This window comes from Castor canadensis, chromosome 2 (assembly GCF_047511655.1).
Source record: "Castor canadensis chromosome 2, mCasCan1.hap1v2, whole genome shotgun sequence".
In the NCBI taxonomy this organism is placed as follows: Eukaryota; Metazoa; Chordata; class Mammalia; order Rodentia; family Castoridae; genus Castor; species Castor canadensis.
Window position 1 is genome coordinate 166,736,604 of NC_133387.1, and position 127,474 is coordinate 166,864,077.

General features: G+C 44.7%; 2 protein-coding genes across 3 annotated transcripts; one reads left to right on the forward strand and one right to left on the reverse strand.

Annotated features, from left to right (window-relative positions):
- Positions 1-46,010: 46,010 nt before the first annotated feature.
- On the reverse strand, positions 46,011-69,401 carry Adamts15 (ADAM metallopeptidase with thrombospondin type 1 motif 15). 2 transcript variants are annotated; one of them, XM_020182465.2, is made up of 8 exons: positions 68,023-69,401; positions 57,975-58,107; positions 57,324-57,491; positions 56,834-57,117; positions 50,915-51,092; positions 49,653-49,834; positions 49,371-49,546; positions 46,011-47,605 (listed from the first exon to the last, which is right to left on the reverse strand). In XM_020182465.2, the coding sequence occupies exons 1-8, from the start codon at positions 68,977-68,979 to the stop codon at positions 46,831-46,833; spliced, it is 2,853 nt and encodes a 950-aa protein (XP_020038054.2). In that variant the 5' UTR covers positions 68,980-69,401; the 3' UTR covers positions 46,011-46,830. The 2 variants fall into 2 exon arrangements, with proteins under 2 accessions (XP_020038054.2, XP_073922429.1); XM_074066328.1 differs by lacking the exon at positions 68,023-69,401 and adding an exon at positions 67,567-68,012.
- Positions 69,402-87,848: 18,447 nt separating this feature from the next.
- Adamts8 (ADAM metallopeptidase with thrombospondin type 1 motif 8) lies at positions 87,849-108,199 on the forward strand. Its single transcript, XM_020152542.2, has 9 exons — positions 87,849-89,005; positions 96,593-96,832; positions 97,922-98,057; positions 98,633-98,800; positions 99,761-100,062; positions 101,914-102,097; positions 104,479-104,651; positions 104,761-104,936; positions 106,998-108,199. Exons 1-9 carry the CDS (start codon positions 88,226-88,228, stop codon positions 107,566-107,568), a joined length of 2,730 nt encoding a protein of 909 aa, XP_020008131.2. The 5' UTR covers positions 87,849-88,225; the 3' UTR covers positions 107,569-108,199.
- The last annotated feature ends 19,275 nt before the right edge of the window (positions 108,200-127,474 follow it).

A 127,474-nucleotide genomic window follows, 5' to 3' on the forward strand; every position in this document is an offset into this window, starting at 1 on the left:
CCAACCCACCATGGCCCACACCCAACAACCTCCACTTACCCTGACCAGCTTCTACTCCATTAGAAAAATCCCAGCACCACCAACTTCACAGACCATTCAAGGGTCATTCTCCAACTGCCCCTTTTATACTGCTATTATTTTATCTGCTCCAATATCCAGCACCCTATCTGTGTGACTGTGTCCCCAAGTACATCATAAGCTTCTTTATGGCCAGCACTGTGCCTTACTCATCTTCATATGCCAACACTCGGTGCGGTACTTGGCATATCTTAAGGGCTCATAATAAATGTGCATGAAATAAATGGTCCCTGAATCTACTCCCAGAGATGAACATCCTCTGCTTCTGAAGCCTTAGCTGCCAAAAGAGAAAAGAAATAATTATCCCAAAGTTCCCTCCCAAACCCAAGATTTTGTGAATCAGTTAAGTTTTCGTTCATGAATCCCACTGAACAACAACAGTCATGGCTACCATTCAGTGAATGGGTTGGCGAGTCAGCCACTCTGCAAAGCTCAGCACAGGGGTCACCTCAGTCAATTCTCTCAAGCCCTTATCTGCAGGTTTGGATGTGGGCTGAACAGTCTCCAAGTGTTCAGGCTAGCAGGTGACTCTGGGGGGCTGGGTGAGAGTAAAGAGTGACTGAAAAAGGAGACAGTCACCTAGAGTAAAAAGAGAGGGGCCAGGCCACTGGAAGTGGCTTTCCTGCCAAAAGAGACTTGGGGTAAAGCCAGGGAAGAAATGAGAAGCAAGGTTAGTGTGATTGGGTTGTCCTGTGGATACTCTCAAAACTCTAAGAGCTGTTAAGTCTGTTTTCCCCACTTTACCAAGATGGAAACTAAGGTTCAGAGACATGAAAGAACTCATGCAAAGACTGCCAGGTGGAGGCAGTGTTCTGTTTGATTTCTGAGCCTTAATTGCCCCCATCCCAGGATGACAAATGTCTTATTACAACGAACAGTCCCCAGGCCCTCCCCACCCCGTAGAGCAAAACCCTTGGCAGTATGCCCAAAAGCTTCCCTCAAGTTTATTCTTCAAAGAGAAGCAAGGGATCAGTAATCAATAAAAACACAGCTTGCAGTTTCTGAATGAGCCTCTAGTGTTATCTAGATTAACCTGCCACAGAGGTGAATCCACAGAGGTTTGAAAGAGGGCTCCCATTCAGAGCCCAAAAACCTGAAGACAAGACCCCAGTTAATTGTGTTGGCTGGCAATGTTGGATTCTAAAACCAGGACAGGATTGAATAAACAGTAGATACTGTCACTGTGAATCAGTTGAAAATCCAGCCATAATTTACAATCAGATGTGATCTGACCCCACATGTTGATCCCTTTTAAGTACATCAACAGCTTTCAAAATGGACAGCATGTCTCAACTAAGCCTGACACAATCTCCCCAAGACTTGCTGGCCTGTTTATTTGTTCTGAGCATCTGTTTGATCAAACCGGACCTGGGAGAGCAGCATCCCTTGCCTGCAAACCTCTCCATCAGCTGGACAGATGGGCCAGAGAGCAGGGCTCTCAGGAGGAGGGTTGTTAAACAAGACCCAGATAGCAGCTGACCCAAGCCAGGGGACTCCACGTGCCGGAGGTTGAGCAACCTCTCAGACAACCCTTCCTCCTCCCCTTCACCATCGCTGTGCTGACCCTGCTGGCAAAACACTGATGGCTGGGATGGTATCACTGCTGGGAAATAGACTGGCTCCAACCCCCACCTTCTCTCCCTCCCTCCTCACACTGGCTGCCACAGCACTGTGGTCATCACGTGGAGGGACTGCATTACAGGCACTGATAGGCACCTCGCACGTGTTTGGGGCTTTGGCCCTGCCTTCTGTGATGTGGGATGAGAGGACTCAGCCTGGACTGAGCTATTCTGAGATGACCTGAAATGAGGTGTCTTGTTCTCTTCGTGCTCTTGTGCTAGGCAGTTCTGAGTCCTCCCTTGGAACAGCTGCCTCAAGAACCCACCCCACACAGATGCAGCACAGTCTGGGCCTCTGGCCCTCCAAGGAGGCTCTTCCTCTGTGAAGCCTTCCTGGATCCCTGGAGCAGAGTTAAATGTTATCTCTAATTTCCTCTTGCATCCTATATTTATCTCTTTCAAGAATCTGTGGTAGAGACAGACCTTGGAGGAAGACTGCCTGGATTCTAGCCATCGATGCACTTGCTAGCAGAGGTCATTGGTAGAAATATCTGAATTCCGAGAGGTAAAGGACAATGGCAAAGCATTCAAGTACATCAGTAGCTTAAAGCACTTGCAGATAGAGTCATGCACCACATAACAACACTTAAGTCAGTGCCAAACTGCAGAAGACAGCGGTCACACAAGACTATACTGGAGCAAAGAAATTCTCGTTGCGTAGTGATACCACAGCTATCATATTGTCATAGGGTAACACATCACTCACATTTGTAATGTCAATCTGGATAAACTGATTGCACTATTAATTGTATAAAAGTACAGCACATACAATTATGTACGTTCATATATATGGTAATGGTAAAAAACTATGCTATTGGTTTATGAACTTACTATATTGTGCTTTGTGGGGTTTTCTTGTACAAAATAATGGGCTTCATTATGCTATTTTCATACATATATATAATGTATTTTGATCGTATTCATCCCCGTTACCCTCTCTTATTTCCTCTCCCCCACAGCTCCTCCTGGTTCCCTTTCTCTTCCCAAATAGTCCTCCTACTTTCATCTTTTTTTTTTAAATCTAGATGCTGTATATGAGAGAAAACATGTATTTGTCTTTCTGATTCTGGCTTATTTTCTTAACATGATGATCTCAGTTCCCACCCATTTTCCTGCAAATGACATAATGCCATTCTTTTTATGGCTGAATAAAACTCCAGTGTGTATGTATGCCACATTTTCTTCATCCATTCATGTATTAACGGGCACCTGGGCTGATTCCATTACTTGAGTATTGTGAATAGTGCTGCAATTAGTATGGGAGTGCAAGTGTCTCTGTTGTGAGCTGACTTACATTTTTTTCAAGTATTTATTGTTAGTTTAGGGTATACTCCTTGTAGAAGGAATTAAGTTTACTGTAGAACATTGTGTGTTGTGATGCCAGCAGCAGCCTCACACATTCTTGTTTCCTGTGTCTCTTGATCACATCAAGAGGCTATGTCTAGTGATTGACCTATTCATTTATGTTTGTGAATGTACGCTCTGTGATGCTTAAGGATACTTAAGGATGCACTTCTCAGAAAGGATCCCTGTCATTAAGCACTGCAGGACTCTGTGTGTGTATTTGTGTTATGGTACTTAGACTACTGCTCAATAGATAGATATACTATTTTGGTGGAAATTCCATAATAGCATGCACACACACACACATCCAAGTATACTATATCAATAGATCAATAGTGTGTGTGTATATGTACAACTGATGTCCTCTGGCATGAATTATCTGAAGATGCTATCACATCATATCATCTGTTTATTTGTTTGCATTCTCCATTAGACTGTGAGTTCTTTAAGAGTAGGGACCATGACATCTATTTTATATATCTTAAGCCAGGGCCTGGGACACAGTAAATACTCAATAATTAATCGATGAATGAATAAATACCAAAATTCTATATTGCCCAACCCAGTATGTACACTATCAACTGAGGCAGGAAAGCCCAACTCACCACCCACTCCTCCCCAATCTTTCAAATTTCCCAGCAGAATCCCAAATGGAACGTTCCAGGAGAGGCCTGGCTTTAATTTTAAGAGATAAAGAGAGCCAAGTGTTGGAGAAATGCTTTATCCCAGTTTTGAAATCCTTTTCTCCTTGTTTCCCCAAGACTCCCACGACTGCCTCCCTCCCTGACCCCTCCCAAGCTACACCGTGCTGTCCTGGTCCCCACCCGGGGCGGCACTCATTTCCCACACAGCTTGTAACACCACAGCCCACTCCCAGGGACACAGAGGAAACCGGCTACCTCAGAGACCAGGCAGACTGGTGCCATTCCCACAGTCATCAACTATGGCCCTTCAACACCGCCCTGCTCAGCTGGAAACAACCCAAAGAGTCTCTAACATCGAGGGACTCCAAACCAGAGCCTCCTGTGGACTGCAAGACCAGAAAGACCACACAGAGAGCATGCACACCCCCACTCTCAGGCCTCCTCCCCACCCAGGCCCCACACTGACACCCACATGGCCACACCCCACACGTCAGCTATGCACAACAGCCCCTCTCCCACGTATTGCACTGCCTCTACCCCTAGGCAAAAACTACTGCTGAGTCCACAGCACACTTAACACTATAACCCCAAATCCTCAGGTCCTCCTGATTGTCCCACATCATGTTCAAATGTGCAGAGCTACAACAGAAAAGAGAAGCGGGAGCCTAAAGCAAGAATGTCACCTTTAGGTTGCATAACCTCACAGAAGGATGGGAGATTCAGATGTGTGCTAAAAGTCAGTCCCATTCTCACAAGGCACTTTCTGATAGTGAAAGTGACACTAGCATTCCTCCTTTGGGCAAGAAAAATGAGGTCTGAGATACCAGGAAGTCCAATGTGGGCTTGATAGAGATACCACGGGCCTCTCCATCATCCAGAGCAGCAATGCCTGGCTTTCTCTCGTGTAGTGTGCAAACTTGCAAGTGAACTTTAGTTGGATGGAAGAATTCCTAGCTCAACACCAGTGTTGATGCAGTTCCCGTATGTCCACTTTCATCACATATCCAAACCTATGTGCTCAACCTGGATGATGTTTTGGTCCCACCTTCTGTCCCTCCCCTTCACACGTGCACTCACAAGTGCTATCCTTCCCAAGACACAGCTTGTTGTTCTCGGCCAGGACAGGGCCACTTGTAGATACCAAGCAAAGATAAATGGCAAAGAAGACTAGGATAGATACTTGCTCTGGGGCCAACATTTAGTCCAGCAATTATGCCTACACCTCCAACATCAGACTCCCGAGGTCTCCCCAGACCCTGGGGTTGCATCATCTTTGGGTTTCTGCAACCCTTGGACTCCACATTGGGAAATGTGAGAGGGGCAGGACAGCTGCAACCTTGAAAATGTTGTTGGGGAATAGAGGAATCTATGGAATAAGCACTCAGATCTTCTCAAGTGTGTCTTCCACAAAACTTCAGTATTAGGGAAGATTCTGCTTCTGATATTCTGTGGGTACCACTGCATGCATGATCCTGCACTGGGTACCAGGAGGGGATTGAAAAGAAAGATTTCCTGTCTACAAGGATCCAACCCTCTCTTGCAGAAAGAAGACCATATCTGCCCTCAGGAAGACACCATAAACTGTGAGCACGTATCATCAACACCAAGTGAAGGAAGGAACTCAGAGGAACACTCAGGAAGTCTTCATGGCTTGGAGATGAAACTCCAGTAGAATTTTTCAGCCCATGCAGAAAAAACCATTGGCAGAAAGCATGCCAGAAGACCAAAAGTACCCTAGAGAGACTAGCAGAGTGGAAATGAGCAGGAAGTGCTTACAGGATACTGAGTAGAACAGCAGAACTACACCTGGGGCGTGGCCAGGAACACTCACCTGTGAACCAAGAGTTGCCACTGAGAGGTGATTAGAGTCAGGTGCCTTGTTACTGAGTTATATTGACGATATCTTAATATAGGGAATCCTAGAAACACCAGTTCCTCTGCTCTCAGCATCCCTACCTTCCTCGTCTACCCCCTAGTACAAGTTCAATGTGAGCTGAAGAAAAGTGACTGGGTGAAATTTGACATCCAAACCAGCAGACTCTTGGAGACTGTAAGACATTGTTAGTAATTATGCTAAGGCAAGAGATGAAAATTGTAACCAGGGTGAACCTACAACCTCCTGGTTGTAGGATTAGCTGTGAGGACTTTGCCTCTTAAGGAAAAATCAGTTCATTTCCATTATAGGTAGAGAAGTCCTTCCAGAGAACTTTTTGGAGCCTCTAGGATTTTCTTTCTCCTCTCTGATTAAAGTGTTTGTAGCTAATGAAAGCAGGTAGGAAAGAATAAAAAATACTGAGTCCTGAATATTTTGGTTGTTCAAATAACACTTGGCTTTGCAGGGGCTGTTTCCCAGAATGCCCTTCCCTGCATAGTTCCAGGTTAGAGTTAGCCAACAGTGGGAGCTCTGTGGCTTTGCAGGCAGAAGTGGCATAGAGGTCACGGTTCTGTCATAGGGTGACAGACAGATAGGTCCCAGCTTGTCCTTGTTCTCTCCTCCTCATCTAGCTCTTCTCCCAAATACTGGCCCTGCCCTTGGACACGGACTCCAGGCCATCACCACGTACTTGGCTTCTTGTCTACTTCCCCTCCAGCTTCTGCTTCCTGGAGATGCTTCAGGGACTCAGCTTCTCAAATTGATTACTCCCCACTCTGCCCAGATCCTGCCACATTGTACCAGGGTTCATTCATATAGGAAATCTCTTATTCCATAACTCACAGTGGATCTGCACATGGGGAGAGCTTCTGTTTAAACATCAGCATAGGCAAATTGTATGCAAAGGCCTCACAGCTTCCTGTTAGCCCTGCAGGTTCAGGGAACTCTAAGGAAGCCTCTGAGGACAACTCAGATGAGGAGAGTCTATGAGTAGAACAAGTGCAGCCCCAGCTTTGGAGTCAAGAGTTCCTGGAATCAAATCCCAGTTCTGCCAACTCATAGCTACCTTGGGCAAGCCGGTAGCTTTTTCCTGTCCCACTTTTTTGCCTCATTCTTTCTCTCATTCTGTAGTTCCCACATATAGCAAAAGCAAAAGCACTGACTGTGACCGGTTCCCTCCTCCCATTGCCCCCACACATGCCCATTCCAGTCACAAACTGCACAATCATGGGGACAGCTGGAGAATCACCCAAGCCTAAAATGCAGGCCTGCATGGGGACATGTGGCATCAGTGGAGCAAAGAAAGGAAGAGGACAGAGTCAGGTGCTGCAAGAAGAGGGAGTTCTCACACGGCCTCCAAAGCTGCCTGGCCAGGAGGCTCCCAATGATGCATTTAGGAAGCAGTGAGTCACTTTTAAGATGGCCTTCTCTCTCCGAGCCAACCTTCATGCTGTCACAGTGTTAGCAAGCTGACTCACTGTCCCTGAACAAGCCCAAGCCTGCCATGCTCCTTCACTCAGCTAAAAGATTTCCTTTCCTCCCCTTGGCACAAGCACAGATGCTTCACATCACTGCATGGTTCTCTCATCCTCAGCCTGGACTGCACCCTGCACTTTACTCAGTAGGTTCAAAGATCACGTTGGCCCCCAAGAGCTTACAATTCGAGGGAGACACTGAACAATGACTCAGGCACCTTGGCAAGTCCCGAGCTCGGCTCAGGATCTTGGGAGAGTGGCTTCTGGAATGGGTGCTTTGAACCTGGCTCTTCATCACAGGTAGAAATGGAGAAGTAGAGCCTCCATTCATTGGGGATGGGGAAGAAGACATCCAAATGTAAGGAGTTCCCCAGAAAAAGTTTAGGTGCCAAACCTGGGGGGCCCTCAAACTACACACAAGGCAATCCTTCTATCAGCTGCTTCATCATCTAAAATGTGGGCTCTTAACCATAAGTCTCAGTGAGCAGGTCACATTCATCCAGAGAATTCCAGACAGCACAGCAGGCAGGGCTACCTACCACAAGTCAAGCTCAGCAGACTGTGTGCCCAGATTCTGCTGTAAGGGTCCTGGACTGATCTGGGACTGGTTCTCACATCACTACGGACAATTTACCCTAGACCATTTTGCATCTTGAAAGATCCACACTCCAGAACAATGTGGAATTTGCAACTGAAGAGCCTGTGATCTCTGCCTAGAAAACCTCTCAAGCCTTCTCACCCAAATCTAGCTTTCCTCTGCTAAGCCTAAAGCCAACAGGTCCTCCACCTAGGCCCTGAGACTTCTCTAACTTTCCCAGAGAGGTGCCAGTTCCAGGACTGGTCAACACCAGGGCTTCTCATGGTGCGGTGCCCAGGCCAGCGGCATCAGCACCACCCAAGGGAAAGTTGTGACAGATGCAAATTAGTGCCTCTGAATCAGACATTCTGGGAATAGGGCCCAACGACCGAGACTTGGAATCTCCCCTCCCTCTGTCAGAACCAGAAGAGGAGGGCAGGTGCTGGCGGCGAAAGAGCCAGGAAGATCCCCGAGAGACCTGCCACACCATAAAGCAATGGTTGTTTGCACCTGGATGAGGCTGAAGAAAGCCTGGCCTTCCTCAGGCAGCCAAAGTCCAGGGATCTGTGCCCCTTGAGTCTGAGCTGTCCTTGGAAAACGCTGACCACATGCCCCTGCAAACATCACAGCCTGCCCTACTGCAGAGCAGATGTTCCTGAGAGCTAGGCCTATTCAACAGAGTTAACGGGCAGTCATAAATTGTCAGCGGGAGCCCTACAGAGGCTGCAGGGGAGACAAGGCCACGTGGCCCGGACCCCAGCATGAGAACTAGGGAGTGTGCTCCTTCTGAGCCAGCATGCAAGGTCCAACCCAGGTGGGAAGCCAGGGCAAACAGTTCAGGGTGCCTCTGACTTGCACCACCAGAGACCTCCTGAGCTAGGAGCCAAGGGGCTGGCCAGGCCCCCACCCAAATGCTTCAGCAGACAGTGTGGAAAAGGGACCATGCCCACTTTCTCCGACCTGCTGCCCTCCTCCATCTCACTGTCCCAATCAAGGTTCTTCCCCAGTCAGGCTCCAATTAGCAAGAAAGGTGAGCAAGGGGGAAAACAGCCAGAAAATTAGGCTAAAACTCCAGGACCCGGAGGGAGCCAGCAGCCTGAGAAGAGCCTTCTCCAGCATAAGTCCTCCACGTCTGACCTGGCCCAGGCGCCATACACCTTGCCATCTTGTGTTGAGGCTCTGTCCTGGCCACTGGCCACCAAGTCAGGCTGCAGGATACAAAGTGATTCACCTAAACCATTCAGCAGTACCCTGCTTCATGCTCTCATGCCTCCCCTGCCCACCCTTGCCCATAGCCAGTTTTCATTTGAATCTGAGTCTCTGAAAATCCCCTATTGCATCCAGATCTCAGCACTGAAGATGGCTGCCATTCACCTGGGACCCCTTCTCCAAAGCTTTTAAGAACAAGCATTAGATAGGGGGACATGGGGAAACCATGTTCAGCCAATTATCAACAGGGCAAAGAGGGAAGAAATCAGTCAGGATTTGGCAGTAGAGGGGGTGGTGTAACTAAAATGTAAAAGGATTAAAATTCTGGGCCTTTAAATATATAAGAGGACATTAAAATTCAGAAGACCTATGTAATAAAAATTGGTACCATAGTGAATAAGGGACATATCCCTATGAGTAGACTTCACACAGTGTATGTTCCAGAACCAATTAACCTACTCTGGGTCCCTCAGGAAGATGAGTGGTATAGCAGGAGACAGAATAATAAGAAAACATTCAGGAATTGATTTCTGTGGCAGGAGCCATGACTGAAATGTGAGTCCTAGCCACCACTACCTGGTGGTGAGTGAAAAGGGGCTTCTAGAGGATTCCTAGGAAATCCTGAACTGGGGTTCTGGTTCCTGGGAGACAAAGACAGGGTATGTGAGTTACTCCTGAGAAAGCAAAGATCCACATGCCTCTCAGGAAGTAGCTGCATGGAAATCAGGAAAGGATGCACAGAGTCCTCCAGACATTGAGATGTTAGCCCAGAAGAGAGGAACAGAGTAGGCTTTCATATAAACTGTCAATGGGGTTCACTTGCAGCCCCTCAGGTCCATAGGAGGCTGCGGTAGGGGCTATAAGTAGCCACACACTTGGGGTCATAAGCCCATGAATGTAGGCAAAGAGACATGGCAAGTATTACCTTACAGTACACAGCATGTTCAGTGACATTTCACCATACCTGTCATGGACTTCCCTTCATTTGTAATGCCCGGGCCAAAGTGCTTTGCCAAATTTAAATAAGTGTGGTTTATGAGCACAGCAAACACACACACACACACACACACACACACACACACACACACGTATTCCCATTTTCATCCATCACCCCAGGTGACTTGTGGTTTTGATTTTCACTGAACAAAGCCGTACTTTGAAAGAAATAATCAGAAGGACCCAATGTTTTACAACAAATGAACAGAAGGAAGAAGTAATATTGTCTGGGTTTCCTGTCAATTAAAAATGCAGCTGGACTGGAGGCATGGATCGAGTGGTAGAGCACCTGCCTAGCAAGAGCAAAGCCCCCGGTCCAAACTCCAGTACCACAAAAAAAAAAAAAAAGCCAGCCACAAGATCAAGGAGTATGCACATAGAGAGTGGCAGGAATCTCTGAAGAATTCACCAGAGTGTCTTCAAAAGAGAATGCTCTACACACACCATAAAGCCACTTGGGACCTTTCCCACCTCCTTTCCACTGTGAGCTTCAGTGGCTTCCTGCCTAAGACTCACCTGCCAAGAAAGGGGAGGAGATTTAGCATTAAATCTAATCCACAATTTTGATTATTATCTCTCCCTGGACATTACAGTTTCTGAACTGAAGCCATTAGGGACTTGAAGTGTTAATATGTGCCTGAGAGAGTCTCCTACAAAGGCAGGCAATATTGTACCTATGGTACAATTTTAAAGTGACAACAAGACACACAAACATATTGTCTATTTTGATCGTGTAATGCACTCACAAGTATCTAGTATAGAGACTGTGATGGCTAATTTTCTGTGTCAACTTGACTAGACTAAGGGATGCCCAGTCAGCTGGTAAAACATTATTCCTGGGTGTGTCTGTGAAGGTGTTTCTTGAAGAGATTAGCAATTGAGTCAGTAGACAGAATAAAGAAGATACACCCTCGTCAGCATGGGTGGCCATCAGCCAATCCATCAAAGAAAAAGGAAGAAAAAATAGACTCTCTCTTTTCTTGAGCTGGAACATCCATCTTCCCTGCCCTTGAACGACAGCTCCCCTGGTTCTCAGGCCTTCAGACTTGGGCTGAGTTGTATTAGTGACTTTCCTGGTTCTCCACCTTGCAGATGGCATATTATGGGAATTCTTGGCGTCCATAATGGTGCCAGCCAATTCCCATAATAAGCCTAATATATATTTATGTAGTTAGAGATGTGGATATATCCTATTAGTCGTGATGTCCTGGCAAAACCCTAAGACAAAGGCTGTTTAGTGAGTGCTTACATTATCGAATATAATCCTCAGGACGGCAACCCTGAGAGCCAAGTATTATTATCTTCATCTCACAGCTGAGGAAACTGAGACTTACAGAGACTAAAGACCCTTCCACATGGCACATCACTACAAGTAGACAAACTGAGACCAAACCAGAACGTATCTGATTCTAAAGCCCTTATTTTCATCACCTCAAATCCCGTGTGATCTGTTCATCACAAATTCTAAAAAGAGGAACCAGGGAGCACTCCCATGTTAGTCTGCATATGGCTAAATTTCCTAGGCACTTAACAATTCTCAACCTCAAGTGTGGTGCAGGGAGAAGAATTAGCCTCTCAGTATCCTCACCTGACCCCCAGCCAAAGACTCCTACCCAAAAGGAGCACCAGCACCAAGAGGCTCCTTAGCTTCAGCCAGGGACAGAGATGTGAAGTAGGAGGGGGTGATCCTTTTTTTCTTTACCACATACTTTGGAGTCACAATTGTGCCTTAAAGAGACTGTCAGGTTAGTGCAATTGGTCAAGGTCCAAGACAAATGTTTGATGTTTGTTTTTAAACTAGACCGCCTAAGCTGAAAACTCAGCAGGGGGACCTCCTTTTACAGGCATTCCCCAGCACAGCCAGAGAGACCTTTGGATGGAGGAAGATTTTTTTCTCCTGTTTAGAGACTCAAGGGTACAAACTAAGTCAATTTCAAATAAGCTGGTCCAAATTTTGAACCAAGTCCAAGTTCCTGTGATATGGGTAGACCCCTTCTAAAGGAAATGACTCAATTTGGTTCGGAGACTGAAGAAGAGGGAGAGATGGCCCTGAGATCCTGGTCTCAACTCTGACTCTCTCTGAAGTGTTCCCAAAAACCTTCCTGGGCCAGTGGAATCCTGACAAGTACCTGTGACCACAAGTAAGATTCTGGCCAAACCACATAAGTCCTTCATTCAACATCAAAATAATGTTCCAGCAGCTTTCCAGGCCTCCCAGACAGAAGAATACAGTGCTTACACTCACAGGCTTTGAATCAGGTACAGGCTCGCAGCCTGGCTCTATCCTTGCCATCTGTGAGACTCTTGGTAAACTGCTTTCTGAGCCCCAGATTCTTGATTCACAAACTTGGGGTAATAGCCATGCCCACACAAAGGGTGCTTTTGAGGATTAAATAAGCTACCTATTATACCTTAATAGTAAATTTTAAACATGTGTATACTTAATAAAACATAAGAAATTAAATTTGAAAATTATAAAAAGCTGCCCATCCCCAGGTTCTCAGGCATAAATTTAGATCATTGTGGTTGATAACTTGAGGGGAGGAGATTAATAACTGTGTCTACTTCACATACCCCTCTCTTCCCCACTCCTCTTTTTTTCTTTCTTCTTTGGTATTAGAGATTGAACATAGTAGACATAGTAGACAGTCTCTCTATTCCTCCCACTAAGTACTATTAAAAGTCCTGAACATTCTATATAAAACAAACTTAAAATTCTGAAAGTTAGAGAGAAGAAAGCAGATCAGCTATTGGTACCAAAGATATTTTGTTATCTCTATTATTTTGATACCCAAAGATAATACAGTGGTGAGTTTCCAAGGCTTTCACTTTGCCTTAAAAACATTGCACCATAACCTCAAGAAGAGAGCCAACAGACAAGACAGACCAGCCCCCAACAAAGGCCTGCTCTCTCTAGCCAAGTAATGGAGCAGCCTAGCAAGACAGAATACTTTTAGATAACAGCTGCTCTACCTCCAGCCAAACATTACAGAAGAGTTGTGACCTGTACCCACATTCACACCAGCAAAGGCCAATGAGAGTACATCCATATTGCAGTCTCCAAGCTGAAACAAGGCAAGTCCCTCAAACTCCACATGTTGCCTTAACAGAAAGCCACACTAGAGGCTGGGACTTTCATCCTCAAAAGGCAGCACAGCAAAGGACCCAATGAAGCCCACAAGAATAATTTAAAAGAAGACATACTACAAGTACTCAATGAGAATTTTATAGAGATGATACTGGATAGGGTCAACCAAAATGTACAGGAGACACTCAAGAAATTCCAAGACAATAAAAATAGAGAATTTGAAAAAGCAAAAGAAGAAATAAAGGAAACCATAGAAGCACTGTATAAACACCAAAGTGAAACAGAGAACACAATGAATAAATGGATAAATGAACTCAGGACAAAAATAGACAACAATAAAGAAGAAAACTGCCAGGATGTGGAAAACCTCAGAAAAAAGAACGAAACAGAACTGCAAAATAAAATGGAAGGCCAATCCAGCAGAATAGAACAAACAGAAGACAGAATCTCAGAACTTGAAGATGAAATGTTAATTAAAGGAAAAACCAAAGAACTATTAATTAAACAACTCAAGACCTGTGAAAAGAAAATGCAAGAACTCACTGACTCCATCAAAAGACCAAACTTGAGAATCATGGGCATCGAAGAAGGAGAAGAGGTGCAAGCGAAGGGAATGCGTAATATATTCAACAAAATAATAACGTAAAATTTCCCAAATCTAGAGAAAGATATTCCCATACAGATGCAAGAGGCCTCCAGGACACCAAACAGACCAGATCAAAATAGAACTACTCCACGACATATCGTCATTAAAACAACAAGTTCAGAAACTAAGGAAAGAATAGTGAAGGCTGTAAGAGAGAAAAAACAAGTAACATACAAAGGTAAACCCATCAAAATCACAGCAGACTTCTCAACAGAAACATTAAAAGCAAGAAGAGCGTGGGGTGAGATCTTCCGGGCACTGAATGAAAATAACTTCAACCCCAGGAGACTCTACCCAGCAAAGCTATCATTCAAAATAGATGGAGCAATAAAAGTCTTCCATGATAAGCAGAAACTAAAACAATATGTGACCACAAAGCCACCATTACAAAAGATTCTGCAAGGGATCCTGCACACAGAAAGTGACACCCAACTTAACCATGAAAAGGCAGGCAGCACCAAACCACAGGATAAGAAAAAGCAAGACAGTAGAGAGTAACATCAGGTTAGGTACACACAATCAAGCCTTCAAACAACTAAGATAACTAAATGGCAGGAATCACCACATACCTATCAGTACTAATGCTTAATGTTAATGGACTTAATTCACCCTTCAAAAGACACCGTTTGACAAAATGGATTAAAAAAGAAGATCCAACAATTTGTTGCTTACAAGAGACTCATCTCACCAACAGAAATAAGCATATGCTTAGGATGAAAGGCTGGAAGAAGATTTACCAAGCCAATGGCCCCCGAAAACAAGCAGGAGTAGCAATACTTATCTCTGACAAAGTAGACTTCAAACCTACATTGATCAAACGAGATAAAGAAGGACATTCCATACTAATAAAAGGGGAAATAGACCAAAAGGAAATAATAATCATCAATCTGTACGCACCCAATGTCAACGCACCCAATTTCATCAAACATACCCTGAAAGACCTAAAAGCATATATAAACGCCAACACAGTGGTTGTGGGAGACTTTAACACCCCATTATCATCAATAGATAGGTCATCCAAACAAAAAATCAATAAAGAAATCCAAGATCTAAAATATGCAATAGATCAAGTGGACCTAGTAGATGTCTACAGAACATTTCATCCAATCTTTACACAATATACATTCTTCTCAGCAGCCCATGGAACCTTCTCCAAAATAGATCATATCCTAGGGCACAAAGCAAGCCTCAGCAAATATAAGAAAATAGAAATAATACCGTGCATACTATCTGACCACAATGCAGTAAAAGTAGAACTCAACAACAAAAGTAAAGACAAAAAACATGCAAACAGCTGGAAACTAAATAACTCATTACTTAATGAAGAATGGATCATCGATGCAATAAAAGAGGAAATTAAAAAGTTCCTGGAAGTCAATGAAAATGAAAACACAACCTACCGGAACCTATGGGACACAGCTAAGGCAGTCTTGAGAGGAAAGTTTATAGCCATGAGTGCATATATTAAAAAGAGTGAAAGATCCCAAATCAATGACCTAATGATACATCTCAAACTCCTAGAAAAACAAGAACAAGCAAATCCCAAAACAAATAGAAGGAGAGAAATAATAAAAAAAGAGCTGAAATCAATGAACTAGAAACCAAAAAAACCATACAAAGAATTAATGAAACAAAAAGTTGGTTCTTTGAAAAAATAAACAAGATTGATAGACCCCTGGCAAACCTGACTAAAATGAGGAGAGAAAAAACCCAAATTAGTAGAATTAGGAATGCAAAAGGGGAGATAACAACAAACACCATGGAAGTCCAGGAAATCATCAGAGACTACTTTGAGAACCTATATTCAAATAAATTTGAAAATCTAAAAGAAATGGACAGATTTCTAGATACATATGATCATCCAAAACTGAACCAAGAGGAAATCAATCACCTGAATAGACCTATAACACAAAATGAAATTGAAGCAGCAATCAAGAGTCTCCCCAAAAAGAAAAGTCCAGGACATGATGGATTCTCTGCTGAATTCTATCAGACCTTTAAAGAAGAACTGATACCAACCCTCCTTAAACTGTTCCATGAAATAGAAAGGGAAGGAAAACTGCCAAACACATTTTATGAAGCCAGTATTACACTTATCCCAAAACCAGGCAAAGACACCTCCAAAAAAGAGAACTATAGGCCAATCTCCTTAATGAACATTGATGCAAAAATCCTCAACAAAATAATGGCAAACCGAATTCAGCAACACATCAAAAAGATTATTCACCACGACCAGGTAGACTTCATCCCAGGGATGCAGGGGTGGTTCAACATACGAAAATCAATAAACGTAATAAACCACATTAACAGAAGCAAAGACAAAAACCACTTGATCATCTCAATAGATGCAGAAAAAGCCTTTGATAAGATCCAACATCATTTCATGATAAAAGCTCTAAGAAAACTAGGAATAGAAGGAAAGTTCCTCAACATTATAAAAGCAATATATGACAAACCTACAGCCAGCATTATACTTAACGGAGAAAAATTAAAACCATTCCCTCTAAAATCAGGAACCAGACAAGGATGCCCACTATCTCCACTCTTATTCAACATAGTACTGGAATTCCTAGCCAGAGCAATTAGGCAAGAAGAAGGAATAAAAGGAATACAAATAGGTAAAGAAACTGTCAAAATATCCCTATTTGCAGACGACATGATCCTATACCTTAAAGACCCAAAAAACTCTACTCAGAAGCTTCTAGACATCATCAATAGCTATAGCAAGGTAGCAGGATATAAAATCAACATAGAAAAATCATTAGCATTTCTATACACTAACAATGAGCAAACGGAAAAAGAATGTATGAAAACAATTCCATTTACAATAGCGTCAAACAAAATCAAATACCTAGGTGTAAACCTAACAAAAGATGTGAAAGACCTCTAAAGGAAAACTATACACTTCTGAAGAAAGAGATTAAGGAAGACTATAGAAAGTGGAGAGATCTCCCATGCTCATGGATTGGTAGAATCAACATAGTTAAAAATGTCGATACTCCCCAAACTAATCTACATGTTTAATGCAATTCCCATCAAAATTCCAATGACATTCATTAAAGAGATTGAAAAATCTACTGTGAAATTTATATGGAAACACAAGAGGCCACGAATAGCCAAGGCAATACTCAGTCAAAAGAACAATGCAGGAGGTATCACAATACCTGACTTTAAACTATATTACAAAGCAATAACAATAAAAACAGCATGGAACTGGCACAAAAACAGACATGAAGACCAGTGGAACAGAATAGAGGATCCAGATATGAAGCCACACAACTATGAGCAACTTATATTTGACAAAGGAGCTAAAAATATACAATGGAGAAATAGCAGCCTCTTCAACAAAAACTGCTGGGAAAACTGGTTAGCAGTCTGCAAAAAACTGAAACTAGATCCATGTATATCACCCTATACCAAGATTAACTCAAAATGGATCAAGGATCTTAATATCAGACCCCAAACTCTTAAGTCGATACAAGAAAGAGTAGGAAATACTCTGGAGTTAGTAGGTATAGGTAAGAACTTTCTCAATGAAACCCCAGCAGCACAGCAACTAAGAGATAGCATAGATAAATGGGACCTCATAAAACTAAAAAGCTTCTGTTCATCAAAAGAAATGGTCTCTAAACTGAAGAGAACACCCACAGAGTGGGAGAAAATATTTGCCAATTATACATCAGACAAAGGACTGATAACCAGAATATACAGGGAACTTAAAAAACTAAATTCTCCCAAAACTAATGAACCAATAAAGAAATGGGCAGGTGAACTAAACAGAACTTTCTCAAAAGAAGAAATTCAAATGGCCAGAAAACACATGAAAAAATGCTCACCATCTCTAGCAATAAAGGAAATGCAAATTAAAACCACACTAAGATTCCACCTCACCCCTGTTAGAATAGCCATCATCAGCAACACCACCAACAACAGGTGTTGGCGAGGATGCGGGGAAAAAGGAACCCTCTTACACTGTTGGTGGGAATGTAGACTAGTACAACCACTCTGGAAAAAAATTTGGAGGCTACTTAAAAAGCTGGACATCGATCTACCATTTGATCCAGCAATACCACTCTTGGGGATATACCCAAAAGACTGTTACTCCAGAGGCACCTGCACATCCATGTTTATTGCGGCACTATTCACAATAGCCAAGTTATGGAAACAGCCAAGATGCCCCAGCACTGACGAATGGATTAAGAAAATGTGGTATCTATACACAATGGAATTTTATGCAGCCATGAAGAAGAACGAAATGTTATCATTCGCTGGTAAATGGATGGAATTGGAGAACATCATTCTGAGTGAGGTTAGCCTGGCCCAAAAGACCAAAAATCGTATGTTCTCCCTCATATGTGGACATTAGATCAAGGGCAAACACAACAAGGGGATTGGACTATGAGCACATGATAAAAGCGAGAGCACACAAGGGAGGGGTGAGGATAGGTAAGACACCTAAAAAACTAGCTAGCATTTGTTGCCCTTAATGCAGAGAAACTAAAGCAGATACCTTAAAGCAACTGAGGCCAATAGGAAAAGGGGAACAGGTACTAGAGAAAAGGTTAGATCAAAAAGAATTAACCTAGAAGGTAACACCCACGCACAGGAAATCAATGTGAGTCAATGCCCTGTATAGCTATCCTTATCTCAACCAGCAAAAACCCTTGTTCCTTCTTATTATTGCTTATACTCTCTCTACAACAAAATTAGAGATAAGGGCAAAATAGTTTCTGCTGGGTATTGGGGGGGGAGCGGGAGGGGGTGGAGTGGGTGGTAAGGGAGGGGGGTGGGGGCAGGGGGGAGAAATGAACCAAGCCTTGTATGCACATATGAATAATAAAAGAAAAATGAAAAAAAAAAAAAAAGGCAGCACAGACACCCTCCCCAGGGATATAGGTGGAGACAAAAGCAGGGACCTGGAATCCATGTCCATGTAGCAATAATAAGCTCTTTCTCCCTCACTCTGCAGAATCTGTGTCACAAAAAGCCATGTGGAAAACGGTAATGAGGAATTTCTACATCTCTCTGACAAGAGGTATCAGAGCATGCCTACTGAGCAATTGGAAATGCCACCCCTTCTCAGAGTAATAACAGTTTCCCTCTCTTTGCCACTGAATGTTAAGTAGGGAGTCTGGACTTCTGTTTCCATCTGGCCAGGTGCCCTTCCCTAGCTGAAATGGTGTTTAACGAGGGAAAGGCTAAAACATAAGGTGTAAATAAGTTTCAGAGTCTCATACCACAATACTCAAAGTGTGCACATGCAACTAAAAATCATTCATCTTGCCTTGAACCAGAAAAACAATTTGAATGAAAAAAGAAAATCTATAGATACAAACACAAATATCATGGAGAGTTTAGAATCACCTGACAAGGGTTTTTAAGTAGCCATCATGAAAATACTTTCATGAGCAATTTCTAAGCACTCTTGAGACAAATAAAAAAAATAGAAAGTCTAAGTAAAGAAATAGAAAGCTTCAGCAAATAAGTAGAAGGTATAATTGATCAAATGGAAATTTCAGAACTGAAAAAAATGTAGTCACTCAATTGATAGGCTCAGCAAAACAGAGAGAATAAAGAAAAGAACCAGTGAACGTGAAGACAAAACTATTTTTTTAGCTGGACTCCACTGGCTCATGCCAATAATCCTCATTGCTCAGGAGGCAGAAATTAGGAGGATCGCAGTTTGAAGTAAGCCCAGGAAAATAGTTCTGTGAGACCCTATCTCAAAAAAACCCATCACAAAAAAAAGGGCTGGTGGAGTGACTCAAGGTGTAGGCCCTGAGTTCAAACACCAGTACCAAAAATAAATAAACAAATAAATAAAATAAATGTTTTTAAATATCCAATATTAACAATAAAGAGAAATCTCTGGAAAAACATGGATGAAGGTGCAGGGACATGAGAAACGGTAACAAAAAAGTAAAGTCCAACATTCATGTTACTATGAGTCCTGAAAGAAGAGGAGAAGGAGGGCAAGACTGGGAAAGACTTGAAGAAATAATGGCTATAATGTATGCAAATAAAAATGAAAAAAATCTATGATAAGAAAAAAAAGAATGACTTAAAATTTCCCAAATTTAGCAAAAGACATTAAAACACAGACTTGAAAACCTGAGTAAATCTAAAAGGATAAAACAAAACAGTCTTCCCAAGACATAGCATAGAAAAACTGAAAACTAAAAACAAAGGAAAGGTCACAGAAGTGGGAAATGATAATTTTGTGCAGAGAAGAAGGAATTTGAATGGCAATGGCTTTCTCACCAGATATCATAAAGGCCATAGTAAATAGAATAATATTTTTCAAGTGTTGGGGGAAAAAAAAAAACTGTCAACCCAAAATTCTATATCCAGCAAAAGTATCCTTCTGAAATAAGAAGGCATTCTCCAATGAGAGCTAAGAAAATTTGTTACTAACCACCATACAAGAATATCTAAAGGAAGTTCTGTAAGCAGAAAGGAAATGATTCCTTCTGTTGAAGGAAACTTGGACCATCAGGAAGGAAAAACAATAGAAAAATCAAAAATATGTGTAAATGCAATATATTTCCTTTTCCTGTTGAATTTTATGTACATTATATGCATGTATGAAAATAGAATTATAAATAAATAAGTAAATAAAAGTTATCATCTTATCAAAATAAAACCACTATAGAATTCCAGATGTACTCATGAGGATGAGACAGGAAGATCATGAACTCGATGCCAGGTTGCAGTATGTAGTAAGATTATGTCTCAAAAAAAAAAATCACTATACATAAATCAAAATGGAATTCTAAACCTACAGAACATACAGCAAGCTAGACCATATTCTGGGCCATAAAGCAAACCTCAATAAATTTTTAAAAATTGAAATCATACAGAGTATACTCTCTAACCATAATGGAATCAAACTAGAATTCAATAACAGAAAGACAATGGGAAAAATCAACAACACATGCATAAATAATCCATAACTCGGGAGGTTTCAAGGAAAAAAATTTTAAAGATATTGAACTAAGTGGAAATGCAAATTTGTGAGACACAGTTAAAGTAGTGTTTCAAAGGGAATTTATAAATATAAACAATACATTACAAAAAAAAATGTCTTGGGCTGGAGACTTGGCTCAAGTAGTACAGCATCTGCCTAGCCAGGGCAAATCCCTGAGTTCAAACCCCAGTGTCACAAAAGTATGTCTTTCTAGGCATAATGGTACATACCTATAATCTCAGCAGTCACGAGGTTGAAGTAGGAAGAGCACATGCTTAAGGCCAGTGTGAACTACACTGTAAGATCCTGTCTCATAACAAAAACATGTCTTGAATTGATAATCTAAGATCTCACCTCGATAACCTAGAAAAAGAATCACAAAATAATCCCAAAAGAAGAAGGAATACATGTTCCTTCAGCTTTTCATTACTGTAACAAAATACCTGAGAGAATCAGGTCATAAGGAGAAAAGATTTATTCTAGTTCACAGTTTCAGAGGTTTCAGTCCAGCAGACCAATTGTTTTGGGGCCTGTGGTGAGGCAACACATCATGGTGCGAAGCACACAGTACAAAAGCTGCTCACCTGATGGCAGTAGGGAAACAAAGAGAGAGCAAGAGACTGGCATCCCACACTCCCCCAGCAAGGGCCCACCCCCAATGACCTAACTCCTCCCTTTAGGCCACCCAATAGCACCAAGTTTCCACCCAATAGTACCAAGCTGAGGACCAAACCTTTAACATAGGGACTACTGAGGAGCATTCCAGATCCAAACTATTGCAAGGAAGAAAAAAATAAAGACAAGAGCAGAAATTAGTGGAATTGAAAATTTTAAAACAGTAGATAAGATTGATGAAACAAAAGCTAGTTCTTTTTAAAACAATCAACAAAGTGGACAAACTTTAAGAAGATTGACAAAAAAAGATACAAATTAATAATATTAGAAATGAAACAGAGGATGTCATTACAGACCTCACAGATACCAAGAGAATAAAAGAGGATTATTACAAACAACTTTACCTATATACATTTAACAATTTAGATCAAGTATTTATATTTAGATCAACAAGTATTTATACTTAGATCAACAATTCAGATAAGTATTCCTTAAAAATGAGAACTATTGCAATTCACCTAGTATAAATTAAATAATGTGAATAATTCTGTAACTATTAAAGAAATTTAAGTTGCAATTTAAAAATTCCAGAAAAAGATTCTTTCACTAGAAAATTTTACAAAAATTTAAAGAAAAATTAATTCCAGTTCCATACAAAATCTCCCAGAAAATAGACAAGTAGAAAATATTTCTCAATTCATGTAATGGAGATAGCATTACCTTGATACCAAAACCAGAGAAACAAAGTACAGAAAAAAAATAAAGGATACACAAATATCCCTTATGAATATAAATACCAAAATCCTTTAAAAAAAAAAAGAAGCTATTGTGAAGTAGAATTCAGCAATACATAAAAAAATTACACACATAACTAAGTATGGTTTGTTCAAAATATGCAAGGCTTATTCAATTTGCAGTCAATGTTATCTACCATATTATCAATCAAAAGAACAAAATTTCATGATTATGTCAGTCAAAACAGAAAAATAATGACAAGATTCATGATATTTAAAAAAGAATTCCCAGAAAATAAGGAATAGAAGTAATTTTCCTCAACCTAACATGAGACTCTCTGGCTGATGTTATACTTAATGGTGAAGAATTAGTGCTATTTATCCTCCTCCCAGCCAAGTTCAGGAGTAAGGCAAGGATGCTTTTGTTGCTGTCATTCAACAAAGTACAAAAGTCTAGCAGTGTGATAAGACAAGAAAAGTAAATAATGCGTTCCTGAGAACATGAGACACAGTTGAAGAAAGAATCCCTGAACTTGAAGACATTTCAGTAAAAAATTCTAAAATGAAAAAAAATAAAGACAGAATATCCAAGAATGGTAAAACTAGAAAATGGGTAATATTAATGCAATGGAATACCAGAAGGTATTAGTTAAAAATTACTATTTCTTAATATTGGAAATGACAATGACTGAGGGTTTCCCTAAATAAAGGACACCAAACCATGGACCCAGAATGCTCAGAGAGAGACAGAGAGATAACACAATTTAATGGCATAAAAAATGAAAAAAGGGACACACTACAGATCCCATGAGCATTAAAAATAATAAAAGACAACTATGAAAAACTCCCCACATATTTTCTAGTTGAAATGGACCAATTCCTTAAAAGACGCAATGTACCAAAACTCACACAGGAACAAATAAACAATTTTAATATACCTATATCTATTTTAAAAATCAAATTAATAATGAATAACCTTACAAAACAGAGAGCACTAGATACACCTGGGTTCAGGTTCACTGTTAAATTCTTACCAAATGTTTGGGGTTTTTTGTTTTGGTTTGGTTTTTGGTGGCACTGGGGTTTAAACTCAGGGACCTTACCAAATGCTTAGGAAGAAATTATGCCAATTGTCTACAAACTCTTTCAGAAGACAGAAGCAGAGGAAATAGTTCCTAACTCATTCTATGAGACCATTATTACTCTACTGCCAAACCAGGCAAACACTGAAAGAAAATTATAGACCAAGGTCTCTTATAAATATGCATGCAAAAATCATTAACAAAATATTAGCAAATCCAATCCAACATTATATTTAAAAATTATACACCATGACTAAGTAGTATTTATCCAAGTTGTCTAAGGGTGGCTCAAATATTTTCAGTCTGCAATTGGTTGAATCCCCGCATGCAGAACTTACAGATATAGAAGGCCAACTGTAATGTCACTTAAGAATAAACACAGCTGGCAGAGTGGCTCAAGTGTTAGAGTGCCTGTCTAGCAAGCATGAGGCCCTGAGTTCAAAGCCCCATACCACCAAAAACAAAAAAGAATGAATATAACCCAGTCTTCAATTGCTGTGAGGCTGTAGAACCAAACTTCACATGAGCAGGCAGACTGGATGATTACAATAGTTATAACTCCTAGCCGGGAGAGTTTTCTCCCTCTGTCTGTGTTGATTTCATCCTCTGTAAAAGGAAGATGCTAGCAGGAATAAAAGGTCTATATCTTCCCTCTCCAAGAGTCAGTTTAAATGCCAACCATCTACACAATAGCCATCCCCATTTCTCATTTCCAAATACTGTAACTTCTTCCTCCTCTCAGCTCCAATAAACTTTATCTGAAACACTCCCACATCGTTATCTTGTGTCATAATCAGATGAACATGTCTGGTATTCCCTCGTAAACTGTCACTCCGCAAAAGAAAAGCATTTGTTTTATATTCATTTCCAATCCTAGTGCCTATCATGATACAAATAAAGTGGGAAGTGAGGATATGTTGAAAGAATAAAGCAAGAATAACTTGAGACAAGTTTCCGAGAGGCTCTTTTAAAGGAATAAATCATAAATCATAAAGCCAAATGCTCTGCATGTATGTAAGGTCTGACTGTCACTACCATCTACTGATCACATGATCTTGGACGAGAACTTTAGCCTCTTTGGTTTCTTACAAACAAGTCTCTATGGACAGGGATCACGGGGAAAGTGCAGTTGTATTCTGTTTGCTTTTGTTTTTTTATTTCTACCACTCCTGATTTGAAAAAAATGAAAATGAAGCTTGGGGACAATAAAATCTTTGTGACCTAGGCATATAAAGATAAGAGGAGAAATCGGAAATCATATAGAGGAAGTGTGGGAGATAACCTAACTGAAATCACAAGAAAATAGTCACTCAGATTGAGCTCTAAATTTAGTAATAAGCTTCCTTGTAGCCAAGGCAAAAAGTGAAACACAACAGAATTATTTTTTTAAAAATCATACCAGTTATCAAAAAAGACAATCCTTTTCCCAGTGCTGCCTTCTAAAAGAAATCATAATGCCACTCCTTTTAAAAACTGGTGAATAACACTGGGCAACATCCTGTACTTCCCTGTTACAAAATCAGCAAGGCTGCTGAAGGATTTCCAAATGACAGGCCCTTGCTTTTGGTGGAAGACTGGAAGGCTGGTAGCAAAGGGCTGATCCCCAGCCAGCAGTTAACACCAAGCAGCTGCATGGATTGGCCAGCTACAACATTATTTGATGTTGCCTGAATGCTTGAGGAAACAATTTTCAATCTGCCATTAGGTGGGACTGTTCTTCTGATGACAGTTTTCCACTGGATTAAACTCTCCAGGAAAACATCTCCTGACTTCAGTGTGTAAAATTATGTCATCACGATTAGTTTTACTGTTTACTGGGGCAGAGGGGCATCGAAAAAGACACATCAAAGCGAGTAGGGTTGGGGGAGGGGGTGGAGGGAGGGAGGAGAAATGGTCCAAACAATGTGTACACATATGAATAACTGAATAAACAATAAAAAATTTAAAGAGAACAAATGAAAAAGAAAAAGACATCTAATGTTTGCAACTTAGAAAAGAATATTGGCTGAGCATGGTGTTGCATGCCTGTAATCAATCCCACTATTCCTGCTGAGGCAGGATTACAAACTGGAGGCCAGGCTGGTTAACCTGTGAATTTGAGGCCAGCCTGTGCTAAACAGCAGGATCCCGTCTTTTAAAAAAAGAAAGAAGAGTATTACCCAGAACTGTACTGAGTTGAGAGGAGGGTAGGGAGCACTGAGGAGCCACAGCTACAGAAAGTTGAGGCTCTTTGATTCTGGGTAACAGTCCCTGGGCTTTTGTTGTTCTGTCCTCTCTGTTTTTATATTCTGAAATACCCATAATAAAAAATACTTTATGCAAATCAAAATTACAATGAGACACCATCTCACCCCAGTTAGAATGGCTATTATCAAATATGTGAATAACAAATGCTGGCAGGATGTGGAGAAAAAGGAACTCTTATTCACTGTGGGCGGCAATGTAAATTGTACAGCCACTATGGAGAACAGTATGGAAGTTTATCAAAAATCTAAAATTTGAGGCTGGGGGCATGGCCGAAGAAGTAGAATACCTGCCTACCAAGCACGAGGCCCTGAGTTCACATCCAGTACGAGGGGAAAAAAAAAACCTGAAAGTGGAACTGCAATATGATCCCGCAACAGCACTTGCTGCTGGTACGCATCCAAAGGAAATCGGCATACAAGAGTTACCTGCATGCCTGCATTTATTGTGACACTATTCACAATAGTTAAGACATGGAGTCAGGCTCCAGTGGCTTGCCTTGTAATGTTATCTACTCAGGAGGTGGAAATTGAGAGGATTATGGTTCGAAGCCAGCCTAGACAAAAAGTTCATGGGACCCCCCCTTCATCTCAACCATTAGCTGGGTGAGGTGGCAAGCACCTGTCATTCCAGCTACTTCAGGAAGCATGACTAGGAGAATCACAATCCAGGCCAGCCTGGGAAAAAACAAGACCCTATCTCGAAAATATCCAGAGCCAAAAAGGGCTGGCTCAAGCAGTAGAGCACCCGCCTAGCAAGCAGGAGGCCCTGAGTTCAAATTTCAGTACAGAAAAAATAAATAAGTGTATACATATATATATATATATAGAGAGAGAGAGAGAGAGAGAGAGAGTCATCCTAGGTGCCCATCAACAGACAAATGGGCAAAGAAAATATGGTATAATAAGAAAGAGTAAGTAGAGGGGGTGAATTCAATCAAAGTACATTATATGCATGTATGGGAATATACTGTTTTGTACAATTAATATACATCAAGACAAAAGAGAAAAAACTTTAAGTTTAAAAAAAGAAAAAGTGGTATATGTACACAGTAGAATATGATTCACCCACAAAGAAGAATAAAATCCCGTCGTTTGCAGGAAAATGGGTGGAACTGGAAGACTGAATTTTGCTTTATCGAAATAGGCCAGACTCTGAAAGACAAGTATCCCATGCTCTTTTCCCTAAGTAGAAGCTTGAAAATGGCAACCTGAAAGTAGGATAGCAAAATTGGAAAGGGTGGGGGAGGGGTGAAAGGGTTGTTGGATTTGATCAGTGCATGTATGAAAATATCACATTGAACCCCATTAATATGTACAAGTAGTACATGCTAATAAAAGTTAATAAAACATGCTTTAGATATGAATGTTTAAACATGAATACACACTGCTGCTGTGACTCAGCAGCTCATGAGACCCTGACTGGCTTTCCAGAGTTCACACATAGGCTTTGTCCTGCTAGGGTCCTGGCTGAAGGCCACGGAGGACCCTGTAGACTGCAGCATCTCAAACAATGAGTCAATTGTTCCCATCTCAGTGACTGGGCTCAGCTCCCTCAATGCCTGCATTAAGAAACTCTGACCCTCAGTGGAGGTGGGGGAAGACAGGCACTCTGGACCCTCCCTGGATTGGGGGAGGGAGAATGTGGAACTGGCCCTAATGAATAGGGCTCTGGGATGGGATGAGGCAAAGAGAAGGAGCAGGAATGGGTGGAGAGGAGGGACAGCGTTCCAGGGGGATAAGGCCTCTCCCTTTGGACAGCCCATTAGCTCTGCAGAAGGGAGGAGGTGGCGCAACCAGGAGGGATGTGAGGGGCTTCCGCAGAGCAAGAGGTGAAAGGGTATGACCTGGGAGTGAACAGACCCATGGGGGGGAATGGATCCAAGGTAGGCTGCTCTCCCAAAGCCAAGTTCAGTGGGACTGTGCCATGCAGAACTGAGGGTGTGGGCTGATAGAATCTAATTCCTTGAAGATAGGCCCAGGAAAAGGAACAGGCCAGACTAGAGGCAAAGAGGCTAAGAAGGAAACATTGACATTACCCTGGGGAACTTGGCAGCCCCTTCTCCCCAAGCAGCAGCCAGCATTACTCTGGCCCTCCCTTTGAAGAAAGCAGAAAAAGAACATGCTTTGATTTTCCTAAAACAAACACTGCTGAGTAAGAAGATAAGGCCAGTCGTGGGTTGGCTCAGGCTTCTCTGAGCAGGGGAAGTCACACTTCATATTTCCAACATGAAAGTCCAAGAAGGGCCGGGTTTGTCCATCCGTAGCAAAAAGCTAGGGGGCTGCTGGCCCTGATTTTCCTGTTCAAGAAGAGGCATGCCCAGCAAGGGAGGGTCTGCTGCCATCCAGGGTGAGCTACCAGCCAGGTCTGCATGTCCAGAGTCAAGCAGATCAACATAGAAAGAGTAGGTGGCTCTTGGTGGCTGATGGTCAAAGAGGTGCCACCTCCCCATGCTGAAGCCTTAGAAAAGTGACCTTGTTTGAAAAGAGACATTTTGCACTGAGAATCTGCCTGCAGAACTGAAGACATGCAGGCAGGAAGGGAGAGGCTTGGGAGAAGCAGGGGGACTCCTCCCTGGTGCCTCCCGGTCTCTTGCCCTTGAGTTCCTGCCTACTAGCTACCTCCACCTCTTCTGTGCATACCTGTGGTGATAATAAGAAAGCCAGGCACCCAGTGTTCTGAGCCTTCCTAGGTTATCTCACTTAATCCCCTCAGCAAATCTATCAAGCAGGTACGACCATTAACTGTTCACAGATAAGGAAGTCAAACAGTAGGAGGCTGTTTGGGATCACCCAAGGTCACAGAAAGTTCATGAGGAGCCAACCTGGGCTAAGTCCTGGGACTGGGCCTCTCACCACGGCTGCAAGGCTTCCCACAGGCTAACCCCTTGCTCTTCCAGGTGTGATCCCCACCCTCCAGACTCTCCCCTGAGCTTCCAAGTTACTTATTTCCACTGATGGCTGGTGTTACAGGCCACATTCATGAGCCCCTCCTCCCTTTCACCTCACTCCCTGGGCCTCTTCTTGTAACCCTATCACCACACTTTCCCCACCTCCAATTGAGGCAGGCTTGAAGTAGGGAGAGTTCGGAACTCATATGTAGGTTGCCCACAGACAGCCCAGACACCCTCACCTGGCCAGGAATGCCCCTCCCCACTCATTGATTTTTAGAAGGTAATCACTTGGTTTTCCCCTTCCCATCGGTTATGGTAGGTTTTAAAAGCACCTGAAGAGCAAAAGCACGTTCTTGCCACCTCCAGATTTCACCTGAGCCCCACCATGTTCTCCTTTGTATTTCTCTTCCCTAATTTTTAAAAAACTCCCTTTGCACCCTCATGTCCTGCCATGGATTCTTTCCGGTGGGACACAAAGAATCTGGAGGTCTTCTGATCACAGACTGCACCACGCTGTTAACACAATGTCTCTAAGTACACATGAGGACAAATTCGTCAGTGACTGACAGTATACAACAGTGGTCCCATCAATTATAACGGAACTGGCCAGGCACCGGTGACTCACGCCTGTAATCCTAGTTACTCAGGAGGCAGATCAGGAGGATCACAGTTCAAAGCCAGCAAAGGCAAATAGTTCTTGAGACTCCGTCTCAAAAAAAACAAAAAACCATCACAAAAATGGCTGGTGGAGTGGCTCAAGGTGTAGACCCTGAGTTCAAACCCCAGCACCACAAAAAAAAAAAAAAAAAAAAAGTTATAATGGAACTGAAAAATTCCTGTCATCTAGTCATGTCAGGCCATCCTAATGTCACAGCAACATGCATTAATCACATTTTTATGATGTGTATATTTAGTACAGTATATAAGAATTGATAGTGATAATAAAGGAATGTGTTTAATATTCTATACATTTTATCATTATTTTAGAGCACACTCCTTCTGCTCATTAAAAAACAGTTTCCTGTGAAACATGCAGTGTGGTGCAGCAGCACCTTGTGTCATGGCCTCCCTTGACTGCATCTTCTCTGTGCTCAATCAAAGCTCGTGTCATTTGCCTATCATGGCCCTAGGAACATTTATATGGCTACACCATATAAAAACACCATATAGCTAGGTGTGTAGTAGGCTGTACTGTCTAGGTTTGGGTAAGTACACTGTAATTTTGCATAATGACGAAATTGCTTGACACTTTTCTCAAAATATATGCCCATAATTAAGTGACACACAACTGTATGTATTACACTTGCTTCATGTTTGTCACTAAACAAGCAGTTCCACATGACTTCCCCCAAAGGAAAGGATGAGGAAGAAAGGAAGAAGTTTTTTTTAAAAAGGAAGGAAGGAGAAGGGGAGAGAGAGAGGGCAATAGAAGGGGGGGAAGAAGGAAGGAAGGCAGAGAGGGAGGGAGGGAGAGAAGAAGAAAAGAAGGAAGGAAGGAAGGAAGGAAGGAATTCCCCTATGTCTGGCCCAAGTGCTCTTTAGTTTTTGTCAGGTTGGGCTTACTAAACCAGTCTCTTGATTAAGCAGAGGAGTCAGATGCCAGTGGCGGCTCTCTGGCTGTGATGTACACTCAGTGAGGAGATGTGGTCAGGATGGACATATAACCTGGATAAGAAGATGAAGAACATGGTTGGTTCATGAGACCAAGAGGCAAAGCCTCAGAGGCAGAACATGACTTAAATACTGACAGAAAATGGCCATGGTAGAGGTGACCAAGAGCAGCTAACTAGGACCCACAATGAATCTACATTTCAAGACAGGGACAAGGACAAGAATCTGCAAAAGCTTTCAGAAATAATCCACTGGACAGAGAAGCAAGTGCCAAAACGAAGACAACCTCTTACGTGAGAAGCTACGACTTGTCTCTGTATTTTAAGAAGCTCTTGGTCATGAAAAAGGAATATTGAAGAAGAAATTGGTCAAATTTGACCATGGTGTTGGCAGGCAACACCCATCGCCTCACAGTTACAGCCATCCCTCCACATTTGCAGGCTGCATTAGCCATGGATTCAAAAAACTTAGGGGAAAAAACTGCATCTGTACTGAACATGCACAAACGTTTTTCTTTATTCCCTAAACCACACAGTATAGCAGCTATTTACATATTATGTATGTAATATTAGGTATTATAAATTATCTAGAGATGTTTTCATGTATACAGGAGGACGTGCATACATTAAATGCAAAGACTATGCCATTTTATGTAAAAGACTTAAGCATCTGTGGATTTTGATATTCATAGAGAGTCCTGGAATTGACTCCAAGGGGTGACTGCATTCCTTTCTGCTTCTAGAGATGTCTGGAATGAGCTGGCTCTGCATGGCATGGTGACACTTTCCTGAAGTAATTTTTTCTGAATCTATACTTCCTAAACGACCTTCTAAACTTACTTTTTCAAGATAGGTTTTGCTACAAAAGAGAGGCAAATAACAACAATCACTGCCCTATGTGAATTATTTCTCAGTGCTTTACAGCTATTTCCTCATTAAATGGTCACAATACCCCTGTGAGCTAAGTTATTTTATAGAAGAGGCTGTAAGCTCATGTCATTATTTATAGGCAGACTGTTCTAACTACCTTCTTTACAGATTTTAGCTCAGTATTTTGCATATATAGTAGACTGCCCATTATTCATTCAATTAAATTGAACAGGATCTGGTTGACAACTCTCTGGGATTAAGAACACCACACCCCCTGACCCAACATTGGAAATGAGAGCTGCTTTTCTTTGTTACCATAGAAAGAAATACAGCTAGGGCTGGAGGAGTGGCTCAAGTGGTAGAGCGCCTGCCTAGCAAGCATGAGGCCCTGAGTTTAAACCCTAATACTGCCAATAAATAAATAAATACAGCGAATACTCTTAATCAGGTTCCAAGCACTGTGCCTAATGCATACCACTCACAATTTATTTTCCCAATTCTAAATGGGACTCAGAGTTTAAAGAAGCCATTACCAAGAGGAGCACACAAGTGTTTGTCTCTAGCCTCTGTCTCTCTTCTTCTAAAGCCAACAGGATTCAATCATAATGACCTTATCCTAATCACCTCTCAAAGGCCCTGCCTCTAAACACCATTGTCAGATTAAGTTCAACATGAGTTTCACAAGGGACAAACCACAGTCAAATTATAGCAGCATATGATCCAAATTTTTTTATATGTCATGTATTTACTATTTTTTTACATTGGTCTGCAATTTATTGATGTTAGCACTTCTAAACACCTTTTCGATGTGGGTATATATAGCTTAACATGAGTTGAATGTGTCCTCCAAAACTCATATCTTGAAGTCCTATATCCAAAAGCTTCAGACTGTGACTTTATTTGGATATTAGGTCCAAAAAAACATAAGGTCATTAAGGTGGGTCCTAATCCAGTATCATTTGTGTGCTTATAAGAAAATGAGAATATACCAGGTTGGTCACATGTGCCTGTAATCCAAGTATTAAGGAAGCTAAAGCAGGTAGATTTCAAGTTTGAGACCAGGCTGAGCTTTGTAGTGAGAGAGGAAAGGCACAGTGCACAGAGGGAAAACTGTGAAGTAGACAGAGAAAAAATGGCCATCAGCCAGGCATAGTGGCTCACGCCTGTAATCCTAAACTACTTGGGGGGAAGGAGGCAGAGAGCAGGATGATAATGATTTTGTGGACAGTCTAAGCAAAAAGTCCTTGAAACCCCATCTCGACCAGTATCTGCGCACAGTCATACACCTGTCATTCCAGTTACATGAAGAAGCACAAATGGAAGGATCGCAGTCCAGGCTGGTCCTAGCATAAAACGAGACACTGTCTCAAAAACAGCCAATGCAAAATGGGCTGAAGGAGTGGCTTAGAGCCACTGGAGTGGTACAGCACCTAGCTAGCAAGCAAGGTCCTGAGTTCAACTCTCAGTGCCACAAAAAAAAAAAGAGCTATCTGCAAACCAAAGAGAGACTTCAGAAGAAACCAGCCCTCTGCCACCTTGGTCTTGGGTTGCATATCATAAGAAAGTTAATTTCTGTTGTTTAAGCCACTCAGTCTGTGATAGTTGCAGTTCTAACAAACTAACATATAGCTCTTCCACCTACCTTCTTAATTTCCACATAGCAGTCCATTACTAAGTAGAGCATTATTAATTAAATAATTTATTTATTTAAATGATTCCCTCTTGGGTAGATAACCAAATTTCTCTTCTCTTCTCTTCTCTTCTCTCCTCTCCTCTTCTCTTCTCTCTCTCTCCTCTCTCTCTGTCTCCTTTCTTATTTACAATTACAAATCTTGGTAAAGTGAACACTCTTGTAGGTACCCTCTTGTGTACTTGGGAGTGGGTGTTTCTATAGTTTTGATTCATCAGAGGGGAGCTCTCATGTCAAATTATAAGAATATTTCATTTTATAAGTCAGTACAGTATTACCTGGGAGCTGGGTTTGCATTCATACATTTTGTTAAAGTAATTCATCACAGTTCTTTCCCAGAACTAAAACATCTTCCTATTTTTCCTTCAATGTTGTCCACTTCATTTTTCTGGATTGCACTTGACCTTTTTTTATGACAAGGTAGCTGAAAAGAAGAGAAAGATATAATCCCCATATTCAGGAGGCTGAAGCAGGAGATCATGAGTTTAAGACCAGCCTGGACTACATAACAAGACCCTGTGACAAAAGCAGAAAACAAATAGAACAGGAGGGGAAAAAGTTATTCCCACTTAACTCCAGAAAATGACAGCACCTTCAGCTTCATGGAAGTCAAGGAGCCTGTTCTGTCTCAACTTTCGGTTTAGGGCTCATCATCTCTTGAGGTCCCTAAGCAATTCCTTAACCTTTGTAGAGGCCTCACTAAATATCCTAGAGGGCAGTGCAACTGTAGCAGTTAATGTTGTTGTCATTGCTAAATTCCTCCAGTCATTAGCATGATAGCATTGGGGAATTCTCCATAGTCAGCTTCAGAGTTCAAGACATTAACGCCGAGATTCATTTCTGGCACAAAGCATATTCCTCCCTCCTTTCCTTATTTCTCTTACCTAAAAGTCAATGCCACATGGTTTCAAGCTACTCTCTTGTTTCTGGACAGAAGTCAAGTCCCACCCAATCTGGTTCTTCTCCAAACCATGCCCCCCACACCTGTCAGGCTCAAGGCCTCTGCTCCCAGACTCCTTCTACATCACCCACAAAGAGGTCTCAGGTGCTTGGGTCAATTATAAGGTCTTGCCACTAGACTATGAGCTCTTAGAGCCAAGAACCTATGTCTCAATTCCATATTCCTGAAATATAGAGGGGAAATAATAAATACTGAAAAGCGGAAGGAGGAGAAAAGAACAGTGATGGCCATAGCCTGTCTCGAAGAGGTCACCTCTCCACGTCCCTCCATCCACTGCCATCTCCCCTCCACGTTGTTCCATCCAGCCTCCAAATTCAACTTGTGGCTCCCCTCATCTGTCTCAACTCCTCTTCCTCCTCTATGAAACTTTTTGAACTACTCTGTACTATTTATTTTCTTAGAATATGTGCGGTCTCCTGATCTGCACTATACACCCCTTAAGGATGAGGGCAGTGCTCTGGGCTTCTTTCTCACAGCCCACAGCTTCAAGTACACACTGCCATAGACAGTTACTGACTGGAAAATCCTGCCCATCAGAAGTGCATTTGTCTCTGATGCCTGAAAAATTGAAACAGAAACTTGCTTTTGAGAATCTATGAGACTGGAAGCCCAGGAGAAATCATTCTCACTGTTTCTAGCCCAAGCCTATTGTCACTTACCAACTTTTATAAAAGTCAGTTTTCTCATCTGCAAAATGGGGATATACTAATATAATGCACTTTATTGAGTTATTATGAGGACAAAGTACAGGTAACCTATAAAATCATACAATCTCTAAACATATATAACACATACAGCATATGGATATAGAAAACGCTCTGTAGTAGCCCCAACCTTATCATTATCCTATCTACTTAAAGGAGTCCAGTTTTCTTTCCCCAAGGGCCAGTACAAAGAGAATGCAGTGGTAACAGGTACCCACTGGGGGGCAGCACAGAGTTCAAAATGGGATTTGTTTGCTAGGTGGAGGCATGATAAGTAAACACAAGAAAGAAATAGAAGTATTTAGGGTCATTTTCCTGATCCCTGACATCTAAAGCTACTTCTAAAGTTAAAAGGAACTAAGGAAACCCCAGAGGCAATAGCAAACCTGCCTACAGAGACTTTCCAACTATTTTTTTGTCCTTGGGAGGACTGCCTACAGATGGAAAAGCAGCTAGGCATGCCTTGGATTTCCAAGGAGGAGTGGAGAAGCACAGAAATTTCTAAAGTATAAAACCAAAACAACACATCTTATGTTTCAGAAATGGCAGACACAAGCTTTTGGAAATCCCCTTGGAGTTCAGATTTTCAAAATATGGATTCAGTGAATCTTTACACTTGAAAGAGAGGGACCCTGTCATTAATGATAAAGTTCAATGCCTCATCTAACAAGTGAGGAAATACACCCCAGGAAAGACAAGTTATTTGCACAAGGTCCCTGGGCTCAGTGATAGCAACACCTGGACAGAGTCTGTCTCCTGACTTCCAGGGTTGTTGATTGAGTTAGTCGGGCTTTTCACTACTGTGACAAGTACCCAAGAGAAACAATTTAAAAGAAGGAAAGATTTATTTTGGCTCAGTTTCAGTCCATGGGCGGCTGGCTCCATTGTTTCTGGACTGCGGTGAGGCATCACAATCGTGGTGGCAGGAGTATGTGACAAAGGAGACTGTTCACCTCTTGGCAACCAGGAAGCAGAGAAAGAGAGAGAGTGTGTGTGTGTGCAAGCCTATGCTAGCGGGCTTCCACCTCCTTCCCCCTTTATTGCATTCAGATTCCAGCCTATTGCAAGGTGCTGCCTACATTCAGGACAAATCTTCCCCATTAGTTAAACCTCTCTAAGAACATCCTCTCTAATCCAATCAATCTGACAATCCAGAGTAACTATCAAGTGGTTGTCCAGCCACTGGAGCCATGTCTATGTAAGTGGCTTTTGAAGAAATAAAAATAAAGTAGCTTATCAAGATTCATTGTCCTCAACTCATGGGAACCAGGAGAAACTTCCATTCAGCAGCTAGGTACTTATCTAATGATCTCAAAGGCAATTTATATGTGTCAAACTTTCTCAGGGTGGTAAGGATGAAAGAGCAGTGACCTAAAGTGTCAGAAATCTCCATTTCAGACAGAGACTGGGCAGCAAGGAGATTTAGCCAGGTTGTTTTGGGGAAGATTTCTGCCCCAGATATACTTCATAATGCTACTCATTTAGATGCTCATTTTTCGAAGCCTGACTCCAATCCACTTGCCAATCTAATCCAGACGGTACTGCACATTAGAGCCCCAAGATTCCTTATGGGAAACATATGTTGCTGAGACATGTAGGGCCATAAAATCTTGTAACCCAGTTCTATTGTCCCTGGAGTTAATAGAACTCAGCTAACATATCCCCATCCTGTGATATGACTATTGAAACCTATTATGCACAATGTATAGTTAATTGAAAGATACAGGGGGTATATTAAAAAATAAATCTGTTTATATGACCTATGCTGAAATACATTTGAAATACCATCTAGTTGCCTTCATGTTAATATATGTAGACTATCTCCGTCATTTCCTCTGATCTCTCTATTCTCTTCCTTTCAATCTCCTGTGGCTTCTTGCATGATTTCTTGGTGCCATCTAAGTACAGAATACTAAGACTAGAGAGGAGAGGTGCAACACCAGGAACTAAGGCAGTGAGGAAGAAGGTGTAGTGAGAGTGAGGAACAACCAGAGAAGAGTCAGTCATCCCCTCCCTCTGAATCCTGACAGTGCGATATTTTAGAAACTTAATTCCAAGAGAAATCCTCCCCTTGTTGCAAGATCATGTCCATGTGAGATGAAATGGCCTGTGTACTTTGTTTGTAAAGAAAGTTGTTGAGATTACAAACATTAATCCATAGATTCCTCTGACACTTCTTTCATTATCAGACTCTGAGCCCGGTAAGCTATCAAGACCTGTTCACATAACTTCTGTGTTTTTCTAGGATTGGTATCATCTTCTCCAACACATTTTCATTGCCCTAGTCCAGGTTTTCCTGGCCTTAAATCAGGATTATTGTAGGAGCCTCTTACTTGGCCTTTCAGCCTAACGGTCTTTTCCTATCCTAATCCACTTGGTCAGCAGAGTTGTGAGCTGCTTAAAATCTGATCTGATTAAAAATCTGATTTTAAATCTTTCCATGGCTGTCTGTTGCCTACCAAATGAAACACAAACTCCATAACATGGCACAGAAGGCCTTCATGATCAAACTCCAGCCCCACCCAGCCTTAAACCCACCACTGTCCCTCCCTTCCCGGCCTCAGCCCCGGCATTGCATAGTCTTTAAATGCCTGACCTTCCATGCCATGGTAAATGCTGGTTACACTTTAAGGAATCCCCTTATTTACTCAACAAATTCTATTCATTCCTCAAGACCCAGTGTAACCATCATGTCCTCTGTGAGGCCCTCCTAGATCCACTCAAAGTGAGTCCTATGTGCATGCCTCTTTCATACCCCTTCACAGGCTGCATCACAACCCTTTGTTTTTCCTTCTTCCCATCTAAATGTGAAGCTCTTGGGGAACAGAACATTTCATTCAGCTCAGAGTCCTAACTCCCATTTACAAGTTAGGTTAACATACATGATGTTGCTAACGTCTTTGAATATCAGCTTCCTTGTTGAAAAAAAAAGGCAATGATAAATATAATTTATATCATTGTTATGAACAATAAATACAGTAAGAAGGTAAATCCTTTAACATAATGCTAGGTTGTGGCTATTGTCATTATTATGCTATTACTGTGCACCATGCACTTATTAAGTGCAAGGACAATTGAGACCCACTCTTGAGGTCCTTGGAGTATAACTGAAGAGACAGACAAACAATCAGTGCAAAGTCAGAGGACACAGAGGGTGCCAAGAGAGCCCAAGATGAGGCACCTACTGCTGAGGCTGAAAGTCATTCCAGGGAGAAGGACTGAAAGGGACTGAATCTGGAACCAGAGAGGACAGCTATGAGCTATGATGTACTCCAGGAGATGTGATGCTGGCCTGTACTACAGCAGGACTGGAAGGGAAGGGATGGGCAGAGGGAGGGGAGGGGAGAACAGGACAGTACTGAGTTTAAATGCACTCTGGAGGTATAATCATGATGTGAGGGCAGAAGAATAAGGAGATATTGGGGAGTCTGGGGGGGTTCTGGGTGAGCAAAGGTGGTACGAGGGCTGTGTGTGCAAATTCAGGAACCACTTGTATTTTGGGCTTAATTGAAACAATTAGTGAGCCTAGGATCCTCAAGAAATGAGGGAGTCTTTGAAGTGAGCTGAGCAGCTCTCCCAGATGATATTTGTAGGATAAATGGAAGATTGATGACACTATTTTTGGCGCTACAACTGGAACCCAGGGCATCATGCCTCCTAAGTATGTGCTCTACCACTGAGTTACACCCCAACCCTAAAAAAACTAAATTTAAATGGGCCACTTAAAACTGAAGGCATGTGTCCTATTTCATAAGAATAGAAATTAATCTGTCATTTACCCTGGGGATCTTTAGGCTGTTTAACCTCAAGGAGAGACCTTGGGGCTCCAGATCTCAAATCCCTAATCCTCAAGAAATGCATGCTAAAGTATTTGGAGGTGAAGTGTCAAGACACAACTTCCAGTTTAACAAAAAAATTTTTTAAAGGTTCTCTGTGAAAGAGATGAAGCAAATATGATAAAATGATAATTATGAACTCTTAAGAAGAAGATATGTGATTCCCCATTATTCTTTCAAAATTATTCTTTCGAGTTTTGATGTTTGATTTTTTTATAATAAACATTTGGGAAAAGAATGAGAAATTTAGTTCCCAGAACCTTGGAGATTCATCTCCCAAAAGCAGTTCACATCATCCAAACAGCAAGGACACATTAACTGCTAAGAAGCCAGAAAAAGGAAGGGGAAGAGTCCCAGAAAAGCAAAAAAAAAAAAAAATGAGGATACCCTATTTCCTATTTTTAAAAATGTCAGGGAAACAACTATGAGAACAATAATCTTAGCCCATGTATATTTCAACACAGATTGGAAAATGATAACTGAAGTTTATCCAGCCGGTTTTACTTACCCACGGTTGGCAAGTTTGGCGCACTTCCTGCGCATTGGGCACAGTGTTGAGCTCAGGGACACATTGACTCCACGTGATAGCTGTCTGAGGCACAAACGTCCCTCTTTTATCAATAAAACAACTGAAGTTATCTATGTCCTCCAACCAAAAGTCTCAGCTCCTGCTATGGTTTAAGTGTGTCCCCCAAAGGTTCATGTTTTGGAAGCTTGGTTCCCAGTGTGGTGATATGAGAGGTGGTGAGACCTTTAAGAGATCCTCAAAGGTGTTATCCTCCAAAGGAACTAACATAGTTCGCAAAGGACCCTGGTTAGTTTTCAAGAGTGGGACAGTTACAAAAGGGAAAGACTGGCCCCTTCCCATTTTCTTATCCTGCCTTTAATTTTTATTTTATTTTTAAGTTATCATACATTAATAATACAAGAGGATTTGATTGTGATAATTCCATACATGCATACACTGTACCTTGAACAAGTTCACCCCTCCATTATTTCCGTTCCCCCTCTCCCTCCTCCCCTGTCTTTTGAAGAGTGTTTGGGGGGTTTCATTATGCTGTCTTCATAAGTATTTGTGTAGCATACGATATCCTTTCCTTTCTCCTTCCCCCTCTTGTTGATCCCCCAGGCAGTCCTCCATATGCATTCATGTCCCATTATCATCATCATCATTTTAGGTCTAGGTTCCACAAATGAGCGAGAACATGTATTTGGCTTTTTGAGTTTGGCTTATCTCACTCAGCATTATGATCTCCATTTCTACCCATTTTCCTGCAAATGACATAATTTCATTTTCCTTTATTGCTGAGTAATATTTCATGGTGTGTGTGTGTGTGTGTGTTTATGTAATATGAATAATATTTTCTTTATCCATTTATCAGTTGTTGGGCACTTCAGCTGTTTCCATAGTTTGGAAACATGTTGATTTATGCTCCTTTAGATATATGCCCAAGAGTAGCTTGGCAGAGTCATAAGGTAGATCTATTTTTAGTATTTTGAAAAACCCTCCATACCAATTTTCATAGTGGTTGCACTGGTTTACATTCCCACCAACATTGTATCAGGGTTCCTTTTTCCCTGTATCCCTGCCAGCATTTGTTGTTTTATTTTCTTGACTGCCAATCTGACTGGGGTAAGATGCAATCTCAGTGTAGCTTTGATTTGTATTTCCTCTATGGATAAGGATGTTGAATATTGCTTCATGTATTCATTTATTTATTTTTATGTATTGTGAGTAAAGTGAGAGAGTTTACTGAGATGGAAATCAAAGAACAAAAGTCACAGACAATGAGCTGAGCAAAAGAACAGAGGTTGATTAAGTAGAGGAAAACAAAAGAAGAAAATCCCCCATATTGGGGGGGGGTCTCAGAAAGGCTGAGTCCTGATTCATGTATTTATTAGCCATTTGTACCTCTTCTGAGAACTTTTTATTCAATTCATTTGCCCATTTATTATTTGGACTATTCTTTTGCTATTTAGTTTTTTGAGCTCTTTGCATACTCTTTTTTTTTTTTTTTTGTGGTACTGGGGATTAAACTCAGGGCTTCATGCATGCGAGGCAAACACTAAACCACTGAACTATATTCCCAGACCACTCTTTGCATATTCTCAATATTAATCCCTTATCTGCTGAGTAGCTAGCAAAGATTTTTCTTCCATTATATGAGTTGTCTCTTGATACTGGTAATTATTTCTTTTGATGTGCAGAAACTTTTAATTTGATGCAATCCCATTTGTCCATTTTTGCTCTTGTAATTACCTCTGCCTATATCTTCCAGAATTTTCCCTACCTGTAGTAGTTTCAATGCTTTTGGTCTGACATTAAGATCCTTGGTCCATTTAGAGTTAATTTTTGTACAGGGCGAGAGATAGAGATCTACTTTGTCTTGCCATGTGGTCCCTCCTACATGTTCCCCATGACGCCACCTACCATGATGTCATGTAGCCAGGGAGGCCCTCACCAGAGTAAGTGCATGCTGTTTGAACTTTCAGCCCCCAAAAATGTTAGCTAAATGAACCTCTTTTCTTTAGAAGTTACCTAGCCTCCAGTATTTTATAATAGCAATGGAAAACAGGCTGATATATCTCATCTAATAAAAATAATAATCATTTATCCCCTCACCCGCCAAGCCCCTCCAGTTACCAGTCTGTGGTGTTGCTTTAGTTCATGGAATGTTCCTACCCACTTTATTCAACTCTTTCCTCAAATTATCCTAAACTAAGTGTGTCATCTGTTTTCTACTGGAATTCTGGCTGATATTAGGAGAGAAAGAGATAAAGACAGAGACTGAATAAATTGAATCCTACCCAACACAAAGTTGTATCACAAGGTGGAGAAGACAGCCCCTGAAAAAAAGAAAAGTAATTGGCCAAGACCTGCATATGTTTAAAGCCACTTTGGAGAACAATTTGGGAATAACTATTAATAAAAGTACACAAACCTCATGACCCAGAAATACCACTGCTACCAACTCATATAATCTATGCACTGGAAAACATGTACAAGAACTTTCACAGCAGAATTGTATATCAAAATGCAGGAAACAACATAAATGTCCATCATTCATATCCACATAGAGGAATATCATACCAGCCCACAAAACCAATGAGCTAAAGCTACCTGCATCAGACAATGACTTCCACAGACATGATTTCAGGTAAGAAAGTCATTTGCAGAAGGCATGTGAAGTGCTACCCTGTATAAACACTGTATAAAGCATACGAATCAATTATGCATTACTTAGGAATATGTGTATGCAGCAGAACACCCAAGGACCGGCTGGAGAAGATAGACACTGAACTGAAGATGATTACCTCTACAGAAAAGGAGCAGACAAAACAGAGGAGAAAGGCATCCCTGGGGGTCCATGGTGTGTTTTATTTCCTGCACTGAGTGATTAGTGTATAGGTTTTATTTTATTTTTCTCTGTACCTTCTGTATGTCATAAATATTTCAAAAATTTTTTAAGGAAAAAAAAAAAAAAACTTCTGTAAGTTTCCAGGCAAAACAGAGTTTGATTCCCTTCTCATTCTTTTCTTCTCCCTTTGACACTCAAAGTAGTTCAAATCATTCCTAGTTTCTGGATTTCTCTGAACTCAGGTTCATTTGATGGCAGAGGGGGTCCATGTGCCAACTTCCAACCCTGAAAATGTCAGGAGTTGCACTTGAAACTTGCCAAGAAACCAATGAAGAGAATAGGTTTCCTATTAGGAGACAATCCAAGAACGTGGGACAGGTTCAAGTTGTGTTAATGGGTCCCTTAAGAGTCACAGAACAATGTCTCAAGAACCTGTTCCAAGTCCTTACAAGCAAAAAGAAAGGGACAGGCAATGTCTCCCTGCCTTTCTGACAGACCAACAAGGACCCCTAAAGGACAGTTGGAAGGAGGCACCACAGACCCAGCCCAAAGAGGGAGCTCAAAAAGGTCATCATCCTGAACACATTTCCCAGGAATTCCCAAAGACTCAGCTCCCAAAACCCTCAACAGGACCATCAGCTCGCACACTCATGGTGGAGGTGAGGGGTCCCCAAGGCTCCCCAGTGCCATGGGGTCATCTAAACAGTTGGTGGGAAGTCCAGAACAGCAGCAGCCAAGCCCCTGTACACTGTCTGGGACTATGGCTGGGTGGGGGAGAGAGAAGGGGAAAACAGGGAGAAAAGATTGCTTATCACAACTTAGTGCAGCTGAAATCTCCAACCATTAACCATGACAATATTTTCAAAACTCCAATATGTCATGAGGAGATTCCCTTATCTCTCCATCTCCCTCTATCTTGCCTTCTCTGTGCCAAAATCGCTCTCCTGAAACAAACAGTTCTCTTTCTTCTTTGGAATGGTTCCTATCTCCTCCTTGAGAATATTCTGGTCAGTTCTTGGAATGTGATTTACATTACTGACCAGGGCACAGAGAACAGAACAATGGACGGGTTCCCAGCTGTGCACCAAGGGCAGGGTGGAGCAGATCCTCTGAGTGCCTGGAGTGGGAGGGAAAGGGTGAGAGCAGGGTTTCAAGGGTGCTTAGCAATCTCCTGCTTGGGAGGAGTGGATATTTCATTGCAATATTCTCGCAGCTGCTATGGACTGGCAGGTGACATGGTGGGATCTGAAGAGCCTAATGGGAGCCCTTTCACTCTTCTGGGATTTGTTGCTGGAACTACAGGCTTCAGGCCTGACTCATGCAATGAGGGCTGGGCACAAGCCAAGCAGCAATGGAAAGACTCTAGTGTCACACACACTGCCCTTGGCCCTGCCAGCTCAGCCTACTAGGGGCCAGCCAGGGCTTGCTAGGCAGGCAGAGCCCAACCCAGGGAGTCAAGACTTTTTTGCAATTATGGAGACTTTTCTCCAGTGGGGCAAGAATGCATTCCCTCCCATAGATGCACAGATTATTGAGAAAATTGTTCCTGCCTGTCTTCAAAGGCCAGAGAGGTTAGGAACCTGCTCTTTCCTTTTTCAGAAAGCTTAAAAACATGTGCAGGTGGTTGGTCTGCTCCTAATGGCAGCCTCAGTTTGGATGGGAGGTACCACCCCCATGACCTTAGCTGGAGTTCGCTTGAGCCTTCAGGCAGGGCAGCCAGATGGAACCTGGCCTTCTCTGCTGCCTCCTTTATTCACCAACCCCAAAACCAGCCCATGGGGCTTTTAAGTTAGGAAAGTTTTTCTGGCAAGTGCTACAATGGAAACCAGAGGAAGAACAAAAAATAACAACTCCAAAAACGTGACCACTTTATGGGCAACTTTACAAAGTTCTTACAGTTGTTGACTAAGCTCAGACATCAATCCAAACCCCTCTAGGTCCCTATCAGACCTCCAGCCTGGATCATGTAGGTTCTTCTGGCTGGTTCCTTCTTGTTCCAGAACTTCTATCAAGTGCTGAAGCTCTGTCCAGGCCCTCCTCCCTGGCCTCTGCCTCAAAGAGACTTTCCCAGCTTGTGAGGAAGCCAGCCCCCTATGGCCTTGCTCTGTCAAAAAGTCAAAAAGAGAAACCTATCTACCTCCGAACCCCAAAATGAAAACCAGAGTCAGCCACCAAATTCTAAACCATAGCTGTGCCTAGAAACCAGACGGCTAAAACTGGAGACACCCTACGGGAATAGTAAATCCACCATTCTCACTGTGCAGACAGTAAATGAGATTCCAATAGAGGTGCTCAGATTTGGGACCTACACAAATTTCGGGATGTTCTTTAAATGTGTCACACCCCTTCCATGCCCACATATTTGCTGAAATTTATCAGACCAACTAGAAAGAGGTAAATATTCTCCAAACAGAATCAAACTTTCCCTTAGGAAAGTTGGAGGTTCTCCTAAGACAGGTGACCCTGCATGATGGGCCCTCTGCCTGTCCTTGTTTCTCATCCCCCTCACCAAACACAGCCTTAGAGATCCTCTCTAAGCCTCCCTCCACCCATAAGCACACACCTGGGTCTACTGCTCCTTTGCTGAAAGGTTCCTGCCCCCCTATTTGCAGGGCTGCTGTCTCATCCTTAGGTTTCAGGTTAGTTGCCCCACCCTCTGAGGGACTTTTCCTGGTCACTCTACACATTGCCCACAAACACCCAAACCCACGTTCTCTTTCTTTGCATTGGTCAGTTTCTTCTTTGCATGTACCACAGCCTCTCTTCCTCTGTCTCTTTGCTTTTGACTGAAGCTCTGCCTCCTGCTCATCTGGGAGCTGCATAGGATGAGGCTGTGCAGCCATGGTCACATTCTCTCCATGGCTCCTAGCACTGTGGCTGGCACAACATGGGTGTTCCATAACTGTAGGGAATTCATGCATGGATGCCATACAGTGACAGAGGCAGGACACAAGTCTTAAATACTTCCAAATTTATTAGGAGTAGCTGTTGTCACCTCAGCAGCCAGCTCCCATGTATACACGGTATACACACCCAGCCAGTACCCAGGGCTTCCCATCCTTCTGCAGTACATGGAATGCAAAAGAACTAACCACAGGTTGGGGGGGGAGCTCTATCAATGACAGTGTCTAGTGTCTCTGGCAGCTGATTCCCAGGCTGGGAGCACTCAGATATCTCAAACTGTCTTCAGCTCCTTCCAGCCCCCTCTCCAAAATGATGAGATCCATAAGAGGGTGTTAGGGTCAAACTCCTCCAATCAGTGCACATGATGGGCAAAGGAGGTTGGAAAATCCTGAGCCAACACCCCACCAAAGAAGTCCCTGGAGCCCCAGAATGGTCCTCTTCTTCCATAAGCATGAGATATCACCCTGACTGTTTGATTCCATCACCAGAAACCTCTCATCCCTGCTCAGTCCCGGAGAGCTCAGGTGGATTGAGGAAATGTTCAATAACTTCCCAAGTTGTCTTGGTTATACTTCTTTGTAAAAAGAAAAGAAGAAATTAAAAAAAAAAAAAAAAACACTGTGACAGAAGAGTATGGAGACCTGCCTGGCCTGTGTCAGGAGCAAAGGTGGTTATTCCTCCTTGAAATGCCTGTAAAAACAACTCACAGCAAACACTGCTCTGCTGAGGATTGGTCACCCCAGTGACCCCACCTAGTCACCTTCCTTCCCACCCACTCCTTCCCCTGCCCATTTCACACAATCCCCCCACCCCACCCCACCCTTCCATAGCCTAGGAGAGAAGGCACCAAGCATAGGGCGCAGTGCTGTCGTTGGCTGACAAGGCTCTCCATTTTTGCCTGGGCCCTTTTGACTCTGCAGCCTCACCATTCTCACTGGTACAAGGTGTTCCTCCTCTTTCTGTCCTGAGATGACTGCAGCCCTGCCTCGGAAAGCCACATGCCCTTCATCCCCTGCAGGAGTCTGTCTAATGTCTGCAGTGTGGGATTACAGCAGGGTTAGAACACTGTCCCAGAGGCTTGGCTGGCCAGCTGGTCAGTTTATGGATTTTGACTGTTAGGGAAAACCACATAGAAAAACTGAACCCCCCTTCTCAGAGATGACATGTGCTTTGATCTTATCTCAGTGATAAGGTCCTAGACTCATCACCTAGACTTTGCCCCTGTACACCCTGGGCCTCAGCACCTTCAAGACATACCCAGCCTTGCCAAAGGATCTCTGACCCCCAAATGACTCCCCAACTTGTAGCTGTAGAAAACACGTGGGTTTTTACTCCCCTAACATATCTACAAGACAGCTGGGTCTCCAGCAGTTCCCACTGGTGGTTTCCAAGGGCCCCTGGATGAGATAGTTGATTCTTGGTGCTTCCTGAAACCCACACCCAAGGAAACTGAAGAGAGAGACCCTGGTCTTCATATTTAGAGCCTCAGCAAGTGGCCAAGCTGTGGGGAACAGGAAGCCATGCACCACACCCTCATCTCTATGGCTGGGCACATCAGTCTAAGGAGATGACAGCTGAGTGTGATGGGAGCACCAGGTCATATCTGTCCCTAAAGAGGGACAGGGTGGGTTCCCAGAGAGCATAATCTGAGGTAGCAAACAGTGAGCCCCATTTACCAACCAGAGAGGCAAAGGCATGGAGACAGATTGTGATGTGCCCCCAACAGACAACAGGAGCTGTCAGGCAAAGACTCACTTGCGGGCATGCGGATGTTTGGCACCTGGTCCTCCCAGGCATGCACACTCCCCTGGGTGGATGCAGAACAGTGGCCACTTTGGAAGTTCTCTGAGGCAATGCAGTGTCAATCTTACATCCTTCTCAGGAGCAAAAACCCATCAGAACTGGAGCCTCTGTTGTCCCATTCCAGGATGACATTCCCCAAAGCCAGCTCAAGAGTGCAGCTTTCACCCACCCACCCCAACCCTAGCCCCAGTGAACTTTCCAGAGTTCTCCTCCCAGTCTCTGCTTCAACCACAGAATCGTCAACCCTTTTTAAGTGGCAGCATCTGTTTGCAAAGGACAGCTTCCTCCTAATGAACATGGGTTCCCTGTGAACTTTCCCCTTTGAGGACAACTTGGTGGCAGCCCCCTGTCAGTCTAATGCCCTGGTATCAGTGGGGAAGAGGCTGCTCTTTCAGAGAGGACTGAGATAGAGGATGAAGAACCTCATGACTCCCTTGCACTCCCATCTCTTTCCAAATGCAGAATCCCAGTTCCACTTGTACCCAATCTCATTCTCCCCTTGGCTGCCACCTACCCCTGGGACAGTGGTCCACATCTGTCAGAAAAGGAAAGAGGGCTGAGAGCACCGTGAAAACCCTGCCTTGTTCAGAGGTGGCTCAGAGCCCCTGGGGCCACCTGAGGATGCCAAGCTGCTGGGCCATGGCTCTTCCAGCAGCCTGTGACCTCCCTTTTGGGGGCCGAGGTCCCTGAAGTTCTGTCTGGGCAGCACCCGACCTTCAGGCCCCTCAGAAACTGGGCCTCAGCACCTTCTGCCCAGCACCCACACTTCACTGCCTCTCCCTGCAACTGGACCCCCGAGGAGCGGGACGTGAGGTAGATTGTGCATTAGTTAACTTTCCCCTGCCCAGTCCAGGGAGGAGGGAACCTCTCGCCCCAACCCATGGCCCTTGTCCTGGACATGAGTGACATTATGGTGTGGGCCCCTGGCCACTGTCCTCTGCTCTAGCTGGCCAGAACACCAGCACAACAGGAGGGCAGAGAATGAGGGGGAGAAAAAGGATAGGGCCACTCAGCAAGGCCTCAAGATGCAAAAGTCCAGTTCCTGGGGCTTGCGGCGTAGGTTGCACTGGTCTCTGGCCAGCAGCCGGCCTCTATGGCCCACACACTTGAGTGGACGCCTCTTAAATCCCCGGCCACAGCTCTTGGAGCAGGGAGACCAGGGCCCCAGCTCCCAGGTCGGGCAGGGCTCCCCACAGGCTCGTGTCTCCACTGGTCGATGGGCTACATCACAGGCAGAGGCCCCACGCTGTCCCAGCGAGCCCCGGCAATCCACTGCTCGCTTCTGCAAGCCACTGCCACAGCTCGCCGAGCAAGGCCCCCAGCTGCCTGCCACCCAGCGTGCAAGGGGCCTGTCATCTGGCTGTTCCACTTGATTGGAGAGGCTGAGGACGCTATTGTGCAGCACAGAGGGGCTCTGGGGCTCTTTGGGGTGGGAGGACTTGTCCTCTCGAGGCTCTTTGGGCAGATAGAAGGAATAGCGGACCCTTGGTGGTGTCATCTTCCCCACAGAAAGAACCTCCACAGTCAGTGGCTCCAGGATGGGTCGGAAAGCCTGCAGACTCTCCACTGCTGTACCCGTGCCGCTATACCGAAGAAGGCTGCCCTTCACCACCAGGTCCCGTTCCACAGCCGACACCACGAAGTGCCCATTAAGCAGGTACTTGCCTTGGCTGTTCTTCAGGGCCAGATAGTTGTCATCCCCAATCAACCCCTTGTAGCCACGCTGGCGGATATCAATGCTCGAGGCGCCTGCAGGGATGGCCACCACGAAATTGTAGCCATGCCTGGGGTAGGAAAGGAGAACAGTGCATTAGACAGATGCCTGGATTAAGGGCCTCTCACCCCTTCAAAGCCATAATGGAGTCCCTGTTTGCAAATCCTGAGGTGTGTCATCAAGATGGCAGCAGAATGCAAAGACTCAGGCTGTTCAACCACCATCCAGGACATGATGGAGGCGCAAAACTAAAAGCTGGCACATGTGCTTATTGTTACATGACCTAAAACTGAATCCCTGGGCTGTAGACTCTCATGAGTAAGATGAACTGCCTTAAACATGAATTTTACTCCCATAGTGTGGGAGTAAAAGCACAAGCTTTGGAGTTAGGGAGATCCATGCCTCTTTGCTTTGCTGTTGGTCTTGGATAAGTCTCAGCTTCTCTGAGCTTCTGTTTCCTCGCCCATAAAACAGAGCTCATCATCACACATACCTCATTTAACTGTAAGGATTAAAGAAGCCACAGCACATAAATCAGGGAGCATAGTGCCCAGCAAAGAGAGGACTCCATGGGTAGCAACCATGATGAGGAGGAGGGGGAGAGAGGAAGTAAGTCTACAGTGCCCAAGTCCAAGGCTGGATGCTCAATGCAGTGAGAGTACCAGCCCTGGAGTTCTCTTTAAGCAAGTCAGTTTCTCTGGATTCTAGTGTCCTTATTTGCACAATGACTGGGTTAAGCAAGATTTCTAAGACTCCTTCCAGTTCCCAGTCTGTAAAAAAAACACTTGCTGTTTCATCTAGGGTAGGTCTAGGTATCGCTAGACCTCTGACTCCCCATGTGGCCACCCTGCTGCAGGTCCCTGTGAAGGACAGCCTTCAAAACATCCACCTGCAGTGCCCAAATTTCCAGAAAAGGGGTTTGGTTTCCTCCCTATGCATCACCTATCTAGGAGCTGAGAGGAGATTGTCATGTCCAGAGGGGACAGTCAGACTTCAGGACAGCTATCTTGTCTTTCCATTATGGGCACCTGGACTCTGGAGTTTTCACACCTACTGCTATTAACTGAGACCTCCAGGGCTCTGCCTGCCCCTGCACCTTCCAGAGAATGGGTCAGGACTTTTGAAGGAGTATGAGCTCAACCTCAGAAATCTCTAGCTAGGGAGCACAGACACTGGAGTAGGGACTAGAAGAGGTGCAGAGATGGTTCCCCAGCTGATACAGGGGCCCATTTTCCAGGAAGTAGAGGCCACTTGCTCAGCCTTTACCCCAGTTTACTGCCCTTCTTGCCTCAATCCAATCCCCAACGCCAGGGCCTCAGGTCCAGGGAAAGGATAGCAGCTGTCTCATGCTGCCTCCTTCTCATCATGGTCATGCACTGAGCATGCACCAGCTACTACATTGACCATTTTTTTTTATTAATTGCCTTCTCCTTATAAGAGCACACATGAAGGTTATTAGTATGCCCACTTTACTCTCTAGAAGTGTGGAGAGTAAATCACTTGCCCAAGGTCATGCAGAAAATGGGAAACTGAGATTTGAAAGTAGGTCAGTCCTACTGTAGAAAGCTAGATAGAACCTAAAAACTCTGCCTTCTCCCTGAGTATCATCTCCTCCTGAAGTATGTGTGTCCTCCTGTAGCATTCATCTTTGCTGGATGGCTGGCTGGATGGATGGATATCAGCCTAGCAGAGTATGGTGGCCTCCACAGTAAGAATATGACTCAGACCTGACATTCTCCCCAATTCTAATCCAAAATTCCAATACTTCAGGAGAATTCCACTCATCCCACTCTCCCCTTATCCCCAGACTGCACCCTCCAGGGCCCAGAACTCACATGGGCTTGGTGAAGAGACCTGTCACTCTCTTGCAGCTCTTATTATCTCCCCCACAGACGCCACATTTGTCAAACTTCTTCTTGGAGCCCAGGTTCCCATCGCAGCCAGCCTTAATGCACTTGCCTTGGACACAGACCGAGGTGGAGTCAGGAGTACACAGCGTACCATCTACCACCTGCAGCACCCCCAGGAAGAAAAGAAGAGGAAGAGGGAGCAGCTCAGCTGCATGCTCCCCTGAAGACCTGGTCCTTGCTATGGTCTCCTGCCCCCAGCCTACTCACCTTGGGTGCCAGCACGTAGAAGTAGCCAGTGCCATTGGCTCGGCAGATGAGCTTGCACTTGTCCCGGGGAGACACACCTGAGTACTTGGGTACCCATGCCACAGCCAGGGTAAGGCGGTTGGTACTATGGTTGTAGCCATTGAAAGCCTCACACTGCTCTTCCCGGAAGCTCTTGCCAGAGGCTAGGGAGGGAGGAAGCACAGATAGGACGCTAGAGAGAGGAGCCACAAGAGATGTTGCAAAAGGCAGCATCCCTCCCAGGGGTGTCCAGCCCCCAAGACTCTAAACAGCCCTCTTACACTTTCAGCAGCATGATGTTTACCCTGTCTCAGAGGACTAAAGTAGGCTAGGAGCAAAAGGTACAGGGCACAGATATAAGGCATCCTCCAGCAATGCGCTGTCTCCTCCAGTAATCTACCCTTAACTCCAATAACAGGCATATCCTAAACGTTTGTTCAGTCATGTAACTCTTCAGCAGTCTATTGAAATTATTTTCACAATAGCATTATTAAAAGCCTACAGCATTACATCATTTACAAGGAAAACCAATTATATTGATATATAACTATTAATATATATTTGAAACATTGTGGTATATGTGCTCCTTTCTTAATACATAAAATAAAGATTCAATAGTGAATCTAATAACTCCTGTAATGTTGAGGCAAGAATGAGCATAAATGGCATTTTTAAGAGTTCTTTCAGCAACTGAAATGCCATATGAAAATATCCATTATTTCCATTGGTGACAAAGTCACAAGTATTCCTACTACTATTGTAGTTTGTTGCCTACATGAAAGAAATACTAAGTCCTTTCCATCTGCTACATATTAGATAGAAAGGTTAAAAAAAAGAAAACATGCTAAATTTCTAACTGGAGGAAATACGAAATTATAGATAGAAACTTTAGTAAAAATAAAGATGCAAAATTTTTCCCCACCACGTTCAGGGGCCCTGGATTCCTGCTTAGAAGATGGATTGGTCAGTAGTGAACTACTATGACTTCTAGTGCCTCATGCACTTGAGTCTTTAGCTTCCCAGTCTAAGTACCCAGAAGAAAACAGCCTTGATAAAGATGAGTGGCCAAAGGAATAGTTCCAAGAAGGCTCTGTGCCTCTCCACTTCCAGGCTCTGTGTTGGAGGTTAGAATCTAGATTTCAATCTCTCTGTAGCCACAACTGACCTGAAGGGTGCATGGGAGGCAGTGACCTTCAGGCTCTCCTTTCCAGGGCCTAAGACACTCACTGTACTCCCCGCCTCACCTGAGCTGGGGCAGGGCTCCAGGTTGCAAGATCGGTATTTCACTCTCACACCCTCGCAGTACTTGCCCCCATTGGCAGGGGTGGGGTTGCTGCACTGTCTCCGAGCCAGCTGCACACCCCCACCACAGGTACGTGAGCAGGGACTGTAGGGCTCCCACTTGGCCCAGGAGCCATCCACCTGTGAAGAAAACCAGTTATGTTCTTTCTTGCAGCTCCAGAAGCCAAACCCAGCCCCTTAGCCTACAGAAGATCCTGGTACTGCCTCCAAAGTCTCATCCCACCCCACTGGCATAAAAACCCACTTTGTATCAGGAGAAAAACATAAGTAAATGATTTGTGTGCACAGGGCCCACACAGCACTTCAACCAAGGGCTCCTTGTTAAAAATGGAACTGCTCAGAAGAGAGAGGCCCCTTTAGCCTTCACTACAAAGGAGGGCTTGAGCTGATGGTCAAACCTCCTTAGGTTTCACCTGCAAAAAAATGGGGCCTGTAATGCTCAGGTCTGAGGTCAGATGGAAGATTTAAATGGAGTGACATGTACGCAGATCTCTCACCCCAGGCCTGACTGTATGCAGGAGCTGGAAGTTTCCCCTTATTGTTAGTCTATGCACAGAGCCTCTAAACCTTTGAGAGTCCCAGCCTAAAGCCTTTCCTGTAAACAGTGTTGCCACAGATATTTAAATATTTATATTTGTAAATGTTCTGTAATTCAGACTTTTGTCCAAACCAAACTGATTTCAATCAAGGGCTGTATTTGAGAGTTTCACTGACTGTACTGCTAGGGTTTGTGTCAAGAGAGCATTAAGACGAGAGATTATTAAGCAAACCTAAAACTCTGGAGTAAGTTATGTAGTGGGTGTTTGTTTGTTTAAAAGAGTAGAGAAGGAATACAAAATTTATAATCTTCATTATGATATTTTAGGATGATGGTAAAATGGGTTTTCACCTCCTACACACATATCAGTTGGGCAACGAAGAAGCAGCCCAGTTGTACAAATGTGGGATTAAAACTGTCATAGATCACCCATAAAGTGAAGAGCGCCACATACATCTAATCAAAAACTGCCTGTATGAAATATAATGACTTATGTATATATTCAGCAGATTATTCAATCTGTCCTCTGGTCAGATAGTTCTCCTTTCATTGTGTCAAACAGGTCTGTTTGATTCTATTTTTTTTAAGCCATTGTCCCTTATTCCTGAAAGAACCGAACTAGTACCTCACTTCACCCCTCCTTTCTCATTCTGAGACAGTCATCTACATCTGCTCTCTCCCCCTTCTTTCTCCTCTGAGCCCTGCATTACGGTTTTGTCTCTATCACACCACAGAGGCTTGCTCTCTCAAAAATCAGTAATGACCACCTAAGAATGAATGAATTGAGGCTCAGGCCTTATAATCCACAACTTTTCTTTGGTATTTAACGTTGTTTCTGCAGCTTTGGAGATAAAGCTATTTGATTTTCACCTGGCATCATTTCTTCCCTCCACTTGTACAAAATTATTCAGTGGGTTCCTGCCTGTGCCATTCACTCATTAATGCACCGGACATTCACTAAGCTCCTACAACATCCCTAACGCCATGTGAAGTCCCTGCCCTTAAAGCCACAACATCCTAGTGGAGGAAGACAAGCAATAACAAGCCAGTGCATGTAGAGGTTGGATGAGTTGAAAGCAAGTGAAGGTGAGGGCAATGGGAGGACCTTAGTAAGATGGGCTGCTCTGAACAGGAGGGGTCAGGGAGACCACACTCTTGTAGAGCCTGACGGAAGGATGGGCGTGAGCCATGCAGATATTAGGGAAAGAGCATTCAAGGCAGAGGGAGCAAGTGATGTGTCTGAGGAGGGATGCATGGAGAGGACGCCAGCATCATTGGAGCAGAGGGAGCAAGAGGCCAGAGCAGGCAAGAAGGCACAGAGATTGGGCTGACTCACTCTGAGCCAGGCATAAAGCCCCTGGAGGCTTCCAAGCAGAGAAGTGGCATAACCTAACCTTCAAGTTTATTTTTATAAACTTGGCACTGGGATTTAAACTCAAGGCCTCATGCCTGATAGGAGCTCTTACCACTTGAGTCATTCTACCAGCCCTTTTTTGTGTGTGATTTTTTTCAAGATAGGGTCTCGAAAACTATTTGCCCAGAGCTGGCTTCAAACCACGATCCTCCTGATCTCTGCCTCCTAAATAGCTAGGATTAAAGGTATGAGCCACCAGCACCTGACATAACTTTCATTTTTAAATAATACCGCTGGCTGCTCTGTTGAGCATAGTCTATAAGAAGTAAGATCAGAAGCAGGGAAACCAGAGGCGGAGGGATTGCCATGAATCCAGGGGAGAAGGGATGGTGGCTTGGACAACGATGACAGCAAGGAAGTAGTGAGAAGTGGGGCTAGAACACAGGGTCAATAGGAATTGCTGAGCTATCAGATGTGATGTGTGTGAGAAAAGGAGCTTTGGCATGAGCAAGTAGAAGATGGAGTTGCCAATACAGGTTTGGGGATGGATCAGGAGCTTGGTTTTGCAGTGCCATGTTTAAGATGCTTATCAGGTGTCCAAATGGAATCTCCAAGATCCACTTATAGATATATAAGATCCAGAGAGAGGCATAGACTAGAGATACATACTTAAGCGTCCTCAGCCTCTAAGTGGTGCTTAGAGCGAAGGTCTAGATGAACCAACTAGAGATTGAGTGTGGATAGGACTGAGCCGTGAGGCATTGAAAATGAGAGGATAAGAAAATGCCAGTGAAGAGTCTAAGAGGAGCAGCCAGTGAGAGAGGAGAAGAAGCCACAAGTCAGTGGAGGCTCTCGGGCCAGGTGGAGACAGGGTTCTCAGGAGAGAGAGTAATGGCTTGTGTTAAACGCTGCATCTGGTCAGCCCACGGGCAGACTGGCAATCAACCTTGGACTTAAGCAATATGAGGCCATTTGACGGCCATAATAAGAATTACTTGGTAGGGATATTGGGAGCGAAAATCTATTAGAATGAGCTCTGGAGGGAAACAAGAAGCAGGAATTAGAGAGAGCAATGTTTTACAATGTTTTCAAGGAACTTTGCTGTAAAGGGAAGTAGGAGAAACAGACTGCGCTGTGTGCGGAGGACAAACATCATGAAAAGTCTTGTTTAAGATGGAAGAAATTATAACAAGTTTGTATCCTGATGTGAATGACTCCACTCAAGAGGGGGAACTGATAGTGCAGGGGAGAGAGAGGATAATTGGTAAGTGATGTTCTTGACTGGACAAGAAGGATGGTGCAAGCATAAAGCGTGGCCTCAGGTCAGAGCACGGACAGGCCATTCACCTACTGTGAAGGGTGAAGGTGTTCTACCTGGCTGCACAGAAGCAATCAGGTGGGGTGAGGGCGCAGTGGTAGGAGCTGATGGAAGTTCTCTTCTGGTTTCCTGATTGCTTCTTTTATCTTGGTGAATTGGGTAGAAGATTACTGGTTGCTGTGGTTCACATATGGTTTGTCTCCCAAGAGTTCATGTGTTAGAAACTCAGTCCCCAATATGGTGGTATTAAGTGGTGGGACCTCCTTTAAGAGGTGAGGCATTGGGCTGGCAGAGTGGCTCAAGTCGTATTGTTCCTACCTACCAAGCATGAGGCTCTGAGTTCAAACCCCAGTATCACCCAAAATCAAATCCCTTCAGAAGGGATTAGATAGTTCTAGGGGGGTGCTGACTAGTTCCATGAGTGTGAGACGTTATAAAAGATGGATCCTGGGCCTCTCCACTCTGGCTTCCTGTCTCACTGTGTGAGCTCTCCATCTTGCATGCACTCCCATCAGGATGCTATCTGCCATGAGGCAACACAGCCAAGGGAGACCTCACTAGAACCTGCATCATGCTTTTTGGGCTTTCAGCCTCCATAACTGAGCTAGGAGTGGGGCTGAGGTTCAAGTAGTAAAATGCTCACCTAGCAAGTAACCTCGCAAGTACAAAGCCCTGAGTTCAAGCCCCAGTACCACTAAAAACTGTGAGCTAGATAAACCTCTCTTCTTCATAAGTTTCCTGCCTCCAATATTTCATTATAGAAATGGAAAAATGCACTAATACCAGTGAAAGTGAAAATGAGGAAGGAGTTGGTAATGGAAGAAGAGAGAAATTATGAACTGATACATATAGGAGGCTGGGAGAATGCATGAACTATGACTCCTCGTTCCAACTGAGTTTCCAGGTTGATAATTTTAACAATGGATCACAGACTCTCAACTCAATAGAGTGGAGGTGAGGGCATGAGAAGGAAAAATGGGAAGACAGTTATACTGATGGACTATAGGCTCAGATATGACTGAAGAATTATTGGAATCCAAAAACTAAAAAGGAGTGGGCAAGGAAGATGGGACATGGAGGTCAGAGTGGAATTCTGAACTGGGACCACTGAGGGCTTTGGTGATCTGTAAGATAAGCCTTGTGCTTTGACCTTGACGGTGTTCCCATTGAAGACACAGATTTCAGTTCAAAGGGTAGTGAAGAGACTATTCAGAAGAGTTATAGTAGATTTTGCCAATGATAAAGAATTACAAAAACTGTGTGGGAAGAGTGTACATCCCAGGCCACATCTTATGCAACATTCTCCTGAATAGTCTCTGTGTCTTCTGGACTCACTTTCCCAAAAGAAAGAGCTGGCCATGACTTGCCTTTCCTTAGAACCTTCTAGTCTGAACCCATCAAGCAGGTTGTGCCCCAAACTACATTCCCAAAGACATTTCCAATGGAGCCCTTGACCACCAACCCCAGGCTCACACAGATTCACATCTGGACCTATTGAGATCTTACTCACCCTCAAAGCTCTCTTCAAATCCCACCTTCTCCTCAATGGTTTTTCACTTCCTTGTGATCATCATTAATCTCTCACCCCTGCTATTCCATGATGCTCTTTTACACTTTTGTGCTACCACAGAAAACATCTCTCTGTGTCTTGCATTGGAATGACATTTTTAGCCTCCTCACTGAACTTGAGCTCTCTAAGGCATGGCTAATGTTTTATTTCTTTTTCTGACCATCACTGTATCTTAAACAGTTCCCTGAATACAATAAGCTGTTGCCTAATAAATGGTTGAAGGTTTAGTTAAATATATTTCCAAGTCACAGAAAAAGATTCTAAGTAATTCTGTACCACACCTATCTCAAGGAAATGCTTTTTTGTAACATTGCTTCTGTGCACATAAAACCCTGTACCAACTCCTCCCCCAGCTGGGGGCAGGGATGGGGAACAGACAATCACCAAGGATGGGCTTCTTATTCCTGCTTTGGAAAATACAGATCCATTTACTACCCTAGGCCTAAAGAATACAAAGTTTGTATTACATTCAGAGCCTACTTGGGGCTCTAATGTTCTGGTTTCATTGTTAGTCCTATTTTATTTGGGGGAATAAATACACTTGCTTGATTGCTTTTCAGTTCTAAAAACAAAACAACAACGACAACAGAAACTGAAGCTGAGTTCAGGACATGTCAAATTACAGAAGCTTGTCCAGGACTATACTTTGCTTCATTTCTAAGCTTTGTTCGTCTGTGTGGCCCCCAGCTCCATGAATATGGAGTTGATGAGGGAAGAAGAAAGGATGAAGTCAGACTATAAGCCACTCTCAACGTCAAGGGCTCAGCTCTGGGCCCAGAGCATCTCTCCACCTAGAATGGGGCACAGGACTCAGAGCTGAGACCCCAATCCTGTTCAAGGCTTTTTGCCACACGTTTCAGACTTAACCAAGTTCTTTGACCCACCATAGCTTTTTTTCTCCACTCTTGAGAGTCAAAACCAAGATAGGACCATAGACCAGCAAAGAGGCACATCACAGCAATGTGATTCAGGTCTGGTCACACAGCTACTCTATGAGCAGTTTCCCAGTAGAGACCAAGCCAGTGGAGGCCTGGCCCAACCTTCCTCCTAGTAATCCTGATGCACATTCTCCAGCACTCACCCGGTACTTGTTGAGGTTGTGTCTTTCCACACAGGCCCCCTTGAGGCAGAACTTGCCCTCGCCACAGCTGGTGCCATCTGCCCAGGGGAAATGGCGGGTCTGGCATACCATCTGTCCCTTGGCCTTGCCAGTGCACCATAGCTTTGTGCAGTACTGCATATATGGGCAGGGCTTAGAACCCACACCAAAGGCCAGTTCGCACTGCTGGCTCAGGGTATAGCTGGTGCCTGGCAGGTCCTCAGGCAGAGAGATGGGCTTGCTGGGTTGGTCCAGGAGACAGTCACCTGCAGAAAGCCAAGGACATTTGTTAGAACAAGCTGAGGAAAGTAGGCATGGCTGGCCTAAAATCTAAATGGTAAGGACAGAATGAAGCAAGGGACAACTAGAATGGACCCATGTCAGAGCCTAACTTCTTGAGGCTGTTACCCCTCACATGGGTGGTGAGTGTCCCTCTGGGCCAGTCCTGCTCCTCTCTGCTACCCTGACTTACCATGCCCACTGTCCAGGAAGTCAGTGATGATGGCAGCACTGCAGGCTGACCAGGGGTTGGCACGGTCAATCTGGATGAGAGTTGGAGACATCATGTGATTGGCACGGAGCTTTCCAAACACCTCCTCGCACACCTTCACATTGTCATGGGGCATATTGAACACGTGGCCTGTGGAGTAAAACAAGAGAACTCAGGGGCCGGAGAAAAGGGCTGCACAGAACAGGCATAAGGGATTCAGGGAGGAATGGGAGAGGCTAGAAAACCTTATGACAGTTACTGGTCATTTGTATCTACAGATGGATTGCTTTGTAAATGTCCCCAAGACCTGTGCTTGCATCTTCCATCCTCTCCATCAGGCTGTGAGCTCCATGGGGACAAAAGTGTGTCTCATTGTCGGAACGTATTCTCCCCATAGTTCCCAAGTGACAGACACTCTGCAAAGGTACTCAGACCACATCACTGGGAAACTAGGCTGGGGTAATTGAAGAACACAAAACAAAGCCACTGCCCAGGTGGACTCTGCTCCCAAGAAAGGATCCCTAAAGGTTTCAGAACATGAGAGAACAAAGGCAAATGTCTCTCCACCCCCAAAGCACCTAGCACAAACCCAGAACAACTCCAAAGGACATCTCCCCTCCCCTCCAGCCTTACCCAGCTCATGGGCAGTGGTGAAGGCTGATGGAAGCCCATCATCCTCAATGACAGAACAACTTCTCTTGGGATCGCACATGGTGCCCACGTCAGCCATGCCCAGGGTGTCACAGGTAGTAGCCCCACATAGATCCTGCCAGATGGGAGAGAAGCAGAGTCAGCATAAAGTTAGAGAAAGTGACTGAAGGGATCTGAAGGGAAGAAAGGACACCCTATGAAACATTCCAGTTCATCCCCACTCCAAGTCCAACACCTTCCAGGAACGCCCTCCTTGCTAAGCTATTATGGAGCTGTTCACAGATTCAACCCAGACTGAGGGAGAAATCCAACTCCGGGAGAAAGCTCTGTGGCTCACCAAAAAGACTGGCCCAACCCTACCCTTGGAAGTCCTGTGGGAAGTAATTAAGAGGTTCAAAATTAAACTATAAGGACATTGCTCTATATAGAGACAGCCTTCCAGACCAGGAAAATGGTGACTCCCACAGTGGGGTGAGGTTCTGGTCATGGTTCCCTAAGACAGGTGGGGTGGAAGGCAACCACGCTCCTCATCCAGAGTCAGCTTTGAGCAGTCTCCATTTTTGTTGAGTGACAAATTAATTAATGAATTAAGTTCAGATTCTCAACCACAGGATCAGTGACAAAGGACCACCCATGCCAGAGATTTGGATTCCTTGGGCTAGAAGGAGGCAGAATGAAGTGGATAGAAGCCACCATCTACAAATAGTTTAATTAGCTACAGATGCTCAAGGGGACCCCAGGCTCAAAGGATAGAAGGAAGAAAAGGAAAAGAGATAATCAACTATGCAGGAAGCTTAAATCGCTGAGATTTAGGGCTTCCAAAAGCACACCTTGATAGGAAGCACTTCCAGGGGATACTGAAGGGCAAAACAGGGCTCCAGGGGTGAGTATCACAAAGAACTTACTGAACACTATAGGCCACTGATGCATAGAGACCTTAAGAACCCAGGAGTTGGGGCTGGAGGCACAGCTCAAGTGGTAGAATGCCTGCCTAGCAAGTATGAAGTCCTGAGTTCAAACCCCAATACCGCCAAAAACAAACAAAACAAGAACCCAGGAGTTGAAAGTAGGATGAGACACTCATGCACATTCTGTTCCACTTGAGAAGACATGCGTTGAATCAGTGACTCTGGCATTCTCTTCATTATGTCACTGTCTTTCATGCTTATGACATTCTATAGTGTAAAAGAAGCAGGTACATCTATCGCCTCATTCAACCCTGACATATTTTTCCTTAGGAGGAAAAATAACATATGTACTTATCAAGGTAGAAACTGAAGCTCATAATCATAGCTAACCATGGCCATGATTTACTAAATGGTGACGCCATGTATGTACTGTACATGATAACCCTAATCTGACCCTCACAACAGCCCACTGAAATCTTGACTAATTATCACCTTTCACAGAGGCTGAGGCTCAGAGGTTCAAGTCACAGAGCAGACACATGTACTCAGGGTCTGCATCGCTGTTGGCTCAGTGCTCTTTTCACTATGTCATAGCCAACTATCCAACAACTCCATAGCCAAGGCTCAGGAGAAAGAGCTGTGTTGTTCTCCTGTGGAAGCCAAGGGGTGCGTACGAACACACAAACAGCTGTTCTCAATATTGTCTCCCTTTCCAGCTCTGTGTCTATGCGTGTGCACACACATGCATGCATGTCTTAACCTGAGTGGGGGAGGGTAGGCAGAAGCAGAATTAGTGGGGTCAGAGGGCATAAGAGAAAAAGTGGTCATAGTACAGAAAAACAGCAAAATTTAATCCAAAGCACTCAGAAGTTTACCACCTGAGCAATCAGGTGATAGTCACACCTCTTAATGAGTTAACAGTTCTTCTGGCCAGAGACCATGAGGGTGACCAACCTGAACCCAGAGTACTAGAGTCAGGGGCTCTGTGCTCAGTCGCCTGTGTTTGCCCTGTGCACTTCTTCCACTTTCAGGATCCCCAGGAGGACCTCAAATCCCAATCTCTTCACAGTATCCCTTCTTCTTCAAAAACTCACTGTCTCAGAAAGTTCTTCTCCAGAGCCCTGAACCCTAGAGAAACAACCACTGTCAATGTCTGTTCACCTGAACAGCAGTTTAGAGAATGTGGCTGCTGAGACCACAGAACAGCTTGTGAATGGGGAGGAAATGGTAAGATGAGGAAGGAAGGCATAGTATAGTGAAAGAGGGAGGGAGAGAAATGGGGCCATGTGTCCTGGATACTACAGAATAGAATCTCGACCATCAAAGAGGGTCATCTCTGGAAATTCTAGTCCAGTGGTTACAACCTATAGCAGAGCCTCGCAGGCAGACATATTCCATGGCTTCCAGGTCACTCTGCACACTCACTGCTGCCCTCAAGTAAGAGAGAGGGAGCACAGGAGTAAGAACCAAGAAGCCTAGATTCTAGTCCTGACCCCGTTACTAAGTGGATGCGTGACTTTGGCAAAGCCCCTTCTCCCTCAGGGTCTCAGTTTCCTACTCTGTGGAAGAGTTTTCAACTAGAACTTGGACTACCCAGTGCCTTAAACCTATCCTCCTTCCCCAGTCCTGGGGTGCTCAGCTCCTTCTGGCTCCACAGGTTACAAAGAGAACACACAGAAAGATGTGATTTTTAGAATGAAAGGAATGCTAGGAAGCTTCTTGTCTACTAACCTATGTCAGGTAGTGTACAGAACAAACTCACAGCAAAAACAGCAGTCACTCTGCCTTCTACTAGCACTCAGAGTGTGATTCCCCATCCTGCTCCTCAGAAGTAGCCAGATCAGGAGAGAGCTTACTTGGAATCCTGGGGGCCCTGCAGCTGTCTCTGTGTTTGGGAGATCCTTAGAGTTAAGGCGTCCTTCCTCAGAGAGGACAGATTTTCTCTGAAGGCCCCTCCTGGCCAGGAGTAACTTGTTCTTGCCATCGAGAGATCTTGGCTTTGCTGGATCAAATAAGAACAAGGGAAGCCAACAAACTTCCTGCAAATAGGGAGTAGCAGAAAAGAGCCACCCTGCATTAACCAGTGTCCTCAGTGTGGAAAGGTGCTGATGGTGAGGGTAGAAGCTCTGCCTGACCTTCTTCCCTTAATCAGGGACGCAAATGAAGACTGGCTGGGCTTTGGTGCTTTGAATGCCTATGGATGCTTGAACAAGGGCCCGGTCATACCTCCTGAATGTCTCTACCCTTCTGGAATGAACTCAGAGGCACTCAAGTTGCCTTATCCCCTTCAGCTAATAGAAAACTCTTCTGCCTGGTTGATGTAGGCATTTCTGAGCCCAGTCCCTACCTGTTTCACTATTCCTAGCAACTTGCTATTTCTCTTATAGTCTTTTCCAAAAGACCCAAAAGTCATCTTGACCAAGAATCTAATCCTCCTGGACTATTCCTTTCTAACCATCCCTTCTTATAAAATAATTTAAGATTGGAGCTGCAAGGTAAATAAATAAATGAGGATAACACTTTTCAGCGGCCCAATCCCTGCTCTGTACACAACCCCCACCACTCCCACAGGTACCTTCCCTGCAGACCTCCTTCCCACTTTCTCTGCTGCCCATGCATATGTTGAGATGTTCAATGTTTTCCAGCCATACAGAGGAAAAAAGACCGACAAAAATCAAGATCATTAATTTTTTTAATGTAGCAGAAAAGAAATGCATTCTAATGCAACCAACTTCCTGCTTACATTGAAATCCGAGGCATGAGAGCAACATCACAAAGTCCAGAACCATCACAGAATTTCAGAACCATGCCCTTATTTTACAGATGAAGACACTGAGGCTCAGTGAGTTGAGATTTCACACCCAAGGCCACGCATCTATTAAGTGAAGAATGGAGCCCTGAATCCATGCCTTTGGACACTGGGACACCTAGGTTAGCAAGCAGTCTTCCTTGCTCTAAAGCATAGCTCACTAGTTAGAATACTGTAATTACTGGTACAAAGCACCCTATGTAATATGAATCATTATATTTACTTGTGAACCCAAATCTATATGCTTGTAATCCCAAGGATGGGAGGGCTATTCAGAGTGTGACTAAGGCTGTTTGGTGACAAAGAAGGATACAGCACAGCCTGGAAGTTGCTTTCTTATATTAGCAGATTTGGTTTCCCTCCAGATGTACAAAATGGTATTATTGCAAGAGACTGAAGTAATGAAAATAACAAGAATTACCCCAATGAGGAAGAAGAGAAGCCAAAGCTTATAGGAAGACCAAACATTCTCTAGAAATTATCACTTCCAAAGAGGGTGCCTACCAAATGCAACATTGATGGCTCATATTTATTGAGTTGTTACTATGTGCCAGTCACTGTTGCAAGAGTTTTGCCCAGATTAGCTCATTCAATCCTCACAGAAGCTTTGCAGGAGATGCCATTATTAGGCTCCATTTTACAGAAGAGACCCAACAAAGTAAGTAACTAGTCCAGGGTCTCTCAGTAAGCCCTCGGTTAGATAGAAAGGGAAGAGGCAGAGTGAGGGTTAAAATCCAGGTAGTGCTGCCTCAAAGCAGAGCTCTAGCCAGGACTCCCCACTCCCTGTGGTGCACATCCACCCCAAGAATAAAGGGGATGAGAAGTCAAGAGGGAAAATTTTCCCACCACAAACACACTGTCCATCCCCCCAACTCAAGCAAGTGCTGGCAGACACAGAGTGAGGAGAGTCCTGGGGAGGGAATAGACAGGACTCCGTGCTGAGAGCAGCACCTGCTGCCACCTCCACCTTGCTGGTTGAGCAAGTTCCTGGCTGCTTGCCCCACACCTGCATCGACACACTGACCCTGGCCCTGCTGTGCACCCTGTCTGCTGACTCCAGGGTGGATTAACAATCTCTCCTATGCCTCTCCCCGCCCCTTTCTCCAGGCAAAGCCTGATGACAGAGAGCCAAGATTAAATGCCAGAAGAACCAAAGGCTCTATCTCCCAACCCTGTAGCCTGACAGCCTGAATTTCGGATTAATGATGCCAGGAGTGAGGCAAACGGCCTGAGCGCCCACAGCTTCAGGCAGCCCACACTTCCCCACACACCATCCCCCAGGCATGCTTACTACCACGAGATGCTCGGACCTGTGCAGGGGCTACAAAGACATAAAGAGGTCTCTGCCTTAAAGGAGTTTACAGATCAGGACTAGCAAATGCTGGTACCCATGGTTCCCACACAAACATGGAACTATTAACCAGACAAGTGTGATGTACACTTGTAAGGGTAATGGGTGAGGATGTCTTGAAACAGCCCTATCTCAAATTTACACTCTGGCAAAAGTAATCATCACACAAGAAGCATAGTGAGGCCTATTCTGGACAATTCAGTAACTCATCCTGGAAATAGCCCTGCCAGTTAGACATCATTGTGAGCCTCCTTCTAAGGATGAGGAGAGCGAAGTTCAAATAGGTGACTCACTCATGGTCCATCAGTAGGAAGCTGAAGTTCTAGGACTCAACTCAGCTTGCCTGACTCCAAGCCTGTGTTTTTTCCATTGTGCCATGTGACCAAGGTGTCAAGACAAGGTGCAAGGAAGTACCAAGGAAGGGAGGGAGAGAGAAACAACTTACAGAGAAGGTCAAAGGAAGGTGGAGAGCAAGACTTAAAGAAGGATAAAACTTTTTCTCTCTCTGCACAGGATAGAACATTCCCCCGCCCCAAAAAAAGTGGCTGCTTTTTTTTGGGGGGTGGATGGAGGGTTGGTATTGGGGTTTGAAGTCAGGGCCTCACACTTCCTAGGCAAGCACTCTACCACTTGAACCACACCCTCCAGCCCGTTTTGCTTTAGTTATTTTTCAGATGAGAGCTCACACTTTTGCCTTGGGCCACTCTTGAACCTCTTACCTCACCTCTGCCTCCTATGTAGCTGGGGTCACAGGCATAAACACCATGCCCAGCTTGTTCTTTGAGTTAGAGTCTCACTAACTTTTTGCCAGGGCTGGCCTCAAACCAAGATCCTCCTGTCTCCACCTCGCAAGTAGTTAGCATTACAAGCAAGAGCTACAGCACTTGACCCCTTACTACTGGTCTTCTTAACTAAGCCAGTAGTTAAAAAGAGAAAGAGAAAAAAACAGAGAGACAGAGAGAAAGGCAAACAGCACTTGAGAGACTGAGGCAGGAGGATTTCAAGCTCTAGTTCAACCCAGGCTATATAGTGAGACCCTGGAAGGGAGAAGAGGAGGGAAGAAAGGAAGACAGAGAAGGAGGAAGGACAGAGAGAGGAAGAGAAAGAGATGCCAAGCCTGGTGGTGTGTGCCTGTACTCGCAGTTACTTGGGAGGCTGACACAGAAAGATCCCTTGAGCCTAAGAGCTAGAGGCCAACCTGGGCAACACAGAGATCCCATCCCTCTTCCTCTCAAAAATGAAAAAAAGACTCCCTCCAATCCTCCTTCCCCATCTTCTGCTGTTAATATCAGGCTTGCTTACTTGGTATAGGAAAAGGACAAAGAGAGGAGTTGCCCCACAAAACAGGCAACAGCCATATTTTACTGCTTCCTCTCTTTTTCCTCACATTCCTCTCCCCCTCCCAGGAGTGTTGGTGCATCACCATGTCATGATCAAGAACGACAAACTATTAAATACCAAATCTTCAGATGGCCCCTCTTTCTAATATCTTCTAAGGCCTGACTTCAAAAAAGATCCTGGTGAAATCATGATTCTTTTGGCTCATCCTGGGTGTAGATGTAAAATACAAATCACCCTTTTATTATTCATATTTTTAATGTGAATGCTAAATTTGCTGTCCTGTTGCAAGTGCTTTATTATAGAAAACACTGGCCTGTTTCACATGAGTTTCCAGATTCTATCCTGCTCTGCACAGGATAGAACATATCCCTCCCAAAAAAATTAAAATGTGGTGCTCCCCAAGGCCAACACCAGAAGCTCAGCACCGAGACTGAGACAGTGAGAGGGGAAAGGTCAGGGTATGAATGAAGAAAATAAAACAGACAAAAGCCCACCTGGATAATCCCAGAAGAGGAAGATGAAAAGGTCAAGAGAGAAGAGAAAGGTGAATGGCATAAAAGTGGCACTAAGCACTGCAGAAAAAACAAAATAAATGAAAAACAAGCAAGGAGAAAAACCATAAACTACAAGTCATAAAAAGTGAAAATGAAGTCATCTCAAAAGAGGAAATGTCACAAATAGCAATGCAGATGGTGGAGGGAGTGAAGGGAGCCACAGCACAGAAAACAAGCATCCTTTCCCATCCCCACCAGCTCCCTGACCAAGCCCTTCCTGCAGCCTGACCCCTTGGAGAGCATCCTCATCTCATGGCGGAAGGGGGTGTGTGGGGGTGTGGAATGTCCCTCAGGAGGCTCCCACAGGGAAGGCTCCATGCCTCTGTCCAGGCACTTAGCATGATGGACTGTGATTAGCTGCTCCTTGTCACACAGTAAATTTCTGGGGGGCCCAGATCACATCTTATTAATGTGTGTATCTCCAGCCCAGGATAGAGCCTCAAAATAATAGATGCTCAATATGTGTTAAAAGAATGTTAAGAATAAATGTGTGAAAACCCATTCTACCACAAAGAGTTACCCAAACAGCAGAGGCACTGGACCTAAAGACAAGGAATATTGAGTCTCGGCAGTAAATACCTGGCGCCTGCTGCCCAATGCAAGGAAAAGCCAGAGAATTTTTTCTCCTCATAGAAGTAAATGAGAAAGACTCTGGCTCTAATTCTGGGCAGATTCTTGTTCCAATCCTGGGCTGACCTCACCCTGTTGTTATGAGCTTGGAGGCTGATTGCTTTGCAAAATCAGATGTGTACTCTTTGTCCGTGAACTTATTCTGAATCTCTACATAAACTCCAATTGTCAAAACACTTGTTGTATGATCAATGAATTCTCCCTTCCAGACAGTTAAGGCTCCTGGAGACCACATCTGCCTTAGTCTAGAAAAGGCAGCTGTTTGCCCATGTTCTCATCCCATACAGTACCTTCCCCCCAGGGAGCTCAGGAATGAGAAGTTGCTAAGACTTTGAGAATGCAGCAGGCCCCAAAATCTGTGCTGGCAAGGAGATGTGGGAGAGATGTTTACCCAAAGGATAGCACACATACCTTGACGACCGGCCTGCCAACACAGCCTCCCCACTCTCTGGCTTTGCCCTCTAGATGCCTAAGGGGAAAATAGCTTCTAAAAGTCGCATCTTGCACATCCCTGTTTCTGACCAAGTGGTCATGCATCCTGTACCCATTATGCATGGACAACACAGCCCCCCAGGGGCTAGTGCACCACTGAGAACAGAAGCTGTCACGCTGTTTCACTGTTTCTTCAAAAGGCAGATCCTTCCGATGGCATGGCCCATGTTCCCAGCAGGACTCATCTTCCTGGGGCTGGTTGGAAAAGTCAGCCTTAACCAGTAGGTGGTGGAGAGAGATCTGTTACTTTGGAGCTGGGGAGTGACCTCTGCAGGGGCATTCCAGGTAGCAAATGGGGTGACAGCTGCTATGCCCATTAAGATATCCTGTTCCTGGCCTTTGCTTTCCCCCTTTTTCCCCAGCAACCTGACTGTGGGACTGGTTTGTGTGCAGAGGTTGAAGCCACCTCCTCTGCAGTTTCCCCATGAATCAGGCAGTGCTTGTAGGGGCTGGGCAGCAGCAACTCGACAGACCTCAGTTGGAAGTGAGCACAAGGAAACAAGACTCAGGCCAAAGACCTCCCTAGAGAAACCAGGTGGTGGGAGGAGAAAAGGCTGGGAAAGGAGGAAGTTCAACTTCAGGAAGGGACTAGCTGTGCCAAATGGGTTACTGTGGAAGACTCCAGTTCCAGCCCATGGGCGCCAGACCAGCTTTAAGTGGCCATTTGGAAACAGAGAAGAGTGAGAGCCCCAGAAGTAACCAAAGATTCTGTGCCATAGCCAGAATGCTGTGGTTTTGATAATGAGAAAACAAGAGTGTGACATCCATTTAAGTCACAGCCCCAAAAATCAGAGGAAATGGTTCACTTGGCTTGCCCTTTTCCTCCCAGTCTCCTTTATCTGAGAAATTTCAAAAATCCAGAAACTTCACAGCTTTCAACCACATCAACACCTATGAATCTAAATGTTCACAAATTCATGCTTCTTTGAGATAGAATATCAGGTAAAGAGCTATAAAAGGCAAATGTGCTTTCCTGGTCTGGGTCCACCTCTCTAATCCCAGTACTCAATGTCTTTCCAACCCTGCAGCCGGAGTCTCCAAGTGTTCTTGACCAAGTTCACACCCCTTCCATGCAATGAAGGCTGTGCACTCTAGTGGGATCAGAAGAATTTTAGTGAGTCTGGAACGAAATCAGTATTGCCTGCTTTGCTCCCTAGCATACAGCTGGGCAAATGGGTAACCCTCTGCTAACGAGGATCCGGAAAAACTGGAAGAGATTTTTCCAGATCAATTCCAAATGAAATAGTCTCAGCTCCAAACAGGTGCCCCACTAAACTGCCTGCTCAGAACGGTCTGGAAGCCGGTAAACGGGGCCTAGCCCGGAGGGGTTAGGAGAAGCAATGGATGCTCCCGGTGTATACCCGAGTCTGACCTTTCACTGCAACCCAAAAAATACCCCCAGTGATTCCCCCATCCCAATCCAGGTTTTCCAGGCCCAGAACACAGAGAGGCTAACACGTTTCCCGCTAGAAATGTACCAGGCACTGACCTTGGATCACCTTCAAGTTCTACAGCCAGCAAAAAGAAGCCTCCTAGGTGACCGAGAGAACTTAGACGCCCCAAACAGGAGGGGCGGATGTTCCCGCCCTCTATAATGCCATCCTCTTAGCGCCTCCTATCGGCCTTGAAGACAAACTGCGGATAGGGGGCGGCAACTGCCTGGGTTCCGGCCCCTTAGAGCCTTATCCAGGAGGCACTGATTGGCCGCGTCAGGCCAACACCTTCGCAGGAGCAGGCTGTGCTCCAACCGCCCAGATGCACGAGTGCTGGAGCTCTGCTGAGCCTAGGACAAGGCACGAATTGGAGGTTTCCAAGTTGCAGTCAGAAAACATCAACGGCATTTAAACTTGGCACTGAGAGGCACAAAGGGACTTTGGATAGCCAAGGATAGTGACACTAAGAGAATGGGGCTAACTAGGTCTAAAGAGGTGACAAGTCAACTCACCTGCCTGGTGAAGAGGATGGCGGTATCCCAATACTCAGGATGCTTGTCGCTCACTTTGTTCAATTTCTTCTGCCAGGCGCAGAAGTTGCGCAGAGTCAGAGCCGCATTGCCTGTGACCTTAGGCCCGGTATCCCGGTCCCCAAGAACCAGCACTTTGACCACAACGATGTTGATGGGATTGAGGATGCTGGGATGGCGATAGAGTCTGGCCGCTGTGGCCAGCAGCGTTAGCAGATAATGCTCCAAGTCCGCCCCGTGGAACTTGACCATTGACTCGTCCGCCACCACTAGTGTCTCCACGTACCGTGGGATAGACACGAAGCGCTTGGCGCGCCCGGACCTGCGCGGGTTGTGACTCTCCCCTAAGCCCGTCCGTTGCGGCTTGTAAGGGTCTAGGGCCCGCAGGATGGCGGGGTTCCAGCCCGAGGCCACACCGCAGCGAGAGGTGGGGTCTACAGAAGACCCACTTGGAGCACCCCGGCGCTGGAGAAGGTGTGCGCCCTGGCTGTTGCGCTGCGCCACCGACGCGCTGGCGTTGGGCAGCGGACTAATGACATACTCTGCGCCTCGGTAGCCAAAGGCACCACGGAGACCCCCGCACAGACTCACAGCTGCAAACGAGTCTGGCTCAGCGTTCACGTCCCCGGAGTAGAAGCAGCGTCTCAGGTCTAGAGAGCTACCGGCGAGCCTCTGGAAGGGTACACCCAGATATTCAGTGGCGAAGGCGGGAGCCAGGAACTGAACATCCGGCGTCAGGTGTAGGTAAAAGTCCTCCTGAAATGCTGTGATCTGAAAAATGAGCCCCTGATCCCCGGAGTCCTCGGGACCCCTCCGGTAGTAGTGGCGGCCGTTAATGTCCGGGTCCAGTCGGATGGGAACCACCACCTCCCGCTCTGGTTGGGAACTGCCAGCAGGTCGCCCGGCGACAGCCAGGGCTAAGATGCCCAGGAGAAGCATGGCGCCGGGCAGCGCACAGCCGCGCTGTGCGAAGGGGCTCGGCCCGGCTCCCCGGTGGCGGGCACCGTCTCGTTGCAGAGCACCAACTCCGGAACAGCCGGCAGCTCCCAGAAAGAAGAGCCAACCCAGTCAAGAAGACTCCTCACAGCGCAGCGAGTGTGCACCCGGCTGCCCGCGCCTCCTACCTGTGCCTTTCCAAGCAAAGCGCGCCCTGGGAGCTTAAGAACAATCGCTGTCAAGTGCAAGGACGAAAAATTTGCCGCGGAGAACCGGCGGGAGGTGCTGGGCTGCTTCTCCGAACCGCAGTCACTCGCAGCGCTGCAAACCCGACGCTGGGCGAGCCTATAAAGGCCCCCTCCTCTTTGGACTGCCCAGTCAGCGCCCCTCCTCTCGATCCCTTCCCAGCCTCCCAGTGCTCGCAGCCCCGAGCCTCCAGGGGCCACCGGAGAACTCGGTCCCGCCTCCAGAGCTACAGCCACTTGGCGGGGAGGGAGTGGCGTTGAGCTAAGGCAGCAGGCGTGGGCTGGCCAGAGAAACCAGTGCTGGAGTCACGGTTAGCATTTGGCCCTAGGTTGTGCCCCATTATCCGGGCACATCATTTACTCCTGCCCGTGCCAACATCTGTGAGCTCCCCCGAGTCTTAACCGTTATCTCAAGGCAGCTGGGGTCAGGGGTCCGGGATCAGGAATGAAGACACCACTGACCTTTCTCCCAAGCCCTTTTGCAACGTTTTTTCTTAATCATCGAAGTCCCCTAATGGAACCCAAATCAAGAATTTCCCCTATAAATGTCCTATTGCTGGAAGGACAACTTTCAGAACCAGTCAGGCCTATAGTCTGCCCTGGGGCCAATGGTGCGCTGGATGGGCTGGGGCAGACAATTAGGTTTTTAGGAATTTTACTAGCCAGCTCTTAAACACAGCCACTATTTAAAAATACATTATACAAACTTACAATTCAATAAATCATATTTTTAAACAAAGTTGATAGTCAAAACCCATCACATCCTAATTATTTAATAATTGTCTATGGTTTTGAACAACCAACCCTTCCCCAACAGCCCAGAAAAGAGAGCAGAGAAATGTGGAAATGGATGTACCATCACCCCAGTGCTTGGAGGGGATGTAGCGGGCAGGTGCCAGGGTTGCAGTTACAAGAGAGAAAGTTGTCTTCCTGCCAGGAAGAAGTTGCAGGACTGATGGACAGTAGAAAAACCAGGTGGTGCATCCTCTTGAGATTATATCATTTGATCCTTGACCAAATGTTGGGCAGGACACTAGAGTGAGAGGCTGAAATGTATTAGCGGAGAAGACACAATCACACCCTAAATTCCCGTTCAATTTGAAGAGAAGCCCAGAGACCCTGTTTTTTACTATAGACCTCAAGGTTCTCCTTATCTCTCTGCAGAATCCACTTCTTTCTCTGACAAGGAAGAAGGCCAAAAACAGGAAAGAGACTTTCCTAGTCTCTCCCAATACCTAGAAAATTGTTCAAGTGCCAAAGGGCTCTGAGTTGAGTTTGCAAAAGGAGAAAACTGTCACTTGTGATGACTTTTAAGTATAAAGGGGCAGTGTAGAAGACTTTTGGCACTGTCTTTGAGAAGTGGTTGCTCAAGTAAATGACTCTATTGTCAAAGAAAGAGAAAACTGGGGCCAGTCCATTAGTGAAGAGCACTTTTTGCCTATTATCTTCTCCCCATAAAGGACCCACTCTTACAAGAGCCCCCCCCCCGGGGGCCTTAGAACAAGAAAATGGTACAGATGCCCATAATTCTACAGGGGCCCCTCCTTAACTGAGACACAAGGAGCTAAAATTCATTATATGAATGAGTAAGAGATGGGTGTTTATACTCTGTAAATGAAAAGGAGAGTACACATATGGGAGGATGGTGTGTGAGATAGTTTACAAAGGCTTATGTGTTTAAATGTTCAAAGAAGGCCTATAATTAAAGAGCAACTCAGCAATGATAAGTCAGTTATTTAGGGCAAGCCATTGTTTTCCTAAATTTAGCAGTTTTGATGGCGTGTTACTAGGTTTTTAACCGTATTTTATTTTCACCCTAATCAATGGATTTGGACAAGGCCTGCAGCCTGTCAATCAAAATGGCTGGCCCAAAGAGAGGAAGCCCCCTCCCCACCAAGTACTTCAGTTTCCCTTCTAAAATCACAGTCAACCAATCTCACCTCTGAGCACAGAAACTGGCCACATGGGCTTGCTCAAAGGCACTTGTGTGTATTGTACACACTCTGTGCTAAGCACTACACTGAGTTTTATATGCATTGTCTTAACACTTGTCTGTCCCCTCTTGTTCTGTGGTTCCGTTCAGTAGCATTTCCAGAGGCTCCTAACAAGGAAATGAGAAAGGAGGAATATGCTGATGGAGAGCACTTGTTGGGAGAAATCAGGATCCATACTCCCTTTCCACTACCTATCTGACTCTCAGACTCTGAATTCCTCCATCTGTCAAAAGAGAAATGATCATCCTAAGTCAGAGGTCTGCAGTCAGAAGTCTGCACTGGAAATCTCTGGCAGGTCACTTCCCAATCAAACATGACATGACTGCTTGATTGAGGTCTAGGGAAGGCAACAGAGATGAGGGTTAAGAACCCGTGATCAGAGGGCCCTCCGTGCATCCTCCACCAGAGGGTAGTAGCTATGCAGTCTTGAGTAAGTTATCATACCTTCCTAAGCCTCAGTTTCTCCACTGTTAAAATGAGATAATACTCCCACTCCTGCAGCTGTTGTGAGGATTGAATAATTATTGCTCCTAAAGATCCCGGCAGTGTTTGAAACACAAAAAAAAGTTTCTTAAATGTAGTCTAACAGGTAACATTCTTACTAGTCATTATTATTATTATTATCATTGTCATGTCACTAATACTGCTACTACCAAGCTTTAGTGGACCTTCCAGATCAGCGCCATCACCCTTCCCAGCAGCGAAGGGAGGAGAGCTAATGGGAATGTCCTACCCAGCTTGGCTTTCTCAGGAACTCCCACATGGCTTCAGCAGTTCCACTTCTGTGCTAGGATTCCACAGCTGCCACCCTCTGACTTCTCCCTGTCCTCTATAGTCTCAAGATTCTTGGAAAATAAAAGGCAACTCCTCCCCCAGAAAAGATTGAGGACCAGGCCATGCTGTCACATCTTACTTGGCCTTCAATGCTCTTCAGGCCACCCAATTTAACAAGTCCCAAAGCATGTTCATAATAATATACTTTGTTTGGTCCCTAGCTTTTATCTCTTTCTAAAACTGTTTTGTTGGGGCTAGACATTATGGCTTACATCTATAATCTCAGCTACCTGGGAGGAGAGTTCAGGTTCAAGGCCAACTCCAGCAAAAAGTTAGCAAGATCCCATCTCAATGAACATCCTAGATATGTTTATGCATGCCTGTAATCCTATCTACATAGGAGTTATAGGTAGGAAGATCACTGAGGCCATTCCCAGCCAAAAGAAGAGTACAAGATCCTTTCTAAAAAATAACTAAAAGCAAAAGAGGACTGGGGTATGGCTCAAGTGATTGAGCACATACCTAGCAAGTGTGAGACCCTAAACTGTTTTGTTTGCTTAAGTCTTTACTTCTTTACTAACTCCCCAACACTGGCTAGAATGAGAGTGAGACTTATCTATCTTATTCACTATTCTGTTCCCTAATGTCTGACAGCACTGGGCATACAGGGGCTCCCCATAAGTACTGAATGAATGAATTGGTCAATCATTTAATCAACTGGATTCTTTTCTCCGCTTGCTCATACACTATCTGTAAAATATTGGACAAGATATTTCATCTCCAACAAGGGTATCTCATGCAGTTGAGTGCCCAATGCACATGACCATAACTCCTCAATTCTTCGTCCTCTTTGGCAGGCAGACACCCTTGCCCAGCCCCAGTCACCTAGCCATCATCCTCATTTCAGAGGCAGCTGAGGTCCAGTCAGAGAAAGTGTCCTGTCAAAGGCAACCCAGCTAGCTGCTTTACTCATCTCATGAACTCATTAGTCTTCCCTCTACCTAAATACCTGGCTGCAGCTAAACTAACTAGCTTGGCTGCTTTGTGATGCTATTTCTGCTTGTGGAGCTATATGTAAGTCATTCCTGATGTGTAGGATGCCCATTCAATCTTGTCTATGCCTGTCTATAGATAACAGAAGCCACTTGACTGAATTCTCACAGCCGTGGCTGCTCCTTTTTGCTTAGTTCCTTTGGCCTCTATGTATTCCACTTCTAACATAGACATATTGTGGGGTGCCCCTTGCTAATTGTGTTAAACCCTTTTCCTGAAACTGGGCTACAGCCATAATGACATGGAAACCCATCAAAACAGGCTCCCTTTCCTTCTGTCAGTCTCCATGACAGTCCTTAGCACAGGTGTTGGCTGCTTGGCTGAGCCATCAGCTCAGAAGGTTCCAGGTAGAATATCAACCCAAAAAAAGGCCATCACTGAGACCAGAAGGAAGCAACAGGGTTAGTTGTGAGACTCAGGTTTCAGTTCCTACAGATCCTGATGGTTCTCCATCGTCAGGGCCAAGGATTACTCTGCAACCTGTGACAGTGAGCATCCTGGAGGATCTCCACAAAATGAGAGAAAAAACTATGGAGAACACAGTGCAGGGGGAGGACAAGACATTAGCGGAAGGAAAGTGATTGGATGAACACTCCAATTCCTCAGATCGGATACTACGAATCATTGGTTTGCCAGCTTGGGATTTAAATCAGGTTTTATACAACATGAAATCAGATTTATTAATTTATCGATTAATCCTTTTTTTTTTTTTTTTGCTTTGTGACTTTATCATTCTTTGTCAAAAATCCCTAAAAGTCCCAGTGTGTTTCTCCTGCTCTTCATGGAACCTGCACAACAGAGACAAGCAAAGCAGACAACACCTAGACAGCTTGGGCCTCAGGGAGTCCCTGAGAGGCGCAGGGAGTGTTGACCTCCAGAGCTGCCATCATCCATTGCCTCCCAACACCTTTGGGCCCTTGGCCACTCTTGTTTCAGTGGAGAGACAACAGAGCAGCTGGAGACTCATCTAAAGCCCCACGAATTAGGGCTCAGGGCTTGTGTCCATTCTTCACTGCTCAGAGGAAATAGTTAACTCTGTGTTCTCTAGCTTTCCTCTGTTCTTTCCTCTGGGGTTAAGTATTCAAGTAAGCTGGTACTTACTTGACTTACTTACTTACTCCTGGACTTGTTCTCTTGAACACTAGAAGAGTAGAACAAAGGGTCTTTATTTGGCTTGGGCAAACTCAACAAACAATTCCAAGCTACCTTTTTCTTCCACCCTGAATCTTCCCTTACATAGTCTTCAATACCAGTTATCACCCGAGTACCTCAAGTTCCCCAATTCAATCATTTGTTTTAGAGCTTTATATATACATCCCCCAGTGCAGATTACTTTGGAGCTCTTGACTGTTCAGGATGTAGCCTCACTTTTTGGACTTCAGCTCATGTAGGGAAATGCCTGTAGTGGAGATGAAATGATGCTAGATGCCTCCTCCCAGTCCTATCTAGGGATTTAGAAAACAATTCATTTTTCTGCCAAATAAGCTTCTATCTCTTCTACTCCCCCTCATCCCAGTTAGTAATGAAGGACTACCTTTAGACTCCTTCTTCTAGAGTTAGATGAGACTCTCAAATAAAGTTCATCATTTCCCCCAACTACCATGGTTTCTTCCATTAGCCATTCTCCTTCCTAATAAAAACACTTGGCACACACACACACACACACACACACACACACACACACACACAACTTTGTACAATTTGTGAATGAGTTCATATATTATTACTTGGCTTTATTCTCATGAAAATACTCAGGGAAGGGAGTGATGGGACGAGAATCTTTGGGTAAGAAGGACTAAGACTCAAAGAGTTTGAATGGCTGCACAAAAATCACCTTACTACTGAGCAGCAGAATTAAAACCAAAACACTCATCTTCCTTTAAGTTCCATCCCTGGGGACTCCTTAGACCACAACTGTCTTTCTTCTGGCAAGGCCATGCCATTTTCCATTCTCACTATTCATCCTATTATGTCTTCCCCATCTTCCTTCCATGAGCACACTCCTTCTCACACTCCTTGAACTCAAGAGCTAGTTCAAATGGAATTATAAGAATCCCATGAGTTGCCTTTAGAGGCCTTCTCTGGGTCAAAAGCAACATCACAGTCCCAAAGCGACTTGGTCTACTGTCTTTGGAGCTTTTACAAAAATCCACAGAGAACACTCCTACCAGAGAAGCATTGCTTAATTTGTATTAAAAGAGCAGGCTTTCCATGGCTTTGGTTTTTTTACTCCGCTCCCTGTAAACTCACTGAAGACCACTGTAGATAAGCTGGGCTTCAATGCCATGATTCTTAATGATTCAGGGGCCTTGGAGAATGTCATAAACACTGGGGAGTCCTCTACCTAAAGAACCCAGGCACATGCTCACACAAAATTTTTCCCATAACTTTGGAAAATTTGTAGCTTCTCAGAAGTCCATTTTTTTCTTTCTTTCCTCCATTTTATCATTTTTACATTTACTTACATGTGTATACATTGTTTGGCTCACCTCTCTCTCCTCCTACCCTTCCACCCCTCCTCCCCCACTTCCAGGCAGACCCTGTTTCATCCTCTTTTTCTCCAGTTTTGTTGAGGAGAAAACATAGGCGATAATAAGAAAGATAGCATTTTTGCTACTTTGAGATGAAGACAACTATACAGTGAGATTCCTAGCATTGCTTCCATGCACTTGTGTATTGCAACCCACATTGGTTCATCTCTGCCAGACCTCTTCACTATCAGAAATCCATTCTTCAACTTGTAGAAATTTAGTCAACCCTGCTATTGCCCAAAAAGGAAAAAAAGTCTCCTCTCCCAAAGAGAGTGAGTTATTAAGACACTTGAAAATCAGAAGAAGCTGTACCAGGCTGGAGCCTAATGCACCAAGCCCTTCTCTGATCAAGAGGACAGGAGCAGCAAGCAGGCTAACTCACTGCCCAACTGAATTCCTTATTCATCAGAGAGGAAGAGTGTTATTATCCCTAGTAAGGACACATCAAACCCAAAAGTAAAGTGCATTATTTGGGGCTCTTGTAATTAGAAAGTAGATATAGTTCTCACTTCAGGAGTTTGCAATTTATTTTACCTGTCCTGCCAAGAAAAGTTAAGGTGAGTTGCTCTATTCATCTAGGGAGAATTAAGGGGTAGGCATGTAGCCTGTGCAAACCCAGAGAAAGCAAGGTCTTCCTGTCTGTACCTCTTCCTCCACTCTTGTCTCCTCCCAGCATGTCCACTCCCCTCCCACACTCCACACTCCCTGCTTGGCTCCATCACCACCCTGCTTTCTGCTGCTCTCTCTAATTCTTCCCACACATCCTCATTCTCAAAACTTGCCACCAGCCTTTCATTCACGCTAACATTAAAATAACTGATAACAGCTCTAAAATATTTTCTATGAGTGTATCTGTACACCTTAAAAAGACCGAAGTCTTTTTCCAAAACCAAGTTTGGTATGGTAGAATTTCAGAGGGCAGCCAGCTCTCTTTAAGAGGGGAGGAGGGAGGAGGGACAAAGGCAGTATCAAAAAGCCCCTCCCTGGCAGGATGGCCATTAACAATTCATAGGTTGCACACGGCACAGTCCTACGGGATACAATTCTCATCAAGGAGGACCCCAAGAAATAAAGCACACATAGCACAACTGATTGAGTCTGCTAACCCTGTATCATCCACCAGGCCTTTTCCTGACCCCAATAGGACTATGGTGGAAGAGTTTCTACCTAGTGAGCAACTAGCATCTCTTTTTGAACTGTTTGATGCAGTGCTTACCTCTCCCATCCTCTCTTTTACTAACCTGGTGATAGCCATTGCCTAGCTCCAGACTTTGTGCCTCTGTGTTTTACCCTGGAAGTGGGGCTTACAGGCTTGAGTTCTCTCAGATCCTCGGGAGCATTGGAAACTAAAAGACTGCTCACGGTGGAGTTTAAAGGAGAAGGTCAAACTAGCATTTGGGCCAACCAATCATGGGAGAAAAGCTGCTTCTGCCTGCCCTGGCTCTGGTTCAACTCCTACCTGCATGCAAGTCCCAACACAGAGCCCCAAGGACCTGGCATTTCCTCCTATTCTCTCAGGGTGGCGCCCCAGTGCTTTCCTGAAAAGTTAGACATATCTTCTATGAAGGCTCCACACACTCTGCTGTCCTCACTTCTTCCTCCCTGCAACCTCTGTGCAGCCTCCCTTTCCCTATGGAAAGCTGGTAATGTCACTTCTTAGCCAACCTGGCAGAAGCAGCCCAGTTATGGTTGGTGAGGCTCCAAAAATCCAGTCACTCTAATTAAAGATTTCTACCTCTCCCCACATTCCTCCCAGAACTAGCCAGGAATCTTCTTCACCTCTCAATGAATGTCTCACCCTGACATTTTGAATCAGCCAGCAGACCAACAAAAAAGACAAATGTAGACCACAGAGCCCAACTGGTGACAGTCGCTATGTTCCATAAAGTAAACCCAGGGGCGCTAACTACTTCTGGAAGGACCCCAGGAGTGGGGTAGAGGGGACAGGAAGAATGGTGGTTGAATGGGCCTATGCTATCTGTGTTCTTGGAAACATGAAAACAAGAGAAAAGAGGAGGAATGGGGAAAGCCGAAAATATGGGGAGAGTTTTAAAAGGAAACAACGAAAAGCTCTAATTGCACTTCAACAACCCCACTGCTGCACTTGGCTCCCAAATCCCTATTTCTAGCTTGAGCTTCATTATGTATAGCCTTTTTCACTGAGACATTCCAGAGAGTCCCTAGCAAGCTTAAAACCAAACTTTTTTTTTTTTTGAGGTATAAGGTTTGAACTCAGAGTTTCATGCTTGCTAGGCAGGCACTCTACCTCTTGAACTATACCATCAGCCCCTAAAACCAAACTTCTTACTCCCCCTTATCACACACCCCAAACACACAGGTTTAAATGCACCTTCTCCATCCTGTTTTTCTCAGTGAGCTAATGACATCTCACTTCACCTCACCCCTTAACTAACCAGCCTCCTCTCTCTTCCTTGGCCTCAGTGTCTGGCAACAGGTCTTGGCAGTGCAACTCCAAGGGACTCCAGTATGTTCCTCTCCTTCCCCATCACCACTTTCTCAGCACAGGCTAGTGACCTCTCCTGCAGCCATGACCCAGCTGGTTTCTGTCACCAACCTCTTCCTTCACACACTCCTCATTCAACATTATTGCTAGAGCTGTCTTTCTAAAAGACATCACTTTCCTAAACAAAAGTCTTTAATGTATCAGCACTACGTTCTGAAAAGTTCTCAGTACCCAGAGCTATGAGTATACCTCTTCCCACACTTGCCCCTGGTGGCTTTCCAGCTACTTTATCTGCCACTCCTCAGAAGACCCTTGCACTGCTGACCTGCAAGAACTGCTGAATTCCTTTCTTTTCTCCTAATATCTTTGTATGCTTATGTGTGCATGTGTGTGTACATGCACCTGTGTGTATCTCCACCCCTCTGAAAGTTTTCTCTCTTCAGTGCCTTGTGAACTCCTACTCAATTCATTAAAGTCTAACAAGAACACCATACAAATTAAATCTTTTCCAACCTTCTCCCTGCCCATCAAAACACAGCTAATGCTACTTTCCCTGGGCTCTCATGACTTATTAATTAATTCTACCAACAAGTGTTTACTGAATTTCTACTCTGTGAATGAAACTTTTTTCATATAGCTTTGTTCTTGTATTTGCAACATAACATGATAGTTATTTGGCATTTCACCTTCTCTTTCACCACACTAGGGGCTGTCTTGCTAAACTAAATGATCAGAACACAGGAAACATCTTTTGTATGACTTTGTCCTTGTTGTCTAGAACTATTTCTGGCATATAGTAGATTTATGGAATGCCTAGAAGTGATGCTACAGAGGATGGAGAGCTGAGAAAGGAAGGAGAAATTCAGACAGAGAGAAAATTGAGTAAACTCCAAGGAAAAGAGAGAAGACTGCAGTGGAAACCAGAGGAATAGAACAAGAGAAGAGAAGAAATAGAAAGGTGGACCATGTCTCCTATTGCCACTAAAATAGCAACGTGTGTGTGTGTGTAGGTGGGTGTAGGTGTGTGTAAGTGGGTGGCTGGGTTGGGGTGTGAGTGGGTATCCTACATAAACATAAGGTGAGATGTCAAGAAAAGTCTTCAAAATGAAATTATGTTGTTTGTAGGTAAACAAATGAAACTGGAGGAAATCATTTTGAGCAAAGTTATCCAGGCTCAATAGTCAAAGGTCACATGTTTTCCCTCATACATGGAAGCTATAAGCTATACCTATAAACTAAATATATTATAAATACATATATGAGCACATATACACACATATATACCTATATATAGTGAGAGAACAAAACTGTATTAGTGAGTCTGAGGTGGGAGAGGGAGAGAATGAAAAATATTGAAACAACCCATCTATATATGAATATAATACAATGTCCTGTATCTACATGTACATTGGCACATGTAACAGAGAATGAGTAAGTAATGCAGGGGCTAATTTGACTAACACACAATATATACAGGCTTGAAGTGCCAAAGCGAAACCCCATACACTTTAAAAAATGAAGGACAGGAGAGTAAAATAGGTCTGTTCCAGGAGTGGGTACCAGCACGGTGGGGGGTGGGGGGGTATAAGGAAAAGGATGAATGAAGGTGAATTTGTATTCATATATGAAAATAGAATAATGAAACATATTGAAATTGTTCTAAGAAGTGGGGAAGGGGTATGAGATAGAATTATGGAGGGGCTAAATCTAAGATAAAGTGTAAACACATATGCAAATATCAGAATGCATCCCCTGTACAACTATTATATGGTAATAAATTTTTTTAAAAATTAAATTAAATTTAAAAAAGAAAAGCCTTGAGCATTTGAAGATTCCATGCTAATTGAAACATTTTCCGTGGTCAGCAAGCCACATCTGTCGTCCCCCCCACTTCCTCTCTTGCCATGTGGCTACTCTCTCTAAGTCCTCAGGTCTGCCTTCTTTTTCCATCACATTCTCAGATAAGTTCACACAAGGCAAACACTCTTGTAAGTCACCAAACGTGACTAAATTCTAAATACTTTGAGTTCTTCCGTAATGGAAGGTTCTTTTACTAAAGAAAAGCAAACACCAAAAGGAAGAGGTCAGAATGAAGATGTCCCATTGGGTTAGGGAGGATGTGTGGCCCCCTGCACTCCAATGTCCCAGATTCTACCATCAGCCCTGCCTCCACATAGTAATGGGTCCTTGGACATATCATTTCAGATCCTGCTTACAGGGGACAATGTAATTAGCTATGACTTAGTGAAAACCCTGGGCTGAAAAACCCAAGTTCTAGCCTTGATTCTCCTGTCATCAAGCTGTGTGACTCTGGTCAAATGACATCATCATAAATGTCTCAAAGCCTTATTTGTAAAGCTAAGTGCAGAGAAAACAGATCTCATAGGTCCCATCCCAGGCTAATGTCTATGTTCCTCTTTAAAATTCTCTAATGACAACAAGCAGAATAAGACTCCAGAGTGGACTGCTGGGAAGAACATTTTGGAAAAAAGAAATAACCCATGTAATCTAAGTGAGATTGGTGGGCAGCTGAACAATTTGCTTTAAGCATGGAGATCGAAAAGACAAAACAAATACCAAAAAAATGGATTTCTTATCCAGAATCCATGGAATCCTTCACTACCCAAGAGTGTTTGAAAATTAGAATAGATGAGGCCTCGAAAGTCTTATAATATCATCTTCCACCCACTCCAGAAACCCTCTTTTTAACACCCCTGCAGGTGTCCCCTGTCATTGCTCAAACACTTCCACTAATGGGAAAGCTCTGCCTGAGAGTTCTGCAGAGGTGCAAGCAGTGACAGGCAGCACAGTACTGAGGGGCCTCGGTGTGTGGTCCTGGTCTCCCTCATGCTAGAGTCAAGGTGCTAGGAATTTTACTAGTAGTTGTTTATTTCTCTCTGTTCCTCTTCCTCTAATCTCTTAAAACTCAGTCCTAGTGGTACTTGCTATCAAATCAAAGTGTTCATGACTTCTGTATTCACTTCTGTTCCTGATAGCAGAACATCAGGTGAGAGCCCTGGGCAGCTCTAAAAGATGGAGACCCTGAGGATAAGAGGAAAGGAAGCAAGATTAACTCCAACTGCTTCACAACTATTCTACCAGTCCAAATGGGCATATAGATGATGACAACAATAATAGAAAACAGCAAACATTTATGTATACTTACGTGTGCCAAGGACTGCTCTTAGCACTCTACATTCTAACTCATTGAAAGTACATTTATAAAGACTGGATAATTTTCACATCCGTGCCCTTGATGACCTTGGCTAAGCACTTACCTGCTCTGAGAAATCACTCTCCATCCTGAAGGTCCCATCTCCCTTTTTTTTTGAAATGGGATTGAGGTTTGAACATAGGGCTTTGCACTTGCAGAGCAGGTGGTCTACCACTTGAGCTGCATCTCTAGTCTACTTTGGTCTGGTTATTTTGGAGAGGGGCGTCTCACAAACTTTTCCTGGGCTGGTCTCAAACCATGATCCTCTCCATTTTAGCCTTCCAAGTAGCTAGGATTACAGGCGTGAGCCACCAGCACCCAGCTCCAGCTCATCTCCCTTTTCTTTTCTTCTAAAACAAGGATAAATAAGTGCAATTTTGCACAGTTTTATATATATATATATATATATATATATATATATGCATGTGTACATGGATATAGATCAATATACATATGAAATGGTTAAGTGGTAATGATCCATTGTTTAAAAAGATTCCAGGCTCTCTTCCTGTATCAACTATGAAAGGTAAATGAGACAAGACTCCCATCTGGTGGTTAGAATCATAGTGAAGATTCAGAGGAAATGTACTGCTTGCATAAATAATTGACTGAGTGTACAGAAACCAAGCCACCCTCTTGATTCAGGTGTTCCCAGTATCTCAGATTTGACAGTCCTCCTAGAGTGCCTGACAATTTGAGCTGAGACGCACTGATCTAACGGTGAAATCAAGGTGAAGAAAGGACAGTTGGAAGAGAGAGCATAAGTTACATTAAGCACGACATAAGTTACATTAAGCACGACAGTGGCATAATACCTCCATGACTGACTATAAAAAAGATGACCTAACGCTCAGCATTTTTATCTGTATTGTTTTGAAAGACTTTTTTTTACCAGAATGAAATGAATTTTTTAATGTATGATTTTGAAATGTCTTTGAACTATTCCATTTACAAACATGGCTCAGACAGATATTTCAACAAATACAGAAGAATTTCAGTAGTTCCTAATGGGGTGAATTTTAGCTACTAAATTATTAAGCCATATAGTTTTATCTGTCAAAGAGCTTACCTGCCAAAACAGTGTGTTTATAATGCTCCCCTCCCCTGGCCAGAATGGAGTCCTAAAGATCATTCAGTTTACATGGATACAAACACTGTACCTAAACTGAATTACAGTAGCATAAAGTGTACAGTTTATTATGGTGAAGCTTGAGACTGATTTGCAACATGAATTCAATTCTATGTCCCAAATCTTTTTTGTTAATGTCAGTATCAGAGTCATGAAAGTATACTGTATCAGCTAGTCTTGTGGGTGTGCATGTGTGTGTGTGTGTGTGTGTGTGTGTGTGTGTGTGTGTGTGTGTGTTAGGTATTTCTATTTGTGTGTGTGTGTGGTTTGCAGATTTATTTTTTTATTTTATTGTTTTTACATTTACTCACATGTGTATACATTGTTTGGACACCCCCCCTTCCTTCCCCTCCTCCCTCCCCTCCCCCCTCCCCTCCTCCCTTCCCGCCCTGCCCCGCTTCAGGCAGAACCTATTTTACCCTCCAATTTTGTTGAGTTGAAAACATAAGAGGTAATAAGAAAGACAGCGGTTTTGCTAGTTTAAGGTAAAGATAGCTATACAGAGATTCCTAGCATTGCTTCCATGCACATGTGTATTGCAACCCACGTTGGTTCATCTCTACCAGACCTCTTCGCTACTGAAAGACTGCTTTCTTAATCTTCTAGGATACCCTAAGTATTTCTAATTTTTGAGAAAGGTACTCAGAAAGAGAAATATCAAGTTCCAACAGTGCCATCTTATGGCCATATGTGGTAAGACATGTAACCCTAACCCTGTTCTCACTGTGACCATCTCATGCGACACTCAAATGTGCTGTGCAGGTAACTCTGGCCAGTTACAAAGCAATCACAGATGGTAACCGTGGATGCATCCACATGGAATCCTGAACAACACTTTATGTGTGTCTTGCCCGTACACTCCTTGGAGAACAGGGACCATCTCTTATGCAAGTTTGGGTCCCCAATATTTGACAGTCGCTAAAAGTACAAGTGACAGGAGAAAAAAAGGGTTGTTTGTGTCTTTGTTTCTCAGTGTATTAAAAATCTTGTTAGCAAGTAAGTCAATATTAATATCACAGGAAGGTTTGTACTGCATCTGCTTCTTAGTAGTACAGATAATGAGATTGGAAGCATGCCCGTTGAGACTGTGTCTATGGGCACCAGAGTGATCAAAAGAAGACAGAAAAATGAATCAGAGAAGCTTGCAAAAGGAGGCTGGGGGGGGGAGAAGGAGGGGATGGGGACAAAGGGGAGAAATGGCCCAAACAAAGTGTGCATATATGAATAAATGAATAAAGAAAAAAAGAAAAGCTTGCAAAAAAAGACTAAGTAGATAAACATGCATAGGAGGAGGACTTAGGGTAAATAATAGAAGGGGTGAACTTGTTCAGAGTACATAGTACACATCTATGGAGCTATCACAATGAACATCCTTTGTACTATTAATGTATGCTGATAAAATAAAATAAAACAAATAAATAAATACATAAGATTGCAAAAAAAAAAAAGTCCAGAAAAGCTTACATACACACAGGGGGTTATCACAATAACTCGCATGCCTAACAGAAGGTGAATGTCAGCACAAAAATGACACTGAAAATTGAATTTGTCCTGCCTGGAATGTGTGCTCAGTAATATGATAGATAAGGACCAGGAATGCCTTTCCTGATTGGAAAAAGCACAGAATCACAGCCATTGCACGATAGCCAAAATTACAAAAAATTGTCATGAATTGTGACACAAAAGGGTATTACCTTGTTCAGAAAGAGCTAGGTTTATATTGAAGTGGATCACAGGCTTTTAAGGGAAGCTGTTTATTCCTTCTTGAGGCCTTTAAAGACCGGCAAGTATCCAGAAGGTGACTTTTTAGCCTCCTTCCTAAGAAGGAGACTGGCCAAATGAACTCCTATGCTCCTTTCTAGCCTGAAATACCGCAATTTAATCCTCAGTTCTACTTGACCGGAACACTAATTCTGTGGAAAATGTTTTATTTAATTAGTAGTTCATGCACTGGCCTCTACCACCCATTGCCAAGGTGACCCCAAGCACATTACCTAACCTCTCCAAGCCTTTTCTTCATCTATACGATGAAGAAGGATTTTCAAGGATTGCATGATAATTAAGTGAGAAAACATTTGTGGGCTGTGTAGACCAATGCCCAGACCACAGCAAGTACTCAAAACATAGAAGTGAAAATCGAATTAATGAAAATGGGCACTTAGTACAATGCCTGGCTCATGATAAGCCCTTAGTGGTAATAGAAAAGTACATATTGCAAAGGAAACATAAAAGCATGAGTTCCATGGCCACTAATGTTTCTTTCCTTTTTTGTTTTTTCCCTGGTGGAACTGAGGGGATTTGAACTCAGGTCTTCATGCTTGCAAAGCACACACTCTACTGCTTAAGCCACACCTTCAGTCCATTTTGCTCTGGTTATTTTGGAGATGGAGGTCCATCTCCAAAATATTTGCCCAAGATGGCCTCGAACCTTGATCCTCTTGCTCTCAGCCTCCCACGTAGCTAGGATTACAGCATAAGTTACCAGCACCCAGCTTTTTCTTTCCATTTTAAAGAGTCTAGCATTCTAGAGAATACTATAGTTTAATACACAGTAAAAATTTATAATATTCTTTAAGTTAAACTAATAATGAATGAAGGAATACTAATGTTATAAGTTTATTAAAAACTTAAAATTTACAATAGGCCTACAGTATAAGCACCATAAAAATAAAAATCCTTTAATTATTTAAGGATTAATAAAATAACAGATAGCTGCTTATTGTAGAATTAAAGAGAAAACAAAGATATTTTAATTTTTTATATAATTTCAGAGCAAGCCATTATTTTGAGCTTCAAACTTCATGAGAATCACACATACTGTGCCTAAATAATCCCACATTTCAAATTTGAGAATCCAAATTAATACTACTTTATATTCAGTCAACAAACTTTTTTTGGAAAGAGCCAGAGAGTAAATATTTTAGGCTCACTCAGCCCTGCCCTTATAATTCGCAAGCAGCCAACGAGTCCATGAATGACTGTGGTCACATTCCAGTCTTTTATGTCTTTATGGACACAGAAATGTGGATTTCAGGTGTAATGAAATATTAATAGCCTTTTTAATTTTTTTAAATTTGCCACTTAAAATTTAAAAAACAAAATCTTAACTTGTGGATTGTCCCAAAACAGTATTTAACCCACGGGCCATAATTTGTCAACCCTTGCTATAATTATGTCTTTGGGGAGAGAGTGATAATATAGAAAGCTCAGAATCGTCAGGATGCCTGTTGGGATTTTCACTGGTTGGTGTGTCGATGTTTGTTTCCCTATACTGATTTGGTCTGTCATTCTTCTAAGAACTTCCACCACACACCCTATTCCACTAGCAGCAGCCAGAACCCAAGGTAGCACAGCTAGGGTAAGCCTGACACCTTGCGGTTGCACTGTGAATGCTAAGTGCCTCCCTGGATGCTTCCTGGCAAGACACATGCTCTGGGGAAGGATGAGGACAGCGCTGGAGGCGCCTGAGGCATTTGCAGCCAGCAGTTATTGTTGTTGTGCTGTGATTGTTAATGAAATGAGACAAGAAAAAGGTCACAGTCTACTATCTGACTCTGCCCAAAAGGACTTCCCAAACGCTGTTGTTGGTAGCATATCTTTCTATTAAAATAAATAAATAATAAAAAGCTGCAGCAACTTCCAGAGTCTTCCCAACTTAAGACTCCAGGAATATCTGAGATTTTCCTTGGTGTGATTAAGTCTCCCGCTTCTAGCCATTAATGCACATGGAAGAGGAAAGATGGGGGAACTGATCCCTCTTCTCAGATGATCACAAAGGATTATTTTAATTGCTATTAAAAACCCAGATTTAAAGCCAGATGGGGGGCATCCTCTCTTGGGACTCTTCCCAGCTCTGGGAGCTCTACTGTTTGCTACTTTTCTATCTCAGTCTCCTTCAGGTGTGGTGGCACATGCCTGTTATCCCAGAACTCAGGAGCTAAGGCGGGAGGATAGTGAATTCGAGGCCAGCCTGGGTAACAGTGATTCCAAACCAGCCTAGACCACATCTTGAGAAAGAAAAGAAAACTGGGAATTTTACTGGAGGAAATGGGGATAAGGGGCTTCAAAGAGGCAAAGACCTATGATTGAAATGTCATAACATCCTGGAAGCAAAATGGCATTAGTCATTGCCTACACAAGTCACATTCTTCCAAGATTGTTTCACTGTTATGGGACGAAGGCTTTTTCTCATTTTTGGAAAAGGTAGGAAGAGGCTATTCTTTACATTCCTCTACTTCTAGAAGTGTTCCCCCCCCCAAATGCCCTACACTCAAGTTACTCCTTTTCAATAAGCTATGCAGAAAAGAAGTTATGCAACCTAGCACCGTGCTTGCACCCTCCATCTAAATGATAGCCACCAACTATGTTTTGGAAAAAGTAGATAGAGGGGACCCACAGTGTGTTGGGGGGCGGGGTGTCAAAGCTTCTTACATGGGCTCTATAGTTACAAAAGTACTTGTGCATTCTTGGGCTGGACCTCCACAGATACAGAAAGGAAGCAGGTGGGCTAGAAGAAGCAGGGATGGCTTACAATCAAAAGGCTGGGTAGCTGGGAGTAGGTGGCCCTGATTTTAGGAGTCCCATTGGGTCCTCCAGACTGACAACTCAGAGAAAAGGCATGGAGGGGCTGAGTGTACATCTGGTGCTTAGAGAGCGGGATGCTGAATCCAATCCACACCTGAGCCATTAAGCCTGGAGTGGGATGCAAAGGCTGAGGATTGTGGTCCTGAGACCCACTATGCCCTTACCACTTCTGGAGCACAATGAATCAGCCACGCACACATTTGTCCTGGAACTGTGGGCAATGCAGTGAATGGGGCTTGCCACTTTTCCTGAAGTCCCAAAATAACTAGAGACCAGACAGAGGTTTCAGAACTGGAGAACTGCTTCCCTCCTTGGGAAACTCTAGCTGTCCCTTTAGGGTGCGTCGACTTTGTGCCAGCTGGGCTGCTGATAGCTTCTCCACTAGGCTGGGACCTATCCGGGAAACACAGAGGTAACAGTCTTTGCTAAGGTGGACCAGGTGGGGGGGGGGGGTTGTCTATGCAGTGGTTTTTTGGTGAAGAACATGATTTTAGTATTTTTCCCGCCTCCCTCTCCTGTGCTTTACAATGAAAAGCTCTGGACCCTTCCCCCAAGGACTTTGCAGTAGGGTCTTTGCAGGGAGCTGAAACCTCCGCTGAGACCAGTGTAGGGGCCTCTTCGGAGCACGTGTCCTAGACACCTGGCCGCAGAGAAGGAAGAGGGTAGGGTTAGAATTGTGCTTGAAGGGGCTGTCCAGTATTACAAGAGTTAACGTGGGTCCCCGTGTAAAGGGAAGAGGGAAAAGTTGAAGTTGACACTTAACTGGGGGGAGGGGCTCGCTGACTCCTGATTGGTTTTACATTTCATCCAATTTTTTTTCTCCTCTCTCCTCTCACTCCCTCTTTTCAGACTTTCTCTCTCTCTCTCTCTCTCTCTCTCTCTCTCTCTCTCTCTCTCTGACCCCAGGGGAGGGAAAACGGGAATAGTGAGAGATCAAAAATAAACCTCTTATGTCAAAGCCGGGAAGGAAGTATAAATACGAAGGGCTCAGCAGCCCACTCGGTACTTCCCAGGCGGGGAGGAGGCAGGAGCGCAGGACAGGGCGCCAGCTGCTCGTGCTCAGCTCCGCTGGCGGGCGGGTGCAGGAGGAGCGGGCTGCGCGAACCGGAGGGGCCGCCAGGGGACCGCCGCCGCCTGCTGCCGCTGGCCGAGCGGGCCCTGCATCTAATTGATCGTTTTCCTGGAGAGAGCGGCGGGGCCAGCACCTGCCCACGTCGGGCGGGCTTCTTCTCCCTTCCCGCGCATCGGAACCGCAGCCCCGATGTTCCCTGACCCCGCCGCCGCCCGGTGGCCGTCCCTTCTGCTGCTGCTGCTGCTGCCGCTGCTGCTGCCCCCGCCGCCGCTCGCTTGCGGCGCCCTGGCCAAACCCGCGGGGAGCGAGGGGCTGGACTCAGAAGTGGTGGTGCCCAAACGGTTGCGGGGCAGCGCGGGCGCGCTTTCGATCCACCTGTCAGCTTTCGGCCAGGACTTCGTGCTGCACCTGGCGCCCGACGCCAGCTTCCTGGCTCCCAAGTTCAAGATCGAGCGTCTCCGGGACACTGGCGGGGCGGCCGGGGACTCCGACGGGGCGCACAAGGACGAGCAGAGGCTGCGCGGCTGCTTCTTCTCCGGCACCGTGAATGGGGAGCCCGAGTCGCTGGCGGCTGTCAGCCTGTGCCGCGGGCTGAGTGGCTCCTTCCTGCTGGCGGGCGAGGAGTTCACCATCCAGCCCCAAGGCGCAGGGGACTCCCTGGACCAGCCGCACGTCCTGCAGCGCTGGGGGCTCGTGGCGCATTGGGGGCTCGTGGCGCCCGGCGGGGACCCCGGGTTCGCCTCCGCAGAAGCCCTCCCCCTCCCTCAAGGATCCGAGTGGGAGGGAGAAAATGATGAAGAGGAGGATGAGGGGGAGGAGCGCAAAGAGGAAGCAGAAGGTGCCAGCGAACTGCCACCACCCTTGGAGGCCACGAGTAGGACCAAGCGCTTTGTGTCTGAGGCTCGCTTTGTGGAAACGCTGCTGGTGGCCGATGCGTCCATGGATGCCTTCTATGGGGACGATCTGCAGGTAGGACTCGGACAACCCTCCCCACAGCGTCTGCCTGGTGGCCCCTAAAGGCTTCCCAGCTCCTGTCTCTCAATTCTTCCCTTCCCTGAGAAAATTCCTTCACTCTCCCAAGCCCAACCCCAAACAAGATTCTCTCCTTTCTGAGAAAAAACAGTAACTCCTTTTCTTAACTTCTGCCACCCTTGTTTCCTACTTCCCCAGCCCCCAAATTCCCTTCCATTGCAATGTAGAATGGAGATGCTGGTGCTGTCTCCCTAGCGCTCTCATCCTGAATCTCCCGCAGCATGTGGGCGATTGAATTGAAAGTGGGTTTTAGTACACACACCCCTCCCAGGTACCTGCCTCCCCCAACAAAATCTAAAATTGAATTTTTCGAAGAGGACCCACCCTCATTCCCTCAGCTTGTTACTGTCTCTCCAACTGAGAGGCTACCCAGGAAAGTCAGCTGCATTGTAAAGAAGTGTCTGTTTGACTCCCCTTGGGTTCAGAACTGAGATTGCCATAAGTAGAAGACATTGTGTGGAGGGAAATGAACCTGGAAAGGGGCTGCCCGTTTTCTGTGTGCCCAGCTGGTTCTGATCAAGGGGCATGGACTACCTTGCCAACCTGGCATTCAGCCCCTGCAGAACTTGGCAATGCCAGCATCCAGCACAAGAAGGGAGGGGTACAGAATTTCTGCCTCAGGGCTCAGCCAGGGCAACTGAAGTTTCATGAAAAAGGGAGGGAGCAGGAGGTGAGGATGAGCTCTTGCAGTTTAAAGCCTCTGGAGGAGCCAGAGCTGAGGCTTGGTCCATCCAGCTGCCCTCAGCTCAGACTCAGCTCTCAGTGGGCTGAGACAGAAAAACTGGGTGTAGGAGAATGCTGGACCATTTCTAAGTATATGCAAAGATGGTGCTGTGTCAGCAAGAGATGCTTGAGTCTCCCTAAGCCCTGATACCTCCCTCCAATGACTTGGCGAAGGTCCTTCCAAGAAGAGAAAGAGTGAAGGTTCCAGGAGAAAGCAGCATTTTCTCTTTCCGAGGAAGCAAGGTGTACCAGCTAGAGAAGAACTGACCTGCTCAGAGGTCACTGTTCCCTGAAACAAGGATCCTGGCACCACAGCACCCTATTCTAGGCTTAGTAGACTGTTGGGAGCACCAAGGGCACTGGCTTCACTTGGCAGAACAGTTAGACAAGGAAGCACTCAGCCTTCTGTTCTCACCTGATCTCTCCCACCCTTCTGTTACTGGGACAAGCAGGGTGAGAAAGAAAGATGCATGAGAACTAAACGGAGAGGACAGGAAGTGCTATGAGTGAGAGTCCATCTGATTACTCTGCTAGCTACTGCAGGGACCAGTTAAACCCCATGCAGGTTCCCCTGCATGCTTTTGTGGTATTGGCTTTTCTTAGAGCACTGGAAGGCAGTCTGAGCCATCAGGGCAGTCGGCCAGTTGAGGTTTGGGTCAACTATGCTGACTTCATGTTTGTTTCTCTGACTACCCTGAGAGCAGGGGAAGGAACCAGCCACCTCCCCTAACTCCTGTCCCCAAGCAAATGCTGAAGAGGGTGTGGGAAAAGGTGCAAGAGAGGGTTGAGGAGAGGCTTCTCCCATGTCATTAGGACCTCCACACTTGGCTCCAGAAGCTGGTATACATTCACTGCAAACTCAGAGCTAAAATCTGTATCTGTTGCCTCTTAGTAAACCAATTTCTGACATCTGCCTGAGAACCAAAATGTAGGAAAGCCAACAAGAATAACCAGAAAGTAGTGGGGAAATTCAGTTTTTCAGACTTCAGAGCCAAAATGTTCCTTTCTAACACCTCACTTGCTCTGTTCATCACCTCAACACTGGAGATGTCAGGTACTTGACACACTTGGCATCTCCAGACATCACAGCTGTCCAGAGGCACCATGATTTGGTTCCAGGCTCCAGGATTCCAGAGTCACTGAAGCAGGACAGCTAAGTTCTGTGTCTTGTTTTGTTCTCTTCTTGAGATCCAGGTTTGCTGCTCATACAAGTCAGCTTTTGCTATCACAGAGCCACGGGAGCACTTCCACCCTCATGGGACAACTAGCCAGGCAGCCTGGCTCATGTTTGTCCCATCCATCCTATCCCCCTCTACATACACAGGTTTTTGGATCATTTGTAACTATTCATTGGTACCTCCACACCCAGCTGGCCAACTTGGATGAGGAGAATATTAGAGCAAGAACACTTGCTTCTCCCAAGGTAGTCTACTTCTAGGCCTGACAACAAAAAGAAATCTTTGCTCCAGTGGACCATTGTAGGCCCATCTCCCTTGATCTCATTATGTCCTGGCCCACCTGTACCCCTGCTCCCACCTCCTGGATGGGGGAGGAGCTGAGGCACAGCTGTTTCTATGACCACCCACTGACCCCTCTGACCAGCCATTAAGATTCTCAGCTCAGTTCCCTGGGCTTCCTAAAATTGCTGCACGAGTTCAGCTGAGAGAAGAGTGAAAGTCAAATCCTAGTGCCCCAAGAACTGGCTTACTCAGACCTCTTCCCAAGATAGAAGCCAGCCAGTCCTTTACATGTAACTTGCAAGGAGGCTCCTGGGGACTTCATTTACACAGATCGAAGTTACTTCAGGGTATCTTAGAGTAATTGGAGGTATGTGAAGATGATAAAAAGAGCCTCTAACCCTCTAAGAAGTAGCAAGACAGCAGGACCAGGTAATCGGTTCTCATCTAAACATTTCCAAGGCTGCTTCATTATGAGTCTATCCTCTGGAAGGCCCATTTATTCTCTGAATATGTTCAAATTACAGAGTGGTTTTTACCTGAATGTCCTCAATAGAAAAACCTGCAAGGGAGGCAGAGGAAGAACACACAGCTCGCAGAAACATGTGACTTTCCCAGGGCCATACAACTAGTATTGGCGTGCTGGATTTGCAACCCAGGTCTCCTGAACCTGAGTCCAGCACTCTTCGTTATTGTATTAGGTTGCCTCTTTGCCTGAGAAGGATCTGTGACTGTTTACTCTCCTACCAGCAGTCCCAAGATATCCAGACAAAATGTAAAGTCCTATTCTGAGAGGAAGAAACTTCTGCCTTCAAAGCTGTGAGAAAGAATTAGCTATGCTGCAGGCCGGTGTCACTGCTAAGCGACAATGAAGTTTTCCAGAACTCTGTACAATTGAGTTCATTTAATCCCTTAACAAAAGAGGCCCCTGCCTCCCACCTTCTTTATCTGTTTCAGACTTAAGGAGTTCAAACAAAGGGGCTTTCTAAGGACGGGCCACCTTGGAAGAGTCCTTAAACTCTGTCCCTATCTGGCTGCTGCTAATTGTCCCCTGAAATGAATCTGGAGCAGGACAGAACGAACGTCCTGAGTGGTGCCCCAGGCTCAGTCTGGGAAGTAAGCAAAGTTTTGAATCCTCTTAACATGGAAGATCTTCTTCCCCAAAGCAGACTGGAGCATTTTCAGATAGCAGGCTCCTGGGGACTGATTTCAGGGAAGGGTTGTCACAACCATTTCTTCCTTACCTCTGTCCTCTGGGGCAAATGTCTCTCACAAGTCCTACTTCTATAGTAAACCTATAGCCTACTCTTCCAGCACATTCTCATTCATACCTGCTGTAGCATAATTATTAATAGTGCATCTTTCAATGTCAAGAGCGTCCTGGTTTAGATGATAAACAGACAGAGGCCCACCAGCTTTATAGCCACCTTAGTCTTTATGGGTGAAAGACAAGTGGTACCTGTGTATTAATTAAGTTTATTGCACTGGCTAAAGAATGAGTCTTTTCTATCCCTTCCTTGTATCTGCTGCAGTCAGAATGACCAGAGATATTGAGTATTCCCCCCGCAAAAAATTCAAATATCCAGAGGTGGGGGCGCATAGACAATGACAGGGCAGCCTTGCTGTCTTGCATGCTTTGGGTCTGTTTTGACGAGGCTGAAGTTCGCCTTGCAGCAGCAAAGATGGGTGATAGTGTGGTGACCAGAAACATAGACTGGAGGGAAATAGAAATAAGTGAGTATTCTTGAGTAAGTCACCTATCTCTCTGTACCTCAATTTCTTCACCAGCAACATAGGAGAATTGTCCTGAGGATGTAACAAATTCCAGAAAGCACCTGACCTGCTACCTGGTACATAGTCTGTGCTCAAAAAAGCACAGCTATTCCTAGAGTTGCCTTTGGTGATGGAATTCATTTGTCAATGAGAATGAGGAATGATGGTGTGCCACACACCACCGGAGCGCCAGCACTGCTTTTCAGTTTTGCTATTCCCCATGGCAAAGGGACCTTCTTTTTCTGCCTGCCCTGGTTTGAGTTTTTAAAGCTGACTTCTTATAGTTTTGCATAAGTGAGTGCTTTAGAGAGGTAACATCACTCTTTGCTGTTTGGAGAACAAGGTGAGATGAAGGACTGCCATGTCATTCTGGCTCTTTCCTCCTCTCACTTATTTCCTATTCCTTTGCTTCTCTCCCACCTCCTCTCCAGCACTTTCCTAAAGCAATGTCAGGAAGAGTAAGAGTACCAGGTGAGTCTGCACATTGTCACTCTTCTCCTGGTCTCCCCCAGGCATGCCTCATGAGAAAGCATTAGGACCTATATGGAAAAAAAAGCAAATGAGCAAAGCCTAAATCTAGGTGTTCTGGCTAAGCAGGAGCCTCTTAAAACATGCTTGGCCCAGGTTTGCCCCCCATCCAAGACTCCTAAAAGTGGCTTTTGACTAGCATAGGAGCAGCCAGGATCTTGGAGGAGGATTTTCCTTGTTTGTTGCTCAAAGAAACAAAGTGCAATGTCCCAGTCAGCCAGCTGGGTCCATTTCTGTATTCCAGGGGACACAGAGAGATGAGAAGGAGACTCTCTAAAGTACGCCACCTTTCCCTAATGAGAGTTAGGGCATGAGCTTCTCAAGTCATGCAAGAGTAGGGTTATTTGGCCATCCTTAGCAGTTCAAATCATGGGCTCCACCAACCTGATGTGGTGTTTGGAAGTTGCCTGCTGCGCTGGCCTCCAGTTCATAGGTCAGGGTCTAATTCACATTCTGTAGCACACAAACTACACCTGTGTGTGCGTAGGGAGGTATAAATAGACACCAGGTGGTGGAGCAAACCATCTGACCCTTTTCTTCACTGGATTCTGGACCTGCTGTCCGTATGACTATAAGCCTGGGGAATTGTTGGGGAGTGGAGGTTTACAAAATTGAGGTGACACACCTGGCCCAGGCTCAGGGGTCCTTCTCCCTGAGGAACTGTGAGTCTCACTGCAGTGCAAAACCCCTACCACTGTTTCTCAGAAGAGCCAACTGGGAATGGGAGATGGTGGGGATGACAAGAGGTAAGGGGAGGTCAGCTGGACTTGGGGTTATGAAGGGAACTTGGGACCACAGAATCCTGCTAGCCCCCAGCAGTGCAGATAATCTTCTGAGACAGTCAGTGCCCAAGAGGAACTTAAGGTGTCTTCACATCCATCCATCACCTTGAAGCAAAATGGCACTCCAGCCAGCTCAACCTGACAGCTGCACAGTGTCTGGAGCAGATGATCATGTGAGTTCCCTAAACTGCACAGGAGGCAGCTCCCTGGAAACAATGCTAGAAACTTCTATTGTTGCAGCCTGACCTGCGTGCACCATTTTTCTTTGCTCTTCCCTGAATAACCATTGCCTCATCTGTCACTCAGCTTCAGTCTCATCTGGTCAGCTCAGGCACACACACCATTCCCAAACCTCAAGACTTCAGTTTTTTGTGCTGAGCTGCCTTGGTCCAACACTCACAAGCCTGCATCTCATGGCTTCACACCATCTTTGAAAAAAACCTCATCTTCCCCAATTTTCAGATTGTGAAATTGGAACTCAACCAGAAGAAATCTTGTAAGGACAGTTGTAAATTGTCTTATAAGAAATTCCAAAAGTTGGTTCCCTGTCTGTCAGACTCCGGCCCTTCCTAGATGACCAGAAGACTCTTTCTGTCCTGTGGAAGCAGTGAAAACCTGGCTGGGAATTCTCCTCACAAGCTACTGTTCCTCAGGGCTCACCCCCAGTTGCATAATGATGTGACTGCTTTTTTTTTTTCCCCCTCAGGAATCCAACTCCAGGAGCAAATGCCAAGTTTCAGTACTGCCGATAAGATGTTTACATCAGCCCAAACATAGCTGGAGTGTATGACGTGCTAAGTAACCTGTGCTTAATAACCTGCCAACCCCTGTTTGTAGGACTAACAAAATACCTGGCTTATTGCCTGAGAGATGAACAGACAGGTCCCATTCACAAATAATGGGATTCGTCTGGAACTCCCACATGTGGCCTCCCCCAATGCAATGTCCCTCGCTAGCCTTTCCCCTCCTTCCTCTTCCACCTTCCAGACCACAGGAGGACATGGAAAGAGTCTGAAAGAGGTGGTACTCCAGGGAGCAAAGAGGCAGAGTGCGCAAGCAGTAGCTTAGCTGACCACCCTATGGGTGTAAGGCATACCTGCCTCTGCTCCTTTGTGTCTGCCTCTGCAAAAGAATCCAAGCAGGCCACTTCAAGAGGTCCCCAAGGCAGGAGTATGAGGTCCCATCTGGCCTCCTGTCAGAGTTCTGAAATCCAGCAGGAGAGCAGTTGGCAGCCCAAGGACAGGAAAGAGGCCAAGCCATGATGTAGGTTCCTTCAGCTGGCCTGAGTGGAACTGAAAGCATGTGGGACCCTGAGCACATGGGTCTCATTAGGTCCTCTGGACTCTCTCAAGCCCCAGGCAGAAGGGAATAAACCCTTAAGGACTGTCCAGGAAGAAATCAACCATCCAAACTCTGAGATAATTAATGAAAAGAGTATGGACTTTCAGGCAGACACCTGGGCTGGCATCCTAGCTTTAAGAGCAGTGTGACCTTTTACAAGTATGGAATGATGTGATCCTCCACTTCCTCACTGATGAAACACGGATTGCAAGGCCTACTTTGTAGAGTTATTGTGAGAATTTAATGAGGTGACATGTGTCAAATATGGCCAGTGACTGGTGCTAAGGAGCTATTGCTAAGAGCAAGATTTTCAGGGTTAACAACTCCCATCCTAAAGAGAACAGGAACACGCCTGGATGGATTCTAAGAGGAAAATTCTACTAACCCGGAGCACTCAGATCATTGCTTTCTGAAGCTGGGGAGGGTAGATAGAGGTGGTCAGCAGGGAGACAGGTAATGTCCAGATTAAGTCAGAATAAGACACATGGCCCAAAAGAACTTTCTATCCACAGCTCCAATGCAGAATCTTTAAGCCATATGTGACTATTGGCACACTTGAAATGCAGCCAGTGAAGTGGAAGAACTATTTTGATAATGCTAATTAACTATGATTTAGATAACCATGTGTAGCCATTCTGGATGTTAAATGGGCAAGCTTGACAGCCAGGCAGGTCTGGATTCAAACACTGCTGTACACTCATGACTTTGTGATATGGGGCTAGATACCGAGCCTCAGTTTTCTTCTGTGGGAAATGAAGTGAAGTAACTCCAGGCTGTCAAAGCCTGTGAGACCTCAGCAAGATGTTACAGATCTAATGCTCAGCCCAGAGTCTGGCTGAGCCAGGTAAATACCTCGTAACAAGAGGTCGTAGCCCTGAGAGTGACTCTTTGCTCTTTGCTCTGTTCCTCCTTCCCTACAGAACCACATCCTCACCCTGATGTCCATGGCAGCCCTCATCTTCAAGCATCCCAGCATCAGGAACTCCATCAGCCTTGTGGTGGTCAAAATGGTGATAGTGGAAGATGAAAAACAGGGCCCAGAGGTGTCAGACAATGGTGGGCTCACATTACGCCACTTCTGCAGCTGGCAGCGGCTTTTCAACAAGCCTAGTGACCGCCATCCAGAGCACTATGACACAGCCATCATGCTCACCAGACAGGTGTGTGGGCTGGCTCTGGAAGCTGGGAGGATGGAAGATGGGATGGGAGGATCAAAGGGAGGGCCCCGAGGCCTGCCCAAACATGGAAACTGTTTCCCTGCTGGCCTCAGCTGGACTCCAGCAGCCTCATGCTTGGAATGATGAGGAGGAGGTCATAAGGACAAGTGTGAGGTATTTGCAAGGGAAGGAGAAAAATCTTGTAAGGGCTGTATTCCAAAAGTTTGTGACCAGCTGTCTGCTCAGGTCATAACAAGAAGAAACAGGCTTGAATGGCCCAGTGAGAGAGAGGGTTGAAAGTGGGAGAGGTGTTCTATCTTCAGTCCTTATTAAGCATAAAGGCAGGTAACCAGGGGGGGTCCCTGGAGATTCCCTCACAGCAGGAGGGCTACCCCACCTATCTGGCATGATTTAACCAGACAACTTCCTGAAAGCAAGTGAATGTGGTAATGTGTACCAGGCCCTGAGCACCACTCAGTCCTCACAACAGCACCACGGGCAAACATGGCATTGTCCACATTTTACAACTGAGGAAACTGAGAGGTAGAGGGGCCACACAGTCAAGACCATCCCCAGGCAGTCTTGCTTAGAGCCAGGCTCTGAACCATTTTTGTTCTATTTCCCAAAGCAGGCCTTCAAAATCCCCAGTTCAGAACACTGCCAGCCAGACAAGGAAAGGCATCCTTACATGAGCAGCCTGAGAGAAGATGGGGAGGTTTTGTATCACTAAGAAATCAAGAGGGATTCATGTGTGTGCATGCGTGTGTATGTTGTTTTTAACAATAGTATATTTCATGGGTCACTCTCCAAGTTAAAAAGACAGGGGATGAGTGAACTATCTTCACCATAACCAAGACAGAAAAATCCAATAATATAAGGACACTCAGGACATCCAGATGTGCTGAGCCCTACTGCTGCTTTCCAGGCCTTAAAAAAGCTTTAAAAGGCTCAGTAAACACAGGTGATGCTTGGTCAGCAATCTGTGTCTCACAGGTTTGGTGGGGAAATGTCATGGGTATGCTGGCCCCTACCTTTGGTCCTGATGGTGGTCCCTCCCCCAACCCCCGCTGGTGTGCTCTCTCCACCAAGCAGAAATTCTGTGGGAAGGAGGGGAAGTGTAACACCCTGGGTATGGCGGACATCGGCACCATATGCGACCCCAACAAGAGCTGCTCCGTGATCAAGGATGAGGGGCTCCAGTCAGCCTACACGGTGGCCCACGAGCTGGGTAAGATTTGCCAAAACACAGGAGCTGCCTTTTCCAGGTTCAAATTGGCTACCCCACACTTAGCCATTATCTCCTCAGTTTTGATAGAGCAGTTATATACAGATAGATACTGCGATTGGTATTGTTTACCCTGAGCATAAGACCAAAACACTGTAATATTGTCCTGGGCCATCATCCGAGGTCACGTGGAGAGTGTCAAAACATGAAACAAGTTGCTTGGGTACCGAGTTGCATAAGGGTTTGGGGAGATGGATTGTGAAGCGCGTCAGATTGTGAATAGTAGAGGTCAGTGTGACTTTCACACAGGCAGGGCAGAAAATAGAGGGTACTGATGTTCCTCAGTTACCCAAGAAAGCTTCCTAGATGGGAAAAGCCCAGGATGAAGTCAGAAATGGAAGTCTTCAGAGAGTCAGAGTGGCCATGCCAGTAAGGTGCTCATGACTGGGCAGCACTGTCAAGGCCGTCATCACTGTTGGGTCAGCACAGTCTGGCCACATGGGTAGCACTCAGGCAGGAAAGGGTGACTGGAGAGTGGTAGGACAGGTAGAGTGGACCACGTCTCTCTGTTCCCCCAGGGCACGTGCTCAGCATGCCCCACGACGACTCTAAGCCCTGTGTTCGGCTCTTTGGGCCCATGAGCAAACACCACATGATGGCTCCACTCTTTGTCCACCTGAACAAGACGCTCCCCTGGTCTCCCTGCAGTGCCATGTACCTCACGGAGCTCCTGGACCATGGCCACGGTAGGCCCACTTGGTTCCCCTCTGCTTGTGAGGACTTCTTGGCAGCTGTTGGCATTTGCTCTGACTTGGGGACTCCCTACAGCTGTGCTTTCTCACAAAGCTTTTAGGGTGGGGAGAGACTTCAGAGAGGAGTCCTCTAGAAAGGTATTCTAAGCATCCCCCCAGAATGCTCTTCTATGCCCCATCTTCCCATACTCTGAGCTCTGGCCTAACTTAGATTTATTCATCACAAAACAGGTGGAATTAGTCTGAGAAGGTTGTCTGGAAGAGGTGAGCTTGAACAGAGCTTAGAAGAATGTAGTTTGAGAAGAGAATGTTCCAGGCCACAGTGATGGACCCTATGATAACTTAGAAATGGCAAAGAGGCAGTGCGCAGGTCATGTGAGAACAAGAAGTGAGGGGCGGGGTGCCTGTGTAAAAGCAGTTTAAATTGTTGATTAAAACAGTAAAGAATGTACTAGATCCTTCTCAACTGAAGGAGACAAAGACACAGGAGAGGCAAAAATAGATTATACAAACATCAATATTTGAGCTTTATTTACACACCATGGTTTTTAAGTGCACATTTACACCCCCCATATATATTATATTGTACTTAATTAGCTGGCATTCACTAGGTACACACTGAGGGTCACAGGGAATGCATCCTGAATGTTCTAGACAACAAAAGAAAATCACTCCTGAAGAAACTGTTAGTCAAAATTAGATAAGCTTGGGCTGGTGAAGTGGCTCAAGTGGTAGAATGCCTGCCTTGCAAGCGTGAGGCCCTGAGTTCAAACCCCAGTACCAACAACACCAAAAAATGCTAGATAAATTCTAGGTAGATAATTTGGGTACTGACAGTGTTTAGATTGAGGTCAAGGAAACCACAATGCCTAGACCTTAAACCATGTCATACGGAATTGGAGTGAGAGGGAGGCCCTGCTCCTGATTCTTACTCCTCTGCTTCTCTATTTTCAGGGGACTGCCTCCTGGATGCCCCCGCATTGACCTTTCCCTACCCCACAGACCTCCCAGGCAGCAGGGCCCTCTATGATCTGGAACAACAGTGCAAGCAGACCTTTGGGCCCAATTTCCACCATTGCCCCAACACCTCTGCACAGGACATCTGCACCCAGCTTTGGTGCCACCCAGCGGATGATGAGTCCATTTGCCACACGAAGAATGGCAGCCTTCCCTGGGCTGATGGCACACCCTGTGGGCCTAAACACCTCTGCTTGGATGGCATCTGTCTACCTAAGGAGGAAGTCAAGTGGCCCAAGGTAAGAAAGGTGGAGGGAGAAGGAAAGGAGAGGACGGAAGTAAGAGGGGGAGCACGAAGGCTGTTTCCAAGGGAAAGGATCCACACTTGAGAGTCAAGGACCAATCAGACTGCAATATGTGACTTCTAAGTAAAATCATTCATCTTTTAACAAATAAACCAAACCACATGAGTGAGGTGCCCTTACAGGCTGTACACAGACCATGAGATGTTGCCATTGTTCAGGGTGTTTTGGTAACTCCCCCTCTGAACTGCTTTGAAGCTGAACTGAGGCCTGTATAGACTGGTGAGAAGTATGAAGACCAGAAGGTAGGACTTAGTAGACAGGAGCCTTATGGACTCCTCTATAAGTAGAGTGGCATGGTATAGGAACATTTTGTCAAGGATTGAGTGAAAAAATTCATAGTCTGCCCATGTTTGAGATTAATTCCTAATTAGAGGTCAGGGAATGAGAGTAATTATAGGAATTCCATATTTCAGAAGGAGGGGAGAAGGGATTGGAGCCACCTCTGTCCAGGCAAAGAAAACTTGGCCCAGTACAGAGGAAACTTGCACAAAAAACTAAGGCAATGCCAGCAAGGGTTTTTAAGTGATTCACTTCTTTGCCCTGCTCGTAACACATCCAAACTGTGAGGCTGATCACATTTCTTTTACTGTGAGTCACCAAGCCGGAGCCATCAGCATGAAACAGCATCCGCTGAGTTTCACAGCCTGCTCCCTGCCCAGTACTGAATCGCCAGGGTTGCCTGAGCACACTCCAAGGGCTGTCCTTGGTGGTTTGTCTTTTGTACTGAGCCTCAGGAGCTTCCTTGGACAGGGTAAGCCACATACGCTCATCCTAAGCTGAGTGGGCACGGGATCTGTGTACTCTGGCTCAGCCACCTCCCATTTTCCTCATTCATTTTTCTCCGTCACTGAGGAAAAGGGTCCATCCACTCATTAGCATATGTGAGAGGTCGACATGAAATGATCATTGGATGATGTTTATCATCTGTTTTTGAGGAAAAATGGAAGAATATGAGAAAATTTTAAATACTGAATCATTCCTTAGTAAAACGAAAACACATCTTTATAATTATATGAAAATCACTGCAATGGATTTATCTGGGCTGTTTTAACTTTTTTTTTAATACTCTTCTGCATTTTTCACTTTTTATGAGCAAGTGTTGCCTTTATTATTTTTTTACATTATTTTTATTTTGAACCCTCTGTGATACAACCAAAGCAAAGCTTTGTTCTCCTAAGTCAGCTGTAAACTTGGCAGCAATTCTGTTCATTTCCCAGCATCAGCCTAGCATTTAAACAGTAGCTGGTAGACAGTGACTATTCCTTTAGACCAGGGTTTCTTTCAACATTGGCACTCATGACATTTGGGGCTAGAAAATACTTTGTTGCACCTGTGCCCTTTTGGATATTTAACAGCATCCATGGTCTTGACTTACTCAGTACCAGTAGCATATACCCTCCCTAGCTGGGACAACCACAGTGTCTCCAGACAAATGTTCCATGAAGGACAGAATGTGCCCCCACGGAGAACCGCTGCATTCTCCCCAACCTTATTTTCATAAAAGACTCTTTCATTCATTCAGTAGACAGTTTGTTGAGTACCTGACTAGGGCAAGATGGTTTTAAATACCCAGCAGTCAGCAGTGAACAAGCCCAGCACAGTCTCTGCTCATGAAGGTAAGGCCAAGTAAGCCATGCTGTCATTAAACAAATGATTGTAACAACTTACATTATTCCATGCACCAAGAATAAATAGATAAGCAAGTCAGGCCACAGCCATTGGGTGGCACAGATAACTGAAGCCTCCTTCTCTTTGCTTCTGACTCAGTGGTATTGTGTATTACAGGATGTGATAGATGGAAACTGGGGCCCATGGGGGCCCTGGGGAGAATGTTCTCGGACCTGTGGAGGAGGAGTCCAGTTTTCACACCGTGAGTGTGAGAATCCAGAGCCTCAGAATGGAGGAAGATACTGCCTGGGTCAGAGAACAAAGTACCAGTCGTGCCACACAGAGGAATGCCCCCCTGATGGTAATTGCCACCTAGGGCCACACCTACCAGAGCAGCTGGTATTTTTGTTGCAATAGATCCCTAGAGGAAGGGAAGGGTGGGTCTCCTGTGATGCAGAGTTGAGCCTGTGATCCAAACTGAAATGGGCTAGAAGGCTTGGGGGCAGTCCTCAGGACCTAGGATAACCTTCACTATTGGGAGAGACTGGCAAAGTCAAGGAGGGAGACTGCCCTGGTCTTTGGAGATGTGGAGACAGCATGTTACTTGCAACCAAAGCTATAGGGGAGGGGCCTTTACAGAGGGGTTAACATCTAGATAATAATCCTCCCAGAGGCATCTGAACCCTCATCTGTGTGCAGAATGGAAGTGTTTTCCAAAGCAAGTGTCAGAGCCAAACCTCCAAGGTCTCTCCAACCAACATTTAGCCCAGGGAGGAGGGAGGATTTCTGAGTCTGATTCTGTGCACATTCCTTCCAAGAAGAGTTGCCCATCTTCCCTTGGGGCCTGGCAACTGCCTGACAGAACCTTCCCAGGAAACTGTGCCACCTCTGCCTCATCTTGGCATATTTGTATCCCCTAGAACATGCTAGAAAGCACACACATTAACTAAGAGCCAGTAAGGACCAGTTGCAAACTCATAAAAGGGAATCATTAGACGTTTTCCCCCTCCATCCCATCCAGCTCCCCTTTGGACAGCTCAGGGAAGTATTGGCAGCATGAAATGAGAATGGGGCTTTAGGAGAAATTCACCAAAGTGCCAAGATGCCCTGGCATTAAGTTGGCATCTAATAAGGAAATCTGTAGGCTCTGCAGTTTTGCAAGATGGGAAAAATCAGCAGTGGCATGAGGATCTAGAAAGTTTACTTTGGAATTATGAAAGTTTGCCTGACATACATGCTGAGACATTCTGGGGTAAGGAAGGCAGAGATGATATAAGGCACAAGGTAGGCATGGATGATAGGTGACACCATGATATCAAGTGCACAAAGAGCAGTCATTTAGTTAGTACCTCTGATGTGTCTAGAACTATGACATGTTATAAAGGATGTGAAAAATTCACAAGGTATGGTCTCTGACCTCAAGGAATTTGCAGGGTGTTTAGAGATCCAACCTTGCCACCCAGCAATTAAGGTTTAATTTACAAGGCGCAGAGTCTGGGCTTATGAGGAAAACCTAGGCAAGGCAAAAACTTTGCAAGAAGTTTGAGCCAAAGAAAGCCTGGAGAACTAAGGAGGCATCAAGGTCTGAGGGGACATGCCAGGATGGGGCAGGTGTGAGAAGCACTATCATTTGCTCAGGTGGAGTCAAGCAAAATGCACCAGCATGTAAAGGCCATACTGCAAAGGTCCTTGAAAGCTGAAATGGCATCTGGAGACGGTCTGTGACAGCTGTCCTGTCAAGTCACCTGAAAGTTTCTCTAGACATAGCCCAGACTCAGCTGTACTGACTCAGAATCTCATCTGTGTTTTAAATCTCAGATGCACAGCCAGGTTGGAGACACATGATAAGGAGAGCAGGTCTAGGTTCAGGATTGTCCCATGAAAACACATACTTTGTCTCTTACAAATTGGTATGGAATAGTACAGCAGGAGGGAAGAGGAAGCTGGTACACATAGAGGCTGGCCATTGGGTCCCAAGGGGGGTCCCAAGGGAGGCCACAAGGCCTGGGTATGGAGTGATGAGAACAGCATGCAAGAACTTTAACTCAAATATTGTCCTGAATATAGTAAAGACTTTATGACAGTCTGGAAATAGTAGATAGAGATGCTCAAATGTTTAGGAGATACCAGGGTGCCAGTCTCACTGTGGAACATAGTAGGGTAGCCAAATGAAAATCAAAGTAATTTTTGGAAGGACCAGATGGTGGTCGGCATTGCTGAGTTGGCGGTGACTGTAGTACATACAAATGGAGCTGTTCCATAGACACTCAGAATTATAGAAAGAGGGATATAGGAGCAAGATCAAAGCTAGGAATGCAAGTGGAGGAGGCTTTGGCCACATGTCCAGTGTCACTGAAGAAATCAAGATAGAACATGATAAGCAGAGTCCTGAAAATACAGCTCCAAGCATCATTCTGTGCCTTCTATACTTCCTGAATTGTTCTATATTTCCACCTAAATTTCTCTATAAAATAGAATGAGTATCTTCACCAATGGAAAGGATATTTATCCCAGAAAGCCCAGCCTGAAACTGGACGGCTCCTTTCCTCACCCCTTTGAATAAGGGTCCCCTATGCACCCCAACGTGTATGGAAACATTGGGCTCAGTCAATACGGTGCCTGTGTCCTTGGCATTAGTCTGAAACTAGAAGAAGAAAGGCCCTGGATCCAGGCATTTCTCTGCCTGTGTCTTCTCTGCTTCAGTAGATGTGTTACCTCCACGCCATTTCTTACTCTTTTCAGAAAAAAGCTTCAGGGAGCAGCAGTGTGAGAAATATAATGCCTACAACTTCACTGACGCAGATGGGAATCTCCTGCAATGGGTCCCCAAATATGCAGGGGTGTCACCCCGGGACCGCTGCAAGTTGTTCTGCCGAGCTCGGGGGAGAAGTGAGTTCAAAGTGTTTGAAGCCAAGGTGAGAATCTCCCTGGGCTTAGATCAGAGATGGAAGGGAGGATGCCTGTCACTGCTCCATTTGTGGGCTGCTGCTGTGCTCTACAAGTCCTCTACCCTTTCTTTCCTAGGTGATCGATGGCACTCTGTGTGGTCCAGAGACTCTGGCCATCTGTGTCCGGGGCCAGTGCGTGAAGGCTGGCTGTGACCATGTGGTGGACTCACCTAAGAAGCTGGACAAATGTGGGGTGTGTGGGGGCAAAGGCACCTCATGCAGGAAGGTCTCCGGGTACTTCACACCCACTAGGTGAGTTTCCCAGTAGCAATACTGAGGCAGAAGAGCATAAAGGACTTCGAACTCTGATCACCCAAGTTTGAATTATGGCTGCTACTTCAGAGTTCTGTTTATTGGATAAGTTATGTAACTGCTCTGAACTTTTGTTTGTCTACAGAATGTCAGTGGTCATCTATATTCCACAGTCATTGTAAGGATTTCCTGAGATAGGATATGTGGCACACTTGGCAGTAGGTCTGGCCATAGAAAGTATGGAGTCCAGAGTAGCCATTATTTTATTAGAGCTGGAATGGATGGAGATGTAGCACCTCTGAGTCAATCATCAGGAGAGCTATGCTGAGTAACCTGGGTATTTGCCAGAAGACAGCTCCTCCAGCCCTGTAATAGGAAGGACATCTCACCCTAAGCCCAGAAAATCTTGTCCTTCTTGCAGATAGATCTTCAGAAAAGTGGGTACAAAGGAGTGGCCTTGGCAGTCTCATAAATCTGAGGACTCAGAACACTTCTCCCATCTGAGTGCCCACATTCATAGAGCTCCTACTATTTTTCCAAAGTGCTCTCGTTTTCCTGGTCTCCTTTGATTCCTAAAATAAGTCCATGAGGTGAGCAAGCCACGTAATTCCCCATATTACAAATGAAGAAACGAAGGCACGAACTGATTGACTCTTGTAAGGACACACAGAGAATTAATGATAGCCAGAAAAAGAAACTCGAGTTTCTTAAGTACTGGACGATTGCTTATTTTCAGCCATTCCTTGTACCTGCTAGAAAGTAAGGGCAAGGTCAGGTGTTTCGTGTGAGCCTCACTCTGCCACTCCAGCATCTAGGTTTTTCTGGCAGCTACATGAACATCCAAGCCTCCTCCCCACTCCTCCCATCCTCAGCGTTTTGTAAAGTGATGACTTACTGTGTTTTACCTACTGAAGCTTGCTCCACCCTGCCAATAGTTATCCATTCATTCTCTTTATCCTCCTCTCCATAGTGTGTGTATGTATATGTATATACATATGGACACACTTTTATTACATATATAGTACATATATATATACTTTTATTATATATACATGTATATCCCTCATCTCACCATCTCAAAGAATAGAACCAGCCCATAACAGACAACTTCGGAGTCTTTTCAAATTCAAGCTCAAAGGATATAGGAAAAAAGAAAGCAGAAGCTATCCAGATCCTGGGTCCCTTAGCTACTTCTTTATAGGCACTGCACATTTAGGCCATGGATACTTTGATAGCCCTAGATATAACAACTAGCCCCAGCTAGGTGTGTGGCAAGAATAGCAGAGAACTCAGCAGACTGGCTCAATATTTTCTTTCTCCTGAGCCTATGGAACCAGACCCCTATAGACAACAAAAAACTAAGCTTTCTTCATTCTGCATAAAGCCTTATGCCTATAACAGACCTAATCATTTTCCCAAAACAGTACAGAACACTGCAGAAGCTCAGTGCTCATGGTGTCTGGGTACACTCAAGAGGTGGCTCCAAAGAAACAAACTTTACCCTCCCCCCTCCAGTCTTTCCCTAAGTCCATATTAACCAAGTATGCAATGCTGATTGACTCAAAGAGGTGGCCTGAGACTTCCACCCTGGTCAGTTCTGGAATGAATAAGGGGATTAGACTTCCCTTGTGGGTTTGAGCTCTGGGTGTGGAAGTGGCCAAGCCTAGTTTTATACCAGTGCATGGAACTAAATGTATTTGGAATCTCATTTGAGCCAGGAGGTGCCAGGTTTGGCTATGTCCACACAGCTTTTCAACCCCCTCTGGGCTCTCCTATCTATGCTGTTGTCACGATCCACACATCTAAATTTCTTGGCCCAAACATCTGCAATAGAGTTGCCAGATGAAGCAAAAACCCTTGGGAATCCCAAAGTACAAAACAGTCCTGTCTGCTTCTGCAGCTAATTTATTTAGAACTTTGGGGCAGACATTTCAATATTTGCTAGCTGTTTTTCTCTGCCCACTCCCAGGCACCTGGGCTTCTCACTTCAGTCTCCAAAGGCACCCTTGGGACCCAGGCTGGATAGCCACCAGCCTTCACAGTGTCTTTTTGTCCCTATAGTTATGGCTACAATGACATCGTCACCATCCCAGCTGGTGCCACAAACATTGATGTGAAACAACGGAGCCACCCAGGAATCCAGAACGATGGCAACTACCTGGCGGTAAAGACTGCTGATGGGCAGTACCTGCTCAACGGCAACCTGGCCATCTCTTCCATAGAACAGGACATCTTTCTGAAGGGGACCATCCTAAAGTACAGTGGTTCCATTGCCACCCTGGAGAGGCTGCAGAGCTTCCGGGCACTACCTGAGCCTCTGACAGTGCAGCTCCTGACCATCCCTGGTGAGAACTTCCCTCCTAGAATCAAATATACCTTCTACATTCCCAATGACATGGACTACAGCATACAGAACAGCAAAGAGAAAGCAACCACCAACTTCATTGAGCCACTGCTCCATGTGCAGTGGGTGCTGGGAGACTGGTCTGAGTGCTCGGCTACATGTGGAGCTGGCTGGCAGCGGCGAACTGTGGAATGCAGGGACTCCTCAGGCCAGGCCTCTGCCACCTGTGACGAGGCTCTGAAACCTGAGGATGCCAAATCCTGTGAAAGCCAATCATGTCCCCTGTGATCCCATGGTAGGGACAGTCTTATATGCTCATGAACTTGGGGTGTTTGGGTGTAGACAAGGGTCTCCTCTGAGGTGACCCTGTGTATCAAGATGGCACAGCTTGCCCAGGCCTCTCATTGCTGCAGCCCTTTGGGTACTTCCTGAATTCATAAGGGGAAGAGAGGAAGGGATGGGGATGACAGATCCTAAAGTCAACTGACTAGTGGACTGGACCTTGTTTGGGTTCAAATAGAGGGCATAGTTAAAAGGTAAAGTGTGCTTATGACCCAAACGGGAGACCAGAACCAGCCTGTTGTCAAAGGACTAGCAAAGTTAAATGAAAAATACTCTTTTCTATTTGATTTCCCTGATAAATAATCTACCTCACAGGGGAAAAAACTTAGTACGAGAGGTGTGGGGCCTGAAGTCAATAGTGAATATCAAAGCAAGCTCCGTAATTGCACCTGGAGCTAACTTTAGAAATGATTATGACTGTCTTCGGTAGTAAAATCCATTGTCTAAAGGGCCACAGTGTCCGTCACAGGACTGTGGAGAGCCACATGTTCTCAGGCTGCCACCTCCTGGGGTGGACTCATTTCAAGTATTTATGCAAATGTGTCTCTGAACTAAAGTGTGATCTTGTGCCAATGAAGTGGTCTGGTCTGGTTCGTTATTTCTTTGGAGAGGACTGGGGACCTAGGGCCCAAAGATGAAGGCTAAAACCAGGTCAGCTCACCTCAGGTACATGCAGAACAGCTGGCATCTTGCCTGGGTCTTTTCAGACAGATCTTCAGTAAAAAGGTGACTGCTTTGCGTTCTAACAAGCCTGCTAGACCCAGATCGTGTGGGCAGCCATTCACCTGCATGACCTAGACCAGTGGCTCTCAAGCTTGAGTGGGCATGGGGGCCGTCTAGAGGGCTCAGCCAAACCCAGATTGCCAGGCCCACCACAGAGTTCTTCACTCAGTGGTTCAGCAGGCAGCCTAGTAAGCACCCAGGAGATGTGGAGGCTGCTGTTCTGGGGACCATACTTTGAGAATCCCAGTCCAGAGGTCATGATTGTTATGCAGTACCTCTGAGTTCATTATTCTTGAGAAAAAGTATCCTATTCCACTCTGCAAGCTGTCTTGCTTGTAAGCTGGCCTGCTTCATTTAAGTCAAAGACACAGAGGCTCTTATGATCCCAAGTATTTTCACCCTGTGTCCAGGTAACATCACCCCAGTGATGTCACAGCCTGTTCGCCATCTGACCCCCACCAATTTCATCCACATCTCACAAACTCTTTTGGTCCAAGCAACTTGCAGCTGTCCCATGAGCTCATGAGCTCTGTTAGCCAAACAGCATTCTTCCACTGGGCACCTGAAATCTCCCTGAGAGCCTCCAAAATCCCCTCCCATGCCCTTTATCTGCTCATCTCTCATGGCTCCGAAAATCTCTCTGGTTTTTGTTATTGTTTGTTTGTTTGGCGGTGGTACTGTGGTCTGAACTTAGGGCTTCACAGGTGCTACACAGGTGCTACCTAGGTGCTCTACCACTTCAGCCCAGAAAGTTCATCTCTGTATTGGGGCCAGAAGTAAGTACGGGAAGTTAAAGCATTAAGATCAAATATTTACTAGGGCCAAGGACTATTAGATGCCATTCTTTTTTTTCTTTTTTTTTTGGTCAGTTCTGGGGTTTGAACTCAGGGCCTCACACTTACTAGGCAGACGTTCTATCAGTGGAGCCACTCTGTCAGCTTTAAGATCTCTCTAGCTCAGTCTTCCCTATAGAGAACACAGTCCTTGATCACAAATGAGGGAGAAGAAATGGACAACATCAAGAAATGACATTCTAGCAATACATTCTCATGTCCTGCTTTTCACCACCTTAGTCCCATTTTTCCTTGCCTTCTGGTTTCTCTCAAGACATGGGGATGTGTAAATGAGGACTCAGACCCTTGGGATGCAAGGTGGGGCCAATGAGATTTCAACCCCTACTCTCCCTCTTAACTGGTCTCTACATGGTGGCGGTTGACATACAGTTGTCAGCTTTTCCATGTCTGCCTAGTCTTTTTATTAAGTGGGAGGCCAGGCTTACCTAAATAAGCACACACACAGGCAGGGTGTTGACAACTTGTACAAGCAGATTTTTCTTTGCTGTGCCCCAGTTTGTTGAGGCGAATGGATGTTTCTGCAAGTCATTTCCTTCCATTTCTCATTCTCGCCCAAACAATTAAGGGTAAGTGTGTCTCCATCAACAGTCCATGTCAGGCCAGCTGTGCCATCCCTACTGCTTGTATCACTACTAGGCCCAGCTTTTGCCCTGAAGTTCAACTGGCAGCAGAGCTACTGATGTGCAAAGCAGAATGGAATCCAGCTTGGCCCTCCCTTGCTGTGTGGGCTCAGCAAGGCTCACAGAATACATACTTGTTTGTATCTGGAAATTCAACAGCTGCAGCTTGGGGACTCAGGAAACAGAACTGCAGAGGGAGACCATACCACTGTTTGCCCTGGCCGGCCACAACCACTCTTTTAGCCCAGAGAAGGAAGGACTAGGTTTCTCTGCTGAGAGTTTGCATTTTCCAGCCATTGCTCCTGATGGAAACCCATACTGGTATCTGATTCAGCAGGTAACTTGGTCATCACTCTGGATACTCAGAGCAGCAGCCAGAATATTTTAAGCATCAGGATTCATTTACAACTTTTCATTCTTAACATAAGTGAAATCCTTATCTGGGGTTTGTTCTCTGCCCATTATTCTCCTACAGATGAGGAGAGAACTTTTCAAATTTGAGGAGATAATTCCCCAAGTACACCCTAGCTCCACCATTAGTTAGACTGTCAGCCACCACCAGACCCAGAGCACATACTGTCTAGGATAGGACAGAAAGCAGAAGAAGTAAGAAATGTCAGTTGTGTCCTTGAGAAAGATAAACAGGGGTTTGCTTTCCTTTGTGGCCAGTGGTGGGAGGACAGTGTGTCTTTATGAGGAAATCACTTCTCTAGCACAGAACATTTTCCCATCTGTGGTCCTCTGCTGAGGTTAAAGCATCAGGAAAGTTGCTCATGGAACATGAAAAAGAAAGAAGTCACCCATTTAAGCAGACATTTTTGCTGGCTCTTTGTAGGCCATCATTAAAGGAACAAATGCTATGGTCATATTTACTTTACATAGGAAAATATTCTGGGAGGGTGAAGGCATAGCTCAGTGGTAAAGCACATGCCTAGTTTGAGTGAGGCCCTGAGTTCAATCCCCAGCACTACAGGGGGCAGAGTAAGGAGAGGAGAAGAAGCAAGAAAATATTCTAAAAACCACAACACACAGTGGGGTACTAAAAGTTGGAGGGCCAAGTGAGCAAAGTGGTCAAGTTGGGACTCTCATGCTTTATCTGCACCATTCCAGTCCTTCCTAGGCACCTGTCTGCTTTCTAGACCAACATAATAGGATGGCCTAGCAGCTTTATCAAAACTTGTCAACGCCCATTACAACCTGTGCCATGTTTCCCTGGCTCATTCTTCTTCAGATGGGGAGATTTTTTGACATTCTACTTAAGAAGTAGCTGGCCTTGCTAAGAAGTAGGTGCTGGACAAACACCACCCCCCCCACACACACACACACAATAGGTAAAGGGGCTCCTCATGACCACTGCTCAATTATGGAGAAGAAGGAGATGACACCCAATGTACAAGTATATTCTAGATTGCAAAGCAGAGAGAGAAAGCCACCCACCTCTTTTAGAACACACTTTCCCTCAGGCATTGGGCTCAGCAAGGAGAGGCAGGAACATTCTAGCTAGTCTTCCAAACCCATGAGTGATCAGCCTACCCCTGGCAGATGCTCAGTTGCCCCAGGAAAGGAGAAAGCAAAGAAGCCTTCCCCAGACCTCATTGTTCCTCATTCCACACATCTCGTAAATCTCAGGGGCACTAAAAAAGTTCATCTGCAGCCAAACACAACTTCCTGCTTCTAAGAAAGGGAATTTAAAAAGTTGAATGGATTTTTGGACACTGGAGATTCTGAGTTTCTGTAAATGCAAATGAATCAGACACGTGGAATAAATTTCTCCGGAAGTAAGAATAGATGCTGTGAGTCCCTCTTGCTGGACTAGAAAGTGGGAAAAGGGGAGCTAGGAAGGAGATACATCAGATGCTGAAAGGAGAGAGAAAAGTTGTGTGAATCTTGGATCAAAGAGCAGATCCCAGTGATGACAAGGGTCAAGGAAGCCCCTCCCAAGATCACTTTCTGACTCGCTGATTACTCAGAACTTCTCCACCTCTGAAATCATGAATCCAAATATGACTCCCCAACCGCAACTTCCCATCTTTCCAGATCTTTCACTAGCTCCGACTAAACATCATTCTTCATCCTCAAGGCCCCCAGGTCCTTGACCACCCTCATATATCAGCCTTTAGTTTCCTATCTGCCTTTCCTTCTCTGTTTCTACTTCTTTGTCTAGGCTGCTTCAACTCCATGGTCCAGCACCTCAATGTGACTCTTACCTCAGTATCTTTTTCCCAACACCCCAGCCCCAGCTCAAGCAAACCAGCTCTAGAGCTATCCTTATTCCAAAGTTGCCCTCTCCCCTTACATATATTGTTCCCACATGTAAAGGGCTATTCACCTTGGAGACCAACTGTGGATATAGGAACAACCCAGCATGAAATTAATAACCTCTCCCCTGGATTTTCAAGGACCATTGAGAACTCCCTAGATACTTCTGGAACCCCAATGCTCTCCAAGGCACTGGTGCCTCTCTCAGGATGACCCCATTCCAGGGTACCTGCTTCATTGGCTTTCTCTGGCACTCAACAGTAGAACTCCACTCTGGACCCATTCAACTCTCTCCTCATACTCATCGTCATTATCTTAAACAAGCAGAACTCACACCATGGAGCACATATGTCCCACTAAAGTTACAGTGTCCACTGAAAACTGTCTCACAACCCAAGTAGGCAGTTATATCTCTAGCAGTCCAGGGAAATGATTTTCCACTTTCTCCACTTCTCAAGTTCATGATGCTAGCATGGAACCCAACAGTACACCTCTTCCTATAGAAGTCAGAGAGGACACAGTATCACTATCAACAGATCCAGGGCAGACACAAATCTAGAAGAATATTATAATTCTACCTTATTTTAGATTCAAGGAGCACATTCCGATTTCTGTCAGGTACATAAAAGTGATGACACAAAATGTAATTCTTCTGCCTTATTAAGTTAATCCCACAGCATGTCAGGTCTCAATGTCCAGGCTTCCCCATGGCCCAGCTTCCCCACCCATCCACCTCCTTGACCTTTCTGTTCTCCACCACTGCACCTGGGTTTGGCCAGTGACCTGATTTGCCAGCCATCCAGTTCTGTCTAGATTTACTGCTAGGTGGAGCTGGTTTTTGAATGCCAGTGTTGATGAGAGAAGGGGAAAGGCCCTCACAGGGACAGGACCAAGCATGCTGTAGTGCTGAAAGGATGCCTCCTTCTCAGTCTTGAGTTGTATTTCCAAAGGCCAATTTCTACTCTCATAGCCTACAAATGTGCCATATCTCAGGAATCAGGAAAGGGTGGAAAAAAGAAAAACACTTGCCCCACAAGAAAATTAAAGTCATCATGCAAGAACTCTGTCCATTTCTGGCCACCAGTCCTACAGTCTTACCTGTAGCTATATCCATCCTTTTTAAATTTACTCTTTTCCCCCTCTGTTTCAGTTACATGGCAGGGTATCTTCCTGCTGTCAAACTAGTTCCTTCTAGGGTTGGGTATGTGGCTCCATTGTTGCTCACCAAGCATGTACAAGGCCATGTTTTTTTCATCCCCAGCACTGGAAAAAAATAAAAACTAGTACCTTCTGGATACCACAGCCCAGAACCTTCTCAAGTCCTCAGCCCACCCACCATCCCTCCCTCCCTGAGGATTGTACCTCTCCCTCCTTCCCAACACCTCCCAGTGCTGCATCCACTTGCTCCTACCATTTCACAGCCATCTCTACCCACTCTACCCCACCCTCCTCCAAAGTAATCATTCTTTTCTCCTTCCAGTCATTCACATATATTCTTCCCTCTTCCCAGAATGTTCCTTTTCCTCTCTCTCCTCTCCCCACTTCAGAACACTTCTGCTTATTCTTCAAACCCTAGATTAAAGTTCACTACTATCCTCAAATAAACCCACAGGGTAGGCCCCGGCATGGTGGTACATTCCTGTTACACAAGAAGGAGAGATGGCAGAATCACGGCCTGAAGCTAGCACCAGACTAAAGCACAAGACCCCATCTGAAAAATAAACTAAAAGCAAAAAAGGCTGGGGTGTGGCTGAAATGGTAGAGTTCTGGGCTAGTTCAAATCACAGCACCACCAAACAAAACAACAGGGTAAGTTAAACATCGCCATAGTATCACGCACTTTTCTTCTTAAGCACCCAGCACATTGGACGCCTTCTGGTGTTGGCTGCTACACTATAAACTCTATGAGATGCAGACTGCATTTGCATTACTAAGTCTAGCCTAGAGCCTGCCACACAGCAGGCAGAGAAAACAAACAATTGCAATTTCTTTCATCTTTAAAAATATGTGTATACTTCCCCTACATTCCTCTGCTGCTTCTCTGCTCCTCCCACAGTCACACATAAGAGAACTGCTCCCATCTCTCAACCCCTAATGAGCCAGTTCTTCTTGCAACTGCCCATGAGGAGTGTCTTGCCAGTAGTCAGTGACCTTGTGCTAAATCCAGCAAGCATTCTTTAGTCTTATGGTCTGAGTCCTGGCCTCTTTATACATTGTCTCCCTCTGATTATCCCCAGTCCAGGCATTCCTTCAGGTTCCACCTTACTCTTCCTGGCTGATCTCATCTGCCCCTCTGGTTTTCATTTTCTCTGCATGCTGATCAAACTGAAACCTTGAGGCTATGTGTCAGGGGCCCCCAGAAATACCCCATCACTTGGAGATTACCTAGAAGGACTCAGAAACTAGCAAGTAGTCATACTCTGAGTAGGATTTGTGCTGGTACAGTGAGGATATGCAGTTGGGTTGTAAGGGGCAATGCATAGGCAGAGTCTGGAGGAAACCACAGGCAGCCTGCCTTTATGCCATCTCCCTCCCAGGAAGAGCCACACCAGGCTCACTGTCCCTCAGCCACAAAGGCAAAGCAGCATGTGTGTGATGTTTCAGCCTAAGGAAGCCTAGTAGAGACTCAGTGGCCAAAGCCTTGACTTGGGGCTATTCACATTGGTCCTTTCTCCACCAACATTCTAGACTCCTAGAAGGAAAGTAGGCATTCAGCATAAGTCTTGTTGTTTGTACAAATAATCTAGCCATGGGGACCCCCATCTTCCCAGTTAATTATTAACTGGATACACTTTGAGAGCCATGTTCCCAGACACTGGCTTAGAATCACCCAGGCCTGCTGTATTAACTCCTTTCTGAACAGGCTGGATATATCTCTAACTTCTCATAGGACTCACTGTGCTCAGACTCTCCCTCTTCCTCCTGGATCTTGCACCTATGACCAAACTTCTGTTTTCTCTCCTTCTTCATCCTGCTCACTGGCCCTCAAATGCCATCCCTTCTCTCTATTCCCATCACTGCTACCTTCATGGAAGCATGGATCCCTCCCTTTCCCGAGCATGGCTATGCAGTCCTCTCCTGTAACATCCCTCAATCCCTTACTCACTTGATTCAGAGTTATCTTTGAAACATTATATTAGATATTTTTGTTTCTCTACTAAAACCCTTTCATAGCTTCCTAATGTACTAAGAATAACAGTCCAAAGTCTTAACAAGAACAACTTCCCATGAGAACTGTTGCCTGCCAGCTCCCAGTCTTGTTTGCATCCCTCCCTCCCTCTCCTGACACATTCTCATGTCAGTTTCTTGCCATACCCTTTCTCACCTAAGGACTTCATAATGTGCCAGCTGCCCCACCTCTGCTCGTGGCCTATCTTTCCCCAACTCATCCTTTTGGTCTAAATTTGGTGGTCACAGCCTCAGGTTGTCCTCCCCTGTGTTCCAAAGTCAAATGAGACCCCTGTTAGTCTATTACATAATTAACCACTGTGTATCTCCTGTCTCCATTGTTCATTAAATGCCTTCCTTTCCTCCCCACTAGAGTGTAAGCTCCATGACTCTGCTTACCACTGGATATTTGGAGCCAACCTAGTGCCAGCTATGTTATCATGTTCTGTCTTGGTCATATCCAGCTGCAAGGACAAAACTCCACACAACGCATGGCCTAAACAACAGAAATTTATTCCTCACAGCCCTGAAGGCTGTAAGTCCAAGATCAGGGAACTAGCAGGGATCTTTTTCTGGCTTGCAAATAACCACTATCTCACCATAGTAAGATAGCCTCAGATGGCCTGTCCTCTATGTATGCAAGTGAGGAAAGAGAGAGAGAGATTGAGAGCACTCTGGTGTCTCCTCATAGCAGTATTAATCTAGTCACTATAGACCTGGCTCTATGCCCTTAGCTAAACCTAATTATCTCCCAAAGGCCTGCTCCAAACACAGTTGGCCTTCTATACCCAGGGTTCCATATCCTCAGACTGAACCAGCTGTGGATACAAAATATTTGAGAAAGAAAATTCTAGAAAGTTCAAACAAAAAGTCAGGCAATAATCCGGCACTGAGAGATGAGGAAGGACGATGAGGCATTAGAGATAAGTATAAGCTACTTATCTCTAGAGCCAGTAGGCCAGCCTGAGGTACACAGTGAGACCCTGTCTTTAAAAAAAAAAAAAAAAACTTCCAAAGAGTAAAACTTGAATGTGCTGCATACTGGGTACAGCACATAATCTATGTGAATTAAGTATTACAAATAATCTAGAGATGAGTTAAAGTATGCAGAATGATGTCTATGGATTACAGCAAATACTGTGCAATTTTCTATGAGGAACTTGGGCATCAGAGGATTTGGGTATCTATGGGATTGGGGGGTAGGGACAGAGGGTTTTAACCAATCACTCACAGATTCAAGGGACAACCATGCCGTCACACTGGGAATCAGTGCTTCACCATATAAACTGAGGGACAGAGGACAACTCTGACCATCGTATGTGCTCTCAGTGTTCAGAGAATAGATGTGCGAGTTGCAGATGAGGCGTGTTTCTAAAATGCAAGCCTCTCCTTTCCTCACAGATCCTAATAATTCCCATGCCTGTGGAATAAGTCCTAAAGTCTGAGTCAGCTCTGAGTCTGAGCCCATATAACTCAGCCATCCTCTATCCAGAATCTCTAAGCAGCTCCCCCTGCAAGGAGCCTTCCCTGCTGTTCCCCACTGTGGGGACGCTTTGCTCCTCTGGGGCCACCAACCTCCTTAGCAGTTCCCTCCAAGTCTGAATGGCTCATTTGGGGGCACTGCGTTGCACAGGAAACAGAAGTGACAAAACTGCCAGGAATTTGTGTTCCAGTACCTGAGCTGCTGGAGAGAAACTCCATCCTGAGGGAGGAAAGAGTCACATGCACAGAGCTTGACATGAGTCTTAGGGAGAAGAGGTCATTCAGAGGTGAGCACAGAACCTGTCCTTCAGCCCTGGCTGGCATCATCGCTTCTCAGCCCCATGCCTGCCGGTGGGAATTGCCCCCTATCTGAGAGGCAGAGCATCACAAGACCTTGTGTGAACCAGCTCAGCTTAGTCATAGCTGTGTGAGTGCCCCTCCCAAATTCTGCGAGCACTTAACCAGTAAGCACAGTAGGTTCTCTGTATATATATATATTCTTTCCTTCTCTTCCTGTCCCCCCACTTGCAAGTTCATGCCCTGGCTTCCACATTACACATGAGCTTCTGGTCAGAGGCTTCAGTCTGGCCCTCAGACAACTGGAAATCCATCCAATGAATACTATGCAGCCATTAAGAAGTTGAACAAAATATACTGCATGCTACTGATGATGGAAAAAATATGGAATTGCCCTAATTGTACACTATCCCAATGGATGAACATATCCGTAATTCCTCTTGTCTGCATAGCCTCACCCTACCTGTTGATTGAAGCAAAAACTGGAGGAGAATTTGCTAGAATTTCAGCCTCCCACCACATTCAAATTGGAAACCTGACTTTGAAGTCACATATACAACAAAAAGAAAAGCAGCAGATGAAGATATGTAAGTAGTCTGTCTCTGACATTTATCAGCTAATGTCCCTGGTCACACTACACACTTGGTCTCTCTGAGCCTTAGTTTCTTCACCTAGAAAATGTTGCCTGATCTCAAAATATCTGTGTAAGAATCAAATGAAGGAATGCTATGCAAGTCAGGCACCAATGCCTCACACCTGTAATCCTAACAACTTGAGAGGCAGAGATTAGGAGGATCATGGTTTGAGGCCAGCCCAGGCAAACAGTTCTCAAGACCCTATCTTGAAAATACCCATTGAATGCAGTGGCTCAATGGTAAAATGCTTGTCTAGCAAGTGTAAGGTCCTGAGTTCAAATTCCAAACTACCAAAAAAAAAAAAAAGAATGCTATGCAAAGATGCTTTGCAAATTACAGTATAGAACACACAAGCAAGAAATTTGATATCTTATGTCTGCAGGAGGTTGAGCATTACTTGCGAGAACAGTATTTTGGTTATAACTAAATCTTTGGGTATAGGCAGAGGAGCACAAAGAAAAGCATGAAATACCTAACTTGGTGAACAACAGAATTGATAGCATAAATTCTGTTCATGATGGCAAGCCGGAAAAAAGTAGGGGAACAAAAGGCAAACCTGCAGGTGTCTGTCCCAGTGGTGTGGACCTTTGAATCCAGTGTGAGGCTTGGCAGAGACAAGGGATACACACCACACTCCTCTCTCCCAGGAGTGCCGAGGGAAATACAAGATCTGAGGATCAAAAGATTAATGTTATTTTTTATAACTGGAAACAACCTGATGGTCTTCTGTATGGGATTCATTACATTATAGAAATTCATCCAATGAAATACTATGCAGCCATATAAAAGGTAAAATGCAATACAGTGCTGAACAAAATATACAGTGAACTACTGATGGTAGAAAAATATGTGTGCATATGTATGCATGTATTTCTCTGCATATGTATAAAATGTGCAGGGAAGGACACTGAAGATGCTTAAACACTTGTTGCTGGTATAGCAAGGAATTAAGAAGATAGGAGACAAGAAAGGGAGAGTTTTCACTATATGCCCTTTTGTACCTTTTGGACTGTGAACTGTATGACTCTAAGACTGCATTACTGGGGTGAGGGGTGTATGACTGCATGTGTGTGCATGCTATGTGGGTGTGTCAGCCTATTGGACTGGGTAACATCTTGGATCTGAAAGCAATGGACTTCCTGCCTGGTAATGCTCAGGTCTCTCCCCAAAGTTCAGACCCTGCCACCTGCACACTGGCCAATAAAACCCAGACAGCAAGAGGAAGGATCAGAGACCAGAACACATGCTGTCAGTCCAAGGGAAGTACAACAAAGGGGCTGAGGGCAGCAGTGCCCCTTTCCCATCCCTACGGTGGGAAGAGAGAGAATGCAGTCTCTTCCATCAGACCCCCTCTCTCTGCTGCAGCACTGTGAAGAGTAAGACAAGAACATCCTCCCAGGCAGTGCAAGACAGTTAGTGATGTACAAAGTTAGGGATTTAAGAGCTGGGACATATGTGTGGAACATGGGGTTGGGGAGTTTGGGGCTGGAAAGAAGCAGAGAGGCTGCGAGGCCATGCTAAAGACTTAAGAGAGGGGATAAGTGGGGCCGAGCTCTTGTGGATCACACACTTCCATGAGAATCAGAAAATGAGAGAGTGGGACTCAGACATCTTTTTATGGTGTCCATCAGTGAGACCTATGGTAAAGGCACAATTAGCAAGGAAGCTGCAAAGGTGGAACAATGACAAACCTTCATCACCTCATGATTCCGTCTGGTTCTTCCCTTCCCTTCCCTCAAATACCAAAATCTTCCGATGCTCAAGTTCCTCATATAAAATTGCACAGTATTTGCTGTAACCTATAGACATCATTCTGCATACTTTAACTCATCTCTAGATTACTGCTAAGCCCCACCCTTTCCTGAGCCCTCTAGGTCCTCCACTGTGCGCCCTTCCCCCACGTTTAGAAAATTCCCTTCCTCCGCCTTTCCAATGTCTGTTTTACATTTGGCTTTGTTCAGCAGCAGCCTCAGCTTAGCCAATTTCTGCTGAGGAGCCAAAGCGCCAAGAAACTACACAAGAAGACAGGGTCTGGACAGGATCACAAAATGCCAGAGATCTTGCCACCAAGCCTCATCCACCGAGACTGCCAGGAGAGCTTTGCAAATGGAATCAATCTGAATGTGGCTGATGAGAAACATCTGAATGAAAGAAGCCAGGACAAACAGAAATCACCGAGTTTCCCACTGCCATGGGCTGGAGTGGCTTCCCCAGAGTTTCTACTCATGTGTGTTGGCCTTTCCATCATGAGGAAAATGTACTCCTTCCTGGAAACCTATCTGGATGGTGCTGATGGACCTTGAGCTCAAGAACCCTGCTTTGCCTCCAGTTCCTCTGGGCTTCTGTGCCCCCTCTGTCCAGTGGTTGTGGGGTCTTATTGCTGTGTTGGATATGAAAGACAGGTAGGAAGTAGATTTTCATGGCAATATGGTGCCTTCTTTTCCCTGGAAGTTGCAAAGTTTGAAAGCCATATGTACTGACCAGCTAAATACTCACTGACCCTCAGTAAAAGAACAAGATACCTCCCCAGTTCAGTGAAAGAATTTGGGACATTCCCTATAACCTCCTCCTTGGGGAAGCAAAATGGGGCACCATTCACCATAGCATATCTTCAAGGATGTTGTAATAAAGGATGTGATATCTGCCTCAAGCTGGGACAGAGAGTTAGACAAGAAAGCCTGAAAAGTGGTAGTCTAGCAAATTCCAAGGGCGAGAGCACTTTGATTCTAACTAATACCTGGTACTGGTTCCTAGACCTCTGTAGCTTCAGAGTGGAAAATCAGAATACCTCTGAGATACTAACCTTAGATATATTTTGTTTCATCTGTGTCCAGTTTTTTCTTTCTGACTGTGTTTTCACCACGTGGGCTTCTCAGGTTTGTTTGTAGTTAGTTTTGTGCGTAGGGTTTGAACTCAGGGCCTCCTACTTGCTAGGCTGAAGCTCTACTACTTGTGCCATGCTCCCAGCCCTTTTTGTCTCTGGTTATCTTTAAGAAAGCATCTTGTTTTATGCCTTGCATGGCCTGGACCACCATTCTCCTATTTGTGCTTCCCTGCATAGCTGGGAATGGCAGGCACATACCACTTCGTTCATAGTATCTCATGAACTTTTTGCCTGGACTGCCCTTGAACCACAGATCCTCCTGATCTCTACCTCCCAAGTAGCTAGGATTACAGACTTGAGCCACAGCACCTGGCCCCTCTCCTCAGGTTTAATTCAGAGCAGTTGGCCACCTGCAATCACACAGGCAGAGAGCGGCGTTAGATGTATTGACAGGGTGCATTCTTCCAGGTACTCTACACAGGAGCCTGTGCAAATCTGGGCAGATGTCAGCAAGAAGTCTGGCATCTGCAAAGCTTTGGTCCAGACCTGGGACTGATGGTGATTGATGGTTCTGTGATTTGATAGTTAAGAACTGCCAAGCGACTTGTCCAGAAACAATTAAACTGTTGGTCAAGGAGTTGCCCTGCTTCTTAGTCTCTTTGCAGTATAACTTGGCTATGTGTTACACTGAGCATAAACATTACGCTAACCTTGATCCAGGAATTTAAACAGTGTCACTGAATGTAAACGGTAACAAATACCATCTTGCTGAAGTGGTTTGTTTTCAGGATGGGTTAGGGTTTCTTCTCTACCAAAGTACTTTGGATACTTTTTAATTGACAGATAATAATTGTACATCTTTATGGGGTACAGTGTGATGTTTGGGGACAGTTATACCTTGTGCAATGAATAACAGAATATTTAAGTTATCCATCATCTCAAACAGTCAGCATTTCTTTGTGATGAGAACATTCAAAATCCTGTTTTAGAGCTATTTTGAATTCTACGATACAATATTGTTGACTACAGTCACTCTTCTATGTAGCACCAGAACTGACTCCTCCTATTTGGCTGTAATTTGTAGCATTAACTAATCGCACCATTCCCACTCCCCCTCCTCAGCCTCCGTAACCACTGTTCTGCTCTATTCTTCTATGAGCTCAGCATTTTTAGTTTCCATGTGTGAGTGAAATCATGTGGTATTTGTCTTCCTGGGCCTGGCTTATTTCACTTAACATTATGATCTCCAAGGCCTGGAACAAGACAAGAATGCCCACTTTCACAATTTCTGTTCAACACAATACTACATGTTCTAGTCGAAGTGACTAGGCAAGAGAACAAAAATAAAAGGAAGCCAAATTGTCCTTGTCTGAAGATAACAAGATCATATATATGGAAAATTCTAAAGATGCTACTAAAAACTGTTCAAGTTAATCAACAAATTCAGTAAAGTTGTAGGATTTAAGACCAACGTGCAAAAACTCAGTAGTGTTCCTATGTGCCAATAGCAAACTACCTGAAAAAAAAAAACAAGAAAGTGATAATACTTATAATAGCTACAAAAATAAGATACTTAGAAAGCAAGCTAACCAAGGGGAGGGGAAAGATCTCCATAATGAAAACTGTTTTTAAAAAATTGACAAGAGAAATTAAAGAGGAAACAATAAATGGAAAGATATGCTGCATTCTTGGATTAAAAGACTTAATATTGTTTAAATATCTACACAGTCCAAATTGATCTCCACATTATATGCAATTCCTATCAAAATACCAATATCTACTTCACTGAAGTACAAAGTCAGTCCTAAGATTTGTATGAGGAAGTGGATTTTAAATTCAGAGTCAGATCTGCAATTCTTCCATTCACACTGGTTGGCCTTGCAAGCATTCCTACCAGCTTCTAAGGTTGAGGGAGCCCTCTGCTGATGGCTTAGCTGTAACTTTGTAGTACACAGCAGAAAACTGGATAAACTAAAGAACTCCTGAATCTGAGAACTGTAATTTGTCTCTAAACGTATAGTGGGCTTTTGCTATGAAAAGGCAGGCTTTGTTCTTTCAGGTAGAAGAAAAAAAAGGTCTGGAAAGAAGTACATGTCCCATTCACTGGAAGGCTATACACTTCTGTGTGCATGTGGGTACACACGCTCCTGTACGCACAACACACACCACACACACACGGAGCTATTGCAGCATCATGGCCTACTACTGGAAGACTCTACTCTGTGTGTACGTGTCCTGGACTAAAGGAGTGGGAGGCATCAGGGTATATATAGAATCCCAGAATCATGGGACTGGAGGGAACTTTCGCCCTTTGTGGCATGTCCAGATGAAGGACTCAGAGAGAGCAAATCTCCCCAGCGGCTCTGGCCCTGATGCTGGAGGTTAACAGCTTAACACCAGGGTGTGGTGCCCGATTCTGAACTCTGGAAATTGGTGGTGATAAGGGTGGGCTGCCTGCCAAGGCCCCTGGTGTGAAGCCCAAGAGAAGCACCTTCTATTTTGAGATCTCCCTCAATTCACAGCATGCTGTTCTGTGCATTGAGGCATGTCCCACCTCTCTGCCTGGGTGCTTCTTTTTCCAACTCTTTTATCACTAAACTCCCGTGGCTTTTCAACCCATCGACAGTGATAACAGTTTGCCTGCTAACCCTCTGATTCACCAAAAAGAATAGTCATGTGGTAATATGAATCAGATACTTGACCCAGGCATCAATACAAAGAGCCAATGGGATAACACCTCCCTTTTCTTGCCAAAAAATATCCAAGGAAAGAGAGGGGGAATTGGCAGAGTATCAAACAGAAGCCTGGACAAAAGGAGATAAAAGCACAATAAGGTCATTTTCCTTGAAAGAGCTCCCCTGGAAAGGAAAAATAAAAATGCAGTCTCACATCACATCATAAAGCCAATGCTGTTAAACAGTTGCATATGCAAAAGGAGCCATCTTGGCAAAAATCAAAAGAGCAGAAGATACCACTCCCCTGATCAAAACCTTCCATGACTCCCCACTGCCCTTATGAAATCTAAAGTCTTTAAGAGGACCCTCAAAATTCTTTACTTCTCCTGCCACAATTCTCCCTCTGTTCCTACCTATCCCAACACATGTTTTCACACCTCTCTCTCATCTTAACCATTAGGCCACTTTTACCTCACGTTTTTCTCATCATGATGATTCCTTCCTCATTTGCCAGGGGCCACCCATCCCTCAAGCTTTAGCTCAGATGCCAACTCCTCTCTGACAGCTTCTACCAGACAGAATTAATTCTTCTTCCCCCCAGGTACTCAGAGGATCTTGCTTATATCCTCCCCACACTCCCACTATAACACAATTGATTTTCATAATTCAAAATCCTCCAGTTTAGAGATCCAACGTAAAGATCAACTTAGAGATCAAGGTCCCTTCTTATTCCTTTTGTGCTCTCCCCTGAATTCCCACTTCATCTGGTCCTCCATTCCCCCATAATCATCTGTTCTGTAGAGGTCTATAATAACATCTTCTACATAATAGACTCATTGTTTCTTGCATTAAACTAAATTAATATCTAAAATTAGGAGATGATATGGATTACTCCAAAGATAGAAAGATATTAGTACTGAAATAAAAGGCAAATTGAGAATTACATCCAATCCTAAGTAACAGGAAGTCTTTGTCAGTTCCAACACAATTCATCTAGAAGCTTTTCAGGATTTTTTAATCCATTCAGTTCAGGGACCTTACCTTATGCATGAGATCAAGGAACACTGAGACCAACTTTTGAGCAATTGTAAATTAGAACCCCTCCTGCTTCTTCAAGGTATCTTACAGCCATTGCTAGAAGTTTGTCATAAAAACTACCTGAATATGCTATGAGCAGATGAGTGACATCCCCAGAGTGGGCAGTGAGCAACCCTGAGCAGTCTTAAACATATCAAGCTCCATACCTGACCAGTGTTTGTCCTTCACAATGGGACCTTAATGGTGAATAAACTATGGAGTCTGCAAAATTTGAGTTCCAATCCTCGGGAACCAGCATAATCTTTCACTCATAAAATGGGATTCATAAAGATGTCTCTTCATGGGGTTGCTTTTAGGATAGAAATTTTGGCTATCAAGTACTTACAACAAATGTTAGGTAGGTAGAAGTTATTATCATCAGAATGCTTCTAAAACTTAACACATTTCTGAAATTTCTCTTTTGGATTTACCTTCAAAGTTTTTTTATAAGCCATTTGCAAAAATCATGGGATTTTTGTCTTTTTTTTATTCTTTGCTTTGAACTAAAATGATAGCACCATATTTGAGCCTCCATTTAATTAACAGATACAGCTAAAAATGGTATTAAGATGTTTACAAAAATTAAATCCATTGTTTAATGAAAAAACTTTGCAACCACTAACTGTGTTTCAGGGACTTAGAGAATTCCAAAGGCATTGATCAAAGCTAAATTTTGGAAACTAAGGGCATAGCTCAGTAGTAAAATGCTTGCCTTGCATGAGTGAGGCCCTGGGTTTGATCTCCAGAACCATACACACACGTGAAATATACCCCAAATTTTGTATAGAAGCATTCACTTCTTATACAACTACCCAGACATTTACTACCATATTTAATACAAAGTTAGACCATTGTTCCTTTAATTCAAATCATCAAATATGTAGTAGGCTCTTGAGAGATGACCATTGTAAAAATTACATCTTATGAGTCCATAGAATGGAATCCCAAGAAACTTAAAACTTTGGAAGCAATCCACCCTGGAAGCTACATTAAGCTGACATTCTAGATGACTCCAGGACGTTTCAATAGAGCCACATTCTCTGGGTTCCCTTCTAGACCTGAGAATAACTTTAATTATTGCTTCATATTCCAATTTTCCAGTTCTTACCTGGAGAATGTCTCTGAAAGGTCACTGGGTTCACTACTAAGTACTGTGAATTCTGCTTTTTTCAAGAGTGGAGTGTTATTCAATTTAATCACCAAGCATTCTCTAGCCCCTTCCATGCATAAAACACAGATACTTATCACTCTAGGGTTTATAAAAATAACATAGACTCCTGACCTCATGAAGTTTCCAGGCTGGAAGAGAATCTAGGATTCTAACCTAGAACCTGTCTGCTGGAATCAGTGTGCAAGATGATAAAGGATATATCATAAGTAATACAATTACTCATTCAGAAAATAACAGAAAACAAAACATGTTATGGAAAGAAAGACACACTTAAATGGGAATTATCATGGAGGACTGGAATTAAACTCAGCCTTGATGGATGGAAAGCTTTCTCCAGGCAGAGAGAAGGAGCTGGCTGATCTAAAGGAAGAGATCCCTACAACAATGGCATATGTTAACATGGTCTTGAAAAACAGAAGGTAGACCAATCTTCACTTATCTAGAATCTAAAGCAAGGGTGCAGTGGTTATAAAATCAGAAAGGGACCATCAGTTTGGGACCAGATGATGAAGACTCTTGAGTGGCAGAAGCTGGAATTCATACTTTATCCCATATACACCAGGAAAGGAACTCTTGTACGGCACATTGCAGGAAGTTGGGCAAGAGATACAGAAATGTGAAATTCTGCTGAGCACTGGTGGCTCACACCAGTAATCCTAGCAAGTTGGGAGGTTGAGATGAGGATGATCATGGTTCAAGACCAGCTGAGGCAAATAGTTCATGAGAACAATTTCCAAAATAACCAGAACAAAATGGATTGGAGGTGTGGCTCAAGCTGTAGAGCTGATGTTTTGCAAGGATGAAAGCCCTGTATTCAGACCCCAGTTCCACCAAAAGGAGAAGGAAGGAAAGGAGAAAGGCAGGGAGTATGGAGGGGAGAGACAGAGAGAGAGAGAGAGAGAGAGAGAGAGAGAGAAAGGAAGGAAGAGAGAGAGAGAAAGAAAGAAAGAAAGAAAGAAAGAAAGAAAGAAAGGAAGGAAGGAAGGAAGGAAGGAAGGAAGGAAGGAAGGAAGGAAGGAAGGAAGGAAGGAAGGAAGGAAGGAAGGAAGGAAGGAAAGAAAGAAAGAAAGAAAGAAAGAAAGAAAGAAAGAAAGAAAGAAAGAAAGAAAGAAAGAAAGAAAGAAAGAAAGAAAGAAGGAAAGAAGGAAAGAAAGAAAAAGAAAGAACAATGGAAAATCTTCACTGGGCCCTTTTAACATCAACTCTGTAGTAAAAGGGCTCACAGGGGAGTGAAATCTAAATCTTCGAAAAAGATGAGAAAGAAGAAGAGATGACTTTGTCTTCCATGTTCCCTCATCTCTTTGACCATGGGTCATGAGTAGTAGCAGCTGAAGCAGAAAAGGCAGAAGCAGCTCAGAGCTACTAGTGCCTGGAAAGAAGTTGCTCCTGGCAGTGAAACCTGCCCATCTACGCCTGGGATGAAGCGGTGGGATTAGGTGGTTTGCTGGGCCCCATGGCATGGTCTGTGGGGCTGTCAGCAGCTTTTAATCAAAACATGACGGTGTAGCACACAGTGGTGGCTGGTTTATGTTCTGGATATTAAATACAGGCTTACGTGTCCCTCTATTTATACGTGCACCCAGGCCTTCTGGATGACTGCCATTCCATTCAAGGGAGGTAAAATAAAACCCTCCTGTGCAGTACACAGAGACACACGCCGCACATTCCTGGAAGCAGCAGGCAAGAAAGGGTTTGACCTCCAACCACAAAAGGGAATCCAGTAGGGGAAACCGCGCAGTGGACTAAAAGACCACAAAGGGAAATCCGTGTCCAGAATGTGGAAAGCTGGTCATGGCCAAACATTGGATGGGATTATGAATAAGCCACATCAGTTATGAGGGACAGAAAGGAACATGAAGAGCCCTGGGAACCACCTGCCTACTTTCTCATCAGCTCCATTGCCAAACTTGTCAAAATCCTGCCCCTGGGAGACCACTATCATCATTTCTGATTCATCGGGCACATTCTTCAGCATCCTTCCCTAGAGAGTACATACGGCAGCTTCAATGCTGAGAAACACAGATTGCAGAAGCCCACATTGTCAGTTGTATGGGAGCTTCAGAGGCT

Excerpts from the sequence above, each read along its gene's own strand:
- Adamts8 (XM_020152542.2), top strand. The coding sequence starts at position 88,226 with ATGTTCCCTGACCCCGCCGCCGCCCGGTGGCCGTCCCTTCTGCTGCTG. Across the intron at positions 96,833-97,921 it reads CCATCATGCTCACCAGACAG|AAATTCTGTGGGAAGGAGGG; the intron begins GTGTGTGGGCTG and ends TCCACCAAGCAG. Across the intron at positions 104,937-106,997 it reads GGGTACTTCACACCCACTAG|TTATGGCTACAATGACATCG; the intron begins GTGAGTTTCCCA and ends TTGTCCCTATAG.
- Adamts15 (XM_020182465.2), bottom strand. The coding sequence starts at position 68,979 with ATGCTTCTCCTGGGCATCTTAGCCCTGGCTGTCGCCGGGCGACCTGCT. Across the intron at positions 51,093-56,833 it reads ACAACCTCAACAAGTACCGG|GTGGATGGCTCCTGGGCCAA; the intron begins GTGAGTGCTGGA and ends TTTTCTTCACAG. Across the intron at positions 49,835-50,914 it reads GGAGCCCTGCCCCAGCTCAG|CCTCTGGCAAGAGCTTCCGG; the intron begins GTGAGGCGGGGA and ends CTCCCTCCCTAG.